The sequence below is a fragment of the Haplochromis burtoni genome, unplaced genomic scaffold, assembly GCF_018398535.1.
Source record: "Haplochromis burtoni strain Fernald_Lab_line unplaced genomic scaffold, NCSU_Asbu1 Contig_168, whole genome shotgun sequence".
In the NCBI taxonomy this organism is placed as follows: Eukaryota; Metazoa; Chordata; class Actinopteri; order Cichliformes; family Cichlidae; genus Haplochromis; species Haplochromis burtoni.
The window spans coordinates 256,639-400,817 of record NW_024582529.1 but is presented as its reverse complement, the minus strand read 5'-3'; the positions used below and the strand labels follow the sequence as shown (position 1 = coordinate 400,817).

At 40.2% G+C, this 144,179-nt stretch overlaps 7 protein-coding genes across 15 annotated transcripts in view; 2 read left to right on the top strand and 5 right to left on the bottom strand.

The window, feature by feature from the left end:
• shisa7b (shisa family member 7) overlaps nucleotides 1–29,043 on the bottom strand; it is a 50,389-nt gene extending 21,346 nt beyond the window's left edge. The window contains exons 1-5 of one of the 2 annotated variants that reach the window (XM_005933739.3): nucleotides 28,580–29,043; nucleotides 28,122–28,200; nucleotides 5,037–8,119; nucleotides 1,565–1,804; nucleotides 800–916 (exon numbers count right to left, since the gene is read on the bottom strand). In XM_005933739.3, the coding sequence (XP_005933801.1) occupies nucleotides 800–916; nucleotides 1,565–1,804; nucleotides 5,037–5,449 (770 nt within the window). In that variant the 5' untranslated portion in view covers nucleotides 5,450–8,119; nucleotides 28,122–28,200; nucleotides 28,580–29,043. The remainder of the gene's footprint in view (nucleotides 1–799; nucleotides 917–1,564; nucleotides 1,805–5,036; nucleotides 8,120–28,121; nucleotides 28,201–28,579) is intronic. The other variant, XM_005933740.3, reaches the window with a different exon arrangement.
• A 24,315-nt stretch (nucleotides 29,044–53,358) lies between these two features.
• cnot3b (CCR4-NOT transcription complex, subunit 3b) lies at nucleotides 53,359–97,748 on the bottom strand. Its single transcript, XM_042225305.1, has 19 exons — nucleotides 97,591–97,748; nucleotides 89,902–89,964; nucleotides 83,819–83,886; nucleotides 81,602–81,676; nucleotides 78,950–79,039; nucleotides 75,943–76,071; nucleotides 74,260–74,355; nucleotides 70,480–70,608; nucleotides 69,754–69,841; nucleotides 68,492–68,625; nucleotides 66,204–66,260; nucleotides 64,109–65,057; nucleotides 63,890–63,995; nucleotides 63,365–63,515; nucleotides 60,869–60,965; nucleotides 60,435–60,636; nucleotides 58,009–58,141; nucleotides 57,561–57,686; nucleotides 53,359–57,425 (listed from the first exon to the last, which is right to left on the bottom strand). The coding sequence occupies exons 2-19, from the start codon at nucleotides 89,924–89,926 to the stop codon at nucleotides 57,327–57,329; spliced, it is 2,754 nt and encodes a 917-aa protein (XP_042081239.1). The 5' UTR covers nucleotides 89,927–89,964; nucleotides 97,591–97,748; the 3' UTR covers nucleotides 53,359–57,326.
• Nucleotides 97,749–99,997: 2,249 nt separating this feature from the next.
• Nucleotides 99,998–104,418, bottom strand: ccdc106b (coiled-coil domain containing 106b). 3 transcript variants are annotated; one of them, XM_005933738.3, is made up of 8 exons: nucleotides 104,172–104,418; nucleotides 103,794–103,828; nucleotides 102,759–102,932; nucleotides 102,269–102,460; nucleotides 102,031–102,189; nucleotides 101,729–101,944; nucleotides 101,228–101,388; nucleotides 99,998–100,869 (listed from the first exon to the last, which is right to left on the bottom strand). In XM_005933738.3, the coding sequence occupies exons 3-8, from the start codon at nucleotides 102,922–102,924 to the stop codon at nucleotides 100,714–100,716; spliced, it is 1,050 nt and encodes a 349-aa protein (XP_005933800.1). In that variant the 5' UTR covers nucleotides 102,925–102,932; nucleotides 103,794–103,828; nucleotides 104,172–104,418; the 3' UTR covers nucleotides 99,998–100,713. The 3 variants fall into 3 exon arrangements, with proteins under 3 accessions (XP_005933800.1, XP_005933798.1, XP_005933799.1); XM_005933736.3 differs by lacking the exon at nucleotides 103,794–103,828; XM_005933737.3 differs by lacking the exon at nucleotides 103,794–103,828 and having other exon boundaries at nucleotides 102,052–102,189.
• A 296-nt stretch (nucleotides 104,419–104,714) lies between these two features.
• Nucleotides 104,715–108,176, top strand: tmem238a (transmembrane protein 238a). Of its 3 annotated transcripts, none has more exons than XM_005933734.3 (4): nucleotides 104,735–104,841; nucleotides 105,889–105,910; nucleotides 106,255–106,412; nucleotides 107,750–108,176. In XM_005933734.3, exons 3-4 carry the CDS (start codon nucleotides 106,262–106,264, stop codon nucleotides 107,917–107,919), a joined length of 321 nt encoding a protein of 106 aa, XP_005933796.1. In that variant the 5' UTR covers nucleotides 104,735–104,841; nucleotides 105,889–105,910; nucleotides 106,255–106,261; the 3' UTR covers nucleotides 107,920–108,176. The 3 variants fall into 3 exon arrangements, with proteins under 3 accessions (XP_005933795.1, XP_005933796.1, XP_005933797.1); XM_005933735.3 differs by having other exon boundaries at nucleotides 104,737–104,841; nucleotides 105,886–105,910; XM_005933733.3 differs by lacking the exon at nucleotides 105,889–105,910 and having other exon boundaries at nucleotides 104,715–104,841.
• Nucleotides 108,177–121,372: 13,196 nt separating this feature from the next.
• On the top strand, nucleotides 121,373–125,747 carry LOC102304298 (recoverin). The gene is made up of 4 exons (XM_005933732.2): nucleotides 121,373–121,489; nucleotides 122,436–122,994; nucleotides 124,499–124,610; nucleotides 124,925–125,747. The coding sequence occupies exons 2-4, from the start codon at nucleotides 122,614–122,616 to the stop codon at nucleotides 125,008–125,010; spliced, it is 579 nt and encodes a 192-aa protein (XP_005933794.1). The 5' UTR covers nucleotides 121,373–121,489; nucleotides 122,436–122,613; the 3' UTR covers nucleotides 125,011–125,747.
• Nucleotides 125,748–129,321: 3,574 nt separating this feature from the next.
• Nucleotides 129,322–143,248, bottom strand: LOC102301554 (germ cell-specific gene 1-like protein). The gene is made up of 7 exons (XM_005933720.2): nucleotides 139,776–143,248; nucleotides 137,433–138,447; nucleotides 135,076–135,270; nucleotides 133,061–133,120; nucleotides 132,810–132,968; nucleotides 132,346–132,457; nucleotides 129,322–130,845 (listed from the first exon to the last, which is right to left on the bottom strand). Exons 2-7 carry the CDS (start codon nucleotides 137,626–137,628, stop codon nucleotides 130,257–130,259), a joined length of 1,311 nt encoding a protein of 436 aa, XP_005933782.1. The 5' UTR covers nucleotides 137,629–138,447; nucleotides 139,776–143,248; the 3' UTR covers nucleotides 129,322–130,256.
• A 127-nt stretch (nucleotides 143,249–143,375) lies between these two features.
• LOC102301856 (epsin-1) overlaps nucleotides 143,376–144,179 on the bottom strand; it is a 12,961-nt gene continuing 12,157 nt past the window's right edge. For all 4 annotated transcript variants that reach the window (XM_014337252.2, XM_042225317.1, XM_005933726.3 and 1 more), the window contains one exon: nucleotides 143,376–144,179. This exon is cut by the window's right edge and continues 1,843 nt beyond it. The gene's annotated coding sequence lies outside the window, so the exon portion shown is untranslated.

Genomic DNA, 144,179 nt, shown 5'->3' with positions numbered 1-144,179 from the left:
ACGTTTCACTTTGATCTGTTTGTAAATCTTCTAAAACCTCAGTCTCACACGTCTTAAAAGTTTTCATGTTCCGCTGCAAACTGAGACGTTTTAACACCTCACCTCTGGCTGAAGATCATTATTATTATTATTATTAATATTAATATAATCGCATGTGCAATATATAATCATTTACCAAGATAGCAACAACTAGATTAAAAGGAGACATGAATAATTGGTTTCATAGACACAATTTCTGTAACTGAAAGCTGAAATGAGTCTTAAACTTGCATTGTTTCCAATGGCCAGCAGGGGGAGACTCCCTCTGCTTTTCCAGGTTCATTGAAGTCTATGAAAAAAAGAGCCCACCGGTCACCTGATTTATGACCTCAGTAAACACCTTCCTGACTAGTTTAGGGGCTCAGTCACTAGTTTCTTGTTTAATACAACAAGCGTATTTTATAAGTTATAGTATGGCTTACTTAAAGTACCTTTTAGGGCAGAAATGACTTGTGATTGACAAGTTAGCCATATGCACCTCTACAGGTGACTAAGATGATTCTCTTCAAACTAGGACTTCACCCATCTTTATATGCAGACATTTCACAGATATTTATTGATCATAAGCATACGTTTTGCATTTGAATTTTTAGAAAGACATTTCAATTTAACTTTTTTCTCTGAATGGTCTTTTCTTAGCAGCGTTTAGTGCCTGGCAGAATCTGGCTTCACCGTCTGTGCTCCTCGTGGATAGCATTGGGTTTCGTGTCTTTGCTGTACGTCTAAACTGAGAAGCCAAGCAGCCGTACAGCAGTCTCACCTGGGCATGTTGATGTCTCGGTTTCGGGGTCGACGAGCCACCTTGCTGAAGGCAATCCTGACGCCCACGGCCACCACCACAGTGAAGGAGATCACACCTCCGATCACATAGGCCGTGCTGTTTATAGAAAAGAAATTACATCAGGGCACTCAGCAGGAAAAACTACATGCTTTTCAGCTTCTTTTTCATTTTATAGTAAATTTTCAGTACGATTCATGTCTCTAGCCTTAATTGGGAATGATATTGTACTTCAAGTACAATTAGGGGCGCATCAATAGAAATTCATAGGTGATACTATTTTTTCCTCATTGTTGCAGGATCAAACAAGAACTCTGTTTCATTGTTAAAGGTTTTTAGCTCCTCTTCAAGCAATTTTTTAACACACAGCACAAACTTTTTTTTTTTTTTTTACAAATAGCGTTTACAGAAAGTGTTACAAATTTTTAGAAAGATTTTAGTGCTTATGCAATTACTTCAACTTGTTTTTACCCTTGATTTCTTAAAAATGTGCTCAAAATGAAAAATCCAAAAGAATACCAACTCTATACCCCTGAAATTCATCTGTAAATAATAAATATGCAAACACATTATTTTTTAAAAACATTTAATGCAAATATTACTCATTAAATTAACTTGTTTCTGTCAAGATCGGGAGGTTATTTTGACTAATTATGCTGCTCTTTATTTATCTTTGCTTTCGAGATGATTCTAATATATTGTACTTTTCCTCTGATGGCTCTGTGACTGACACATCCAGACTCTGACCTGCTGCTCTGCTGCGGAAACGTCTCAAAGTTGGGGTCGGTTTTCACCGCGGGCACAGTGACGGGGACCTGCGGGTCAGCCCAGTCGGGGGACTTGTAGTTGGTGCAGGAATCCTGATCTAGCCGGTTCCTCTGGTGCTCGCAGCAGAACCGGTAGTGGCAGGTGCCGCAGCAGTAGATGTAACTGCCCTGGGAGCAGTTGAACGAGTTGTCAAAGTGCCCCATCACATCATAGTAACCCCTGCGGAGTAAAGTTGGTAAAAACGTACCATTAATGCCGTCGTGTACCACGCCTCTGCTGCTTAAGGTTCTTCTTTGACCCTGACAGTTCACAGGATGTGAGCATTTGGCATGCATCATAATTTCGATTTCTGCCAATACAATCTTCTCCCACATCTTTACCTCCTGACGCTACATTAAAATACATTAAAGACAGAACTCTTAAAAAAAAAAAAGAATGGTTATTTTCACTAAAACACTGGTGAAAAAATAATAACAGAATAGAGTGAATGTCCACAAACTGGTAGAGGTGTGAAGCCTAGTGCTGTGATCTGGAGCTTGAAATATTAGTGAAATCTGAAAGCCATTTGTAAATTTACTGCCAGTCCTGCGCCTCTTTTAAGTGTCTGTGATACTCCATATCTCAGGAATGCAATACCCAGCAAACAACTGAGTGAGCTGCCTTTGTGTTGCATGTGCGTAGTATACTGTTTATATGACATTACTGCTCCTCAGTGTTAAAATCATGCTTATTTGACAGTTTCTGCAGACTTTATCCACTATATGATCTTATGTTTAGCTGCCTGCTGTGCTGTCTGACCAGAGATTTATGTCACTGTTTTAAACTCTAGATTTAGGACAACTGTCAAGGGTCATGCTGGGTCCATTTAATGGATCAACTGGTCAAATACTGGACATTTTTTTCAAAACTGTGATCAAGCTTATTTTAATTCTACTCGGGTATATTTGCAGTTGCAGTATAATCCTGCAGTTGCTGTATTGTGTAGTTGAAGTTTTACGTAGGTGTATCCCAGGCTAGGCCCTAGCCTCAGGCTTTGGGGCCCCATTATACAGTGCCATCGCCAAAGCTCTGTAGCATTTATGCCTGCATGTAGGGTGCTGTTGTCGCCACTCAGACAAAACCTCCACATCAGTGCTGATGTAGGAGGAGAAAAAGTCAAAAGCTGAAGCAAAGAAATCACATTTTTGTCCAAAGTCTCCTTTTTTCAAACTGTGATGGTACCGGCACAAACCGTGTGAGGTTACAAAAACTCAGAGGTGCACAACTGAGCACAACACCACCAAAGCGGAGGATGTGACATCACTGTTGTCTTGCCTTGTCATTTGCTGGGAGGAGAGTGGCAACATAACAGTCACATTAGGGTTATGTGGCTCTACATTAGGTGTGGATGCAGCAGTGGGAGGTTTTTGTTACTGCTTTTGAACTGGATTTGAAGCCTTTCATGGACTTCCCCTGACTGAGATATTACCTTTATTGTTGCAGGACCTCTCTGAGCACTCCGAGCTAAAACTCGTCGTCTCAAAGGCGATAAATGTTTTAGGTAAATCCTGCATTTGTTCTGCGGAGAGCTTTTTGGGCTCGCAGAGTAGCGCAAAGGAAAACATAGAACGGAGCTCTGTCTTCACTGCAGCGCTTCGTGCTGCTTTCTTGTGCCTGAATGTAGCTGCTGTTGATAGTCGTAGCGTGTGGCTCGCCAACACACATCTGACTTAGAGCTGATTATACGTTGCTTAGCAACAGCAAGACGCCTCTCAGTGAAAAATATGAGCTTCTGTGAGATGAAGATCCGAGCTGAAGGAGGGGAATCATGATGTGCCTCGCTTTTATGGCATCCAGAGTGATCAAGCCATCACATTGATGGATGTAAATTAGGGCGATAAAAAGATCCGCAGGCCTTCGATGACGAGCAAAACTTCAGCACAGCGGAAGATATAAAACAAGGAAAATCGTGATATTTCAACTACATTTTTATTAAAAGCCATTTACGTTCATGTAATCTGATGTTTCTGTCTAGAATTTACTTTTTTTAATTCACATTTTGTATGTCAACTTAACCCCAGAACTAAAAATGCCTGAACAGCTGCTAAGAATTTAATTTCTGACCCGATTGTGGAATATGAGTTATGTCAGCTGTAGAAGAATTGGATGCTTCTCTTGGTACCATGACAAAACACATGTTGATGCTTTAACAGCTCACTCTGCTGACCTGCTATTCCTAATGGAGTATAGTTTTTCAAAACAGATTAAAATAATTTGGATTAGAGATACACTGATCCAAGCTTTTGGGCTCTGATACATTATCGAGACCTTGGCTTCAGCCCCACAGATTGGCCACACTGTTGCATCCACAATTTTCAACTCTGGAACAGTTACAAAAATGTATCTAATGTAAAATGTATATAGATATTTGGAATGATTTTAGCTGACAAAAATGTGTTTCCATGTCCAAAGATTTCATTTTAGGTTACCTTAATAATTTAGCACTTATTCTCCTTTCCTGGTCAAACAATGAACGATGTTTTTACGTGTCCTGTAATTCTAGTTAGCTCATACTGATGTCTCATCCAGTAACATTTCTTTGACATAATTATAGACTGTATATAAAGGATGGATGTGGGCATTGTGATATGACTCAGTGGTTGGTGAAGTCCCGTACTGAAGCTTTGAGTTCAGTTTTTTGACCGTCAGTGTCTGCTTTCAAATAAAGACATTACAGTCAAGGGATAATTCTGACTAAGGACACTGCATGCTCATACAGCACACATGGGCTCAACCCCATTCCGTTCCTATTTGATTAGAGAGAGTGTAAAATGTGAATGCAGCTTCCTGGTCTGAAAAATAAAGCCAACATAGACGTATAAAAGTCACTAAGATTTTTCAAATTTGGAACCATTCTACTTAAACTTATGGAGTTTAGCACAATTCAGCACAACATGCATCATGTTTTAGCTGAGTAGTTCAAAATGTGACCGTATATTTTTTCCAAATTATTAAGAACTCCTGAGAAAACTGTTACCTGACTCATAAAGCACAGCCTTCTTTACTGTTCAAGTGACTCTAACATGGGACAATAATTTAAATGGCCATGCAATAAAAAAAACACGTAAAGCTAGAAAATGAGATTATAAACTCATTTGGAAAAGTTTTACTAACTAGTTAAAAATCAAGTGAGTAATTTTTCCATAGATTTTTACAACAGCTAACTTCTCTCTGCAGTTACAAGAGTCTCCCCCTGCTGGAGCTAAGACACAATGCAGGTTTAAAGCGCCGCCATTGCATCGGCTTTCTGTTTAAAACGCCTCGACTTTGTTCATCTTTAATATTCATTTTATGGACATTAGTTAAAAGTTCTCACAACTAAAAGAGCCCACATACAGAAACATGTTCCATTAGCTTTTAAGACTTAACAAAAACAGTGATAAACACTACACAGAATTTCTGACAACATTACTTGCACAGGTCCACATCCACCAGCTGTCTCGGGGCTGGAGCCACCTGGGCCGCACCGAGGGGAGGCTTCAGTGCTGCCGTTACGTTCCTTGGCAACATGGTCTGAGGGAGGGGCTTTGGTGGCAGCTCAGCCATGACCGGTGGATCATCCCCGTCCTCCACCTCTGCCGCTTTTGGCGGCACTTTGGGTCCGGCAGGCAGCCGTGGGAGTGGCGGCTTGTAGCCCGTCAGGAGGAACAAGGTGGTACTCGTTTTACCAGAAGCGGCAGAGCCGCCCCTGCCGGTCAGAGTCCTGATATCACCATCGACAGCGCGTCGCCGAGTGGTGATGGTTACAGTGGAAACAGCGAGGCAGGAGAAAAGCAAGAGGATAAGGGATAAGCAAAGCATCCCCTTTAATATTTTAGACGTCATTGTTTTATCACAAAGTTCTCGAGCCAAAAAAGTCACAAACAGCTTCAAATGTCAGCGAGATCCTCCAAAAAAAACCTCCATTACGAAAAGTTTTATCTGCAGTCTGATGAACTAATCCCTTGGGTTGGATTTCAGCAGATTCACGTTGTTCGAGCAGTGTTTCATGAATGCGTTTGGCGTGTCACTCCGTCATCTGAATGTAAACATTTCCGTCTGAATACAAATCCTTCCCATAAGCAGCGTTTGTAAACATTGAGGTCTTTTAGAGTTTTTTAGGCCCTATGCGATGTGTCTGTACAATGGCTGTAGACCTAAAGTAATCTAACTTAAAATTGATTAGAAATAGAGAATAATGTGGGCTTGTTTTATGGCAGCAGGTATTAAATGTTTAATTTTGGTCTGTCGGTCGACAAAGTGCCGTTTTACAGTCCGTTGGCCTAAAATCTTCAAAACAGGCAGTATTGAGACGTTTTCTGTAAACAAAATGAGTATGAAAAACTGTAAACTCGTCGTATAATGACTCGTCCAGAAGAAGAGTCCTGTATGTCTCTGAATGCAGGGTGTTCTGGGAGCTGTTTATGGCACAAAAGTCATGTAAGAAACTGCAATGGAAACTGTGGTCTGTAAACATTTAGTGCTGAATGTAAACTTTGTATTCAATGAGCTCTCACAGACGCTGGGTGTATTCTTCTCGGAGTTTGGCACTTCTGTTGTCCTGGGTGGAGAATTAATGTGTGAAAATTATACATGGAAATGAAATCAAATTAAACACCGAGCTCCGTGTGTCTCGTGTCTGTAAACAACAGTGCTGGCAGCTTTAGAGATCTCAGCTCTGTTTGGTGAACAAGCTGAGAGGAAGTCCGTGTAAATTTGGCACAAGCTGTTACTTAAACTTCTCTTACGCCATGCTCACAGTTTGCCCAATAAACCAAATCTCCCTTTCAAAGAATTTAGAGGAAGAGGAGCAGTAAAGGTCAGTATGCTTGAAATTTTGGTTTCGAACAATGGAACGGTGAATTTATGAGTCGTGGGCTGTGAGCGCAACTAATAAAGGTACTATCACTGACGGCATTAAGCAGCATCAAATCTATAAGAAAGAAGTCCTTCCAGCAGCTACCGGAGGACAGACATCAGTTCATTAAGCGAGCGTGTCAAGGCATTCACAAAAGAGTGATCGATGGCGAGGATCTGGTGGATGAATTACAGGAAGAGACGACAGAACAAAGCGAGGATCTATGTGCGTTTGATACCCTCGCGCGAGTGTCTTTGCTCTGAATTTAGCTTGGCCCAGCAGAAGAGGACGAAGGAGGGCTTGGGCCCGGTTCTAGCAGGGCAGCGAGGTTCTGCCCACAGAACAGACATGAAACTGTCCGGATTCATCCGTCAAGACAGAGGAACGCAGGGTGATGACGGGAACTCGACACGGCCACTGCCACGCTTGACACCGCAGGCTGAGCGATCTAAAAACACGCAGGTAGAAAAAACTTACAAAGCCGCGCTTTCATCCAAAGGAATGAAATTTCGGGTCACTAGCAGTTTCTTCATCGACTCCCTGAATGTGTGTGTGCGTGCACCGACGTGACTGAGGATCACTTTGTTGTAGAAACCTTCAACATCGTGAGCTCTGTAAATGTATTCGTATGGCTGGTGTTCAGTATGGCTTTAGGTTATGTTCTTTTTTGTTATTTTTAAATATCTTTACAAATTTGATTTCCTTCCACAAAAAATGAAAGTACAGTGAAAGGTTTTAAATTGCATGTTTTTAATAGAATAAAAGGAAGAACGCAAAAAAGGTTTAAGAGGTCACTGGGAGTAGATAAAGGGGGCTTTTTAGGTTGTTCGGCGCAGCGTAATCAAGAGCCACGTGTGGAAGAAACAGAAGACGACAAAAGGGCGAGAGGCCTCTCTCGTAGAAGCGACTGGAAGAAGGAGATAGGCAAAGTGTCAACAGTGTTTCACAGCGCAGACTGAAACGACGGCGTACCTCCGAGCCTTTGAGATAGCAGCAGCGGTGGCGGTGGTGTTGCCTCTGTTTATCTGTTTGACGTGGCTCGTGTTGCCTGTCAGTCAAACGCCGTCAGAGTTATCACAGCTTACCACACGCCTCCTCTGCTATGCATAACCATGAGCAGACCGACAGCTGGAGGATTTGTCTATAAAGCACTTTGAACCAATAATGCACTGATCGCCGCCCCAGTGAGAAAAATCACGAAGTTCTAACATTAAAAGCAGCAAACACCGACCAAACGGAATGGATATATAAACTTTTACAGACGTTATCTTGAAATTCAATGCGGTTTTAATGGGACGTTGGATGTTTTAATGTATTTGTGGGTGATGCATCCAAAGCTGGGTGACTAAATAAACTCTTTATATGAAGAGTTGTAGATTTTTTTGCTTCTTCTCTTGACACAGTCGGTTTGGCACCTGGTTTTGGTTGTGATTGGAACAAAAGAGCAGTCAGAAATCGTGATTCCAACCACATAAAAATAAAAAGAGTGGAAAAGGAGCAGGAAGTGTTCAGAGCCTCGGCTCTGAAAACAGCTGAGAAAGTCCTCCAGGAAAACCTCCACTTGGCACAGGGACGGTCCGGATCAGATCCTTTACTCTGTTTCTTCAAGTCTTCCCGTCTCTCACAGGTTCGCGTCCACTTCTTCACCGGCTTTCACACTGCAACATAAGAACAGGAAACACAGGGTGTTGTAAGAAGTTTTGCTGAGCTGGCTGTTATTGGTGCAGCGTTTCCACAGAGATATACTCAACTTATGGTGGGGGATGGGCATGCTGTGAAAGGATGCTTTCAGAATTAAACCAAGTTGTTTGTGCTTAATAAATAACTGGCCAAGCTAATCAAGTTGCATTCCACGTTCATAGACTGCAGCTGGCAGTCCTCGCTCTGCTCTGCAGCCTTGCCACATGAACCAGCGCTCCACCCGCTGCAAGTTCTGGTTAGGATGACCTTCACTGCAAAACAAGAACTACTTCTGCAGTCTGACCACAGCAGCACAGCAGCAACGTGGCAGCAGGTTAACTTAACACAGCAAGAGAGAGACACTTCATCTATGTATTTATTAGTGACTGAACTAATATTACTATATTATTAACTATATTAGTAATATTAGGGTTTGGTGGCATGTTTAAAATGTGTCTGTTTCCAACCAGAATTTGCTGTTATACTTGTGAGGTGTGTGCACCGAGCAAAGCAGAAGCCACATTACCTACTTTATTTTGGTTTTAATTTGGAGTAAACAACTGTTTTTCTTTTTGATTGTGCTAGCTTGTCTCCTCTGCTTTGCTCTCTGTTTCACCGTGTGCATAAGCTCCTCCTCCTACACAGAGCGAAAGACCAACACTGGGAACAGGAGGAAAAAAACTTTTAGCCCCCCCCCCAAAAAAAGCCTGCCAACATACTGTATCAAAGTATGGTACGGCAGCTGCACCGAGGCGGACTGAGCGAGTAGTCAAGGCAGCACAGAAGATCATCGGCTGCTCTCTTCCCTCCCTGATGGGCATTTATTCTTCCCGCTGCCTCAGCAGAGCAGCAAACATCATCAAAGACAGCTCCCACCCTGGTTTTAACCTGTTCAGCCTGCTTCCCTCAGGGAAGCGCTACAGGTGCATCAACACAAAGACCCACAGACTCAAGAACAGTTTCTTCCCAAAGGCCATAACCACCCTTAACTCATACACGCACCGATAACACAGTCCCACCCCTCCATTTTCCCATTTCCCCCTATAAACCACCACTGTGCAATACCATGTTCTATGTGCAATAACCCGAACTGTATATACATCACACTATTTATTTACATATTTACTTTTTTACATCAGATTGTATATTTTTACATTTCATATATTTTGTTTCTGTTAATACTGCTCATATGTATATAGTGCTGCAGAACTGTTGGAGATGCTCTGTATCTCACTGAACAACTGTATAGTGACAATGAAGGCATTCTATTCTATTCTATTCTATTCTATTCTATTCTATTCTATTCTATTCTATATTGTCAAAACAAGGCCACAGCTCATTTAAAATGACCACTCCCGGTCTGAAATGTTTACACGATGGAGGGGTTAATGCTGCACACCTTTTTCTTCTGTTCACAAGGAGATTTTGAGACTGGCTTTGTTACTTCCTGTGTCAAGAAACAAAACCCTAGAATTTAAGTTGAGATTGAATTTAGGCAGGAAATCCGTTATTAGGGCAACTGCGAAACAAGCCAGGAGGCTGGTGGTAATTTCCTATACTACTCTTGCATTGAGTACAGCTTCTTGACACTGAAACTGTGCTCAGCTGAAGGAGCTACAGCACACAAACATACACAAAAAACATCAGCTGACAGAGGAGATAGGAGCAGCTGTGATGTGACTTTGATAAAAAAGAGAGCAGACGACATGACAGATGCCATACGGACTCATTTGACAGAAGGACAGAGGAAAGACAGACCACAGATGTGTGTCTGTGTGTTTGTGTGTGTGTGTTCTGTTTGCAAAATGAGGCCTCCAGTGTTGGGAGTGGGAGGCATGCATAAGAGCGCTCTCAGGAAAAAAAAATCGAACGCACCCTCATTTTCTTGCTCTTAATTAATGCTTGTAGTTTACACTTAAATCTGCTCTGACTGACATTTATTTCCTGTGACATCACATAAAGTCTACAGTCATCTTGTTTAAAAAAAAACATGCAAGTTTCATAAAAAACATGGCATTATAATGCAGTGACAAACTAATGGAAAGCAACAAACAAACAGATATTATTTAGGTTATTCAATGCATCAGCTATTCTTCATATGTACATGCAACAAATCTCTGATCTGGGAATCGAGGATCATTATATTGTCCTACTTCATATAACTGTCAGAGCAGGAGCAGAGAGCAGAAATGAAGATGGAGAATTAAATGTCTCTACGGGGCTGTGGATGAGGAGCTTAATGGCCAAATTGTCCCTGAGAAGTATTTTCTAAGGTTTTATTTTAAGTTATCAAAGTGTTTAAAGTATTTAAATCAACTAAAGCCTAAATGTGTTTTACTTTCAAAAAAAGAAGAAGAAGAAGAAAGAAACAGTATTAAGGGTTTTTCTTCACTGGGTCAGTGTCTGGCTGCACTGGATGCAACTCAGGGGTTAGAAGAAGGATGAAGTCACTTAATGATGCAACATTTTCTATTACAGGAAGGGAGCAAAATATTTAAAAAAAACTGATAGAACAAACAAAACAAGAGTTAAAATAGAAAATTTCATCCAGTTTTATTTTCTCCTTGAAAGCAAAGGCAGCTTTTATTCTAATCAGTTCATTCATTTATAACCCGGTGTGCTGCTATCTACAGTTATTCCACTAAGAAAGGATCTAAATATATTTTGGATGTCAGTGTTTACGTGAATGGACAGCAAATATTAGTCTTCATAATCCACAGAAAAAATAATGACAGATCAGGTATTGTTTTCTTAATTTATACACGTGCGTGTATCCATCTGTAATAAAGAAAAATCACTCTGGGGTCACACCAGGAACAATTCCAGCATGTTAATAACTATTTGCTGTGGCGAACTCTTGTTTATAATGCAGCTTAGAATACAAACCTTAACTTCTGTAATTAGAAGCCCAAATTACTCTGGCACCTCCAAAATCAAAATCCTGGCACTTCGCCTGACATATGCTACTACATGCCTCACAATGAAAACGTACACTGCTGTGCAGCACGGTTAAATGAGAGAGGAAAATATCTAGCTGACTAGTCCAAAAGTGTGAACACTTAAAATTCGGTTAAAAAAATCGGTGTATAATAGAAAAGAGGTCTTGCTAACTACTAAAACATCTTTATTTCAATAGTTAGCTGCTGACTAACCAGGACGCCAACTTTTAATTTGTAGAGTCAAGTAGTAGAATCGATTCCCTCCCTTCTGGAGAAGCTTCATTAATGATTTTCCTTTTACAGTTAGATAACCGACTCTGAGACCATATTTGTAATAGGCTACTTTGTGATCTTCCCTGTAATAAGTCTCCATTGAGGAACAAGACAGATGTTCTGACTGCCAGTTAAAAATCCAAATGAACAGTTTTTGAGGAAGACCGACTCCACATTAATTTGCAGGATGAACAATCCAATAGAGAAACAGGCAAAAGTGCAGTAAACACTTCAGAAGGTTCCACACGAGGAAACATGAAAGCTGGCTGCAAAGCTTGAGTAACAAAAAAGAGCAAAGAAAGGAGAACATCTGCAGGTATGAATACTGAGGACACTAATCCAACCCACTGAAGTGTAAGAAAAAACGAGATTTCAGAATAAAACAAGAAGCAGAACTGAATAATCAGTTCTCCAAACATTAAAGAAATGTTCTTCCACACTTCTATTACCTCCTTTAGCAGAGGATACACTGGAGCATTGTTCATGAGATGGAAAGGAGATAATTAAATTCCATAATAGCAGCACACCCTCTGACCAGAAAGAACAAATAAAAAAGTGGGACAAATCATGTACATGCTACTTATAGATGCATTTGCACTTCATGCCATAACCTGCAGATATGTTTTAGACTTCACTAACAGGCTGTTAAACCCTCAGCTGAACTCGGCTGAAATCAAACCTGCCTTTTATTGAGATGTCACGTTGTGTGAAGAGGATAGATTTAAGTTCCACGTGTGAGTTTAACAAAGTGTGTTTAAGGTTTAAGGTGTATAATTCAGTTTCCATTAGTAATAGCCATTCATGGATTACAGCTGTTAAGACCATCATGATTTAATTTTTACTTTGGGTCAGCTTGGAGAAACGATGGATGGAGGGAATTTTAGTTCAGTCACTGAAATCCTAAACATGGAAGAGAAAAAGAATTACACTGGATCACATCTCTGGAAGGAAAAAATTAGAAAATACAATTTATATTACTGTCCTCCTTCACACCCTTCCATCACCTCATGACATTTGATCACGTTTTGATGCTCAATCATCCAGGTAAGAAAATCCCAGAAAGTTGATTCTGACTTGGATGAGTCACAAAATGTTTCTTCTACTGAAAACACAACATCTGAGATAAAGTGGTTAGAAAAAAGGAGTCAAGCCAGGATTGTACCACTGCAAGCCTGAGTGACATAAACGTCATGATCAGACTGCTCGGGTGTCGTGGACCTGACATGTAGTTACAATTGTGGAGCACGTGGGTTCCAGAGTAGGGTATGCCACAGGGTTCAGACAGGTTTGCAGGAAATAACTAAACACAAAAGTCCTGACCCAACTCATTTTTAGGTTACTCTCTTAATTCAAACTCTGTGAAAATACCTCCATTGTTTTATTTCTACATCTGACTGTTGCTTCTTTCTGGAGCAAAGAAAAATGAGATCAGCAGCAGGACAAGAATCAGTCCCCAGAGAAACAACAATACCTACAGCCAACAAAACCTCCAAAGGCAAAACAAGCAACAGTGAAAAAAGAAGAAGAGGAAAAACAGAATTAATTATTAAATATAAAAGGTTGAAGAGAAGAGTATAAGAGAACAGAATGTTCCAGGGTTAGGGTTAGAGCTGACAGGAACTATTTCTTGAGTCACAGTAACCTCAATAACGCGGTCCTCTCTGCTGGAAAGTTCTGGGCGCTCTGCTGCCCTGACAGCCTGGCTTCACATCAGCGTGCCTCGACCCTCCGGGGGCTTTTCCGACTCGCTTCCTCAGATGTTGTAATTAAGAAGCCTCCGCTGACAAATAGTTTGACTTCCACTGGCTTTCTAGGCAGTAAGAGTATTAATTCAATAATAAAAAATCAAAATCTATGAAAATGTGCGCACAAATAAAGATGTCCAGACTTCATGGATTAACACTGCGCTCTTCTCTGGGAAGTCAAAGTGAGGGGATTTTAAATTCATTGCGAGCGTGTTTATCAAAGGATATGCTGCTTGTTATTGTGCATTAATCTGTGATTAAGGGTCAAATTTGCAGTGAAAGAGCGGTCAGGAATATAATGCAACATAAGGAAATGGCTCCAAAATGTCCTGTGTGCCCTGTTTAAACCTCCTAATGAAACATTTCCTACAATACACGGCAGATAAACGATTCCAAACAGGAAATCAGAGCGGCATTCAAGCAGCCAAACACACACGCTATTAAAAAATTAGGACCTTTGTTCCATCTTCCAGCCACGCGGCGACCTCTCTGCCCACCGTGTCTTCCTATCTTCCTGCATGTGCCCGAGCTGCTCTTGTTCTACCTGCCTCTGTGTGCGAATCTGTCCATCTGCATAGACCCCTGCTGGTCTCCCTGCTTTTCCTGTCCTCCTGCTGATCTCGGCCATTCGTCTTGCTGTGTGTGGTGCACACATGTATGGATTTGTCCTGTTGCCTGTATACCTGCAGCGCTGCCTCCCTGCCAAGAGTGCGCGCCAGAATACTAACATAGTGGATGGTGTAGTACAGCTGTGTCCCATTTACATCCTGCACACTAAAATATGCAGTATGTATAATTTATATAACCGTTTCTATGTGGATGCAGTGCACTGTTTAGCAGCAGTGGGTGATATGACAGGAAGCAGGGAGGAACATCACCTGCAGCTTAAGCTTTAAATTCCTATCAGGATGCCAGTTTGGTAAATTATCCCCCAAATTTTTATCTTTTAAGATCTGAAACAAACTGAAGCTGCGATATAAACGTTATTAGATAGAATGTGATTCTCTAACGAGGGACTCCATCCCTATTGTATTGTGCTAGCAGGGAATGATTTCTGATTCTCAAAGGCAATGTTTTTAATTAATCTTGCTGTTTTAAGCGCCCTTCAGTAGCTCCTTTATTTCCTTCATGCAGTGAATTATGGGAAACTATTGTACATCGATATTAGACTCATAGATACAAGAGAAAAGTACCGTCAAGTGTAACTGGTTTGACATTAATATGAAGTAGTGAATTTTACCTTCGACTTAGAATTTAGTTTTAGTAAAGTACTATAATAATCTATCAGAATCTTTAATATTCTACTCTAATCTTTTCCAATAGATTAGATGAAACGTTATTAATCCCTCAGGTGGGTTCCTCTGGGAAATTCAGTAATTTCAATGAACATTATCTACAGTAATTTATGCCAACTGCTGTAATCCTGAGGAAAATGTACTTCAAAATGCAGTTATTTTAAGCACCCTGTGTTACAAAACCTAAATGTATGAGTAATGCCTCCCTGAGTGATGCAAACATTCAGAGGCGTGGTGCCAGTCTGTCGACTCTCGGCCATATTGTGCTTCATTTACCATGAACCAGATAACCTATAGTTCAGTAGGCACATATGGAGCACTTAATCCCCGGTCACAGGGAGATATGAGGTCTCCAGCCCTCACAGGAGAACAAAGTCATTCTCAAACAGCCAAAATTTATTTTAAAAAATGAATCCAGGCATTTGTATTTTCCTTTTGAATCTTTACAGGATGCATTCAGACATGGACAATTGTTGAAAGTGATCATATCAGAGCTGCAGTAAGATATCAGTTGGATGTTTTCTGGACAAAAATCAGGAAATGAGATGACATTTAACCTGCTGATGTTAAACTTTGGTGCCACATCGATTTCGTGCTGGCTAAATGTGCAGAATAGAGCAAAGACATGCAAGCACCACACTTTATATTGATGCTTCATCTGCTCCGCAACAAAAAAACAACCCAAACAAAACAAACCTGACAGTATTTGCTACTGGCTGTCATTTTAAACACTGATATTAGCCACTTGGCCCAAACTCTGTCATGAGCATCACTTTGCCAAAGGATACTGTGAGCTGTTTTAGATACCTGCAGCTTTCTGTGTGTTCTGACTGCAGAGACCAGCCCTGTAGCAGAACATTTACCTCCTGAGCAGCCCTGAACAAAAAAGGGAGCAGGGAGCTGAGTTAAACCAATCTCAAGTTTGAAGCTAGTAATAAGAACAAATTAATAGGACAGAAGAATAGATTTAGATAGATAGCATCCCTACAGCCTGAAACCATCAGCTATAAACATAATCTGAGGTTATGATATGTAACCAATGTTCCCTCAGTTGTTGTTCTAACTTAGAACAGACGTCTTAATCAAAGCTGTTGTAAAATATCACTTCATCCAAAGTCAAACAATCCAAGAGCCATCTTGAAACAACTGAATTCCCTCATTTTGGTACTTATGTTATAGGATGAGCTAAACGAGCATGTCAGTGGGGACTGGGGCATCCATCTGGTGGCTCACACACTGCACACAGGCTCCAAGAACCAATTACAAGGGCTGTTCCATTCCTGCCCTGATTTCCTGCAGTGGCAAAAAATTAGCAAAAACCCAGGCAAGAAAATAGACTCATGAACAGAAGCCATACAAACTCTACAAAAACGAGCCACGGTTTGCAAGCAGGACCCGCCTGCTGTGAGGCAACACTGATAACCGCTGAGCCACCACGCTGAGATCGATCAGATAAAAAAAATCAGATCCAAGAACACGGAAAACATGGAAAACTTGCATCCAGAAACAGAAATCAATAGATTGAAAGTTGTGGGAATTTCATGACCTACTGTGAGACAGCGATAGTTATAAGCATATCATTTTGTGTTATGTATCAACACACACAAATACTTAAGCACTGATGGCTGCCTCCAGCTTACAGTATGTGTGTATATGTCCCTGTATGTCTGTCCCGCTGCTTCATGCCTGCATGACTTCCTCCTTTACAGAAACACACAAGCTTTAAAGACACAGACGCTCCCTGACAGGCAACGAGTTAGTGCAGCAGACCCCCGCTCCACCTCCCCATAACACACACATGTGCACACACTCCATCTCTCCTCTTCATCCCTCCATCCATTCACTCCCTCCCTCTCCGGCAGAGCGTGGGCTGAAGCATCTCTCTCAGAATAGCACTGCAGCATTGAAAAGAGAGAAAGCAAGAAAAAGAAAAAAACAAGAGGACAAGAAGAAGAAGAAGAAAAATAACGACTTTTGTTCCTGTTATTATCTGGATCGTCTTTTTTGTGTGTTTTCTGCAACGGTTTCAGTCAGTTCCGCTGACTTGCGTCCGTATCAACGATGTCGGTCGGCTGTCATCTCTCAGGAGTTTTTTTTATAAATATATATACATGATTCCTTTTTCTCATTCACTGTCTTCTTCCTCCACCTCCTCCTCCCTCCTCTTCTCCCATCCATCTTCACTAGTTTCAAATCATTCTCGTTCCCTTTTTTACACCATCTCCCTTTAACTCCTCTGCCTCCCCCCCCCCCTTCTTCTCCCTTTCCTCCCACCATTCACTACACTTCCGTCTCTCTGAAGCCTGATGGGAAAAGTTCCAGTGCATGAGGGCATGCAGCAGAAACAGGAGCAATATGGCTCAGTATCGCAATGTGGGCCGGGGCGAAGCTGGCAGAGCCGTCGCTGCAGTGAACTCGGGCCATAAAGGTCAGTGCACTGCCCTTGTGATGCAGCAGTGGAATAAAACTGGTTTAAAAATAAAATCCATTAATGTAGCCTAGTTTTCAGATGATAACACGGAGTCGGGAGTATTATGAGAGACTCATGCTTCCATTAACTCTCATCGCAATGAAACAACATAATGTTATAATGATTTATTTCAGAGCTGAGTAATCTGGTGTTTGGTGGGCTGATCCACTACAACACAGTTTAACAAAGCATATTTAGACCTGCAAAATACAAACAGAGCACACTCGGGTCGATAACTGTGAGATTTAGTTTCATTTTACAGGCAGCACATAGCTTTAATGAAACTTTATTTAACTTCTCGCATTTGACTCCAGGAATCAGCTTCAAACACTCCACACACAGCTCTACCTGCTGTTTATGAGGGGCATCCTATCAGAAGACAGCTGGTTTAAAGGGGAGGAGCTAAAACTTAGAGTTTTAGAGAATGAACTGAAGGAAGGAACCATTTTGAACTGTAAAAGAACACGCTATTAGCGCTATTAGCACACGCTATTACAATCAGGAAATGTATTGCTTATTACAAACTACAGCTCACAGCTTCATTTCCAAGAAGAAAACATGCCTGTACGTATGATGTGAAAATTGCTTTTGTCACTTTTGTTTTTTGTCTGAAACTTCAGCCTTTGTAGTGCGACTGTTAGCCCAGCTGCACTGTTATCCAATTCTTTTTCAAAACTACCGTGACTAAAGCGCTGCATTTAGAGAGTCCTTGAGTTCGGAAACACCCGACCAAAGGCTGTGATGATCATGACTCAGTTTCCAAATGCATCTTCGTTGTGGGCGTGTTATACATTCAAGTATCCTAAAACTTCTCTATGACCGGATCAACTCCCCCTCAGACAAGAGCAGCCAAACATTTAAACGTCACTTTACAAACTAGCAATGGAAAAGTCTCATCGGGCGTATCAGAACTTTACTTTTCATTATTCTATATTTTTTAAGAGGAAAAATGCAATCTATATTGATTGCATTTCTCATACGTGCTGTATACAAATTAACGTTCTTGAGCAACAAACTTCAACAGAACTGCATTGAATTAAAAGCTAATCACTAAATCCACCCCTGCTCTGAACAGGAACTTGTGACTGACAGTTCCTACAGCTAAACAATCAGCTGCCTAATAGATACTTACAATCATTAAGCCATTTATATATAATTAAGTCGCCTCTGTGTGTGGGCTTATGCTGCTATAATGACTAGCACACCTGGCACAGAGAGATGAACTACTGTGTTTCTCTCCGTCTTATGGACATTTGCGTTTCCATATTTACATGCAAAACACTGTCAGCGCTGACTCTAGGGACGTGTTTCCAACTTTTAAATATTTTATTCTCCTCACCGTTGTTACAAAGAGAAGTGTTTCTCTCTTTCTGTGCCGCAGCATGTAAGAGGAGTAAAAAACATAAACAACAGGAAATGCATTGAGTCCATTTAGGTAAGGGGACATGGACTTATTGTGATAACTATATGTGGAACAATCAATCAAGCCTACATGTGTCAGTCACTCCACAAAGATACATTTTAGCATTAGGAAAACCTGATCTATGAATCATAAAGTCTAAATGATTTCCTTTGTCTCACTTTAAGTGATATTTGGTGAAATTCATTCATTTCTAAAGTTCTGCACAGGAACACAAATCCTGTTCATTCACTGTGGTCCATCTGGCCTACTTTCACAGAGTCGCTGTATATCTTCGTGCCCCAGTTCCTCGGGACACACACCATGAAAATGCCACGTCCTAACATAAAGGGACTAGCTCACAGTGTTTGGGAGTTTCTGAGGCACTCCATCTAGGATAAACGATTTTCATCAGGGCCTGAGACGCTGATAAAGACTTGATACGTGTTGGTCTGTCTTACTTGCTGAATTGCTTGAGGTATACATTTATTTTTCACATGTTTTAAATTCGTAGCTGGTGTTAGAGCACCTGTTGGATAAGCCTTTAGAGCCATATAGCATTTCCCTTTTCTCTTTTTTTGCACAGTATTTGGATTAATTCCAACAGAACCTTGAAAAATGCATTGCATGCTTATCAAGCGAAGGTCCTGCAAGAGACAAAATCAATGCAGCAGATAAAATCCTGCCTTTTTGAGTAGTTAATGCTGAATAAACCAAATGAGATGTAGATGGAAATAATATTCCTGTTGTTTTCTTGATTAACTGATTCATTGTTTATTCTTTGACGAAGAACATTTTAGACATTTTTACTTTTATTTATTCTATTTTGCTTTACTGAATTTATTGAGCTATTTTACTTTAATGACACACTTAATTTTACTACATTCAGATTTTTGATTGGAATTTATCCTATTTCAAAAATCATCTTATTTTTATTATTGTTCTGATTTTTACATTCCAATGTGTTTCATTTAGATTAGCGTATGCCCAGTATTGTTTGATCTGTATATTTGTTAGGTGGTTGCTAGATGTAAGGTATTTGTAATAAGTTATTTCTTCCAGGACCTTGATGTCAGCTTTTCAGTTCGTACATGTTCTTATTAGTTTCCTAGAATATTTGCTTCACCTTCCTTTTAGCTTCTAGCTTTCAGGGATCAACCTCCTCAAGCACGACTTGACTTGTCTTTCAGATCCTTTCTGGACTCCTCCTGTCCTTAAGAGTTACTTTTTCCAGTAGGAACTGAGTACACACCCACATAGAGTACCAAGACTATTTGTACCATCATACACACAGTCACCATTTGGTTTGGTGTGATGGGCATGGCTGCCCTGGTAGTCAATCTACCACGGGCTTGCATAACACCATTTCTGTACAAGGCTGAAATGATCTATTCAGCCCTCTTTGTCTTTGCTTTGGCCCGAGGTCTCCTCAAGCATCCAGGCTAGCAACACTGTAGTACAAGTTGTTATTACTGTGTTCCTCTTCCCTTTGGATTTTTGGCAGTTTCTCCATTTTTAAGAACTATTCTATTCTATCAACCTCCACAGCCTATCCACGCCTGGTATGTATCCTGATTCCCTCAGATTTTGGTATAGCTTTATTATGGTACCGGTGTTGTAGACACCTAGGTACTTGGCCAAAGACACGCTCATGGTCTGGTTTATTGTTGCCACTAGCAGTGACAGGCTTCACTCACATACTATATCATGCACAATTCAAGTTTTAAAGTTTTTATTTTGTAAAACTGAAATTGGCTACAATGGTTTTACAAGATGTTATATGTGCTTGAAGGCTGCAAATGGGTCATTTTAGCCCAATGGTAGGTGGTTGCTAGGCAACATGATAAAATCATGATATCTGATAGCGATAAGAACTTTCAGAGGCATAAGACATACCTGTTGTTGCTCATCTATAAGTACCTTTTGATTTTAAAGCCACCTTATAGGAAAAAATAGAAGAATGTTGCTTGATAATATTAATTTTAAGGATATATAATTAATTATAATATTTAAATATAATTATAAGGGATATTAAACTGTTGTTACTATTATTATTAATAATAATAATAATAATAATAATAATAATAATAATAACAATAACAATAATAAAAGTATAACAGTTATTATTATGGGATGCTGTATGCAAAAGTTCTTTTTTACATGATGCACTCAGTTTATTGCACCATATGCTCTGCTCATAACTGTGAAGCAGACAGTGACAGCCACTGTGAATGAGGAGAATAGTGAGACATCTCACAGATATCTCTCAGATTTATCCGCTTGTTACTCCCAAAGCTGCAGACCTGCGAAACCGCTCTGAATATTTTCCTCAAAAGATTATCGAGCATAATTAGTCAGTTGGATCTCGACGACTTCCGTTCCCGCGCCATGGGAACAGAGGTGCAGTTTTTGCTGCGACGGTTTCAGAAGGCGTAAATTAAACATAATGTTTTGCTGTCACGTACATGCAGCAGTGGGATGTTTGCCACGCACGCCCATCTGCTGAAGGTGATGGATAGGACTTGGTGAAAAAAAGAAATGAATATTTTTTTTTTTAAAAAATGGCCGCACGGAGCTGCACCTCCCTCACAGCCAACTGAAAGGTGTCGGCGCAGCGACTGGCTTTTTCAGTTCTCATTTAGCCCGTCGTACACAACTCGAGGCCTGAGTGCGATGACTAACCTCTTGGTAAATAATTTCAGTTTGAGCAGCTCAAACAGTGACACTGGCAAGCAGCTCTGACAAAACAAGTCAACAGACACTCTGCAACAACAATCACTTCTGCCAAGAGTCTCAGACCCGATGTTGTGGGAAGATACCAGAGAAAGTCAATACATGGATACAATTTGAGAGTTTCTCTGCGTGTGGAAGGCACTGTGGTTAACCCCCAAGCAACCGAGCGAAATTAGCTATTGGAGCCAATTATGCCCATATTGTATCAAAAAGAGATAAAGTAGAGGTAAGATGAGATGGGGATTCAAGACCTTATATTCTGGATTAACTGAAGGGTTTTCAAGGAGTTTTTAGGAATTTGTTTTTTACATGATGAATTACAACAGTCCACTGTAGGAGTAATAAATGCATGGACTAGTTCTTCAGTGTCACCGAATCTTTTAACGGCTCCTTTTGCTTGTATTATACACACACTGATTCCTTTACCTATGATTTATTAATTTTGGTTTTCAATAATTTTTTTGACAACCACAAATTATACAAACAAGACAATCGTCATGTGTTACTTTTTATAAACAAGGTATGTTTGAATTACAGTATGTTCACATCATGTTAACACCAAAATATAGATGCCCTGGTCACTCTGTAATAATTTTATCAACAGCAAATTAGAATGAATATACAGTGCTGTTTAAATCAGTTAAAAAACATTTTATGGATATTTGATGTTTTAAATATTGTGCATAAACACAAAAGCTTTTTCTGCAGAGTACTTTCAGCTTGTAATCCATAGATCACTGCAAAACTTAATCTAGTGATCTGAAGTGCAACTACAATGACATCAAAGCCTATAAACAAATATATTTTAAATAACTCTTCATTATCGTGGGCATAGCTCCTGTAAAAAACAAAGAGAGGCTGTTAAAGCTTAATAAGTTAAGAAAATTATTTAGTATTGGATCCATTAGGGCTGTGTGATATGACCAAAATCTCATATCCCGATATAAAACATCTATCGTCCGATAACGATATAAAACACAAAAATTTTTATATTTTCTGTAAATTCTGTGAATCTTGGGTAGGTGAAGTGTTTCCAGCTGGGCGTCGTGTACCTGGAGTCGAGTGTTTTAACCGATGCATGAAACGATACATTTTTAGACATAAGTTGTAACGGCCGCCGTTTTCTTTGTGAGTATTTATTACACGGCGTGTTCTGGGGCCTGTTCTAACGTTTATTTTTTAGCACCTGACGACTCTTTTTTTGCTTCTCATCCGTCAATAATACTTTTTCACATGATTCCGTTTATTTTGAAAAGTCTCAACAGGATCTTGAGCTTTATTGTGAAAGGTTTATGTGAAAAATAAACAAGTGAACATGCGATGGTTTTACCGTCGTTGTTGCTAACGACAACCCATAAAAACAGGCGCTTGTCCGTCCGTAGTGTGGTTATATTAAATATAAGAGAAAGAGAGAACTTTAAGAAATTAATATAGCCACTACAGTGACCATCAAAACGGTGAAAAAATATTGCACACCACAAAACAAACGATAGCGTAAAATGAAACAATAGACGTTTTTATATCGTCATCCGATATATATCGTTATATCGAACAGCCCTAGTATCCATGTTTTTTTCAGTTTCCTGTCACTGTCTGCAAAATGAGACATTTTTCAGGGAAATGCATTTACACGTCGATTACAGAGGACATCAGAAACCTCATTAAATCTAGCAAGAAAGTCTCTTTGTTGACAACAACTGCTTAATTTAGAACAAAGTCATATTCTCCCACACAAAAACACAAACTGTATTAGACGGTAAATATCATGGAGACCTTCTCAGTTCTTTTGATGTAGGGGAATATTAGATGAACCACACACGGTCAAATTGAAATGGATAATATGACCTAAAATCTCCACTTTATAATAATGAAGTCACACTTTTTCATAACTCCATCCTGACCGTGTGTCTGATATGTCTACACTAGCCAATTATAACTGTGGCAGCCTCAAAATGTTGGGAAAGGATTGTGGGCATAACCTTGGATGTCTTCTAACTTTCACTCTGAGTGCTCATTTTACTCATTAGTATAGCTGATATCGCAGCACAGACATTATCTTTAATGCGTAAGGTGATTTTGTCAGACTCCGCTCTGCCCACTGAAGCTTTGCATATTCCCGTCGATTACTGTCAAACCACCAGAGTGCACCAGCTCTGCTTTTCAAGCATACCCTCTCCAACAACAACAGCTGGGTGGTATAGTTTTATTTCCCAGCCTGTAATGGGCTCGGGAAATCTGTTAAAGTCGCTCACACCTTTGGCCATTATCAGCGACCCAGCTTTTAACTGACTACAGGTTTTTATTTGAGGAAATGTGGTATTTCATTTAGTGGAAGATTGATAATGTCAGTGATTCACTGAATCTGATTTACAGTCCAGCCACTAGCATCTCACCACGATCTATTATGTTGGAGGCGGTTACTCTAATTCACAGAAACCTTGAGCCACTCATGCAAGGACAATATGCCAGATGAAAATAAGGTGCACACACTCTGAAGCTCTGCAGCTTTCATCCATTAGTCATCTCATCTAAAAATATTAGAAAAAAAAAAACAGAAAGTCACTTAAATCCATCAAAGTGTGAATAACAGGCTTTGTTCTACTTTGCCATTGCATAAGGGATGCGAATGACTCCAAATAACCTCCACAGACACTGAGTCTGCTCCACTGTCGGTCCCAGCTGATACGGGATCAGCCAGCACTGAGCCCAACCAGGACAGACACATGTCAGCGTTCACACTGTTAATTAAGACGTCTGCTTTGCACTATTTTTTCAGATAAAACTAATGAAGAGTATTATATGAAATATGCAATAACCAAGAATGATACAGTTAAATATCACTCAACTTAAAACTAAAAATATGTGTTTAAACTAGCGCTGTCAGCGTTAATCTCGTTAAAATGACGTTAACGCCATAACCGCATTAAAGCAGCAAGTCTCCGTTAGCGACTTAGCATGGATCGCCCAGTGCGAGGGGCTGCTAACGCGCTAACCGCGCTAAAGCGTTGACGCCATGCAGCCCCACAGCACTAGTTTAAACTAATTTTAGCTAACTGAAATAAAAATAATCTAGACTAACTAAAATGTTATTGTGTAACATTCAAGTTTTAGTCTTTTGTCTTATAAATAAAACAATAAAACCTAAACTAAATGAGCATACCTCCTCTTAAAATGAACTGAAACTAAAGGGAAAATACAAATAAATCTAATAAGAAAAGTCAAAATTGTAAAATGTATAATAAATCTTTGGGTTTAAATAGCACATGTTTTGGTATGAGTGTGCTCAACTTGAGATCATCCTTTTAAAAATACACCTACAGGTGTTGGATCCGGTCGAGTCACTGCAGACTGCAGAACTTGTTCCTTCCTGAAGGTTGCTGCAAGCTCAGAATACCATCAGTCATTTGTGCCCACGTCTCCGGTGATGACGTGAACACCTGAGACTGCACACAAGCTGCCGGTGAAATTCCCCAACATCCGGGGTTGGGCTCAAGGTCAACCATCCCCCTCTGAGGAGGGGGCCACTGAAGGCATGACCACCATCAACCAGATTAATCACCGCTGACTCATGAAACAACCGTGATTAATGGCGAAGCTGCAGACGATCCACCTCCTCCACCACACTTGGAATGTGCTGCCGGACCCAACGTGCACTAGCACGCTGAAGTCAACAGCCATGCGACAAAGGACAGTAACTTAGAGCCTTTTATGACATTAAACTCTGCAACTCTGCCCAAAATAAACCACATTTTACGAACACCCTCCCTCTGATAGTCTCAAACTCTTATATCATCCCTCTGTGATGTGTAACTATTTTGTCATCAGGCTGCTATCCCCACGTTCTCCCCAGCTTCCACTTCAATCTGTGATTCCCTGCTTTTCCCAGAATGCCCTTCAACAGCTCGCAGAGAGTGGGCGGGAGCATGTTGGTTTCACTCAGAGGCAGGTAGGCGTGTATAGGTACACATGCAGCTTGAAAGCTGTGGGGTTATTCACATCTATATCAGCAGCCCCTTCCTCAGACGTGTCCTGTAGCTACACTGCATTCAGCTCCACTGAGGCCACTGTGGGTGTACACAGTGAGCTCTCGTGGGGTTTTTACCCCCTGTTAATACAACATGTTGGTGTAAAAGAGCTGATTGCAAGGAAGCAGAAACAGAAACGAGTCTATATATGCGTCACTTATCCTGGTTTAATAATTCAACTTCTATTCAATAGTTTTCTGAAAAATATATTCAAACACCTCAGAAACAAGACAGGTTGCTAGAAACATCTGAATTTAAAGATAAGGGTGTTTTCTGTTAATGAGAAATTTTGGCACCCTCAAAAGAACAATCACCTGGTCTATAATAAAAAATATTATTATTCCAAGAAGAATAATCCTTTCAGTGTGGTCTTCCCAGGATCTCCTTCCAGCTGAACAGAAACACCTCGGGAGCTGTCCAAGAGGCATCTTAATCAGATGCTGAACCACCTCAGCTGGCTTCTTTTGATGCAGAGGAGTAGCGACTGTACTCTGAGCCCCTCGTGCTATCTCTAACACAGAGCCCAGACATCGTTCAGAGAAAGCTGATTTCTGCTGCTCGTATCCATGAATTCATTCTTTCAGTCACTACCCACAGTGTGTGGTCGAAGGTGAGGTTAGCACAAACCAGTAAATCAACCAGTACACTCAGCTCTCCGTTTACTACGGCAGACCTGTACCCATTAATCTGTTGATCTACCGCTTCTCTTTTCCCCAGCGAGACACTGAGGCATGTTCTCCTACTTTCATCCCTCTGTACCACTTACTGGACAAGCAGCGGGACAGTTTATCCAACAGACTGATTCCATGCTGCTGCCAAATGGACAGATACAGGAAATCTTTTACACCACACGCTATCACCTCAATATGACAATAAGTCTAAGAAAAAATGAAGCAGGTATTTCACCCCTCATTGCTGAAAGTGTCTAGATTTCATTATATTGCTGCTACGATCTCATGAATATCGCCTTGTTAGCGTTAGTGATTGGTTGTAGCTACGATAACTGCTCCAGTAAAACTACATTTTTATTTCTTTATTCATTTTTAAAAGTGTCTTATTAAGTGGATTTCAGTGACACTGGGTGAAAACTTATATACCAACCCTCAGCTGCACTTTTCCAGTTTATATTCGGTACTATAATATTTAAGGTGCCACCCAAGATAAGTGGAGCCTCTGTTGCAGAGACAATGACTGACTTTAAATCCCATGAACAAATGCTAGTTTGTGCCTCATTAGCAGACTATGGATGCATATGATTGGTTGTTTTGTATTTTTTCTACTGTATAGACGTTAACATTGAGCAAAAAAAATCCCATTTTTGATTATGGGGATTTTGATTATGAGCCACAACGTGGCAACAATCCAAAGTAGACTTACTATGAGCAACATTATTTGCTTCTGCAGAAACAACCTTCAGACTCAACCTCGTTTTAGCAAAAACACATTTTATTAGCAATCCAGTGCAAGAAAAAAAAAAACTACTCTGCCTGCAATCCTAAACTGAAACAGCGACGTCTCCGGTTGGTGGAGGTTGCAGTTACCATGGAAATGTATAAACCTGCAAATGTCAGGTTGCTTAGTGAAAGAACTTCAGAAACTGTGAGCAGTAACTGTACCATAACTAAGGCAATGCTTTATTACACATTCATACAATACAAGCTAAATATATATAGAAGTATTCACTTTGATCAGGTTGGAAATTGGTTGCTGTGGAATCTGGGATTGGCATTATGGGATGAGTAGTTCCTTCACTGTTTTAAGCCATTATGTACTCAGTCTTGTGCCTCTGCCCTGTTTTTCCTTTATTTTTTCATCCAAATTAATTTTTTTTTACTGTAATCTTGTAGCTGTTTGGCTTGGTTGAAGATTTGAAACTCGTTCATTCGCACATTACACCTCAGAGATCACAGCGGAAAAAACACAACATTTTTACATGTAGAATTTGTATAACTAAAGCATATTCTTTCTTCAAGATCCACATACTTTTAACTTCTCATACATGTTCACTCCTGTGTAATAAAGCTAGCATCATCATCGCTTGATGGACAGCTGTGCATTTTAATGAAAACCTGAAGCAATTACCGACTTCACAGCAAGTTTCACACTTTGTTAATCCATTAAGTTAGCCACATTGGACACGTTTTCTAGGCCAGTTCAGGCCCTCAGGCCACACCTTTGACTTGGACGGTAAGTCAGAGTGGATGGTAGCATTATAGCATGGTGGCCTCATAACAAGATGGCCCTAAATGATAATTAATGATTCCAAAAATAGTGGCATTTGATATGCAGATGTGTCATTGTTTACAATTATACTGTAATGACAGAACAAAGAGGTTAGAAATGCAGGGTGCACTGCCAGAAGCCTTTTTCTTTCTGTTTTATATATGTAAAGTGTTTTCAGGCTGGATTTAATTTGAAGTTTCAATTAGTCACTCTGCTGCTGGTGAAGTATCACACCACTATTTTTATGTGGCCCAACAGGCCAAATCTAAGTGCGTAAATAATGGAGGTAGGGGAAGCTCTTCTCTAATGTACCCTCGGTTTCAGTAACCCGGTGAGGCAGGTGTAGGTGTGCAGCTCTAAAAAATCCTGGTTAAAACACATCCTCAACCACACACATGGCCCTGCAACCATATATATGCAAGGTGATATCATCCACAAACATGCACCTACACAGACACCTACACACATGCATACCCATCGCAAATTCACACAGGCACACACTAAGTTAGGTGAATGCTACTCAACACCTGTGCAGCGCAGAGAAGGGCAGTTAGTTTGCAGGATTTCTGCAATATTTTATCCAGTCATGCGTGTGCGTGTGTGTTCGAGCCCTCTTTCCCCCCTTATAATGTGGTCGCAGATGCAGACAAAAAGCACACAATCATCTCTCTTTTTATGCAGCTAGTGTCTCCATGTATGGCTGATGCTGCAGCTGCATTCAGGGCATCACAGTAAGACATAAAATGGGAGGGTTTTGTTGCATTATGCTGAGGCGTTCCTGCATTGTATGCATGTATGGCTGCAGACGAGCCTCATGATAAAAACCTGTTCGCCTGTCTACCACACTGCAGTACCGACACAATAAAGAGGGCAAATACCTGATTTTTCTTTTACGCAGGGGCTCCACGGAGAGGAGGATGCTGATCCTATAGATGCGGCACCCGTCACCATTTTCCCCTTTGAAGAGAGAGGAAAAAACAACAGTGTGCACAGCAACGTGTAAATTGAAGTAAAATGCAGTTTTGTCCCCATCAGTAAATAAACACAGGCTCTCCAATGAAGCGCAAAGATTGCAATGCCACACATGCGCCCTAGTAGGGAAAATGTGGCACTGCTGATGCCTTTTAAGTTAATTTCAATCGTATTTTACAACAATAAAAAAAACAAAAACAAATTGTGGGTTAAAGATGCCTTAATGTAAACTCCGACACTCGCAAACCCAAAATGTGACTACAGCTTTGAAGTTACGCATGATTAAAAGCATCGCATGCCACTCCGGTTCACAATTTTCATGCCTCTCAAAGCAGCAGTGCTCAGAATGAAATAGATTTTTTACCTGCTTCCTTCTTTGTCGCCTCCGCTGGGATCCCTATTGTGATTCGCGGATAGTGAATGGAAATGTGTCACCTACATGTTTCATTGTAATTCCCAGGTCTGGAAAAAGGAAATTGATTAGCCGCAGTGAAGCTTTGCTCGGTCTTTTTTTCGCCTCCTCCAGTATAAGAATGAAAATAAAACCAACACAAAGATAATAAAAATAAAAATCAGTAAGAGGACGCGTTTATAAAATAATCGTTCAAGTGTCGTCGCGTTATTTCAGCCTGCTCTTTGTGGTGGATGTGTGCGCTCTCCCCAGTGATGCTCCACGGCTCCACGTACGCCCGGCGCTGATGCTGCTTCGGCGTCTCTGCCTCTCTGACAAAAACTGCTCTCACAGAGGTCCGCTGCTCTCTGCGCCCAACTCATTGATTGGACAATATGGCACTAGCCCACGTTCGCCTTTCTAAAGTACTGCAAATGATCGACCAATCCTGTAGCGGATGCCTACATCTGATTGGCTGTGTCCTGTTCGAAATCGTCGGTAAGTTCCTGGAACACGCGCACCTGTGACTACTTACTGTAAATATGAATGCGCTGGTCGTTAATGTAGCAACATATTAATGTTCTGAGTTCTTATACTCTTTTCTCTTTGGCTGAAAATTCCACCACCCGCTGCTGTTTACAGTTCATGTAACCATTGATGTAGCTTAACTTAAAGGCTTTACTGGAAACATGACTTTGTGTCATAGGCTTGTTAATATCTGACTCACATGGTAGCACAGGTTTAATTTATTCTAAGTTAGAATGGAACACGTGTAAATCTACTAAGACTTACAGCAACTGTAGGTAATAATGCAATAACCAACAGTGTAGCAACACATTAAAATATAGAGTTCTTATTAATACAAACACTGTAAACCATTAACATCCTTACCCGAAGCATGGATGTCTTGTGTTTTTAATCTGACTAAACGTATTTATGTACACAGGTCTAATCATTGCTTGCACAAGCCTTAATTATTAACCGTTAGCTCCTAAGTGCTAACAGGGCTAATAGAATTTACTGCTTTTTAGTTGCTTGGTCTGCTGTGCCAACGGTCAAGTGATCGATTGGAGAATGAGGGGCTTGCGCACAATTACATTTCTAAGTTAGGGGAAATAATCAGTGAATCTTATGAGTTCCTACTAAAAGCACATTAACTAAAGCACGGACCATTGTAGCAGCATATTAATGCGCTGACTTCTAATGGTGTGACTGGTTGAAATGAGGTTTCAAAGCACTGATGAACTTTCAGCCCTTCTAACATTTAACATTAACTATAACGGTCATAGCATATGTACGTTTGTAGAGCATAGCACTGCAGGCATATCACAACTCACCTGTATGAAAACAGAGCATGAATATTCATTTAATGTTTTATGTATTCACACAAGAAAGGCAGTGACCAGAGACCACAGAAAGCGAATGACATTCCAGGACGTAATTAACTGCTGGCATTGGGAAGCTGGGAACTCGAGATAAGCTTTTCTCAACTTCCAGCTGAGTGACTGAAGCGACTACCAATGAGAGTGAAGAATGCCTCACACTGCCATATGACATTATGTTATATCTAAAGTACTGCAAGTTGGAAAGTTACCTGGTAACTGTAGCACACTTTAAAACTGAGGTCTCTCGTTGCCTTTAGTATATTTGGTTGCAGGTTATATGTCAATCACAGGTAGGGACAGGAATAGGTTCTTGTAAAGAACCAGCTGCCAGTAATCCAATTCCTTTGAATTGTTAGTCTGCCTGCTGATTGATTCCACTTGTGGTTGCAATTGGCTGATTTTAGTTCATGTGCTGGAGGAAGAAAATAGTGGCGCAGTCTGGATATGGACATTACTTTTATTTTTATTGTGCAACAGGATAAAAGCACAATGGTAAAGTGCAAACTGGATCCAGAACAAAAACAACGGCTCTATGATGCTAACACAACTTCAGCTCTTTGCAAGCATCTGCACAGACAGCATGCTAATGCTAAGCTAGCCACGAGCCAAGTGATATTAAAGCTGAGTGAATGCTGACCACAACCCAGCAGTCAGACCCTGAACTTCAACAGGTAACAAAAGCAGCGATGAGCAGTCAGGCTGCAGCTTCCGTTTCTACCTGTTCATGTTTCTATTGTAGAATCACCGTGACGATCGCCTCAAAGTCTCTGTGCTGGTTTTCTATCTGTGCTCTGTGCTGTCGACTTTGTGTTCAAACCTAAATGCTAGGAGAAAGATCATATGTGTCTCCTCTAGGATGGGGATTTGTGTGTCATGTGGGAGTGTAGTCTATAAGTTTATATTGTTAAATAGTAATTACAAGACAATTTGTTTCAGGTCACTTTACAAAAAAACGTGAAAGTAATGTAATAAGTAATGTAACGAGTTACTGTCTCCTGGAATTACTTAAGTAATGTACTGTATTACTTATAGGAACGTATGTTTGTGTAATTATAATACATCAGTTTCCTTGAGTAACGACCCCAACACTCATCGCAACAAAGAGAGGAAATACCTCTAACATGCAAAAACATGGAATTAATTTGCAGGAATGTAATATCTCTGATATGCTGCTTGCTGATGATGGCGACTCAAAGCAGATACAATGAGAATCAGTAAGAGAATTGATAAGGAATCAAATCGCTAAGTGATATTAATAATCGCTAAATTCCCATCCCTAATTACAGGTATTCTTCATTCCAACTGTAGTCACTTTAAGAACTCCCTCCCACCTTATGTCACAGTGGTTATTGCTTCCAGGAAGTGATTCACTCATAGCACATCACTACAACTTTCCATGCACTAGATGGTTAGGCTTCCCTCTAACATATTTACTACCAACTCATTATTCAGTCAGTGGTATTTTTGCATTGTCATTGGTAGTTGCATCATCATTCATGTTGAAGGTAAGCAAAGTTGATTTCAGGAGCCGCCCACTTCTCATTGAGAGCAATGTCGACTAGAGACCAACCATCAGCTTCAAAGCAATGTGCAATGAGTGTGCAAATAGCCTAAAATTAAGTTAATTAGATCTACCTGAATACAAATGTGCATAAAATGTAAATACTATCAAGCACTTACGTCTGTAAAATACGGTGGAATAATACACTTATAAAACATCATCATATTTTTAAAGGACTGCCCTTCACATTAAACGAGTTTTCACTGCAACTATAAGAAATAGTCCGTATGAAAAGCACCAACACCAAGTATTTAAAGTAATTCTACTCTCAGAATACCCATGGCTGTCTGCACGCTTTGAATGTGGAGGTTAGAGGTAAGTGAGAGCACAGGTTTTTATAATGTGAGTGAAGTGAGCCTTTTAAAGAAAATAAATTGTGCAGCCCTGTGATGTGCAATTATTATTCATAGTTTACCTGGCCCTGCACTCCCCATTGTAATTCATAATCATCTATTATGGTAATTGACTTTACGAGATTAATACCAGACTAATAAAGGTGCCTGAACTTGCTTCTGTGAATAAATACGTGCTTGATATGAGTTTAGCTGGGGTTACCCTCCCCATTCCTCCCTGCTAAGAGCTGTTCAATGGCTGCTTGATGAATGGGAGGAAAGAGGGAGGATGGAGGGTGCAGAAGCGCCAAGTGATAATGCGGTGTCATCAGTTACCTTGACAACTGCAGCCTCTACATCAAACGTGTTAATTACGAATTTTTTGCCAGGAAATTAGCAGAGGCTTGTTCCCTGTTCTTGGCCCGGCCTGTGCAGCTCGGGGTTTTTTGCCTCCATCACTCACTGCTGACTCCAACAACAAGGGTGAAATATAATATGCAAATCTCCACAGCAACTCTGCCTCAAGCCCAGGCTTATATTGCTCTGCAATAAATAGGTAGTGCTCGTGCAAACGCTGCAGGCAGCATGCTCTTAACCCTGCAGCATCCATGGAGAGTTGAAATTTCAGTAGCATGCAGCAGGCGGGTCAGTTTTGTAACTTGCACAGGGGCACGTTAGCGGAAAATAACTGATTAAATAAGTGACCCAGCAGGTCAGCGGGCAGTAAATAAGCAGAGTCCTGTCAGTGCTGCAGCCGGTTCAACGCTGCGATTTCATGGCTATGTGGAAGCTCATTCATAAGGCTCACATTTAGATATTTATCTTACAAACTATTACGATTTGTTAATGTTATGGGTTTAGGCCGTAAAAATACCTAATACAACTGCAAAATTCCAATAAGGTTTAAAAGCTAAAATGATGATAAAATGTGATTATTCTTCTGTTTCTTAGGATGTCACATATCAGATTTGATAACATTGATTACTGGATGATAAACATCATGTAACACATAAGAGACTTTGTTAAAGGCTCTTATAAATCATTACAACTGCTTTTTATACAAAAAGGAGACTTGACCCTCTCACTGCTACATGAGTACGACTGAATCAGTCAAGCTTTCAGGCACGTTTCTTGCTGGAATAACTTATGTACATCAGGCTCACACTTAATCTACATTTGATTTCATTTCTGATGGTTTTAGGTTTTTCCTCATTTTTTAAATGAGGTTTTTACTTATTTTATTGGTCTTAATTTTATCTTTTTTTGCTGGTTGTTGCTTTTTGATATTATTTTACTGAATTTCTATTTCTCTCAAGAAATTGACTTTTGAGTTTAAACTCTATGCATATGTTTATTAATTTACACAGTCTACAAAGTGTTTGCAGCTTTGTGCAGAACATTATTCTTCCACAGTTTTGCTCACTTGCTTTCATCATTTGCATCCAATCACATTTACCAGACACTTTAATTACACCTTCCTAGCACCAGGTTGGACCCTTTTTGCCTTCAGAGATTTTGTTCCGTATTAACACACATGGCTGCACATGTGTGATGCAAATCTCCTTTTCAAGTACATCCCAAAAGGTTTTTTTGGCTTGAGATCTGGGGGCCATTTGAGTACCGTGTCATGTTCAAGCAACCATTTGGAGATGATTTGAGCTTCTTGTCATGTCGCGTTATCCTGCTGGAAGCAGCCATTAAAACACGGGTACACTGTGATCTTAAATGAATGGACATGGTCAGCAGCTATACTCAGGTAGGCTATGGCGTTTAAACAATGCTCAGCTGATACTTAGGGGTTCAGTGTGCACCAAGAAAATTTCCCCCACACCATTACACCACCAGCAGCAGCCTGAACCCCTGATAGAAAGATCCACGAGTTCGTGTTGTTTATGCCAAATTCTGAGCTGAACATTGAAGTATTACAGCCAAAAAACTCAGACTCTCTATTCACATCTGATGAGTCCTTGCAAATTGTGGCCTCTGTTTCCAGTTCTTAGCTGACAGAAGTGGACCTAGTGTAGTCTTCTCCTGCTTCCGCTCTTTCACTTCAAGGTGTTGGGCTCTCTCAGATGTTTTGCTTGTATCGAGTGATTATTTGAGTTGCTTGAAACGGTCTCCCTTGACCTCTGGCATTCTCTCAGAGAACCGCCACTTTCCAGATATTTTATCATTTTTGGACCATTCGCTGCAAACCCTAGAGATGGTTGTGTGGGAAAAATCCCAGTAGATCAGCAGTTTCTGAAATATTCACACCACGCTGTCTGGCACTAACAACCATGCCACAAAAAAAAAAATCACATAAATATCCTTTTTATCCCCATTGTGATGCTCAAGATAACTTAAACTTCAGTAGGCCATCTTGACCATATCTACACACCTAAATGCATTAAGTTGCTGTGATGTGGCTGGTGTTTGTTCATTTATACAGAAAATAAACAATAAAATCTGCCCCATTTTAACTGAGATATCTATGATTCTGTTCTCATTTGACATAAACGAGGTTACATGGAATCAAATTCCCATTGAGCCTTTAATTTATTCATGTTCATGCAAACGAATACTTTATTTAAAGACAGAACATGTCCCAGAGTCGCTCTCACAAATGAATAAGTGCAACTGGAGGATAGCTGGGATTTTACAAATACAAAAACACTAATGTAATGTTAAAAAGGAAAAATACTTGAAGTGGAACACATTTCAGGTTTTGTATAAGAATGACCAGACAGCAGTCTTACACATTTAGTATTTTATTTCATAGTTTTTAGACATTTAATAAAATTATATATAATTTTAAATGTATACAAAATAGAAGTTTACATAAATATTCATCAAAGATGCTGGCAGTCTGTTCCACTCGCAGGTCTGAGTATGCACAAAAACGTCCTCGTTACCTTTAGACGTCTTTTTTTCCCACCCTAAACATTTTTTGGAACAAATAATCAGACTTCAGTGTAGAAATATTATTATCACTATAGTTGCTCTTATGTTTACATTATGCCATTTCCTTTTGGAAAATATCACTGCTATCACCCTGAAAAGTAGGTGACCTCACACAGTTTAAATCACTGCATCTTCTCTAAAATCCTGCTCTTCCAATCTGCTGTTTTGTAATGAATCTCCTCACTCAGATTCCTGCCAGCTGCCTTGAAGTTATCATCCATTTTCATGCAGATGAATATTTTATTTCCAAGTCTGTAGGCTTCAGTGGAACGAGCGTCGCTGACCTGAGTTCAACAGAAATCCTGTGGAGGAACCGCAGATGGAAAAGCTACATGTTGGTCTCTGCAGAAATAGCCAGAGGAGTTGGCACAGATCAGCCCGAGCGTTTGCCAGCTGTTCCCTCACCAAAGATGACTCTTGTAACCCTCTCATATGTATATTCAAAGCATTAGGCACATATCACAGCTCACAGGGAGAAAAAAGACATTACACAGATTATGAGAGTAGTAGGCAAAATATTACTATTACCGTCATGGCTCCCTGTAGTTATATCAGGATGGCAGTGATTTAGGATTGGCTTGCCTGCAGAGAGTTTTCATAACAAGAGCTTAAACTATCAATAGATCAATACCTTCACTAAAGTTGCCATCGATGCGCAGCTGGAGATCAATTCTGTGCAGCATGCTAATGTGATGGATTTCTTTGTGCATGTGTTTGTATGTGTGTGTTCTGCATCAGCTAAGACTGTGCTACACCATAGCTACACAGAGAAATTAGATCAACGTTATTTACACAGAATTTAATTGCTCAATTTGATTGTGTTTAAACAAACTTGTCCCCAAACCTCAATGTGACTAAAAGAAAATCCGATTTTAAAACTCGGAGATAACCCTAAAAATGTTGATTATGTGGCAGTTTACCACCCGAGGGGAATAATATGAATCAGGTACTGGAGAACAACATAAATGCATCAGCTAAATCTTTATTTCATCATGGGGCCTCATGGAGATTAAAAACGGTTTTATGAGCGTGACCTGAAAATGGCAGAGTGAAGCATCAACACAAACAAAAATCATAAAAGAAACGTGTTAAAACAACTCGGATCTCCAAGAGGACCGAACAACTCTTAAACACATAACATGTCAATAAACACACAATCCACCAAGTCACAGGAGCTCAAACCTGAAGCCCAATGGTTTTCTCTGTATAAATTATCTTAAACCGGCATTTTTTTTTTCTAAGACCCAGCAGGGGTCGACTCTTCTGTTGCAAAAAAAACAAAAAAAACAATGGGAAGCACTTTATTAGTGAGTTTATGGGCTCAATCACTAGTTTTATGTCCTATTGAGCAAATCAAATAGCCATAAAAAAAAAAATAAAAAAAGATGCTGGCCTTGCTGCTTGTCAAGCTCATTGCATTATTAATGGGACATGGACACGCCCATGAGAACACCCATAAAGATTTCAGTAGCATGTAATCAAGCGGAGTCATTCCTGCTTCTAGAGACAAAAGCCAGCTGCAGCCACAAGATGGCATTAATGTGAAAGATGGATGCAAACAGTTATGAAAGCTTTATGATAGAATGCTGAGATTAAAGGAAAGTGATTACATTACTTTGGTGCATTTTAATTGATTTCTAGTTTTAGATTTCACTAGACAAGCATCACTGGAATATGCAGAATCAATAGACAAAGCACATGGACTCTACCCTCACACTCTGGCTGCTAGACTCGGCTCAGCAGGCACTCAGCTGTATCATAACTCTGGGTTCTTGTCTAGCTTCGTGTTAGCATGCTGTCTGTGCATGTGCTAGCAAACAGCTGATGTTCTGTTAGCAGTATGTGTTTTTTTCTGTCATGGCTGCAGTTTGGATTTTACCATTGAGCTCTTGTCCTTTTAAAAATAAAAGTAATGTCCATGTCTCTACTGTAGACTGCTCCAATATTTTACTGAAATAAGCTGACTGTAGTGCAAGTGCACAGAAAGGAAAAAAGGCATGTTTTTTGCTAATAATCATAACTGTAATGTAATTATTGAATTTATTATAGTAACACATGTTAGTGCATTACTGAAGAAAATAATTCTACTGTACTACTGTCAGTAACAAGCACACCCTGGATTATCCACTTGCATGACTCTGAGGACCATAATTCACAAAACTGTATTCATGCTGTGTAAAATATTACTTGAGCTCATGAACTAATTGGGAAAGTTTTTACTGAGGTGTTTCTAAGAGACTTCTACAGAACTGGAAGTCAAGCGATGGTGCCAAAGATGGACATGACTGCAGTTACAGCACCTATTGGTTTTGGACTCGTCATTTTGAAACGATTATTTTTTGGAGCCTGAAATCACCTCATATGGATTAGAGGGAGGGGTGTTCAATTACCAGCAAGCATTAGTTTGTTTGGCAAGTTGCATTCAGAACTGTAGGTGTGCAGCATACGAATACAGATAATGGTTAATCAACACTAAGTAGCAAACTAATAAAATACTAGAATTTCACTCAGCAGAACTGGTGAATGGACTGTTTCTTATAAAGGACTTTTCTATCCCGCTGGAGAACTCCAAGCACGTTATACAGCATGCCTTATTCAACCAGTCACACGAGCACTTTTTTCCTATGCCTAAGTGCTTTCAATTCAATATTCACACCCCAATGAATGCATCAGAGAGCAACTAAGGGTTCAGTATCTTGTCCAAGGATAGTTTGGCACACAGACTGAAGCAGACAGGGATCAAACCATCAACCTCCTAATTAGTGGATGACCTGTTCTTCCATCTGAGCTACAGCCAACCCTGAAACACATGTTCTTTAACCAAAGCCAAACAAACAGCACCCCTACCTGCTGGAGAGAAGAGCACAAGAATGTCTGCACCAAGCCCTTTTTAAATAATTAGCCAAGTGCCAACAGGTGAGACCACACAGGTAAGTGAGCCTGAAAGAACCAAAATGTATCTAATTAACTTGAATTAAATGTAGAACGGCTAAATCAGTGTGTGAATGCAGTTGGAGCCAGCCTTAGGCACCCAGAGGAGAACTTTAGAAAACTCTGATATAGACAAAAGGGACAGTTGTTCACTTTTTAGAGCTGAATGTAAACATCTTGTTAAAAATAGAATATTAACCCTTTACAGCCGATCGGAGCGGGCACGCTCCATTTTGCGTAACTATTTTTAAATCCCGGTAGCACTGCAACCACATAAGCTAGCGCAATAATTTTTTTTGCATATGAAACCGGAGGAGTTGTACTTATATCTGATGCCATCAGCTTGTCCTAGGTCACAGTTTCCTTCCACATATAGCTTTGCAAAAACTGCATAAAAATCACTTGCAGCAACAAAAACATAATATTCCAGAAACACGCTTCGCCGATCCGATCAGCTGTTTGTAACACTTCCTACGTCCATCAGCGCGAACTATCACATGACCGCATGACCTGCCCGAAACCGGAAGTGACGTTATTTTGCGGAAATGTAGTTTTTTTACGATCGGGGCCTTATGAGCCTATACTTGTGTTTTAAAAAGTTATGTTTGAGTTTATGACTTTCTGTGTCATTTCTGGGATGCTTAGGACTCATATTGCACTGCTGGAAATAGTTTATTTTGATGCATATGCTGTTATTTTGCAAATTTGCACTATAATATTTATTTTTGTTTTTCCTGCAGTGTATAAAAATTGGTGTATTTCAAAAATAAAACTATGAAGACACTCAAAATAAATTTCCTGTGGTGGGAAACTAGTTTGTGCAACTTTTTTGTATTTACAGTTTTGAGGGATGAGCCTCTTAAATTTCTCTAACTAGAAATATATGTTAAAAAAACAAAAACGCTTTTCAATTTTTTTGTAGTTTATTGCACTTTTTTGCAATTTATGTAATTACTATGCACCTAATGCAGACATATTATTAAAATTTAGGCTGTAATGGTTGTATTGATGTATAGCAACTTGAAATGCTCCCAAAAATGGCTCCACAGCATGTAAAAATATACTATAAGCTCTGGCGGACTTGGTTCTATGGTAGGTCTTAAAGGGTTAATCAAAAAGAGCCGCTGATTCGTTATAAGGTGAGAATGAGGTAAAATCACTCCCAATTCTTTGTTGGATTTATGTATTTTTCTGGACATCACTCCAGAAAATCCTCAAATAACAGTCAGGTAATCAGTAACATATGGCCCACAAAGCAGGAGAGCCCCTTTTTTAGGTTAACACCTTAGAAAATATAAAAAAAAACTATTCTGAGTGGACCTTGTAGATCATCAGCAAAGAGCTGAGGTTCAAAGACAGAAGATTTTCTTTTTGTGAGCTCTGGATGAAAATGTAACAACAGAAAGCTGGAAAAAAAGAGAGAGAGATGTTTTTTCAAGAGCAAAATTAGAGCATGTGGAGGAGGATGATTTGGCCGAGCAGATATGATTCAGAGGGGGCAGCGTGATGTGAGGTATTTCTTGAAGAAATGAACCTTTAATGATCGTCTTGGGGATTCAGTCAGACTGACAGCAGAAGACGAGGAGGGACGCCGCTGTTCAGATTATACGAAGAAGGTCAAAATCTCAGCTCTCATGCAGCTGACGGCACAGCATCATTTTCTACAACTTCCCCCACTCCTTCCACCCCCTGGACAGGAAATCAGTAACTCCACCCTGAGGGCTTCTACAATTAGTGTATGGCTGCACCACAGAACAGGAGAAAGACTCATGTAGGGGATGAAAACACAAGAATATCAACTCTCATTAAAAATATATACATTTGCATATTATTACCATCTAGCATGGGTAAGGAATACATGGTGATAACACTGAATGGGTGGTCCAACATGAGAACTACATAACATGAAAGTCACATATAAGGAAAATAATAAAACAGGTAAAACGACTGCCGTTGATGGAAACGATGATCAACTGGTACGATGAGATATTTTGATTTTTGTAGCATTTTATTTGTAAATTTAAAAAAAATAATAGTACAATGTAACGCGCATGGTTTGATGCATGCTCGTCCAGGTAAGGAAGTCTCTCATCCACTCATCCAATCGATTTCTTCAGCTGTCTCAGCTGAATGCTGGTTTCCCCAACCTTTTAAACAGGTCACTTTCTTGATCATTACTATGCAAACTGTCATGACTATTGATCAATAACCACTGATCAAAGACCATTGATCAGCGAAAACTGATCGATGGCCATGAGTACCATTCACAGAGAGTTGGGGAATGGCTGCAATCACAGCATTGTAAGATGGTGACAGCCCCCTCCTCGTGTAAATGGCCTCCTTGACTCCCTGCTCAAATTGTACATCCTCATCATTGAAAGAGTGTGCATGGCCTGTAGGTGTAAATAGACTGCAAAGTCCTGACATGACGAGTTAGGTCTCGTCAAAAGAAGCAGATCTTTGAAGGTGACCAATTTTTGACCCAGCAGTGTTTAAAGAAAATGCATCTCAGCTGTTCTGATACTCCTGAAATGTCACAGATCCATAAGTTTTCACTTAGGCTGCATTTGTCCTTTTTCTCTCCTGAATGGCACATGCAATCGCTTCACATGCAAAATTGATTTTAAGCCTTGTCGCTCACACGCAGAGATTTATCCAGATACTTGAATATTTGGATATTACGTACTGTAGATGATGAGATTTTAAAGTGTTCAAAACCTTAACATTTAGGAACATTTGTAACTGTTCCACGACTTGTAGATGCACCTTTTTGCAGGCTGGTGAACCTCTGTCCACCTTTATGTCTGAGAAACTCTGCCTCTCTGAGATGTCTTTTATTTTCTTGTGTCTTGTTGCCAGTTAACCTAATTAGTTGAAAGATGTTCCTCCATCTGTTGTTTTAGTAACACTTACTTAACATACTTTTCGACCCTTCCGTCCCAAATCTTTTGCGCCGTCTTACTGCCATCAGGTTCAAAATGATCTAACATTTTTCATGAAATTGTAAAATGTTTAAACATATAATATTTACATTTTACACAGTGTCCCAGTTTTTCTAGAGCTGTTCTTGTATTTCCTTATACAAGTTAAAGGCAGGGTTATGTCGGGTAGGGATGGCAGCAACCAAAATATGTTCACACGTTTTAAAATAACGAGTGCTGTGCTCACTGTGTCACACACATTAACATCAGCAGAGGGAGATGTCAGAGTGACATCACTGAAGTCACAAAGCAAGCATAAGACCTGCGACATAACTTATGAGGTCATAGATGAGTGTGAAGTATCAGGTGATGTAAGAGGCATTATGCAGACACAATTACATTCACTAAGCTGAAAGGTTGGTCAAGATAGCCAAAAGTCAGACCCACACTGATAATCTGCTATTTATTTGAAATTTGGGGGAAATATGCATAAAAACTATCCTACAGAGAGGGATGTGATACGATTAATCTCACTGCTTTGAGTGTATGTTCATTAAAAATCCAAATAGCAAAAAGATAAGAAGTAAAAGAGAACAGCTGGCCTGCCTCTGTCCTCTGTGTTTGTAGGGTTAAAATAAATCTACCAACACCTCTAAATCTCACAAATTGATGCTCTTTTTGAATTTATTCAAGACAACAAAAATGTTAAAATGTCAATGTAGCGACTGTTTTGACCAATATAGCAACGCCTATGAAGAGCTGCTATATGCTACAGTCACACTAGTGGTTGGAGACTGCAGCACAACCAAAATTACTCTGACGGTGTTCAATGAAATCGCTGTCGTGTTGCCTTTGAAATGGTTGCAGTAATTTTACAGAGTCAAAGTTAGCAGCTGAAGAGGGTCAAGCTGGCAGTGGTTGATCTTATAATATGATTCACTGTGATAAATAAGCCAGAAACACAAATCTGTTGATATCCATCCAACTATTCGCCTTTTTCCACTTATCCAATTCAACAAATGTCCTATTTTTCTTTTATGTAGAAATATAATCAGAATACAACCGGTTCAGTCGAGCCCCCTGTCACGCTCTTTGATGCAGACTTACTCAGACCGATTGAAACATGTTAGGATTCTTGCTGTGGTTATAGATTAAATCAGAATCTTTATCAGTCAGTCAGAGTTGGCCTGTGATTGTTTGGTGACAGGTTGCTTCCATCCAGGAGAGCTGTGCAGCTGCCCTGTGATTAAAAGTGGTTTGCCTAAAGCAGGGGTGTCGGACTCCAGGCCTCGAGGGCCGGTGTCCTGCAGGTTTTAGATCGCACCCTGGGTCAACACACCTGAATAAAATGATTAGCTCGTTACCAGGCCTCTGGAGAATTTCAAGACATGTTGAGGAGGTCATTTAGCCTTTTAAATCAGCTGTGTTGGATCAAGGACACATCTAAAACCTGCAGGACACCGGCCCTCGAGGCCTGGAGTTCGACACATGTGGCCTAAAGGTTGCTTCACCTACTTGCAATTGGTCAAAAGCAAAAAAAACCCAGTACAATCGCAATTTTACCTAGATTTGATTTTTTTAATGGATAAGTATGTTCATATTGTAAAAAATACTGGAGAAAGCAAGTGCATTGGTTTTAGACTCTGCACCCACTTTGACTCCCACTATGTTCGTATTTTGGAGCCATAAAGGATCATTTGGAGATAATTTTCAGATGGTTTGAACGTGTATGCCTGAGGAAGAGTAGATATATTGGACGAATGATATTGAATATGGAGCTACCAGGCAGGAGGAAAAGAGGAAGACCAAAGAGATTCATGGATGTAGTGAAGGAGGATAGGCAGAGGGTTGGTGTGACAGAGGTGGATGCTCAGGATCGGGTGAGATGGAGGTAGATGGTCTGCTATGGTGACCCCTAAAGGGAGCAACTGAAAGAAGATGAAGAAGAAGAGGAGGAAGTGACCATATTTGGAAGAGAGTGAGAAGTGCTGAACACAAACTCTACAATGGTACATTTGTGCATTTTAATCTGTGAGTCTATGAAGATGAACCCACGTGTTGAACCAGTCCAAGTGACCATCAGAGGAACTGAACTTTTGTGTCTTTGGCACTGGCTTCATTTCTTTAGTCCCAAGGGTTTCCACGTGTTCTCACCTTCAGTGGTTAACATCGTAGCCAAGTAGTAACAATTTTTCAATTAGACGGATACATGAGCATAAATATCTATGTTCAGGCTAAGTTATAACATCTTTGATTAATTCTTTAAGAATTGGGCGGGTGTTTTTTTTTAAAGAATAAGCTTAAAGTTGCCCCCATATCTTATTTATCTTATAATAAAATAAGTGTATCCAGTCTTTAGTCCTCTGTGGACATTTTGGCTCTTGGACTTGTTACAGCCTTGTTTGGTGTGAAGACTGTTGATTGTGGGACAGCTTGTTGCTTTCTTCTGCTGTCCTGCTCTGATGCGATGTTCTGTCATTGAGTCATAGTTTAGTTTCCCCCGCAGGCTGTTTTCACGTCACTCTCCAATCAGTGACTGTGGACTGGAATAACCTAATGCGAGGTGCACACTGACTCCCGACCTGTGTCGCATCCTATTCTTCTCTCCCATCTCCACGTTGGGAAAGATCTGCTCTGAGAGCAGCGTGTCTGTTAGAGAGGAGGCTGAGCGATTTTTGAAGCTGTGGTTTTTGCAGTTAGCAGCTGTTTCCGAGCCTCGGGCACTTCAGGATCTGATAGCGTGGCAGGGAAACTTTCTTGGGGCATTTTCCAATATCTGCTTCAGCACCACCACCTCCAACAGTCATCTCTGCAGTAACATGTTTGAACAGATGAGCGTCAAGACGGTAAAATGTAGGTCACCGCAAAGATGGCGTTTGCTTGAATGCCTGCATGCTGCGAGGTATTTGGGAACCTGAGAGGAATCTTTTTTAGGTTTTTAAATGTAGATTTCAGGTTTTTGGTTCACTTTTCACTATTTAAATGTAAAATAAAATCCTTCAGGAGTGTGAAGGGTCACCAGGTTTCCTCTAAATGTGCACAGAGAGCTCATCTCTTTCTCTTTGTTTCCATTCCCCTGGTTTTCTACTTGTGTTTTGATTGTGTTCAGCCTTTACATCACTTCCTCCAGGGCAGCAGGGGGGTGGGAGGCGGCGGATTGGGGCGGGGGTGATGTTTGACGCTACAGTCGTCGCAGGGCTGCTCTCAGTGGTGGACCTGCCAGACCTCAGTACAGTCAACAGACAGGAATGAGTCAAAGTGTCCTCTGGCCAGCAGTGAGTGCGTCACCCGCACACATGACCAAACACACACACAGAAACACACAGAAACACACAAACTTGTATAACTTGTATGCTAAGGTGCTGGTTGTGTCCAAAATATCAGTGTTAGTGACCAAAAATGAGCTTTTCTGTTCAGCTTCACCTAAAAGTCTGAAATATTTCTGTTGACTAAATTATCTAAGCTTCAGCTGTAGATAAGAGAAATACATTTTAGTGTAACTGGAGCCCATTTCGAGTTTGAATCCCAGAGATCTGAAATGTTTTCATAAAAAAATAAATTTTGCCAACACTTTTGTAACACGTTCAGACAGAAAAATGTTCTGGATTTTTCTGGATTGATAATACATTCTTTTTTTCTAATGATAAATAGATTGATTAATCTGTCTTGGTGTCCCCCTGGAGCAGCTGAAGGAGGTGGAGGTGTAGCCTACGTGCCCAGAGTGCTGCTCCTACAACCCAGATCGAGATAAAAAGCAGATGGATGGTTAATATAGAATACATCTATTATTTTTATAATACTTGAAAAATTGTTTTAAACATAGAGAAATCATATTGTTTGTTTTCCTGCAGTGAGCTCACTGATACCACTCTTGTGTTCTTTTGTTGGGTAAAGCTGTATCAGTTAAAGTGAAATCGGTGGTTTGCTATTGTGTAGCTGTTTGATACCAGACGTGTTTGAGAAAACAGTCGGCTTTAGTAATTTACCCGAGGGAGAAATGCCACGGTGAATTTGAAGGGGGAAATTGTTTCTCCTGTGAAGCCTGAAGTGGTGGAGCACAATAATAACTCAAATAATTATTAATTATCATCTCTTTGTGTCGTTGGAAAATGTCTGATGCTAGTTTATGATTCTTATAAACATGACGATTCTGCTACAGGAGCTTATGGCACAGTGAACGATGCTTTCTTTGTTACCAGGCAACCTGTGGCCATAGTTGTATTTATTGTAGGGTTTTTACCTTCAAATGTTGAGTGCATTAAGGTGACTGTTGCTGTGATTTGTGGCTAAATAGATCAAATTGAACTGAACGGAACTGAATGGTAATGGTACTGAAAACGTCCCTGTGCACAGTAATGTTAGAAAAATCACTTCTGCAAATAATGACTCTGAGTTTAAGAAGGAAAACAAAACAAAAAAAACATCAAGCTGACAAGGCTAAGTATTTTCTTTAGTTCATAACCAGATCAGACTTTTACAAACAGGCAGATAAAAAGAAAAAGAGAGAGTAGTGACGGAGCTCAGTTTGAGGACAGCCGTTGTGTAGCAAACAACTAAAAACTTGATTGTTTTTCCTTTTGGCTTCACCAGGATCATGAGGTGGGGGAAAAGTACAGACTTTAAAGTGTTGTTAGGTTGGGCATAATGATTAGTTGCACAAATTTGAGCCAAGTGCCTAAATGTGTGCCCAGGAGGCCCAAATATAGGTCATCCAGCTAATGCTGTGAAGCTGGAGGTGTTTAATAAACTCACATCAGTGGGAATTCTCACTAAAGCCTAATTTTCATATTACTGGTGTTACCTGGAGACTTCTACTAATTTGCAATAATTTCCAAAATTGCCTGTAATATTAATCTTGGGTGAATCTGCAATTTCAGTAATTTATGGAATAAAAATTCCACTTTGACTAACCAACCATAATCTACCAAACAGAGAGTTTACTGATGATTTTAGTGCAGTGTGAATCAGCATCTCTCTGAGTTTGGTCTCATTTTCTTCACTTTTTATATTTTTTGTGTTATTTGCAGCTTTTTCTGTCTCTGTTTAATATCTTCCTCCTTCCTGATTTCTTTCTTCTTATTCTTCTTTTTGTGCATATTATAACCTGAGAAAATACAAAATGCAGTTTTTTTAAATGATGATTTAATTTATAAAGAGGGGGAAAAAAGCTATCTCAACCCACCTGGCCCTCAGTGGAAAAAAATAATTGTTATCCACTAATTTAGAAAACTGCCCCGGATGGCTGGCATATTAAAATATCTCCAGAGCTCATCAAAAATAGAACCCAGACCAACATCTAAAGAACTGCAGACCTCATCATCATCATTATGATTTTATAATTCACAGAAAAACCTCTTTGCAGCTGATAGCTAGCAGGTTGCTGACCTGGAAGATGTTGACTTGCTACCAAACATTAGATTGTGTATCGCGTAAGTTTCTGCTCGGCAAGTCGTTAACAAATATTTGCAGATAAGTTGGCGTCTTTCATGAAAACTATGTGCGTCTGTGGCAATGTGGTGATGACCAAAGCAATCACACAGAGGGTTTTGATGCAGGACCATGTGACCTAGCAACAGCCAGCAACCACTTGCCAACTGGCTGGGGAATGATGGAAGTGGTTGCCGCTGAGTCACCAACCACTCTCTAGGCCTGCATGACTGAGGCCTAAGAAGACCTACTGGATAAATTTAAACAGGGTTTCAGGGAGTACATCTCAGAGGATTTTCCTTTACTGTTTTTTTATGTAAGTTCACATTTTATGAGACTACAATGTTCAATTACATAATAAAAATACAAATTAAAAAATGTGCCGCATTAGAAGTACCAGCTATAGTGACATATGGTTGCATGCACACAGCTCAACACTCATATTATGTTCCTCACACACACACGACTGCTTGCACAAACTCAAATCTTTTCACACATAAGCTTCAGAAAAAAAGGACTTGAGACATCACAACTTGTAAAGAGAAATGTTCAAAAAAACAGGGAACACATCTGCAGGCTTTGACCTCGGTTAAGTCGTGTTAAAATGTAGCGCACATGGCCAAGGAAGAAGAAGGAGATAGTGAGTCTCTGCAGCCGTCACGCTGGCAAACAGCAAAACAGGGACATATGGAGGCACATCTCCATATGTCGTGCTGCGGTTTGCACCGTGTGAGGAGTAAACAAACATCGCTCAGGCACATGAAAGCACAGAGAGTGTAAATAAGTGGGGCAGCGGTTGCCCAGAGGTGACGGACAGGATGGAGGCAATGGGTGTGGGTGGGTGTATGTGTGGGTGGAACCAACTTACTGCTGAGGTGCACTTTAGGAACACTCTGCGTACCTGTGTTGTGTAGGGTCTGCCTGTACGAATAAAACTGAATTGAATTAATTAATGAGTTTGATGAAAACGACAGCTTTATACATTTTTGGACACATATTTAAAAAAAGGGAGAGAAGCTTTAGATGGGGAAGAAAATGCAGCAAAGATCCTGAGTCACATTTGGAAATGAGAATGTTTGGTGTTATTGTCTTGACTTCTCAAACACCAGGATGTCACGTCGTTGGGCCTTTTCAGTTATGTCTTCTAACTTGTTTGAGCCTCAGAAATGACAGATTTGAATGTGCAGTAAAGGTTCTTGAGGCATCGGGGTGTGTTAGGATGTGTTTAAATGTTTAACAGTTAAATGTTGAAGAAAAGAATTAGATATTTTAATCACCCAGCAGTTTAGCGAAGTAACAGGATAATTTTGCGGGGTAAAATTGAATGATATTAAATTTAATCTTTGCTGTTTTTTCTTGTTTTCTATCTGGCTCTTAAATGACTTTATCTCACTGTCTTTATGAGTTAACGTTTTCAGCATTTTATAATATCATTGTCAATCATTTCCTGTTTTATTTTGACAGACGGTTTATAATTGTTGTTTATGTTTGTACTTATTCTCCTCTTTCCCCTTTGCTCTCCTCCTGACTGAGTCCGCTTGTTCCTTATTATCGTTCCCTCCCTGATGTGTATTTAATGAGTGTCTGTGCTGGTCATCATTTCTCCCTCCAGTTCCTGCTCCTCTTTTGTTGGCTTCCTGCTTGTATTTGTCCTGTTTGCCCTTTTTAGATTTTTCCTGTCATCAATGTGCAGCGCCTAATGCACTTTAGTCACTAAAGTGCCCTTTGAAGTCCGACCTGGTTTTTGTCTGCATTTGGGTTTTCCCTTTGAACATTGTGCTCAGCGTGGGATCAAATGCTTCATTACTTTGCCCAGTCTAAACCAGTTCCATGTATTTCCACTGATAATAGATCAGGGCAACAGACATCTATTGTTACTTTCCTCACATGGAAATGAATTTAAACTAGTCCCACTTCATAATGTTCGGCACTCAAACTGTTTAAATGTGTACTTGTTTTTGTTTTTTGTAAACATCATGGATAGCCAGCATCAGTCCACCAGTCAGAGGACACAGGGCAGCTTGTGCTCATTAAGTAGAGAATTAGGCGTATTTATAATAACAGTTTAAATGCTTCAGAGTTGGTTCTCAAAGTAGAGTTTGGGGACCCACTGGTTTCCACCACCCAATGAATAGTGGTCACCCAGTCACCCAGGTAGAGACTGGTTGGTGACGAACAGATAACCAGTGGATTCTAGAGAAAAATGTGAATTCCCTGATTGGTTAGAAGCAGTTGTTGAAGCCTGCGGACAGTTGCTTGGAAATTGATTGCTAACTTCCACTCATGCAACCCTAGAGACTGCTAAGCGAGCTCCCAGTTACAGCCAATTTCTAGGGAGAATTGTGTATTCCTTGATCAGGTGGCAAGTGGTTGGGAGGTTGCTGCCAGTTGCCAGGGGAAATAGCAGGGATATGATATGGGGTACAAATCTGCCTCTTCTGTGCAAATGTTGGTGACTGTTTCAATCAATGATCAAAGCGATCACAAGGAGACTCAGGAACCAGTCAGGAAATATACATTTTTCCTGCATGTCCAAATTTTGCCAATCTAGATGATCTCTGTGTGACTGGAGGCAGAAACATGACTGAAGCGGTCCTGGCTTATGGACAGCTTTGGAGAGCATTGTTTACATATTGTCACAAGGGGGCAGTGTCACAAGCAACCAGTGTATGGGCTACTGCTGTGTGTCCATTAACCAGCTGTGAAGAAGAACAAAGTGGAAACTGGCTGTTAAATACTATGAAAAGTGTCCACAGCAGTGACTGTCACAGATTTTTGATCTCTGAAATGTTTTTCTGCATACTTTCAGTATCGAACTGCATACTGTGAGGTTTTGGAGGATAAGAGGCACGTTTGAGTCTGATGCTCATGGAAAAATATGAATATGATCAACAGTTCAGCTCAGTACAGAAAATAGTTAAGCCACAGCCACAGTTCGACTGTTATCTGAATCCAGACCCTTCCTATTGCCAGGATATCAAAGATTTGTCACTGCCGCTGGTATACTGGCAGTTAAGCCTAAGGCGTCTTTTGGAGCACGGGGTTATGGGAATAGTGAGCTATTCATCACCTATAAACCCATTACAGTTGTCCCAGGGTTACATTACCCATTACAATGCACAGCGTTATTGTTGGAAAATGGTGCCATTAAATCCAAAACACAATTTTTTACCTAAAGCTAACCAAGTTAAAGAAGAAAGTGAATGAATCAGCTCAGCAAGTGAAGAACCCAAAGGTCCAAATGGGACATCAGGGACAGTCTTCTGGTTGATAATCCTGTGACTCATGTTGCCTCCATCCCTCCAACCTCTATGACTCTCTTTGATCTGCAAGACCATTATTTGCTGGCGTCACTGTGTCACAGAGTGTCACCAAAGGGTGCTTTGTGCACACTGGTGAGGTGTAGATGCCATCTGACAAATCCACAGCGTTTCACACTTTATAATAAGAACGTGTTGAAGCATCAGTAAAATAAAATTAACCCAAAGACGTGAGGACTTATAGCTGAGCTCCTGTTAAACTCTGAGTGTCTAGTTCATGAAGTTCGGTTTTATATTTTGTAGAAATGAGCTGTTGCTAGCATGAGCGGTCATGGCTGCAGCTGGTGCACGATGTAAAAAGTCTCCATCACAAACGCTCGGGATGAGTCAGTTTCTTATTAAAGTGGTGGGTGATGATAATGATGAGGCTGCTTTAAGTGCAGATGATTCTGTGGAAGGATGATGGCTGGATGTACTCCAGGTTTTATGTTCTGCACTCTCTGCATGAACCCTGCTCCATGTGAGTGTGTGTGGTAGGCTTTTGGATTTTTATACCTGTTATTCTGTTGAATATCCAGAGAAATTAAAGGAAAAACAACCGGAACAGAAGAGCACGAAAACAATAAACACAGTTGCTTGTGGACAGCTGTGCAGCAGGATACGATTCAACGGTAATAATCTGATCATGCTTGTAGGAAAAAGCGCCGAGTTGTTTCTGATTTTGTACGAGGATGAAAAGAGGCAAAGATCTTAATGACTTTGAGGAGGAGGGCTTAATGTCTGAACACAGACGGTCTGTGCTCAGTCAGACTGCTCAGCTGGCTCAAGTCTGGAGAGGAACAGAGACTTCAGTGACATCTGCATTTGGATCTGTGGGGGAAATGTCAGTAAACAGAGTTGTAGAAACACAGTCAGCCTTCCTAACACAACTTCAAGAGGTCAAAACTCAGCAACACACAGTATCAGCAAAAACCTTTATCGTTTTATTGCCTGCCACTTTTTAAACTCCATGAACTCACAGAGTTCACATGAGATGATAAGCACACTGTACTTATTTCTGATCAATATTCTGAGCAATATTTTTAAAAAAAATCAGTTCACTAAAAGGTTTGTGCGTAAACATGATGTGAATCAGTGTAATCACCTTCAGATCCACCAGATCTGAACCCTGCAGTCGAGTTTAACCAATGACAGTCAGCTCAGTCATCTTCATCAAAACACTGAAAGAAAGAAGATCATTTGGATTAATGTTGATGTCCACAGATTTGATAGATTAAAGACCTGGCAGCACATGGTAGCTCAGTGCATTACCAGCATATATTACACTGTTTTTTTCCTTTAATCTGTCACCTGTTGGAGAGTTGACAAATTGCTGCTAAAAGATGAAAAACAAAACAATGTAGCTCAATAACATACATAGAAAAACAGCAAAAAAAAAGAGAAGAGCGGAGATAAACAGATTTTAAATAGAAATATAGAAGCATCTGCTGACTGTGTGTGCATGGAGTGCATCTTTGTGTGGGCCTCGAGCTCGTCATGGCAAACAAGAAGGCACTACAAAGGGTCATTAACATCGCCCTGAAAATGATTGGCCGCCCCCCTTCCCTCTCTGAAGGACCCCTACACCACCTGCTGTCTCAAAAGGGCACGCAGCATCTCGAGGGGCTGCACACACCCGGGACACCGGCTGTTTAAGCTGCCGCCGTCTGTCAGGGGACTCGGGGCGCTGAAGTCAGGGGCAAATCAAGGACGGCTCTTACAACAGGCAACATGCCTAAACAGTGCAAATACCTGAGTGCTCTTATTTCAATCTCTGTACATATGATTCACATCTTTTATTCTTTATGTTATCTGTGATTACTGCCTTTGTTTTAGGACTGATGTGGAGAGTACTTCTGTACAAAGTATGACAATAAAGAGTTAACGTTTTCACCTGACGTCCAGGTGAAGCTGAAAGCGGTGGAGTCATGTGATGTTCGTGTGGGCCGGTTTGATATTCTACACTCAGTACTTCAAGAAAAATGAACTGACTTAATGCTAAAAAGAAATCCGAGTGTAAAACAGTCTTTAACATACAGCATCCAGAGATTTTAATGCCGCAGCAGGTCTGAGTGGAAGTGATTATAAATACTTGATACAGTATATAGTAGATACATTTTTTATCTATGAAATAAGCAGTACCTACATCCATTTAACAAAGGGAACAAAGTAAAAGAACAGAACAATAATCCACATGCAACCATCCATAAATGTAGAGAAATGCCATTTATGAGTAAAAGTGTTGCACAAAATGGAAAAAGCTTCTCCTAACTGTACATGAATGTAACTGAAAAAGTAAAGAGCTTTTTCCCCGTGCAGACAGAAGACCTCTGGGTGCAGAAACAGAACAATGAGCAACAAAGAACATATGAATAAAGGATTCTAACATTATCCTTGAAGCAAATGCAGAGAACAAGCAGCACATGCAGCTTTTTGATTCCATACGGCACCACATTATACAGTCACACTCAGAAATGGTAAAGTGTGATGCTCTTATCACATAAGCCTGCCATGAAAGGTCCTGGCAGATGATGTAATGCACTGCCGTTTATCACCTGTCAGGTCCCAGAAGTAACAAGATCACAGCTGGAGTGACAACCATGGAGTTGATTGCTGTTGTTCAGATTTGGTAGCTGCTCACAGGATGTCAATATGAGGTTCAAACAGATGCTGATGGAAGCAGAGGAGGCCAAAAAGCAAAATGGAAACATAAAAGACGACTAGCGTGCATGAGGACAGAATTACTTGCATGTGTCTGTGAAGGTTCTCAGTCATCCAGGTCATCGTAGTCTAAGGAGCTTGGAAAGAAAAGCGTCTGGACTTGATTAAGTTGTTTGAAGACGTTTCACTTCTCATCTGAGAAGCTTCTTCAGTTCTAAGGTCAAATGGTGGGGAGTCCCAGATTTAAACCCAGTGGGAGTTTCCCCCCAAAGATGGACAAAGGACCCCCTGATGATCCTCTACCGAAACACATGAGCCAAAGTGTGAAGCCGAGGTGTGAATTGTGATTACCTGCATGGTTCAGAGAAACAAGTTCACAGCATCAAACCAAGACAAGAACAGGTTTAGGGACATCTGGGTCTACAATCAAGAGATGTTTTCATGATTTGAAACTGGGTTTTCATCCAAATGCAAACCACTGGTTACAGCCAGGAAGACGACCAGATTAGATTTGCTTAAAGAGACTGCCTGGAAAAAAAAATCCTCAAATCTTTGGACAGATGAAACCAAAATGAATGAAGAGAAGAGTGTGGAGGAGAAAAGAAACGGCTCAGAATCCAAAGCACGCACATTACCTCCATGTTTGACAGGTAATATGACATAGGGATGAGTGGCTGTCAGTGGAACAGAGCCACTAGTGTTTACTGATGATGTGACCACTGATAGTATAATCCATCCTGCTGCTTCTGACTCCGATATGAGCAGACTCATTGTCCATTTTCACTGCAGTCCAAAGACCCAAATCATACTACCAAAGTAAGCAGAGACAGTTATCAGGTCAGTCTCCTGGTCTCAACCCAATGAAAGCTACGTTGAAACCAAGCACACCATTATTTTTCTTGTGACATTACCAATAAGTTTGATGTGTCACATGGCCCTCTTCCTATTGAAAAACAAAAGTTGTATCCAAGATGGCCGACTTCTAAATGGCCACCATGGTCACACATGACTTTAATATCACCAACCAGTCCCATGTTATTACAGTGTATCCATATAAATGGCCCACCCTGTATATTCACATGAGCTCTAATCACCCCCGTCATCAATCATGTTTGAAGCTTCAGATGTTCCCAAACTCCCAGAAAAACCAAAACACAAGTGCAGATTTCTGAAAAGTAATTATTTTATTAATATTTTACAATCCTTTATTCATGGTTATGTCATTATTTACTTTTTCAGCGCCACTTTGCAAGTGTCATTATTCCATGCTGTCTGATGACAACAACTGAAGGAACAAAAAAAATAAGGAAGTTTGAAGGATGAGAAGTCTATACAACACTTCTTTGCCAAGGGGCAGAGAGAGATTCACATTTCAGCTCTCGGATTGACCTCTCATCCCTCCCGCTTGTCCAAAAAAAAAAAAGTAAACCCCCCAAAAAAGTTAAAAGCACGACTGTCAGTCAAGTGAATAAGTGTAGAGTTGTGTGTCAGGTTATAAAAACACTCCTTTGAGAAGTCGCTGATCTTTAAAAAGAACAGTCCCCGTTCTCCTCTGGCTTTTAAAATGATCTCCCCCATTTCTGGAACAAAAAAACAAAACAAAACAAAAAAAACAAACAAAGAAAAAGCACAACCTATCACAAACTTGATACAAAATATAAAGATAGTCTCTCTTCCAGGTGCTGCTCCAAACATTGGAGGATATTTTTATTAAAAACAACAAAAAAGAAAAAAAGAAAAGTGAAATGAAAAGGGCCGCTGTGGTGTAAAGAGAAGAAAGGATGGAAATTAAACCTGCGGTGAGAGTTTGTCCTGGAGGGGAAGATATACTGTAGTTGTGCTGTGGCAATGGGAGCTGCTGGCGGATACATTTCCTCATAAAATGGTCTATCAAATACTTCCTGAGAAATAAAGGAAATATCTACCTGGCATGAAGAGGAGAGGAGGAGGCGGCGGCTAAGAGAGAGAGGAAGAGACAGAAACTCAAGTGTTTTGTGTCAAAACCAAGAAAAAAAAAAAGAGCTGCTGTTGAGTTTTGCTGGCAGCTGTGGAAGAAGCTCGGGCAGTGTGAGAACGAGTGTGTTTGTGTTTGGTGTGGGCCCAGTCGGCTCAGTCGAACCCTTCAGTGTGTAAACATGGAGCAGAGAGCTGGAGGACAGAGGAGATGTGGGCAGCAGTGCTGGTGTTGCTCTGTTTGTGTTAGAGCACAGAGAGGAGGAGGAGGACGAGGGAGGGAGGAAGGAAGGAAAAAGGGAAGGAAAGAAGAGGCTGGTGGGAGACGAACAAACTGTCCATCCAGCTGCCGGCAGCATCCAACACCCACCATGATAACTGCTGGAGCTGCTCTGTGTTAGAGGATCACGTCCCCTGGCTTTAACCTGCTGCTCAGTTTTAGACGTCCAGGGTGTGAGGCGCTCCGAGTGTCGGGTGTAGCATGAGCCCGGTCTCATACCGACGCCGTCAAAGAGAAATTTTGTCAAAGCTGCTGGTGTCACCGAGGCCGATTTCAGAAACAGAGCAGGTCAGGAGCTTTTTGTTTTCTTACACTTGTCAGTTCTCACATGTGGCACAAAACAGGAAGTGGCCCACACGCAGTCCTGAAAATATTTGGCTTGATTTATGTGAGGGAGCTGCGCTGATAGATCACCAATGCAGCACACAGATTTTGCACTAAGGGGCTGGCAGATTAAAGACCGGCCAAGGTCTGATCAGAATGCGGAGGACTCTAGCGTTCTCACATGTTACTAAAAGTGTGCTTGAGCCCCCGTTGGGTGCAGCAACAGTAAGCTGGACCTCGCTATTAATCTGTCATAAACAAGACAGAGCAGGACACAAAGCTCCCAAACGGAGCTTCATGGCCTCTGATCTTTGTGTCCACTGTTGCTCTGGTCAGAGATGCAAAAACGACCCTCTGTCTGTACTGCTGAAGACAAAACGCCAGTATCTGACGTCTTGGGATGAAAACATTTTGGCGTATTTTCAGGCATAAAGCTTCAAACCTAAATAAAGTTGTAGCTTAGCTTGTTGAAAGCTATCAGAAGCACCTGGTTAGCATCTTTCTGCTGCGTGCAGACACTGACATGAGCAGCTGATCGTATATTTGTCTGGCAGCTGGATGGGAAAACTTCTGCCGACAACCCAGCGCAGCAAAGGTGGACACAATCTGATCTGTGCACAAACAAAACAAACAAAAACTCTATATAGAGGAACATTGTGGACTGACTGAGCTTTCAGCAGGTATTCATAAGTGCCATTATTGTAGTCGTGAGAGGATCCCCGTGCACCTCCGCTGCGTTTGAGTGAACGCAGAAAAATTTAAACTGTGCATGACGAGAAAACTGGGAAAGGAGAAGATTTAATTACAACTTGAGTTGTCCAAGCTTCTCCCAGTTTGAAGCCATTTTTGTGAAACTATGACATAACGCTGCCCACCAGGTAAAAGACAGTTACTACCAACACCTCGCCGGCTGCGTTGTCACACTCCTCCTCTGCGGATAGACGGGAGTAGGCAGGGCGGGATATTTTTAGACCAGCGGACAAAAAGCATGAACCACCTCACAAGTAAACAAACACCGACAACAACAATAACAAGAAACGGGACCTCTGGAGTGCGAGCGAGGCCTGCGGTGCCACCTACGACCAGTGTTTACCTGTTCGGCTGCTGGTTGCTTGTTTTCCCCCAAACAGACCAGAAGAGAGAAGCTAACTGCTGAGCTCCAGCTTCACAGAGCTGTAAAGGGACGCCTCATCGTCACAGCAGCAGGGCAGGTGACCTCATTAATCAGCTGTTTTACACAGAAATCCAACACTTTTGCACCTCAGGAACTTGACACCTGTGATTCCAATGATAACCGCCACACTGGGGGAAGAGATGCTAGGCCTAAATATCAGCTTCTACTCGCTTGTTGAGGCGGATGAATTCATTCATTAATAGCCTCACCTACAGCATCTGATATCCGCTGCTCTATTTCAGCTCCTTCAGCGTCTGATGATATAACGAGTTAGAAAAATAGATCCGAAAATGCAGAACAGCAAATAATTTTAAATTCCATGATTATGTTTTCATTAGTTCTGCTTACTTTTACTTTAAACGAAATTTTGTAGTTTTTTTTTTTTTTTTTTTTTTTTTTTTAAAACGGATTCATTCATTGTGAATGACTTCCTGTTACTCCAACAAGACCCCAATCAGCTCTTGTTGTTGTGGAGATGAGCTTTACTTTTACATATATAAGGGTGCAGGTGAGCCTGGTTAGCACCACCTCTAACCAATACTTCACTGTTAACACCTCAATAACGGAGACAACCACACTGATCATGAAGGTCGACTTTACAGAAGAGCGATTTAAGTGCACAGCTGTACCTAATAATCTGGCCACCAACTGCATTTCACTGTAGCTTCAATGTGGCTGTTCAAGTTCTCCACCTAATTTGTACTGAAGCAGAAAGACTGACGTATTAACGGACACGAAAATGATGTGTGTCCACGGATATGAAGCCCTGCTATCATTTTATTCCACTACTCCAAATCCAAATTAATCTGGATTATAAACCAGTGGAAAACAAGGCAGAAGCTCAGCATCATTATGTCTCAGGTTATGTGAAGCGTCACATTAGCAGCTGTCAAGTTCATGAAGCAGAAAAGAGCTGGCTGCTCATCCTCTTTGACGCGTCCTCGTTTGCTTCTCACTTGATTTTAAAATTCATTTCTCTCAGCTGATGCAAGTCTGAGAAGTGTTACCTCAGTGATGGAGTTCACATCTCCAGGTTTTCATTGGTCTGTTTAAAGTAGACAGAGCCTGCGCTGAGAATATAACTGACCAATAATCTTTGGCCTTTAAAGGGCGGGGCTAACAGAAGCAACAGTTTTAAAGCCAAATTAACAGGATAACTCAGAGTCGAGGGCAGGGGATAGTAGAATATTATACGCGTGATTATTTTGTGTGTGTGTTTGTGTGATTTGTCTAAGCCAGGAAATTTTTATTTTTATTTTTTTAAAAAGGCCTGCTGATGAAGAGATAGAAAGAAGAAAGGAGGAGATGATGGGAGTGGGAGGGGTTATCACTGCCGGTGTGAGGATGGTAAGGCGGGATTTGGAGGGTCAGGAGGAGGGACGAAACCCGCCCGCCCCCCTCCGGCCCGCACGTCTCCTTTTCCCAGCGAGCTGAGGTCAAATCCAGGAATGTCAGCAGGTGGATCAACCTTCTCCATGGGTCCATCTCTCACTTTCTCAGCTGTCAGTCCTGTCGCTTCTCTCTGCACGTCACTGGAGGTCTCGGTCTTCGAGGTACCGGTACTCAAACGTGAAGCCCTCCTTCTTCCGCTGGCCCCATTTCTCATAGTCAAAGTAAATGTATGTTCCCTAAAACAAGCAACGAAAACACTAAGTTTGAAGACAAAGAGGAAGGCGGTCAACGCACGACTAAATGTTTGCAGAAACGTCCAGATCGTTCAAGTTTTTAAACTCTGCGACTGAACACACAGATGTGATTCTCACCTGCTCAAACTCATCAGTGATGGTCTTGGGTTCTTCGTGCCTCTGAAACCACATCATGTATTTGGTGTGGAACCTCCACGACTGCTTCTTCAGGGCTTTGGCTGCCAGATACTGGGCCTTAGTGCCCTGCAGAGAGGGAGAGAGGAGAAGACGAGTGCTGAGAAATGAGACTAAATTAGGAGCACGTTTTGGCTTTGAGGAGAAAGAAATCCTCAATTTTACTTGTAATATGATTCATAAATACCTCATGAGCCTGAATTAAATCTGACTTTAGTGTAATCAATTTAGTCTTGACCCTGGACTCCCTAACAGGCCCTTCTTTCATTTAAACTAATCATCTTCATCCTCCAAATTCCGATTCAGCAGATCCAATTATAACCAAAAACAGTCTCACAGAAAGAGTTTGCTGTAAACAACATTTAAGCAGAAACGGACCAACACAGCTTACCTCCAGGTAGTAAAAGATGAAGAAGAGGGTCTCTGTGGAAAGCCTCTGGTAAAACTCTACAGTGTCTGAGTGGGGCGGTGGCACCTGGTGGTGGAAAGGCAGGGTGGGGCAGGGGTTTCTCATCAGGTACTGCCTGTAATACACAGACAGAGAGGGGAGTTAATGGTTTATAAATGAAGAAAATGGCAAGAATTTAGCATAACTTTTTAGATAACACGCTGCATTCCTAAAGTCTTATCTTCAGTATAGAAGGGGTGAGAAACAGAGAAAAGATGAAAAAAAATTTGTCTTGATCTCATTTTTTTAAGCATCTTTACCTAAAAATCAGTTTTTCATCTCAACTATATTAGATGTTTAAGAAAATCCACAATTAAAACTTATGTGCTGTCAGAAAAAGGTGAAAGTACTGAAGCACCTCCCTTTAAAACCTTCCATTTGTCAGGGGCAGCCAATCAGAAGACAGGTGGCTTAAAGAGAGGGTGGCCTTAAAAGCAGATGAACTGATGGGCTCTACGAAAGCTCAGATGGATTTTTGTTGAGCCGTGAATCACGTTAAGCTACTCTAGTAGAGCTTGAGAATAAAAATATGGGGCTGAAAACAAGCAGAACAAAATAACCGATTAGGATTTCTTCCATAACCTAAACAACCCTCATCGACAGAGACTTCACCCATCGTCTCTGCACAGTTAAAAGTGAAGAAGCTCTGTTTTAAGGCTTTTTAAAACCTAAATATAAAGAAATGCAAACACTAAGTGCAAAAATAAAGTAAACCAACAGGTTGAGATTCCCATTTGTAAACACCAAGTCAAGATGGGCAATCAGAACCACTGACACCGTGAGATCAGAAACTACAAACGGGTCGAAATGTAAGAAAAATCAAAGCCTAACATTTATAATGTGTTTAATTGTGAGAATCAGAGTTATTCTCATGGCAGACTCGCATTTTACCAACATGTGATCTGAAGAACGAGATGTCACATGTTGAGGAACATGTGGGTCGTACGTACACAATGATCTATATAAAGATTTTCCTTCTCTGATGGATTCACAGAAAGTAGGAAAATTCAGCAGTGGGTCACTCTCTCTACCTAAATGCACTTTTCCGAGTATTTTTAGAATGATGACAAACCCAGTTTGTCTGTTTCCATGAAGCTGTGTGCACCGAGGGTGCGCCTAAAATAACAGAGTCCCACAAACGGAGCAGAACAGAAAGTGTGCGAGTGTCTGACTAATGTGAGCACTTCAAATCAAACGTGGAGGAAATGAGCTCTGTGCGTGTAGGAGAAACAAGTGTGTGCGTGTAAGCTGAGGGTAAATTATACTTTAAGAAACAGGTGGAACAAACACGTCTGTCACGCTTTTATTACAGAGTCATGTTTTAATCACAACAAGACAAAATCCACGCTCTGCACACACACACACACACACACACACACGCGCAACAGGTACTGTGGGACAAGAGGGTTTGAGTGTTTGATTTAAATGTCAATTGTATCTGTGTGGGCTGACTGCATTGTAGATACTGTACCAATATAATCACTTCTGCAATTATGACTGTGTGTGTACAGGTGGGCTACATTACTGAGCACTCCAGTATCAGACGGTACTACACACAAATCGAATAAAGCAGTGGGGTTTTTATTCCCTGTGCTGCAGTTTCTCCCACTGACTTCAGTTGACTGAATTTTGCTCTTTTAAATATTTTTTACTATTGTTTACACAAAGAGCTGAGGCGCTTTTGTCCAATCTGATCCGTAGATGTTTTGATAGAGTCACTGTGAGGAGATCTTTAACTGTAGTGTATAGTGCTGGTCAAAAGTTAAGTCACTTGTAAATGGGTAAATATGGAATAGATACAGTGATTTATGTTTGGAAAGTGCACAAACATGAATTTCCACAGTTTTGTTGTGCATGTACAATAACAAAGGGTCATTTCATTCTATGCTATGAGTGGAAAACAGTATATGAGGGAAGAAAAGTGCAGCATTAATGAGCCTGAAAGTCAATATTTGGTATGACCACCTTTATTCAACACAGTGAACTGAATGTACTGCACTGGGATGTGTTTGGGATCACTGACATGCTGCAGAACTAAGACATTATCAGTGAGTAACCTTCCAGGTTATATTGCATAGAGGATGCAAATCTGACTTTCTGTATGTACGACTTAGTTCTGCATGACAGAGTCTCCACCATGTTTTACAGATGACTGTAGACACTCACTGTTGTACCGCAGTGAACTACTGAGTCTTCTTAGATTCAGGTAAAGAAATGGTCTTTATTTTATTATTTTTTTACAGCTGACTTGACCCTGGCCTCCTCTGAATTTAAACAGTTGTTTGTTTGTGAAGCTGCCTGTAGTGTGTTGTGTATAACGATGCTTTTTCTGACTGCAGAAAAGGTGGGTGGTAAAAATTTCACTGCACCTGATTCTCTCGGAGTCGGATGGGTGTGGCATATGCGTCCACGCCTGCTCCTGCATGACCTGTTGGTAGCCCTGGTCTTTGGACAGGGGAACCGGCCCCAGCGGACACACCCCCAACGATGGGGGGATGCTGACTTCTGACAGCGAGGGCTGAGGTCCTGATGGGGGGCCTGAAGGGGCCGTAGTGCTGCTGGGGAATATATCTGAATAGGAAAGAGTGAGGGGAAGTGACGATGAGAGGGATTCGGGTTTTGGAGATGGAGAGAAAGAAAAGTGGAGTTGAGTCAGGGATGATAATATCATCAGCAGTTTTTGTTCAGAGGCGGCTGAGAGTGGGAGGTGAGATGACATTTTGTTCCATTAAAACACAGCTTTTCTATTTCTGCTCTATGGTAACCCTCCATCTCTTTTTATCAAGGTGTGTGTGTGTCTTACCTGAGGTGAGGTGCAGGGAGGTCACATCTCCCTCGATCCCTGAGCTCATTGCTGCTCGCTCGGCCATGGACTTGAGGCTGCTCAGAGGCTCTTGGGGCTGATGAGGACAGACAAGGAGACACTTGGGAAAAAAGATTCTCCAGGACGTGTGCACAGAGTTATCATACCTGCTTGAACACAGGAACTCGAGTTCCCGCACCACTGATAATGTTGTCATGGAAATCACTTTGACTTCAGTTTTCGGGCTGTTTGGTTTCTCTGCTCCTGTGCCCTCTCTTCCTAACATGCATGTGACGTAGCGTCAGGCAGCTTGAGGAGTGATTTCAAGATGACATGACGAAACAACAAAAACAATGCACTATATGTTCGCAAGTACGTGGATAGCTTGGAGAGTGTCCTTCAATATCATACTGCAATAATGTGATTTACTTCAACTCTTAGATCAGAGATTTTTGTTACTACAAGAAACAAAATCGACTAAAACCACATCCATAGAGAAATTATTGTTCTCGTTTGGTGTGTTGACTGCGGTCAGGTTTTATGTGGTGGACCTAAAGTTGTGTGTACTCGTGTCTGCAGGCACATCCAAGGGGTTCAAAGATACTTCAGATTGGTCTGTAGTGCAGCCATTCAGAGTGTTTATGGAGTGCCAAATCATGAAGAATATAAAAAGATCGAAGATGAGTTTTAGTGAAGGAGGTCAGCACTCTAGTATCAAAAAACCTCTTGTTTCTGTACATCCCCTTCAAAAGTCCTACTTTACTCTCCATATTTTCTCAGATCATCCAAAATCAGTTTGAGAACCACTGGGTTAGTCTAACATATTCCATAAAAATAAAGTTGAACTTAAAGCCAAAGAAATTAGTACGTTTAGTCACAGGCTAACTCGAGCTCAATTGTGCGTATGCAAAGATACGAAATGGAAGAAATTCACACTGGGCAAATTAAACATTTCAATTTTGGTAAAATATTCACTTCACACTGAGTCTCGAATACCTACCAGCTAAAATGATCCCACAGACTTTTCTCCTGATACTAATAAATATTAAATATTGTCGCCATGGTTCAACTTCACTTTTATGTAAAGACTCTATAAGCTCTGTTACAGATTTACACCGCCTTGAAATTTTATACAACAGGAAGTTTGTATGAAATTCACAGGGCTGCAAATTCTCCAGCAAAAACTGTTTTTGCAAGTTTTCAGTAATTCAGATTTTGCAGCTTTAACATTTCATTCATCAAGAATCAAATGATCTTACTCTTTTTTTTATATCCCCATGGAAACACTGTATAATTGGAGATCACTTTTGAACTTACAATGATCTGGCACAACATTATGACTACCTCTAATATTCTGTTTGCCCCCCTTCTGCTGCACTGATCCGTCAAAGCACAGACTCAACCCCACCCCTGAGTGTGCTGTGGTATCTGCACCAAAATGTTAGCACCAGTTCCTCTAAGTCCTGTGAGTTGCGAGGTCAGGGATCCATGCATCAGACTTGTTTATCCAGCACATCTCACACTTGTGCAACTGGATTGAGATCTGGGGAATTTGGAGACCAAATCAAGACCTCAAACTTATTGTTCTGCTCTTCAAATCATTCCTGAACCATTTTTTGCTTTGTGGGTGGATGCATTACCCTGCTGAAGATGCCATAGCCATCAGGGAATACAGTTTCCATGAAAGGGTGTGCATGGCCTACAGAAATGCTTAGTTAGGTGGTAAATGTCAAAGTAACATCCACATGGATGGCAGGAACCAAAGTTTCTCAGCAGAACATTTCTCAGAGCATCATACTGCCTCTGCTGGCTTGCCTTCTTTCAAATAGTACATCCTGATGCCAGATGGTCCCCAGGTAAGCACGGCACAAACACGCAGCAATCACAAGATTTAAAAGAAAGCCATTTCATCATACCAGGCCTCCTGTTGCTCTGTGGTCCAGTTCTGATGCTCAAATCTGTACTTTTACCCAATTTTCCTGCTTTTAATACATCAACTCTGAGCACATAGTGTTCCCTTGGTCCCTGATATCCCCACTCACTAACAGGTGCCATGATGAAGAGATAATCAGAGTCATTCACTTCACCTGTCAGGGGTCATTATGCTATGTGTGATCGGTGTATATTCATACCTCTTTAAAACATTACTGTACCAACCTAACTTGGCAGGTATTTGGTTCCTCCGTGTCGACATTTATTGATTTTTGGCACTGTTCTCTCAGTGTTTGCTGAAATTTGCTTTAAACAGCTCTGTTAATCAACAAACAGCAGTAATGAGACTGTAATCATCTCCCCTTTGGATTTAACTGTTGGCAGAACGAGTTAATTAAAGCAAAGGCCATTCTTATTGTGTCTGCATGCAAATTAATAGTCTGTGGAGATTTGGGAGATTAAGTTGCTCTCTTAGCAAACAACACTCAAATCCCAAACTCCCATATCCCCCCAAAACGATTAAAAACATAGCTGTTCACCTTCGTATGTTCAAATGTGTCTCACCTTGATGCTGTCGGAGGACTGCTGTGAGTAGGACATTGGCCCATTCAACAGGTTGCTGCCGCTCACCGTTTTGGCCTCGCTGTATGAGGCCGGGGATGGAGAGTTGGACGACAAACTCATAGAGCCCAGTAGACTGGGACCAGTGTCCTTACTGGAAATAGGAAACATGGATTAGTTTAGGCTGGGGTCACAGTCAAAAAGGAGCACAAATCTAAAGAAGTTACAGAAAGTCTTGTTTTCCACAAGCAGCAGAAGTTTCACAATAAAATCCCCTTTGACAAATACTCCTGTGCAGGCCGAAGGTTAAAAGGCTTTTAATTAGAAGTGCATATAGGAAGACTTTAATGCAGTCATTTTAGCTATGGAATCTGAGCGGCTCTAAGGATGCTTTGTACGCGTATTGTTAATCAGACAAGTAAGAAATAAAGTCTAACAAAAAGGAGAGGGTAGTGGTGACAGTCAATTTCATTAAAATGCTACTATAAAAACAATCATGTCCTCTAACCAGCTGCTTTGGCTACTTACGGCTGATTGGCTGTGGAGGTCAAAGATGAGGGTTGGCTGCTTTGCGATTGGCTGGCACTGTTGAGGGCGGAGTCTGCTGTGTTGTCTGCTACCACAGCACTGTAACCTGTAATAAAAACATAAATACATAAATGCACTTAGAAATCATCCTCAGGTGTAATTTCTCTCTGAAACTTTATTTCTACAGATGCTGGAAAAACGCAGACATTAGATACTCACTAGTGCTACCGTTCTGCTTCTGTCGGCTCGGTGGTCGGACGGGGAGCGAGTTTCCTCCTACTACTCCACTCCCTGCTGATCCCGAGCTGCCTCCGTTGCTCCCGATGACTCCTACTCCGCTACCTGGGGCTAAACCTCCCACCGAGCTCGGTGACACCAAGGATGAGCCCTGCACCCCTGACTGACTAGAGCCCAAACCCAGAATCCCAGAGCCAACCACGCCCGGCGCTGCACCCAGCAGACCTGTCGAGGATGTCGGCCCGCCGACTGTCATGTTCCCGCTGCCGATGGAGCCTACAGCACTGTTGGTCGTTGCTGTGCTGACTCCACCCAAAGAGCCTGGTAAGCTGGAGCCGACCGCCTGAGCGTAGGGTGCAGGGGTGTTACTGGACAGAAGGCCTGCCATGGTGCCCGTCAGGGATGCCGGCATCCCCGACAGGCCGAGGCCTCCGGACATGGGGCTGGTGGTGACGGCGCCCGAAATGCCTTTCCCCAAAGAGAGGCCCAGGCTAAGGCCCAGGCTGTTGGAGGTTGGCGTGGACCCTGATGGAGCCTGCGGCTGCGAATTTGAAGCACGGAGCTCCTGTGTGCTGGCATTGGGTGGAGAGGCGGCCAGTGAGGCAGGGTGGCTGTTGGTGGAGGTGCTGGAGTTGGAGATAGGAGCTGAGGAGGAGGAAGAGGAGCTAACGGAGTTTTTGGCCTGTTGCTGCTGCGCTGACGGGTGCGGCGGCTGCTGGGTGGCGTTGCTGTAGCTGCCAGCGGAAGTGTTGGTGAGATGACCTGCTGAGTTGCTGTGATGACTGTTGCCCCCAGAGCTACTGCTTCCTCCCCCAGCGATGGTCGCCATAGAGATCATTGAAGATGAGGTCAGTCCCGAGACGGAAGAAGAAGCAGAGGAGGAGGAAGAAGAGGATAACGAAGAGGAGGGATTTCCATTCTTCACAGGCGACTGAAAAATATAAAAAGAATACATGAATTAATTAAAAATTAACCTGATGTCTTAATCAATGACTTTTCAAAGCACTGCTCTTGTTGCTCCATTATCTGATGGACAACAATTGTTTTTTTGCCCAATAACACATCATTGTTTAATTACAGTACAATGAACACTGCTCATTTATCGCTGAGGACAAATCATAAACCAAAGTCAAAGATTCGATTGAACATGAGGGACTGACCCACACAACAATATATTTTAAAGCAGATGAGATAAGTATGCTGTTTGGGGATTTCAGGGAAAAATCTCCATGAAAATTTCAGGCTCATTTGTGGACTTAAAACAGAAAAAGGATAGTGCTTTGTTTCCCCTGCTAGTCATCGATGAAGGAGATAACAAAGAGAGACTGTGCAACATTTATATATAGCTGTCACCATTGGCTGTATTTAAAAGGTGTAGCCATTATGAAGAATCCTGTTGTCAAGTCTCAACCTAAGTGTTTTTGCCATTGCCATGAAGGCTTTTTTTAACATGTAGAACTAGACGTCTTTTTGCAACCAGAGGGATCGCCCCCTGCAGGACATTGGAGAGATTGCAGGTTTAAGCAGACACGTCATGTGAGGAGACTCAAAGAATCCTGAATAGAAATCTTTGCAGTAGCAAAGAAGGTGGTTGGCTTAAAATTTAAGTAGTAAAAACAGGCAACATATTAGTACATACTAATTAATGTTGTTGCCCCGGTGCATGACCATAGATGTTTATGACAGTTTCAGCTATGTTGTAGCAAACCTCTCTACTCTTGTGTTTTAGTAAAGATGTAGAAATTTTACACTTTTTGTTTGTGGTGTGTTGAGCAGTGTTGGTGCTCTGGATACTGTGGTTTGAGGTTCTGGCTCTTTCCTAGTTTGTTTAGGATCAGACCGGTTCCAAGATGACTCCAGAGTTGTTAGACCAGAGTCCAGATGGACTTTGGTTTAAGGCATGCACTTACATAGGCTTTACATGCGGTCTATGACGTTCACACTCGTCTGACTGTTTACTTAACGAAAATTAACTGATAACTGCAGCACTTTATGATAATCTCAGAAGGTAATGATGTTCCTGGAGCTTTCGGCACTCCTGCTTTACTGGGAGAGGTTTCGGCATCTTCACACTAACCTGACTAACTTCACTGTCTGTCGAACGTCCCCTCTTCTTATCATCTTCCGAGTTCTCCTGAAAAAACAAACAAAAAAAAAAAACAAAAACACACATGGCATTAGGGCCACAGAGACAAACACCATGGTTGTCATCCTCATATGCACCAATGCAAATGTGTGTGTGAAGTGAAAAAAGAAGAAGAAAAGAAGAAGAAAAGAAGAAGAAAAGAAGAAGAGGGTGGGGGGGTGGGAAGCAGGCAGTAGCAGATTTAAGCTTTGCAGAGCTTGTTGGGTCTCATGTTTTAATTCTTCTGGTTAAAGTATCCATAGCTGTCCATTGCAGTTAAGTAATTAATGCACTTTATATTTAATTTGCATTTACCATCAACAACTTTATACGAGCACATTTTTTTCTTCTCAGTCTTGCTTAATTCTTATGCTGCTTATGTGTATGGGAAAATGGAGATCATCTTTCATTTCAGATTTTTGCACTGTGTGCAGAAACATGCAAAGTAAACCTCAATTTAAGAAGCGTGCACTTACATTAACATTAGTCTGTGTACATGTTGGTACATCAGAATCAACCCACTATCTGCAATGTGCATCCTGCCACATTCCCATTCCTGTGTGCATGTTAACACAAAGGTGTGTCACGGAAAAAGCTGTGGAATTTTTCTAAAAATTGGCTGCAGCGCGAGTAACCCTATAAAGACAATCAAAGCACAACGCAAAAATAAAACAAAGTGAACACATACTACAGGTTGAAAGCAACACAGCAGCTACAGCCAAAGTAGAGCAAGTGTATGTATGGGAAGAAGAAAAAACACTGTATGAATATATATTGTAAGTGCTTTGGCAGAACATAAGAGGCAGACTAAGTGAACAGACTTATCAGTATCACAGCTCTATCATTGCTTAGACGTGTTTATGGTAAAGACAATGTAAGCTGTATTTTATAAGCTGCAGCCGTGACAGTGTTTAACAGGGCAAGTACAGATTTAATGTTTGAAAGAAAGAAGAAAAAAAAAAATCAAACTGAGGCTCAGACTATGTGCAAAAGGTCAGCAAGTACAAGAGGTGCCCTATTTTAGGATTTTTTTTTTATATATGTTTAGCCTTACAGATCAATAAAACTTTAAAAATTGCAGCCACTGAGGGGAAAAAAAACAAAACAACAACAACATAGGAATAAAGTTTCATCTTTGAATCTACATTTTTTACTGGAGATCAGTATCAACTCAGAAATTAAAACACCTGATGTTTGATGGTTTTTAAAAACTTTATACCCTCCATGCATCAAGTTCAACAAGTTCTACAATGAATGCTGATGCAATTTTCTGGAGCACTGATTGGTCAGTAGGGGGTGGTTATACATGCGTTGATCTTTTATCTTGCACGTGATCTGCTCTGGAACAGATTAGCTGTGTAGCTTAAGTGAGTGCTAATAAAATTAACTACCTCTGGAACACTAAAACTTCCAGATTCTGCTTCGTAGAACAGCCGTCTGTAGTTTGGGACTCCCAGATGTTTTGTTACATTTGACTTTTAGTGCAAACTCTAAGGTAAAGCAAACATCCAAACTTATACTGCGTCTCATTATCATCATGCATGTCTGTGTCGAACAAACTCAACAACTCCTAGAAACCTTCACAGCCGAGTCAGAGCAGCCTACTGAAGACCTTCCTCATCCTTTACATTCCCTTTAATGCCACGGTGTAACTTCTCATCAGCAGCGCGGAACAATACCACGCCTTCTATTCAGACAAACGAGCCCTATAATAACTGCTCTCACTACATACTGTGTGTGGGCGGATAGGAAGAACAGATGATATAAAGGCAACGCAACAGAACAATGAGAGCAGATGGCAGGGCACTACAAAAGCTACAAAGGCAATTATCTTTCATTTATATTTTAGATATTGACTCAACTTGAGTGTAACAATCGACTTAATTTCCCTCGATTACCAGTATTACTTCAATAGAACCATTAGTGACAGGTTCAGCAGTCAGTGATGAGATAAAACTGGATGATTATTTTTGGTGGAAAAGCAGCAGGTTAATTTATTCATTTGGATTTTTAAAGTAATTTTAATTGTCATATCACTGGGGACGGGAACATCAAGGATGCAAATAATATGCAGAAAAGCTTGAATGATTGTGAGCAACAAGTGGGGTCCAAATTACTCTTAATCCTTTTTAAATGACTTTAAAAAGCCCTCAGTGTTTTATTTATTAGTGCACAGCTTGCACAGACAAAAGCGCACACATAACAGAAGCTTTAGCTAACTCTGGGGAAAGTTCTCTTACTGTAGTGCAAGTAGCAGGCGACGGGGGGATGGGTGAAGATGAGGTGGTGGAGGTGGGTGTGCTGCTGGACTGCTGGAAGATCTCGTCCTCCAAGTGCGAGTGCCCCGGCGGTGAAGTGGCGACCAGCGACTGAGCTGGAGAAAGCAGAGGCAGAGAGGGAGGTCAGTGAAAGTCAAAAGGCCTTTAAGACTTTGGTAGGTTTAAATGTTTAAAGCTGTTTACAAAAACTGTGGTTTGGGCCATTTTAATAATATATGATGTATATATGATATAGTCAAAAATGTTAAGATTTTCCATTGGAAGTGACCGGGATTAGAAAGGAGAATATAAAAGGATGAGTTGGATTGACTGGAAGAAGAAAATGCTGAATATGGAGCAGACAGGCAGAAGGAAAAGAGAAAGACCACAGAGAAGATTCATGGATGTAGTGACAGAAAACATGGTTGGTGTGACAGAGGAGGATGCTGGGGATACGGGGAGGATATTACGTGCAACTAGAAAAAGTTGCATTTCCTGTGAAAATGCAGTGTGAATGCCGTGTAGTGGAATCTGAAAAAAAGCAGAACTATCTGCTGAAAAGAGGCGTAGAAGCTTATCTCTTTGGTGAAAACTGCTTTATTTGAAAGGGTGGAGCAAGTGCAAGAGGAAAAGATGTGGGGCAGCAGCCATAGGTAGGATTCGAACCTGCACCATCTGGTCTCAAGGCGGCTACTCATCTCACTAAACCAAGCTGGAGCAGAAGAAACTGAAATTTGTGCTGAAAACAGGTGAAAAAGCTGAACTTTCTGCTTAAAGGAGGTGAACTTGTTGAACTCTCTTCTGAAAAGAGGTGAAGAAACTTAAATTTTGTTGAAAAGATTTTAAAAAAAAAAAGTTAACTGTATCTGAAGAAATGTTGCCATAGCGTGGGATTGAACCCGGGCCTCCCCTCTGAGAACGGGTGCTCATCTCACTGAGCTAAAACACAGCCCACCCGCAGGGAGCTAAATCAGCATAGACACTTGTGATGTGGTCCCATTCATCTCAAGGGGCCAAAAAAAAGGGCATAAAATGCTTAATATTTCAAAAAGTATAAATGTTACGAGCGCCAAAAGATATAGCTGGCATTAGCAGAAAGAGCAGAACAGTTTAAAATCTGAATGGTGAAAATCGGCTGAAAACTGAGGCGAGTTTTCAGCCTCTAGGGCATTCACACAATTACACCTAATACAAACAAAAAGTGTGAATTCAGAAACCAAACCCCGTGTTCCTTCTCTACTTACGAATGTCCTCCAAATCCAGATCGTCGTAAAGGAATTCGTTCTCCTCAATGATTCGCAATTGATCTCTGCTGTAGATGTATAATATCTTCTAGTCATCTGAGGAGTGCAGATAGAAGGAAATTCAGAAACTTCGTATAACATCCATCCATCCATTCGCTTCCGCTTATCCTTTTCAGGGTCGCGGGGGGCGCTGGAGCCTATCCCAGCTGTCATAGGGCGAAAGGCGGGGTACACCCTGGACAGGTCGCCAGTCTGTCGCAGGGCCAACACACAGGGACAGACAACCATTCACATTCACTCGCACATTCACACCTAGTGACAATTTGGATTAATCAATTAACCTATCCCCACAAGCTGCATGTCTTTGGACGGTGGGAGGAAGCCGGAGTACCCGGAGAGAACCCACGCAAACACGGGGAGAACATGCAAACTCCACACAGAAAGACCCCGGCCTGATGGTGGAATTGAACTCAGGACCTTCTTGCTGTGCGGCAACAGTGCTAACCACTGTGCCACCGTGCTTCGTATACAACATTTCTTAAACTAATTTTGTGTGTGGCAGTATATAAATAAATTCATCTGATGAAGGTTTACACTTTTTGTATAAATATTTCATTTAGTTGATGGAAAAACAAAGAAAAAGGCCGTAAAACTAATTTTTAGGAAAAGTTTGGCACACTAATTAAATTAATAAACTAATAAACACCAATCACTCTAGCCTCTGACCTTGATCTTCCTGATGGCTTCCACCTGCACAGAGTCGTTGTCCAGCATCCTCAGTATCGTCTCCAGCATCCGGATGTGGTACCGATGCCTCTCAATGAATTTCTTCAGCTCCTCGATCCGGTCCTGCTTCTGTACAACCAGAAATAGGCGAGAAGAAGAAAAACAAAACAGCAATTTAAGTAATGTGAGGCGGCAACACAGGCCCACAATCTACTTTTTAATTTGCTTAAGTCCAAACATTGATTATATCTGTGTTATGAAAATCTCTTAACATGTTTGAGCATGCCAATTCTCTACATTAATTATTTACTGTTGGACTAAAAAAAACAAAAACAACAAAAAAAAAAAAGCATACAGCAGCCGGAGCATTTGACAGCTATAAGGCTGTGCGAGCGTAACGTGCCGCTACATGTGCACTTTATGGCTTAATGCATCATATAAGCTAGCTCATGCATAACTGCACCTCTTACTTCAATATTTAATATTTCTAAAGCTTCATACATATTCTGGAGCTCTCAGCCATGTATTGCGTTTCTTTGTCCAGAGATAAGTTTAGATAAAACTAACACACCCAGATACCTCTGAGGAATAAAAGAAAAGAGTGCACGAGCAAGCTGGGCTGATGTGATTATAACAACACAGCAGCTGTTAAAACAGGCGGTCAGGACTCTTATGGAAATGTCTGGTGTGGCTGCTGGTGCAGGCAGCCAAGTGTGGCGTGTTAATGTTTCACCTTAGTGCATTTTAACGCTGCACCAGAACAGTCAGGAGCATGAACAAGCCTCCAACATACACCTGAACTCTTTGGCCTCTTGTGCCACAGCTACAGTTGTAGTCAGACGTTTATATGTACTTAGAAGCATGAATTTAATGAGATCATCCTTGTACTGTTTTTTCCAGGGTGGCATCATGGTGCAGCACACATCTTTAATGAGTTTAAAAACAATCGGCTGCACAAGTTTGTTTTCTCTAATCCACACAGCCTCAAAGATATGAAGGATTTGTTTGACAGCACTTACTGCATTGAGCAATACTCTGAATGGGAAAATCCAAAACTACCCCATGACGTTCATGTCCATGAGGAGTATGCAGACCACAAGTGTAATTAAGAAACGGTCCAAGCCTGTATACAAGTTTATTTGGCTCTAACATTAAGTCTGCGGATTTATCAGGAAATGCGTGGAAGATGTCGTCCCATCCAGAACAGTTAAATCCTTCCCAAATCAAAAACCCTGGATTAACGGAGATGTTCGCGCGGCATGGAACACCGCCTTTGCCTCCGCGAACACATCGGACTACAAACACGCACATTACCAACTCCGGAAGACGATCAAAGCAGCCAAACGTGAGTACAGGGACAGGGTGGAGCAACAGTTTGACGACCCTCGGAGTATGTGGCAGGGACTAAACACGATCACAGACTTTAGAGGGAAACCCAGCACACCGCAGACCACGGCCTCTCTGTGTGAGGATCTAAACGTATTCTACGCTAGATTCGACACAGCGAACACCATGAGACCGGACAGTGCACTGGATGCATCACCACCTGGTATGGCAACAGCACCGCCTACAACTGCAAAGCTCTCCAGCGAGTAGTGCGGTGCTCTGAACGGATAATTGGAGGTGAGCTTCCCTCCCTCCAAGACATCTACAGGAAGCGCTGCCTGAGGAAAGCGGGGAGGATCATCAAGGACTCCAGTCACCCCAGCCATAAACTGTTCAGACTACTTCCCTCAGGAAGGAGGTTCTGCAGCATCCGGTCCCGTACCAGCAGACTGAGAGACAGCTTCTTCCACCAGGCCATCAGACTGCTGAACACGTCATAGACACCTCAGCTTCACTACTGGAACTTTAACATTATGCACTACATACTGTACAGTAACGCCACTGTTTTGCACATGTCTCAACTCTGTATATTTTTATATATTTTATTTATTGTTTACTCTATTTAATTTGTAAAATATGTGTACACACACAGAAAAATATTTAGTATACACATCCAGAAATGCATATACTATTATATATTGTACATATATTTATTAGTTTCAGATGTAGCCATTCTTGTATTTTGCTTGTTTACATTATTGTATTTTGCACAACTCTGTTGCTTGTGAAGCTCGCACACAAGAATTTCACTCACATGTGCTGTACCAATGTACCTGCACATGTGATGTGACAATAAAAGTGATTTGATTTGATTAAAACAAATTGTTTTCTTTTATTTTTTGTTTCCCTATTTTGATCCCAATAAAGCCTTAAAAGACTCAAAATATAATGTATATTGTAATGTTAATCTAAAACACAAAAAAAAATAAGTTGTGAGTTTTGTATGAATTCTTCGGTCCGGCTACAGCAGTCTGCAGCAAATCGTTTTCAATTGCAGATTAAAACACATTTGGTGCTCTAGTAAGTATTTGGGGCAACAGAACAAAATAAAGAGTGTGTGTGTGTCTGATGTTAATGCAGCAGTGTGTATCGGAGGACTCGAATTTTTAATAGTTTCTGGACAACAACAGAGCTGGAAGAACAACACGCTCACAGTGAGAGGAAAAAACATCACCAGAGGTATCCTGTAAATTATAAAAAAAAATAAAAAAAAAACCATGTTAAAAATTTTAGTCATGAGCTTCTTTCATCCAAAGAGAACAATAAGAAATATTTATACAGTATTTCCTTCTTTGTGCAGAGTAGCCTGAAACTGATTTTCTGAACATGTCACTGTCCTCAGATGGCCTCCAATCACTAGATCTCAATCTAATGGAGCTCCCTTCTGGGATGCGGTAGAACGGCAGATTTATATCGGGGATCTGCAGCCAACAAATCTGCAGCAACTATGTGACGCAATCAATATATGAATCTATGCCATGAAGAATTAGGGCAGTTCTGAAGGCAAGAGAAGGTCCAGCTCAGTATTAGTAAGGACATATTAAAGTGGCCAGTGCAACATGTCCTAATAGGAGCCAACTTTGTGGCCTATAAACGTAAGATTTAACCAGAACCCCTCTTTATCTCTGCACACACTTTGTAGCTTGTTTGTTTGTTTGTTTTTAAATTCATCCTTCTTGCATCTTGAACATTTAAAAAAATCAAAGTACAAAGCACAACAGAGAGAGAGACCCTGTGTGAAGATTTTTATACCAGAAGAAATTTTAAGCCTTAAACTTTTGGTCTGAAAACCACAATCTTACAGCAGCAGTACAGTGCAACAGTAACTCTGAAGATCTCTGCTGAGAGAGACGGTCCTACGCTTTTGGCCAGCTAAACTAACCGCACAAGATACAGATAAAAATAAACTCCTCTGGGTCTCATTTATGAAACGTCCACGGCGAAAAATTCGTGCTCACAACTAAATGCGAGGCTAACAAAGTCGGCTGCAAACACTTTGTGACATAACAAAAGTATTTTCTTCAGCATGAGCTATAAACTCAAACATGGAATCTGAAAGTTTTCATGCTTTTTGCAATATCTGCACTGTGTCATCCACAGGTTTCTCTATAAATGAGATCCCTGAAGAGGACTTGAAACGAAAGCCAAAAGAAGGAAGTCAGGAGAGTTGCCCTTGTCTGGATAGAGACAGAAGATGAATGGAGGACACACTATCTGATCTCTGTAGCAGAGAGGGAGATAAAAGAGGAGAGAGAAAGGCTGCAAGGCTAAGGCCGGCTGACCGAGTGATCTGTGTCAGCTGTAAACAGACGAGGGAGAAGGCTGAGAGAAAAAGAACCTCAGAGGCGAGTAGAGAAGAAAATGAATGAATCAGAGATGAGAGCACACACTGACCTCCTTGTCTCCTTTCTTTTTTCTCGTCTGGACTGAGAGAGACTCCACTTCGCTCTCAAACTGGTCCACCTGCATGTTCAGAGTGTCTATCGTATTCTGAGCAAGAAAAGACATTAAAAGTTAACATGGCAGCGGTGTGACAAAACTCAGCTGGTTATTAGACCTTTAACTAGATCGGCTCTTGAAGAAATTTATCATTAAAATCTTTAAATATTTGCTGCCATTGTAAACCTTGGATGACATTAAAAATCAGCTCTATGGCGTTTGGAATCATCGGCTGACGAAACAAACCATGTTTAGATGCAGAAGTGGCTTTTTAATAGTGGAAAACGGGACTTTCCTCCGCTCGCTTATTGAGTAGGTTCGGATAAGTTTAAAACAAAGTTTACCCAGGCTTAACATGTTTAAAAAAAACAACAACAAAAAAAAAAAAAAAACACCAAGTATTAAACTAAAAAGCCTCATTTTGCTGTTAAGATTACAAAAGGCAAAACAAAAGGAGGAAGTCATTGAGTGTTTAAAATGTGTCGTGCAGCATAAGTTTTTCCATAACGGAGGAATGTTTTGGCAGCCACACCTGAAAATGAGCCACGGCCATCGCTGAAGGATTCCCAAAGCATGGACTAAAATTTAATTAAGCAGGTTTATTACATTAGATTTCATTTATTCAATCAAAATAGATATTTTTGTTCATAAAATGCACAGAAAAAATGTAAAAAGAGATTTCTGGGAACACAAAACACCAACACACACTGTTGGACACCAGCCTTATTCCTCAGCCTCCTAGGAAATATACCTATAGTCTCAATTTTAAACTCCTGCATCTCATTCTTGAGTTACTGCATTTACAAACTTGTGTCCACACTGCCTGCCCACCCGGCAGGGTGACAACAATACCCCAAACAGTGTTTGACAACTGAGAGGTAAATAAATAAATAAATACAGGCAACATTGATTTACTGCCTTTATTATAGATGGGCTAATATACATACAAGTTTAGTCCCACCATTCTGAGACTTGGGGGAAACCCCCATTAAGTCTAAGATGAAATAAACAAGTGTATAAAAACAAAACCATCAAATTTTGACATTTTTAACTTGACAAATAAGATAAATTATTAATTAACTATGTGATTCGCTGTTTTAACACCTCTGCTCAAAATCAGCCTTTTTACTCTGATGATCAGAATGACGACACATTTTATAGAGCGCCAAACACAAGTACGGTCATGTTTAGAAATGGCTGTCGATTAATGGGAGTCTGTTTTCGTTGAAAGCTGAGACGGCGTTTTGTTTTAATTTTGGTTTTAGTTCCACCTGATTTCACTTTCAGTTCCAGGTTTCGTTGCAAAAGAAAATTAAAAACAATTCGAGCAGAAAACTTCCTCATGAGAGACCCGAGCTGTGACACATGAACTGAGCCGCTGACTCAAAGTAGTTTCTGCTTTTGAGAATAAGAACAGATTTCACCACGGTGTGATTCGACTCGCCTGTTCTGCTTTACAGCAGTGGTTACATTAAATGGGTGATTAGACTTACAGGATTAGAAAGTACTACTCTACACAAATTAATGTGATGCTTGACAGCATTTAGATGACACTAATCTAGAAGAAATACTACTCTTCCTGTCACAAACAAACCATTTCCCATCTTTCGTATGACAACATTTGATTATGAAGCTCACCGTTAGCCACGTGCCGACCTCCTCCTTCTCCCTCTGGGCTGGGTCCACCTTCTGTGCCAGACCGAGCCCTTCTTTAGAGTATGCTTTTGTCTTGGTTTCTCTTTCCACTACCTTGAATCGCTCCATTTGCTGCAAGTAAACAAAGAAATAAATAAGAAGCTGATCAACTTCAGTTTTCGGGGATATATTGATCTTCACAAACATCTAATTGTGCCCCCTTATTTAAACATTACTCCAACTTCAGTTCGATTTGACTTGATTATCATAAAAAAAGGTTTAATTGCAGAAAACAAAATCCTAAAAATTCAGATTTAAGGCATTTAAAACAATACAAAAATCTGCCATGCCATCATATTTTCACATAAATGTGGAGTCGAGTCAACCGTCGGCCCGAATTTTGTTTATCTTTTGCGTTTTAAGGTTAACTCAGGCAAATCATTTACAAAAATTAGGTGACCAAACAGATATGAAGAAATGCCACTGATGCATTCATCACTCAGTCTGTACACAAAATGTCATGCAGCTAATATAGAGCACAAAACTGCAGTGACTCAATCAGACCAGGTATGAGCTAAAGAAACGCCTGCAAGTCCAGATGCAGGGCAAAACAGTACAGCTCGCTGAGGAGCTTAAATGCAGCACCTGGGCGAGTAACTGAGTCTAACTTAGAGGCTTTATCCTAGAAGCAAGAAGCTGCTGCTGTGACAGGATTGTTAGTTCAGCACTGTCACCTTATTGCAATCATCCATAAAATGTGTAGCTAAGCTGTCGAGCTCAGATAAACTGCACAGCGAGTCTTTAACATTACGCTGCTGCTACTCGGCCGTTTTTAAATATCTTTGTTTGTGTTTACACCTCCAGCCACCGGATGGCGCTTCTTTATATATGCTGCTTAAATGAGTGCAGATAAAAGGTGTGCAGCAGTGGTGACAGGTGCTGACTATTAGAGGAAAACACTTGAGACGCTACAGAGATGAGACAACCAGTGGATAGATTTATGCACGTGGAGTAATGTGGTTCTCTTGTTTCATTTCACAACTTCATATGGACACAGTGCCTGAACAAATGGAAATAAATGGAGCTCTGGAACTTTAAACCAGTTTAAATACATGATCATTGGAACTACACATGAATATTTCATTTTTAAATATGAATTATTATTGACACCCCGAATACAAACCAAAGGTTTGTTCTTATAATTTGTTGAACCCTTTTTCAGGGTTTAGAGTAATCCTCTATAAAAATGCAGGGTTCATAATTTTCCAAACACCTGTCATTGTAAAGCACCACAACAGTGAAAACCATCTAAAAATGGCATTACAGTTGTACCTAATAAAGTGACCACTGAGTGTGTAGAACTGCAGAAAATGTCATTTATTCCACTGATTTCTTAAATAATCTGAACACCAACAAAAGCGTTGCTTTAATAAATGTAGTTCTTGAACTCGAAGAGCTCCTGAACGCCTCTTAGCGGCTGATAAATGGGACATATTGTCTGTGACTGAATGTTGTTAAAGTCTCTTCTCTGCCTGCAGCGGTTTCAACACCAACCCTGCATTCACGGCTCTAAACTGCAAGTTCATCTTGGTCACATTTCTGTGTAAACACCCAGTAGGTTGTGAATGATCTTTTGCTGTTGAGGCAACATGTTTCTAACAAGCTCCCTCCGCTTCCTGCAGGACTGCAATTTCAGGTCAACCAACAAAACTGCAGGAAAACTCGAAGAACGTCTAAAAGGGACCTCTGCTGAGTTGCAGAGGTCCCTCATTGTGCAGGCAGGTGGCTCACATTCAGTCCATCTCAAAAGCCCTCATCAAAGGCTCACGTGGCTCCGAGGCCTGGAGGACAGGTGTTAGATAGCGGAGCAGATGAAAATGGGCGCAGCTCTTTAATCTGAGCCAGTAATCTAGGGAATAATTTTGGCAACACGTTCACACCGTTTCTGTTTGTTGTTGAGCTTCTAAAGGCGGCACCGTCTGTGTGCATTTGAAGGTGCAGTGAGAATTTTTACAGCAATAAAAAGGAACATTTAAAACATTTCAAAATGATTTTAAACAGAAATGTAAGAAAAAAATAAACTTCTAGCTCAGCTGGCATTGTAAGCACTTGAAGGCAATGACTAATGAAAAAAAAAACAATCACTAAACTCGAAATATTTGCAACTTTCCATTTCCACAAACTAACAGGCAATCTGCTATCTTCCTCAGTTACAGCCACTGTACAGCAAACAATAAAGGGACACTCTGTTAGGACTGAGCCTCGGGGAATCCTGTTTCTGGACATTGTCTCTTTTTTTTTTAAGACATAAGTTTTAAGCACTCCGTAACAACAGCCGCCTCCTCCGGCAGGAAGACGCAAAAACAGATCAAAGTCAATTACAAACTCACTGATCCCAATCTGACTGAATATCCTTGGGATACACCACAAGCCTGCTCTATAGAGAGACCATCTTGTGACTTACTGGACCCAAAGGATCCATTTCTAAAGAGCTGGTGCAGCTTGTGCTGCATTGTCCTCAATGAGAACTTTAAGCAGCATTATTCAGCAAAGACCCAGTAAAGACTGATATCTGTGATGAGTAATTAGTCAGTTCTGCTCCATCCATCTTTTAGAAGGATAAAAATTTACTGACAGAGCTGGAAAAATATAAAAAAGCAAAAATAACTGAAAACAATGAACTGTTTTCTTTAATCCACCCCAAAAAATATAAACAGGTAAAAATAAAGCTCAACATTAATTAAAAACATGCACTGTTTTTCATTAGCTCTTAGTGGTAATATTACTGGGGCCAAGTATTAGTGGATAACTGCAGGTAAATGGCTCCATAAAGACCACTAACCTAGCACAACTTTCAATTATTTGAGAAAAAAAAAAAGAAAGAAAAAAAATCTCATAAAACTTGTTTATCTGACTTTTTTTCCCAGATTTCAAAACAAGTAGTCCTCCAGAGTGTAAACAGGCCCTGGAGGACGTGTCATAATGACCTTCATCCTCAGTTTCTACTTACCGTTTCTATGAGTTTGCGGTTTTCTACTAGCTGCCTTTTGTCTTTGATCTCGTTTGATGCCACCCACGTCTTGATCTGGTCTCGAAGACGCTGAGGGACCAGAAGAAGAAGGAAAAAGAGGGGGGGACATAGCGGGAGAGGAGGGAGAAAGAGACAGAGAGAGACACAGATACATCAGTGAAGTCTGTGATAGGAGCGCAGCCTCCTCTCCAGCAGTCATGGGTGGTGAACATGATGTCTGCATGCAGCAAACAGGCTTGGCGTGAAGTTTGGTCCTCATGACAACACTGAACATTTCAGGCTGAGCAAGATGATATTTAATACTACAAACACACACCTTTATGTGTGGCAGGTTAAATGATTCAAGTCAGCAAACATCTCAGCCTTCACAGTCCATTTTCAGAGACGTCAGGTTAAGATCAGCAGCTTCTGTCTCACCTGCTCACTGCTGATTGGCCACAAATTAGAACCCATTCACACCTGGTGCTAAAAGGAGTCAGGAGCTGAGTAACGATAGCCCCGCCTTAAACTGAGTGACTTCACAGAAATCACAAAAAAAGAAAAGAAAATCAACTCAATCATTCCCAGAGGCCTGTCTCTCCAGAAAACCTGTGGAAAGGTCACCGTGCTGTTATCTAATTTTAAAAGATAATTCTACTTTACTTCTATCTGCTTGTTTTTTTATTGTGGCAGCTGCAGCCCTATCAGTCATGCAAACTTAGAAACGAGGATATCAGGCTAACAAGTCCAAGCTGAATCAGTTTTTACAAAAATCCTTTGAAAATGTGAGTCTGACTGAAAATAAAAGGAGAAATTAGCTGTCCTTATGCTCCCTGCATTGGAAATAGCCACCTGAACACTGGTGCCATCTAATAATGATCTCCTCCTTTCAAGAAATCTATACAAACAAAGTGGAGAGAGCAAAGGAAGTATGGCCCACAGAGTGACAACAAGAGGACAAAATACACTGAACAGTTAATTATAACCCAGAACAAGTGAAAACAGGAGGATATTCCTACGTGCTCTTTGTATTTTTTCCTTGATTTTTGTTTGTGTGCTTGTAAGTGAAAAACTTGAAAGCATGATGAAGCGAGGAGAAGAAACAAGAGAACTAAACAAAACCCGACTGAAGAGGTCAAAAGAGCAAAGAGGTTCCAGCCAATTAGTTATTGTCCGTTTCTGGTCACTTATTAAGGTAAAACAGTCATTGCTACATGTGACTGTGATGCTCTTGGTCCTGTGTTCTTGTCTTCAGGCTGGAAATGAAGCACATTTCACAGAGTGGCGTTTTCCTACTTACACTGCCGAGAATAGAAAGTGAACAACATATTTTTCATGTTAAGGCGCAATAAACTCAGAAATTCCATTGAAACAAAACAGGTTATGATGTGTCGCTAAGTGCGAACAGAGAATTGTTACTTTCAGATTTGATTTTCACAGTGGGCATAAAATGCTTACGCAGCTTTCTCCACGCCTCCAGAAGTTATTTGAAGTTTCTGTGATTCCATTTTTTGTTGTACATTTTAGCAGCATTACAGGACTTTAACATTACCCCAGTCTGCTTAAAATACACCTTGTTAATCAGTTATCAATAAAGGGAGGGTCTGCGTGGATAATCTTATCAGTGGTCCAACCCTTTCACATTTCCATTCATTTTGATTCAGTGATGTCAAAACTTGTGTGACCTGTGGGCGGTTCAGAAAGCAGAGTCGGTTGCAGAGGTGGAGGAGTTTCAGTGGAGGAGTCTCTTGCTCCTGCAAACGTGGTGCTGATTACAGGATGCATGATAATAAAAACTATGAAAAAAACAACTCTAATCAGGCTCAAGTGTTTTCTGGTGGCGCCTGATGTGTTTTGAATTGTTACAGTTTGGGGTGTGTTCCCAGCTTCTTCATTCAGTAATGTCACTGAACCTGTGAATAAAACTCAAGTTAAAGGTTTGCTGACTCAGGAAGGCAAACACCTATGTCACTTTTGTTTATTTAAGAGGAAAACCAGCGTTTCAGTGCATTTTTAATAACCGAATGGCTGTTTTCCTGGTTAAAATCTGCAGACTTAAGAGACACTGTCCTGTTGATTCAAAATATATATTGATTTGTGTCATAATATAGACTACGGAGAAGCATCATTTAACAAATCTCAGGAGGTCTCGAAGGAATGACCAGATTAAAACCCTCCTTAAACACCAACTTCCCATAATCCAGCAGTGGTTTGGTGACAATCACTGGATCTTCCAGCTTGATGTAGCACCATGACACTAAGCAAAATTTATAACTGGCTTTCAGATAATCAAATTAACATTTTAAACCAGAAGACTGCACAGATCTTACAGCTTTTGGTCAAACTGTAGATGAAAAACCTCTAGAAAAAACAATGGTTGCTTCCAGGAAATCTGTTTACCCTTGCTGATGACGGCTTGCACGCTGGAGGGGTTTTATTGTTCGTTTTTTAAGTTCAACATGACAATGATGTTTTTCTTTTAATGGAGATTGCTTTTTGACTTCTCTGACTTTTTAAACTTTGGAATTATTTAAAATCAGACACATCTACTCTGAAGTTATACTGATTTAATCAGCTTTGTGGGAGCCCAGAACACCTCAAACAACCTGTCAGTGGAAAAACTTTTATTTTCTGGTTTCCTTTGTTCCTTACCTGTAGCTTTTTAATCTCTTTCTTGAGGTCTGCTTCATATTTCTCCTTCTGGTTTGTGTTGGCTGCATTGTGAAGCTGCAAAAAAAGAGAGAGACAGACAGAGACAAAGGGTCAAAGCTGAAGTGCAGCAGTGCACGCCTTCATTTTCAAAATGTACCATACTAAAAATCATCCAATCTGTTGAAAGCTTTACAGCCTGCAAGTAAAGCATGTGATCATACTCTTAAAATCACAATTATCCTGTTTAATTAGATTAGTGCTACTAACTGATTACGTAGCAAAAACAACATGATTAAGTAGGACAAAAACATAAACCTAAGAACTAAATGGGTAATAAAGTGAGACATAAAACTAACAAAGGTCATCCAAACAAACATGAGTATTTATGAAGAACACATGCTTCTGGAAGGTCATAAGGAAACGCAGCAACTGCCAACAGCACAATAAAAAGTGGATGTAATGAAGGGAAAAAAGGCAACTGGGATCTTTGTTAATGCGCTAATGACTTTGTGCCTCTTTATTAGCAAAGCCGATGTTCACTGTGGGCGCTGCTGTGCGCTCTGGGCAAAGCATTGTTTTAATAACAGCTGTATTCACTTTGTTTATTATGAGTCTCATGAGTATTGGACATCCTGTTGTGGTAATGGCAACCTTTATTAACTACTAAGGTTAATAAATGCAGGAGGCTGATGAAACTAATGCTGCACGGAAACATTAGCAACAAATAGCCTGAGAGGGAGAAAGTGTCCCCGCAGAGCCTGAATGATAACAGATGGAACGAGCAGTCAATAATAATTGATCACTTGGTTGGCAGAGAATCTGTGAACAATAACTTAATGATTAACATATTTTTAAGACCTTTTTACAAACATGCTTCTTGAATTCTTCTTTAAAACTGCAAACAGAATATTGTCAGGACTGAACACTGATCACAGAGAACATCGTGGACCTCATGTGGAGCATTTGCACTTTTTCTGAACATTTTCTAATATTAGACATTTCTTGTTTTTTTATACCTTTGTAGACTATGCAAAATAAAGACATTCAGTAAATATGGGATAGAACTTGACATTGCCTTACCCCAGATATATATTAATATGATGCATGCATGCTTTCAGATAGGCACTGATAGGTAACAGGATATAATTTCGAACTTTTTGGGGTAATTTAGAAAGTGTCATCACACAGTGTGTCCAGCCATATCAGCTTTAACTGTGGCATATGTTGGTCACGTGGGTTAAGCAAAAGGGTTTATAAAATCTATTTATTTTAAAAAAGTATGAACATATTATTTTCTGTTTAATGCGTTTTGGTAAATGGTAAAATGGTAAATGGCCTGTATTTGTATAGCGCTTTTCTAGTCCCTAAGGACCCCAAAGCGCTTTACACAACAAGTCATCCACCCATTCACACACTGGTGATGGCAAGCTACATTGTAGCCACAGCCGCCCTGGGGCGCACTGACAGAGGCGAGGCTGCTGGACACTGGCGCCACCGGGCCCTCTGACCACCACCAGTAGGCAACGGGTGAAGTGTCTTACCCAAGGACACAATGAGCGAAACTGTCCAAGCCGGGGCTCGAACCGGCAACCTTCCGATTACAAGGCGAACTCCCAACTCTTGAGCCACGATTAAAATATTGGCAGATCTGTCTGCGTCTCTCTTAACTGTCTGTGAAACTGTGTTTGAGACAAAACTCCAGGTTCTCAGATTCTAGTGGACGCATCTGAAGCTGTGTAACATAGAAATGCATGTTGCTAACCTGCTGATAACTTAGCACACCACCCTCTCACTCAAATATGGTCGCACATGCTTCAAGAACCAGCATGGCAGCATCCAACATGCTATAGCGAAAGCTTCCAAATGCAGAGTACAAAACTAGTAGGTGATGTCACAGCTGTCACCTCTATATTTATTAGATACAGTCTATGACATGCAATAATATCAGCCTTCTTTTTTAAGTGGCAACTCGATTTACAGACAAAGTTATAGCAGCTAAGTTGTTTAATGCGTCTTACTGTTAGATTTTCACTTTAGCTCCTCTTCATATGAAAGTAAAGCATAAACCCAGACAATCACTGTGCCACAACACCAACTGACTGCAGCATTAAAATGCAATTATCCCTCTCATCCCTACCATGACTCCATTGCAGGATATCTTTGAGTCAAAATGAAAAAACAGAAAGTTGCAGTCCCAATAATATGATTGTTTCTTACCTTTTGCCAAATATCCTCAAACTGCTCCACTCCCTCCGCTACTTTTTTCAGACATCGATCTATTTCACCTGGAGGAGACCAAAAAAGAGCAAAAAGTTTATATAAAGCATATGAGACATGTGTCTCCGTTCTAATTCAAAGAAGCTGTATAAGCAGGTCAAAGCCAGAACACATGACTTCCTCATCAAAGTCATTTCATAAGAGGTGGGAAGAACAGAGTATAAATAATAACGGATTCATCACGTCAGAGCATCGCTGACCTCTTTTTTTAGTTAAACTGACTTGTGTTTAAACATGTATGAGATGTAGTCATTAGCACAGAATAATAAAAAGAAATGTCATGTTTGGGAAATTATTTAGTATATGAGCACTGACGCTGCCGATCATGGCTCTAGCTGTACTGGTTATTTGATTAAAACCAGAGTTTTTTCTACCATCAATATATTCCTGCTTCCAGGTTTGAGGCGTTCTGCTCAGCAAAGTGGCTCCAGCTTAAAAACAGGCCACTGGAGGGCTGTTTTTGTGTCGGGCACAAAGAGAAGCGATAAATGCACCATATAACAACAAGGCACTTAAAACTGTGGCTGGCATCTCATGAAATATGCATATTGTAAAAGGCACATTATGCTCCTGAGCAAGTGGTGGCACATATACAGCAGCTAATTCCCAATATCTTAGAAATGCAGCTCCATGAATAGCGTGTGGTGGATGTTTAAAGAGTCAGAAGCGATTAGGGAGTGACAGAAAGAGACAAACACGTCTAGATTTAGGCTCAACAGATTTACGTCTCCCTTCTGTGGTCGCATGGATTAGCTCGTGGCTATCAAATGTAAACAGGAAAATGCTTGCAGTCTAATTTTAACATTTCTGACCTGGACCACATCAGCCTAGTCATTCTGCTTTTTACATACCGCAGAGGAATGTCAATGTAAGTCCTGGAGTGGAAAATCATGATATGCTCACCCGTATCTCATCCAATTACAGCTTTATGTCATGGTTTACTTGGTCAGGGAAAATCAAGATCATCATAAATGTACAGCCTAGTCTCATAGTAGAATTTTAAATACTATTACATATTTTCTGAACCTAACCATTTATGTTTTTAAAGTTTCTAATGACAATGAACAACATAAAATATCACAGGCCAAGTGTAGAATCTGGTCCCGTGAGAGACTCAAACTGTGGTCGCTGGTATGAGTGGTGAGATTCCTCACAACACCACCAACCCCTTCAGCCTCCAGCCCCAATATTCACTTTTTCCCATTTAAAAGTGGAAAATATTCATTTAGTGTACACATGACACCAGCCAGACAAACAGCTGTGTTCAGGAAAACAAAAATAAGGAGGGGAAAATTTGTTTCCAGAAACGAAAATCAGCAGATAAAGGGTGTGACTAGTTCACAGACTGTACTAAAATGCATGCACATGTGAAGTGAGGGAAAAAGGTCTGCCAAAAACCACCACACCTCCTAAACAGATATTCCCAACTTGTCATGTTTCACATGTATTTCCAGCAGCACCATGAACACACCATGATGCTCATTTGGTAAAGTGGTAGTTTGTACACAGCCATTGAGGTTTCAAAATGCAGAGTACAGAAACCAGCCGATGACATGACAGTGACAACTATGTTTTATGGACAGTGTTTGATCTCGGTACTCTCTGTGTCGGTTAAATTCTTTGCATAGATCTGCAAAACAGGGCGACTGTAAATCCCACATAAGGTAGATGATAAAGCAGGTTATGCACTGGGCATGTAACCTTGATAGGTTACTACTGCATGAGTGTGTAGCATCCTCATTTTTTCTGCCCATCAACTGTGACATCTGATTTCTAAAACCCAGGGCAGAGATGGAAAATGCTCAGCTTTAAGAAAGAAAATGAGATTTCACAAGCAAGGGGGATAACTTGGAGTCTCTAGGAGCCAGCTTGCAACTTTAACTTTTTACCTTCATGGTATTTTCAGAGTTACAGACCCAAAATACATAAGAATGGAGGTGAAATTTGTCCAGTCCCAAGCCCAGATACACATGAGTGGTCGCTTGAGAGAAAGCACCCAGCGCCGCCAAATCAAACATCCAGGGAGCCACCGAAAGTACCTTCCTCCTATTCTCCCTCGTGTTTTTGATCCTTCATAAGCTCATAAGTACAGGGCATAACAGCGTGAAATTTTGCAAGCTAAAAATATGTTTACACTAACTCCAAATGCTACAATCACGTTTTTGTTTAGCAGGATCTTTTACTATAACCAGCTTGGGACATATCAATATTATGGAAAATAGCAGATTTCCATTAGCACGGCTGCATGCTTAACCCAGGATATGAATGGAGCTCTGTGCTGGGTCCACCCCACCTCTCGCCCTACGACAGCTGGAAAAGGCTCAGGCACACCCACCACCCTGAACTAAATAAACAACAACTGCACTAATTTAATGTCTATGATGCAGAGTAACAGAAATAAGCACTGGTACCCTGGATGTTTGATCTGTTTTCTGATAAGTCACAAGAGAAAACTATGACAGGTCTCCTTTCTCCAACATTTTTATACCAGACTGACATTGTAGCCGTAACTGCCTGAGAAATGAGTCAAAATGATTGTATAACAGAGTGATGTTTAAATATTTAAAAATACCATAATTTTGACATATTTTCATAGTACGAAAGTAACATTTTGATTTCATACCCTTGTATTTCTAATCTCTTAAATACATCAGACTTTTATTTGATCCACTGTGTGTTTGCTAATGAAGATAACAGGAGTGATGAGGAAATAAGCAGCAACCAGTGAGGTCGAGAGAAACCCGCTGCTGTAGCCAAGTTGTGTGAACAAACTCCAGCTTGAGTCTGGCCTTAAACAGCCTTGATGTTAAGATACTGCCGTGGCTGTGTTATTTTTAGATGAAAGTCTACCTCCTCTGTAATAATACATTACAATTTGACAGAGCCGGGGCCGTGCTGGTGCTTGATCTTTTTTTACTCATGACAACATTTTAGGGGGATACGTATATGGGTTTTTGTTTTTAATGTGACAGCTGTTCAACCGGAGAACTCACGGGAATATCATGTGATAGGATGAGTGATGCTGAATCCTGTCAAAAAAGTGTTTTTTAGCCTGCGGCGACAAGCGTCGGCTGGAGAAACCCATCAAAGTTAAAGACATCGACGGGAGGGAGAAAAAAGCCTCGAGGTTTTTTGGTATTCACACAAAGGTCTGGGTTCAGGTTACAAGACTTGTTGTGGTGAGTGTCAGAATTTTATCCCAGCATTATCATCCAAGAGCTGTGAGTGTGGTAGTACTTGTTTAAATTTTCAAAATAAAAGTATAGAACAAAGAGCTTGACACATGCTCTAGTTTCTGTGAAAGTGTGTCAGAGCAGTGAGCAGACTTTTGCACAGATGTCTGCCGGCGTGCACGGATGCAATGTCACCCTGTGCACAAAAACAGGTAGAAACATTTTCACTAAACCAAAACAGGAAATGCAAAGAGACAGAAAATTTTATGAGGGAAATAAAAATGATTATACTTTGTGTATACACAGTTCACTCAAAAATTTAACGACAGCACTTTGACCCTGCATGTCAACATCAAGCCTGAAAATTTCCTTGCACACCAAAGTCAGTTCCTGGATCCAGAAAAAATATCTATTACAGATTAGTTTGTGATTTTCTTCTAAAACATCAAAACAGCGTCTCCAATGATGCCTTATTTCAGTTTCTATGGTTATTTACGAAGATTTGATGCAAAATTGATTTCTGACTCCAGATCCAAATCTTAAATACATAAAAATTCACAAAATTTGTTATTTTTATTTATTCAAATAACAAACCTTCCACACAACCTTCCTGGTGGAGGTAAAAATAGATAACATATGCAGTCAGGAAGGATGTGGAACTTTTAAAACAACGTCGTTCACCCCAAAATCAAATTTACATATCTTCCCTCTGGCTTGTATTGTAATTTATCCATTCAAATTACTTGGATGCGAGTTACCAAGCTTTGAATATATCAGCTGTAGAAATGCCTGCCTTCCTTTGAATAGAATCAAAATAGATGGCACTTAGCTTTAAAAAAAATAAAACAAAACCTTTGAGGTGAAAATAAATCATCATGACCTGGTTATTCAGAAAACTCCACAAGTTTCATGTAGGAACCTTCTTCTACCTGCAGTCGCCAAAATAAAAAGCTGCCTGACAACAAGCTTACATGGCAGTTCACGCTATCAGTGTTTACACCTTGGCAAAATCTCATCGCTGATGGATACACACTTCCTCCTGCAAAGTAATAATGTGCATAAATGTAATTTTGAACTGTCTTTTAAAATTTTAGCTCTGCCCAAGACAAACTTGTACAGGCCGAATTAACTGTGAGAAACCTCGGCAGCTTTATAAAATGATCCACTAAGGATCTTTCTATCCTATCCTGCCCATTCTGTTACATCTAATAGACAGAGACAGCAGGTAGAGAACAGTTCCTACATGAAACTGCTCACAACAGGTTTTGTTTTCTGAGTAACTGGGTCGTGAGTTTCTCATATTAATTTTTTGGCACACTGAACTAACACCAAAAAGCTAAGCACCATCTAGTTTGATTTTATTTAAAAAGAAGTGTTGGTAACTCGCATCAAAAATCATTTGAATTTTTACCCAGTGACTCCGTTTCTTACCCACGAACTCCTCTTGAGTAGATCTGGATAACTCACAGATCAAAATATTACCTTTTTATCTTATGTGCAGATTTTTGCTCCCGGGAATACATGTCAAATATAAGTACCTATCAATGTAATGGTACATATATAAGAGAAAATAAAGTAAAGCAGAGTGAAACCCTATTTAAGAAGATCGATAGTAATGTGCTTGGAGGTTTTCTGTCCTTATCATCAAGTTATGTTTGGAATCCATGTTCGGATTGCACAAACTCAACAGAAAATGTGCATTCACACTTCAAAGAGACCCAACTTTGTAAAGTGGTTAGTTCTGATGTACAGTGGAGGGCAATCTGAAACTGTCAGGCCATCTGATTTAAGCAGGCAAACACATAAAAAGCTCCTGAGAGGAGAATGAGCTATGTAGGTAATTTTACTGGAGGGCAGGAAAGAATCCAGTCTGACTCAAGACTAAAGAAACAGAAAGAAGCTAAAATGACAAACTTTGGCAAAATGTAGCAGTCTTTGCACACAAAGCAAATGGCCTAGATCTTGGTTCCACTTACCTCTTACCCGTGACTTCAGTGGAAATTTCAGATTCAGGCACAGACTGATTCATGTTCTACACAGTTCTTACAAGTTCATAGAAATTTCTGTTCAATTAGAACCAAATATTTGAGTTGATGATTATAATTTTTATACAGTTGTTGTAATTTGTGTTTTAACTATTTTTTTAAAGGATGTTTCATTACAAAACAAAACATCCATCAAAAAATTGTCCTCTGTTTTTTTTCAGGCTACTTAAATTTATTTTGGGCTATCAAAAACTGAAGAGTGTCTGCCCGAAGGGCTACCAGGGATTTTGAAATTTTGCGAGCCCTGTGCACATTAAACATTATTTTCTTCTGTGCTTTTATTTGACACAGAACAAAGCAGGTAAATCTCCCATGCTTTAGTTAAAGTTAGAAAACCAAAACCAGATTTGTTTTAGCTTGCATGTGAAGCCAAACATTTCTAACCTGGCAGGATGAACACTTACGTAACTCCACAAACAAGCTGCTTGTGAACACATGTGACTTTTGTTTACAAGCCCTGGCTCTCTTTTAAACAAGCACTGTGACGTAATTAAGGAAATAAACTAAAGAAAATTTTCCACTTTTGGTCGCAAAACAAACTGCTTGCCAACGAAGCAGGTATAGGTGTGCTCGTGCACTATTTATCTTTTTCCGGTCAGAGTGACACATGGGCGGAGTTTATCACAGACAAAACATCAGGGGACTTTCCAACAGCAACACACATAACACAAACTCTTCATTGAGATCAAATGAGATCTTTATTGTAATTTGTGGTTAACCTAATCCACCTGGCACCTGATCATCTCACTAATGCCCTTTTACACATGCACATGCATGCACACACACACTCAGGCAGAAATCTCACCTTGGAGTTTCCTTTTATCGGCCATGACTGATGACTAGGATGATGTCTTCATGCCTTCTTTCACTGCAGGGAAAAAAACAGGAGTCTGCATTAATAAATCCCAGGATAGGTGTCACAGAGAAAGACTAAGAATATAAAAATGAAAGGAAACAGGATGCAGAGCGATGATGACTTGTGGAAAGATGGATGGATTGAGGACAGAGGGAGAAATATGGACACAACTGTCCTCATTAGCTGCTAAAACTCAGTTTGGTTCTCCAGTGAGAACCTTTGGTGAGGAAGCCTCTTTAAAGGAAGCAAAAGTCGAAATGTTTCTGTGGGTGAACCTATGGAAGGATCATTAAAAGTTCCCAGTGCCTTTGTTTGTGATTTTTGAGGGTGTCTCACCCAGTGACTGAGGTGTTTACTTACATCTGGCTCTGGTTCTATGCTGTTGTAATTATGACTACTGTACAGGTCTCCAGCTGGGAAGCATCACTCCAATCCTGACTCAAAAAGCTGGATTGAGTATCAGTAAAAATGTGCCAATCTATTCAATTCAGTTCTATGTTGCTCTGTGTTTGCCTCACCATGTGTCAGCAGCAGTGCACCAGTTGTTAGCACGAGAGCAAAAGGAGCACGGAGGAAGCTGCAAGCAAAGTGTCGGCAGTCTCGAGGTATTTCACACCTGTGATGCCAACAGCTTCTCTTCGTATGTTTGTAATAGTTTGTGACTTTACTGTAAATTGTGGTTCTCTTTCTTCTTTTGTTGCCCTGCTGAAAAACTGTGTTTTTGTTGGCAGCACACTGAATTCCCGCCACTTTTCTGCAGCTGAAAATCAAAAAAAGCAACAACAAAGTTGACAGCCGCCATTCCAGGGCAGATCTTTTGATTCAATCTGACTCAGCAGTGATACCTAACACTGCTGCGCTGAGCAGATCAGATAGAGGTGAGCAGGTACGACAGGTATGGCAGAAAAGCCGTTTATGAATATAAGTGGCTTCATCAAAAGCTTGCTTTGAGCATGTGGCCTCCAAGGTTTTCATAGCAGAGAGACACCAAAGTCATTCCTCACATTTCTTCTTCTTAAACTCAACTGATGACGACTTCATTAAAACATACAGCGATTAAAACAAAAATCTAATATTTCCAATAATAAGAGCCTAATTTCAATCACAGTTTGATAAAACAATTAGTTTTATAATGAACGGTTGCTACAAAGCTCTCGTTTTATCTTATATTATGAACCAAAGGCACCCATTGCCTTCACAGCAATGCTGTAAACAGCGGATCATCCAGTCCCCACCGCCTCCACCTCGGAAATAAATTAAATTAACTAACTAAATAAATAATACAGATTACAATTACTGGAAAAACTAAACCATAAGATGTGGACTTTTGCCATAACCGAGCAGCCCTAAAGTACTTCTGCATGCAGTTACAGTTGCAGGTGGCCTGTGTAGATAAAAATGTTTGGAAAGTAGAGCTCATCAGTCAGCACAAGAATAAATATAATACCAGCTGCAGGCCTTCAGAGACAGTTTACTGTAAATATAAACCTGGCATTAAGGTATTTTGTAATTTCATACTGTCATAGTACTATGGAAGGTCATTTAGGGTTCCAGGTGATTCGAGATACAACTGACTGCAGATAAATGATCTCAATGCCTCCAGGTGGATCGCACTTACTTGAAATGCCAATACAATGTAATTACTGCACATTTGTTTTTATGAATTTCTTTTTCTTTCTGTCAGATAAATACAATCTTAATCAGCCCAGTACTGATGTTTTATTCATGCTGTGGAATCATAATGTAACTCTACTTCTGCCCCTTGATAACATAATATTGTGTGAGAACCTGTTTTGACTACAGCTGCACTAAAACACTAAAAGCAACTCAAAGCATAATGCAGGAACAGAGGTCTGATTAAGAACATCATCTCAGTGCCTCTCTCTGGTTACATACATACACTAACAATTAAGTTTGCTTTAAGGGTTTATATATGACAAAGTCATTAAGTCAACTGTCAGTAATTAAAGGCATTTATATACATTCACAAGTGAGTGAACAGTGAGCGAGTTTCTTTAAGCTCATTAAAGCAATCATCACCATCATTGTTTGTTAATATCGGCAGGGGGAAAATGCAATCAGCGAGAACTAATTTGACTGCAAATTGGCACAAGCCAGAGGAGCACTTAATCAGCTGCAGAAGTTCAGATTTGATACCCAATCTTTCGATGAAGGACGAGCATTATGTGCTATTATTCATCATTACTGATCGCACAACAGGTCAGCCTCATGGTCACTACCGAAACAATGCTGTTTTTTGTTAGGGATTCACCAGCACCAGTGGCCAGTGTTTACATAACAGTTTCATTAGATGGCTCTGTGTTCAATGATTTATCATTATGCAGATTTATTTTTGTCCCTGCAAAACAACCAACGGTCCTGTCCATGAGCTCTCCTCATGTAACTTCTCCTGGCATCTCCACACGGTCGGATATCCCCGTGCTGGTACTGTTCCCAGATCGCCAAAACTAATGTCCCAGGTTCAACACTGCCAGTGACCGAGCTCATTGTTGTGATGTCATAGTTTTGCACCATCACACCACATACCAAACCGCAACTCCATAACTGTAACTACAAACACAATTTAAACCTAAATGCCTGCTTTCTCTGACTTTTGTGGACACTAGCAGATTATTTTTCCACATCTCAAAACTATGACATTATAGCAATATGATTGATCATTTGCAATGTTAAACCTGGACAAATATAGTCCATGTTATATAGCACCAACACGGGAACATCAGACACAGCAAAGCTTCCTGTGATGCCGTGTCTCGCTGGAGGAGCTGGACAACCTGCACACACCTGAATGGTTGCAGGTACTGCCTCATGCTACCAGCAGGAACAAAAACCCTTAAAAGTTGGGAGGGCTAAGCAGAGAGCAATGGTCTGCCATCAACACCTGCTTAAACCATTCCCTTTTTGGGGGTCGTCTTGTTGTTGATGCCCCAGTGCACCTGTTGTCACTTAGATTTGTACTAAAGCAGCTGAAATGGATTCCTGGTGGTTTATGCTTCCTAATTGGACGGACTGACATCACTGAAGTTTAACTTACTTTATGTAAAACCGGGCTGATCAAGTTTTCCCTCGATTTTATAAGCAGCCAGCGAGAACAATAATGTCTTCAATGCTGATAGTAAATTTTCTGGATTTATTAATTAATTATTATAAGCCAATCGATAGACAACTGTAAGTCTGAGATATTGGAACCATTTAAGCACTAAGGTAACACAGTGAGTCAAACTCCAAGAGCCAAAAAAAGGTTATAATTATGATAATAAATGTTTAGACTTGGAGTGAAACAGAAAACAAATAAATTTCTTTTCTATTTTCTAGCAGGTTAAGAAGCCAAAACGTTATGATAAGCAGCATAATCGAAAAAAGCCACACACAGATGAATATAGATCCTGAAATATTTAAATTCTAACTTCAAAGACATAATAGCTGCTTCGTTGATTGGACACCCATCAAATTGAGAAGATGATCCTCATGCCTCAGAAAGCGACCAAAGTACACTTAACAAAGTCAAGTAAGGACAGGCGGTGCAGACATGTTATTAATGAGCAGCCTGAGGTGAGGCTGAGAAGATGCTGTGTCAGCTTTAAGGCACAAACTAGCAGCACGCCACTTGTCAGGTTCAGACACGAGCCATTAAAGAAAGGCATATGTGACGACGCTGGCACCGCTACTGCTTGTGATGCTCTTTTGACACATAAGCTGAGTGAAACTAAGAGCTACAGAAAAAACATTTACATTTTTATTTGTGTTGCAGGAAGTGTGTCCGAGACAAGAAGTGAAGGCTCTTGTTGCAGCAGGTTTGACCCCTGTTCTTAAAGTGCAAATTAGGAGGAGATGAACATTTAATCACAATCAAAAACAAAAATGGCTCCTTTGCATTGGATCTTGTTTCAATTTACTTTTTAAAGGTGCACCACACAAGATTTTTTTCTCTTTGCATGTTTCTCTGTTTGTGGAGTACCATCTGACACCTTTTACTGTTCTGTCAGGTAGGTAGCATGCATTCTTCTAACTCTTTGGTTAATGATGATTAGCAAATGTTCCCTGGCAGTAGCATTGCATGGTAAAAATGCATGCAGCCTACCTTTTTCCATTTTCAGTAGGCTTCAAACACCTTGCCTGTGGCTATCTGCTGATACAGGGTACTGATCCAGTAGCAGAGTTATATTAATAAGCTCCATCTCAGAGGAAGAGACTGCAAGTCATTCTTTTTGTTCAAGACAACAGCTGAAGTGAAAAAATTCTAATTGAGTTGAGCCGCTTTATGTTACCCTACGTGTAATAAAAGCTTTCTAACCATTGTGAAACCAAACCAACATCACTCTAGTTTCAACATCATATAATGACCAAACATAAGAGTGAAAGATTGAAGCCAATGCATCAACTCAGCTGAACTTTTCAGTCACGTCATCAGCTTACTTTAACCACAGTCTGCAGTTAAATAAAAAAGGTTTTGCAAACATACAAAGAAAAGCTGCGGTGTACCAGCCATGAAACACCACCGAACTGCTGCTGCTTTGTTAGCCTCCTCCATGCTACGTAAGCTCTGTCACTAGCAGCTACTGTCATGCACTGAAGTAAATACAGAACCACACAGAACTGAAGTGAATGCATCAGCCATCACTGACATCAGATCCAGCTGTTATAGTCAGAACCAAATAAATATCCAGTCCCTAACTCCAACCCCACCAACTGGTGATTGTTCTACTAATCTGGAGATCCACCGCAAGCTGAAGCATCGCTAATCAAATTTCCCACGTGTGGGACTAATAAAGGTTATCTTATCTTATCTTAATCAGAACCCGAAGCAAGTGAACAACTGGTGCTCCTACTCTGAGCTCACAGAGGCTATAGAGCAGAACACGATCAACCGCTACCAGCTGCAGTCCAAGTCCATCCACGGGATGAGGAACTCATTGAAGAGGCAGCCAATATCACTATTTATTGTCTCAAAGGACACATTAGTAATCAACTGACATGACTTTTTCATGGACGATATAGATAATTAACAACCAAGACTGACCACCAGTATTTGGTACATTATTACATTTGCAGTACAAAACATAAAAACTTTGCAGTCAATATTTGGATATCTGGAAAATGTAAAAAAACATGGTAATGATAAATGGCCTGTATTTGTATAGCGCTTGTAAAATGTTTTTAAAGATGGCTGTCTATGGTTACCACATGATGACAGAAGACTTCTTACAGCTGTTTTAACCTTCTGCAATGACAGCCTATAACATAACCTATGCTGACGCGCCTGCAGGCATTCATGCTTGTATGTGGTGCATTACACGTTAATTACCTTGTGGTTGTGTCCTGGTATTTTAGATGCAGTGCCAGCCTTGATAGAAAAAAATGCTGGGACTTTTGTGATGGGTTTTTTTTCTACAGGCAAACATATTTGACCCTCAACTTTTTCAACTTCTTTGTACATTCCCTCACATCCCTCCCTCCTGAAACTGCTGACATCTGAGAGTCCTTACATTGAGGCTATGATTATTATAATCTCGCCGATTTATTTAAAAACTGCAACACAAAAGTAGCTGAAATGCAAAGGAGGAGTCCAAGGTACTGAACAGGCCAATTACAGTAGCTGTGGGCTGTGTCAACATGATATGTAATTATGTTTCTAAGTAGGTGCACATATAGGTTATAGAGGTCTCTGCAGCATAGGTTTACTACAGATGTACTGATCCCCAGTTACAAGGGAGAAATCTATGGATTCACAAAGGCCACACTTTGTTTCATCATTGTTCACTCATTCAAGGCATGGAGCACATGTCCTTTACAATTTTATTTTATGTTCCTGTCCTGTGGCTAAAGTGACACTGTCAGAGATTTGCACACCTTTAGTTTTTGAGTTTAGATGCCGAGTGATACAAGGCACATAGAGGGAAAAAAACAAACGGCACTGTCATCACCTTTTACATCCCGATAAACTTCCAGAGTGGGAAAAAAGTATTTCTCCAGAGGTTTTGTTATCCATGTGTGGATCCAAAGGCCATTTTATGTGAAGAAGGCCTTTAGCTTTAAGCATGACTGGTACACACAGTACCTTATTTGAACCACTGATTTAAAAACAAAAAATATGTGATATGCTTTACTAGCTGCAAAACAAATGAACCAAGCGGTTAAAAAATAAAAGCATTTTGTTGCAGCACTGGAAGAAGGGAATTTCCATTGGAGGTGGATAAAACCTCTTTGAGAAACCGCCAAACGCTTGTCAGTGTATAAACAAAAATTTTAAAAAAGGACTCCAGGTGACTCCGGCATGCAAAGCGAGGGTTTTCCTGCATAAGACAAATTTTGCCACCCCCTCAAAAAGAGACCCCCCTGCGTAAAGTACATTATTGCCTATGAAATGGCCAAAAAACAAGTTAAAAACACTTGTGTGATTTGTGACTTTGTGACCTGTGTTAATCAAAGTAACACAGGCTTCCATGCTTTAAAATGCAGAGCAATGCTGCTATATGTGTTCCATGATGAGCCTTGAAAATCCCTGAAAAAACTCCAGTTCCCAGAGTGCAGTATCAGTGGTTTCAGAAAGAAATAAAAATAAAATATGCCAGCACTGATAAAAAAGAACAGATAAATTGGTGGCTGTCTTCCTAAAACACTTTTTTATAAGACAAGATTACCTTCTGGTTATCAGCTTTCCCTTGTTTTGTTTATTATTATTAGTATGCTGCCTATTTTTAGTTTAATCTACACTTTGATCATTCCACTTCTGTATGTCTGCCAAAGCATTTTGTAAACTGTGTTGTTTAAAAGGTGCAGCATAAATAAAATTGTATTCTATTTCTGTGATGACAAGTTATGTAGGAAGTTCAACTTTCAGGGTTTGGGATTAATAGGTGATTGAAGCCTTTGTGGTGCTGTTGAACTTTGTATGCTTGCTAAAGGTAATCTCACATTAAACCACCTTAGCTAACTAAACTCCCAGCTGTGTGTGCTTATTTGCTAACTCTTTGTCCTCTACTCGGTTTCTGGGATCAAAACTTTTGCGGGAAACCTGGACTCCGACTTAAAAGAGCCTCACTGTTTAGTAACTGAGTCCTAGTCTGAATAACAGAACTACAAATAAAGACAAATAAAGAACCTTGAACCTACAATAAAGAAACACTGTCAAATAAGCTCCAGCATTAGTTTTTTTACACACATCTGCACACATCTGGAGACAGCCCCTTCCTGTCCACACTGAACTAAGTTTGGACCAACAGAGGACGCCTAGCCTTTTATGACCGTGTCTGACAGCCGGGCTGCTCTTTGAGAGGCTTTGAGCAGACACCCAGGTGGCGTTTGTGCACCGAGGGAGTAGTATTTGTTAGCCCGGGATGTTTACAAACAATGCGGGCATCATTACTCTGAGAGCAGCTCCAGCCCAGCACATACACTTCAAAACAAACTCAACTACGCGTTACACACCGCGGCTCGGCAGAGGAAGTTCCGACTCTAATGCAAACGCGCACACTTGAAGTTGTTGGCAGTACCGAGAGCTGCAGCTTCCCACTGGCTGCGCTATTTGATGTGGGAGACACAATTTGGAGAGGGGGGAGAGAGAAAATAGGGGGAAGGCACACAAATTCATCACTTCTGGCTCGACCGTCACTTTACCTGGATTTTTCCGAGGTGCGAGTGCTTTCCTCAGTCGCCACACTCCGCTAAATCTTCAGCGATTCACCACGAAGGGTTATTTCCTTTAAAAAAAATGTCAATTCTTCTCGCTAAACAATCACTCCGCACATCCAAGATGGCTACCAGGAACACCTCCTCCTCCGATGCCCTGTTGGACAAGAGTTCCGCCTAGCTCGACTGTGATTGGGCACCGAAGGCGGCTCCCGCGCTTCTATTCGGTGAAACCGGTTGTCAGTCCAAACAGGCTGGTTTTACTACTTCCAGCGTAGCTCCCGCTCTGATTGGCCCGCTCAGAAAGGTTAAAGGGTAAACTGAGTTTACGACCTACCCCCGCCCCCTCAGACACTAAACGCACCCACTGTGTGCCGCAATGTCTTGTGGGAAATGAAGTTTGTGCAGTTGTCATTTATTTTATATTTTTCTATTTTGAACGCCATGACAGTAAACGTTTATCATAATGTTGTTTTTCTGCTAAAAACTAAAAGAGTAGTTTATAATATACATGTGACTGTACAAATAAATAGATAAATACATAAATATAAACATATACAAGCTGTTTATTGTAGTGGGTACAAGTTTGAATATTTTGCATAATTCAATGCTTAGTCAATGCTTAGTCAAAAAACTGAGACCTCTTTGCATATTGCAAATAACAATTTAATGAATGGCATTATTACATACAGTACTGTGCAAAAGTCTTGAGCCATGCTGTCATGCTGAAAATGAAGCTGTTCCCAGCTGCTTTCACAGTTATTACAATATCACCTGTTTTCATAGGATCTCCAACAAACCAGCTGAAATGAAGCTCCAAACCATCACAGAGCTTCCACCATGTTGTACAGATGCCCATAGCCACAACTCTCCTGTGACCTCCCATGTACTCCTGCAAATATTGATAACAAATTGTAGCCAAACCTTCAAAATTGGATTCAGCACTACTTTAGACCAGTTGCCTTTAATGTGCATTCGAGTTATTGTGTAATTTGGCATACCTCAGCCTTTTTCCCCCTCCTTTGCTAAGAATGGCTTCCTGACAGCCATTTTCCACTGAGACCATTTCTTTAGTGAACAGTAGATATAACTGAAGAGTCAGATGCATCTCTCAGGTCTTTGCTGGATGTTTGCTGTCATTTTGGAAGGATTCAAGTAAAGAAATGGGAACAAATTGTGTGTTTTTGCAACAGGGTGCAAGTTACAAAGTGTCTAAGACACAATTTAAAATGGGATCTTTGCGTGTAGACAAAACTGAACTATTTCTTGAGTTTGGTGCCTTTTTATGCTTGAATGGCTCATAGATCAGTGCAGTGGTTCCCAAACTTTTTTTTGCCAGGCCCCCCTTTGTTTTACAAGAAAAATGTAAAACACACACACGCACGCACGAACACATCCTCCAACCACACGCACCCATATTTTGCTCCATTGCGGTTTATTTCACACCTCAAACATTTTGCAAACAATTAAGCAAATACAAGTAGCCTAATCTGCAATAAATTACAGGAGGTAGTAATAAAATAAACTACTAAATCTTTTACGCTACGTCCGCACCTACACGGGTACTTTTGAACACGCAGCTGTTTCGTCCACATAAACGGCGTTTGGAATCAACGAAAACTGAGATTTTTTAAAAACTCCTTTTTTGCGTTTACGTGTGGACGAGGAATACAGAGTTCGTCACGTAACGTCAAAGGTATGTGCCTTTTTTCACGTCACGCTGTGCTACACGTTATTGTTTACATGAGATGAATTGCAGAATGGCAGATAGAAACAAAAATACTGTTAATCTGACTATGTTCAGGTTTTACACGCTTATACACACGCAGTTACGGTCAGAGGCGTCATTTTGAAGAAAAAAAAAAAAAGCAAGCCTTCTTCAGTTTGCATAATGACTGAAACTAGCCCACTGGTGAACAACGGGCTGTGAGGTCAGTTTCATCATTAGATTAGTGAAAAAATAAAATAAATAAAATTACAAGCAAATCCCAAATGATGTGGAGCATAAAATAGACCTATAATAAACCCATATGTAATATATACATTTAGATGTACATGAAAAAAAACTGGGAAAAGATTTTTATGTTTTGAGCCCGGATCAATATTAAATGTTTTGGATCCCATTGATCCCTAATAACAATTTCTCTTTATTAATGAACTAATTCGCCAAATTCTTCCACTGGAGGGCGCTAGACTCTGCAAGTCTAATTTTTCTTTTTTTAGATAACATCTTTTTAGCAAAACATTTAAGTCTAATTTGATATCTTTAGCTCTTAATGACTTTGTTTGTAAACACTGAGCTCAGCACGTTGTCACTTTGTCAGCCTCATTACATCAAATGAGTCAGAGTCAGGAAAACAATACATTAATACATTTAAGGTTATTTAATCTATTGTACAGTATTGTATTTTACATCTTATGTTATCAGAATTGAAAAAAGAAAAAAAATTCACATTACCGTTAATACTTTCACATTTAACTTAAACAACTTTTGTATGAAACACATCAATGAATAAAGTTTTTTTTAATGAAACATCAAAAATCCATGTACATCATTTCAGTGCAAAAGGAAAAAATCAAACACTAAGCCAAAAATAAAGATAATAAATATTTCTCTCTTATATAACAAAAATTTGAGGCACATTTACTCGAACTTCTGTCTCTTATACCTGCTCTATAAAATATCTGCAGGTACTGATGAATCAGACAGTTCCCTCAAGAAAATTATAATACCTCAGAGATGAGTTATTATAATTAACAACATATGCGCTCTCTCTTTTTAATTCTTCAGTTAATTTTTAGGGTAAAGCAAAAAAACAAAAACAAAAAAACCCCCCAAAAAACAAGTACTTCAGTCTTCAGTGTGAAACACTGTCATAGCTCAGAGGAGTAAAAAACTACTCTCAATTGTAATAGCTGCACAAGGAAAAACAAACAAAAACATAAATAAAGCAGTTCAATGAAAATAAATAAATAAATAAATCAGAATATGCCCTGTAATTTGGCATTTAATCTTCTCACATCCTATTATATATTCTGACTTTAAGAAAAATGAGAACAAAGTGCAGAAAGCTCCCACCAGCTAGTCCTGCTGCCCGCCTCGCTCCGCTCTCAGTTTCTGAACCTGTAGGAGATGGGCAGCAGCTTGTGAGTCTTCTTCATGGTCTGGACTTTGGCGTGCGTCTCGTCATCCATCGTCTTGTAGCACCTCCGGGCGTAATCCAACAGCTTCTCCTTCGACGCCTCAAACTCTCCGACTTCTGACACCTGCAGGAAATGTTGGACTGTTCACGGATTCTAAAATAATTTCAGTTTTATAATATGCAAACAGAAGCTCTATGCAGTTATTCCTATCAAGTTTTCTTATTTTTAGAGAATCCTACATGCAAAGAATTATTTCAACACTAGAAACTTTAATGGAAACGTCCCCTTGAGTCTAAGCGCTTTACTTGGAAAGTGTGATAAACTTAGAGTGAATCATTGGAGTTCCTTAAAATGTAGACTTTAAAAAAGAAATAGTGGAAATTCACAGATACAATACAGATTGCAAATTATTTTTCTTTTTCTTCAAATTACTTAGTTGAAAGAACAGCTCAATAAAACAGGAAATCGGAGGAGTCCTCACCTTCTCTGGAGCCACCAGCAGCAACTCGGCGATGGGGGAGGTGGAGGCCATGGTGTTTCGGTCGACTCCGTGGATCTGGAAGGCTCTGGACATGCTCCTCACCCGCTGGTAGGTGGACAGGATCTTCTTGTAACGGATCAAAACCCCGTCTGGGTCTTTAACTGATGGAAGGAACATAAAATGCTGAGTGAAGTAAGTGTGTCATAGACAGGAGGCTGAGGCTCCAGCACAGTGTTGTTGTAGCGTTTTTGTTTCCTGCTGATTCAGAATGATGAGTTTCTAATAACGACTTCTTAGCTGGGGTTTGAAATGCAAGTCGAGCCCATATTATGTATATTTGACAACATGGGGGAGTTTGGATAAGAATGTTTTTGGGATTAAAAACAGAGTTCTGGATTTTAACACAACTTTTGTTTTTTTAACTTTTCACATCAGAACCAAAACAGGATTTATGTGAATTATAGTTATATTACATCATGTCTTCTGTCACATGACTCTCACCTCTCTGTCGTTCCCTCCCGTGTGTGATCCTGAAGACCCTCCTCATCTTCATCCTTGGCTCTCCACTGACCCGCCCTCTGCCCTTCTTCCTAATCCCCTTCTCTACTGAAGAGTCCACATCTTCCTCCTCTTCCTCCTCTTCTTCTTCTTCCTCCACATACTCGTCCTCGGTGTAGTATTTGTCTTCTTCCACATGAAACTCCTGCTTGGTTACAGCTACAAAAACCCCAACAAAACAAAAACATGACAAAAAGACTTCTCTACTTTAAAGTTAAGCATTTAGAACATATTCATTTACATACGTGTGTCAGCATCTTCCTCACCAGCGTTGCGGCGGCTCCGAGATCCTGATCCCTGGATGCGTTTGAGGGTCATGCCGGACCTGGTGGTCATGGGGGACGGAGGGGAAGGAGAGCTGGCAGGCTGGATCTTCACACCACGCTGGGCATCCCCGCTCCACTCTATAATTGGGAAAACACAAAATCAAATGCTTTTTTATTTCTGAAAACTTTAAATGGGGTGAGAGTCAACGAGCCTGACCCTCAGGACTCCTCATGCTGACGATGAAGCGGTCCAGCTGGCAGCGCAGGAAGTTGCGTTCCTCCTCGAGCTCCTCGATGCGCTTCTGCAGCCAGGCGTTCTTCTCCAGAGTGACGTAGAGGTGAGCGCGCAGGTTAGAGATCAGGATGAAGGTGCTGTACTGAGAGTGAGGAGGCTCCTGCACCACTGGCTCTGCAGGAGGAGGAAGACGAGGGAAAAGACGGGAAAGAATGAATACATACATACATACATATCTCAAGTTAACAGTTTATGAATACGTATTATACCAGGAAGCCAAAAAATACATGTTTTGTCGAAATGTTTTTGGACAGTGACATGTTTGTAGTTTTGCTTCTATAAACCAGCACCATGTGTTTAAAATCAAACAATCAATCGGGATGTGATTGAAGCTGTTCTTTCTAGTTTTTGGTCAAAGAATTTAACAAAAGCATCAACTGTTTGGGAATTACAAACATTTTCAGTGACATACCATCCATCATCTGCTGGCCTTGGTTCAGGTGATAGGGAGGAGGTCGTTCTATATTCTCCTCCAGGGGAAAGGAGACCTCGTAGGCATTTAGATATAAACCTCCTCCTCCTCCTCCTCCTGCTGCTGATGAAGATGATGCTGCAGCTGCTAATGATGACTGGGGCATGTAGTGCTCTGACATAAAAAAAGAAAAAAGGAAAAAATCTCAAAAATAGTAACTAATAAACCTGAAGTCTGTGAAAAATGTTTCCATCTTGCCTTTAATAAATATTATCAGTATGAATATTTTAATATGTTAGGTGATATTCCACACAACAAGAGTGTGTCTCTCTGTCTACCATCTATTGTTTCATACACAAACACTAAGTCCACACTGGAGGCCTTAGTGCTTATTTTATTAATTTAGCTGTCTGACACAGACACTCAAATTCACACCTATGGCCAATTTAGAATCACCAATTAACCAAACACCTTGACTACAAGTCACCAAATATAATTTTTTAATATAATATAAATTTATATTAAAATATTATATAATTATTATTATATAATATATTCACATATACATATACACATATACATATATACACACACACACCCAATTATTGTTATTATTGGGCCACATTAGTAATAATTCTGTGGTTTCAACGTTCAGCCACAACTTTATTTTCTCTTGCTCATCCCCAAAGGTTGTGCTTTATTTAGGAAATGCTCTCAATTAAAAAGTCATTTTTATAGAGATTAATAAATTCAGTTTTTCAAAATCCCGAGTCAAAGCATAATACAAAAATAAGTAGCAGTGACAGAATTTTGCTATAATTGATAAACTCATACCTTTTCCCTTTAGCTTTACTAGCTTAACGTCCTACCCAAATTCAAAGACATAATATTTATAATATATATATATATATAATAATATGAAACAAAATAACGAAGCGAAAGTTTACGTTTTAAAAAGAGACTCTTATGGTTGACGAATGCAGATTAATTACTGCTTATCAGTCGCTTGTTAAGGTTAATAAACCAACAACTCACCGAGGTTACTCGCATAGCCTGGTAGCCCGCTTACGCTTTAGAAAAACGGCGTGAAAGCCCAAAGAGTGAAATGAAAAGAAGGAAGCAGAGCATCAATAAAACAGTCATTACAGAAAACTAGCAAACAAACAAGAACCGTGTATTTAAAAGTAAAAGTGATGTCAGGACACAAAAGGGCAGCCAGCACTGCTTCTCAGGAATGTTTGTGATCAGGTTTTAGCTGCGTTAAAGCTAAAGGCGAGTCCACTTTTCATTCTTTTAACATGTGCAGGGAAGAAAAAGAAAGAGTGCGTTTGGAGAAGGTGTAAAAGTTTAAATGTCTGACTCCTGGCGCTCGTACGCCTGCTGTGGGTGAGTGGATGGGCCGCATGTTGTTACCTGGTGGGCTTGCATCCTCTCTGCTGGTGGAAGGATTCATGGCTGAGAGGTCTGCCGGGCAGCAGCTACAGAGCGGTAATAAACCGCGTGTTTGGATAAACCTGTTATTATTTGTCTCCAGTAGTTCTGTGCGCAGTTATACTTCAGTAATATGACCTGAAACCAGCCACACCTGCGGCCCTACAGCCCGCCTCGCACACTCCCGGTGGCAATTACCTGATTATACTGGCGGGAACAGGTGTACCGCGCGCAGATTTAGTTGTTTCACACATGCGCAGAGGGGCGGTGTTTTTTTTGTTTTTTTTTACCCCCTAAAAGATTTCCATTCAAATTAAAAGAAATATCTAAAAAGTGTTAAAAGGGACCCTTATTATTCTTTATCAATCAATAAAACACTCACATTAAATAAATACAGTGAAACTATAACAATAAAAAGTGCGTTTTAAAAATAAATTTCTTTGCGTTTATGAAGCTGTAAAATGCCAAGAAGCAAAGGAAAAGAAAAAGAAGAAGAGGGTGAAATCCGGACCGGAAACGTGTCACCAGAAGGGCGTGGTGGCTGCAGGTGAGTAAGAGCGCAGATCAAGCCGGAAGTGAAGAACACGGTGGAGAGAACAAACCCGTCTACGGAGGCGTTGTTTTTTTATAACTTAACGGACAACAGCAGCACGTGAGTCAAAGTTTATGTGTGAAAGAAAGTCTTTAAATTAACTTTAGTTCATAATCCAGGAGAACATTGTTATGTTCTCCTGTTACAAACCAGGCAGAAACAGCTCTGGGTCTAGTTGACCGCTTGCAAAAAGATTGAATCCTCCTGTCAAACACAGTGACGCCGTACTCCTTTGTGCACAGTGTACTCTTTACCGGCTTCAGTTAGTTCAAAATGCAGCTGTGTGTCTGCGTTACTGACTGTGAAGCACTATGGTTAACTTTATTGTTTTTAATATTTGCTATATCAATACATTTTGGTTTGATTTGATATGTTTGGTATAGTCTTATAAGGGTCTCACACAGGCAGCTTTCACATAAATCAACCCTCTTATGATGAGCAGGCAATTCAAATTTGGGATAAGAAGCTGATAACATTACACTGTTTCCATAGTCTTAAGAAATTAAACATGTAAAGTTTTGTATTTTATTACATTTGCCGATCTTAGATTACTTTGCAGATGCTCACACAATCAGTGACTAACACAGTAACCTCGTGGTTCCTCTTAAGGCTTTTGGTTCAGTAACATGGAGCATCTATGGAAGCTGCAGGTTGTCATCGGAGATGTGGATCTTCTTACCTCCAGAACTTAAACTGCCTCTAACAGGGATCATCTTGAAACTAAACTGAGACAGTTTTTAAAGCAGACTCAGTCACGAATCATGTATAACCTACTGCTTCTGGTTCTGTGGTACATTATTATACTGCAGCTAGTGTCGTCTTTCTGCCTGAAAGACACTGTTCTAGTAGAAAGTTTCAGGTCCCTACTGTCCCTAGCTTTCTAATGAAGGAAAACAGTTTTGTTTTGTCTTTTAGGAAATCATCTTTGGAAGGCTATCTTAAAATATAATTATCTAGTTAACCACTTGAGCTAGAGCCTTCATATTATCTGGTACCATTATCTGGTACTCTATGATTAAGAACGCTCAGGAGTGGTGTTCAGTTTAACACAGAATCACTGATGCTCAAAATCCCTAAAATATTTGAATGTGTCATCTTTGTCAGCAGGTTTTGGAGGCCAGTTTTGCAGGTAGGAGACTGATATTGTATTTACAGCTTCTCATAGACCAGGATCATAAATTTCTTTCAGAGACCAAATCAGGAAAGCAGTCCCTCCTTCTTTTGACATTTCAGATTCTAGGCCTCTGTCCCATGTATTTAGCTTTAATCTAAACTCTGATCAGAATGTAAATGTCTGAATTCTGTGTATTTACAACATTTAATTTAAACATTTAATATGTTTAATTTTGTCAGTGTTAACGTGAATCATTCTTCCACTAGTACATGTGGAAGCATCAGTGATCCTGTAGCGGGTTTAGTTCACCTGTGGTTCTGTCAGATTGTAACAGTCTTTCCTCTCCTCCTCCCTCCCAGCTCAATAATGGGCGAATATACTGGGTTGTCCCACTGTAAACTGGCTCTGGCGTTTGCCGTGTTTATGGATGTAGTGGGTGGAGCCGCTCTGCTGGTGGGGGTCTTCGCCAATCTGAAGATCCAAGACAGGGACCTTGGAGACGTGTTGGTCTACTCTGGTATGCTTGTGTGGCTTAATCAAAAACAGAAGTGGGTTGACATTAAACAGAAGTGACGAGTCAACTGGAGCGTGAATTAGAATAGAATAGAATAGAATTCAACTTTATTGTCATTGCACATGCACAGGTACAGGGCAACGAAATGCAGTTTGCATCCATCCAGAAGTGCTTTAGTGATATAGATATATTACAATATATATTAGCAATAATATAGATATGTAAGTATATTACAGAAATGGGTCTATTATGGAATTAATATAAACTCACAGTCATAGCAGCATATACATAATTCACAAGCAGAGGAAGGAATTTTGCACATCTCTGTGAACTTTAAAGCATCAAAATTAGCTCTCTGCAAAAGTTATTATAACTTCAGGTACTCAGTGAATAGCTGTCTGCATATTTGTAGCTGTACACCAACACACACACACACACACACACACACACACACAACACACCACACACACACACACACACCACACACACACACACACACAACACACACAACAGCTCCTCTGCACCCGCTAGCTAAAAAGCTAGTACTCTGACAATGGTGCCAAACAGGGAGCTGATGCTGGAGGCAGACAATTTCAAGAGAGGTGGGAGAGAGACTGCCATGTCTCCATTTACCTTCAGGGAACAGACAAAATGTGATTCTCTGAGCCAAATCTCAAAGTGATGGAGCTTCAAAAGCAGATTTCTCACAGCAGTGAAAATAGTCGAGTCAGCTGTTTTCAGAATAACTGCAAAGTTTATTTGCAGATTCTTTCCTGGCTGGAAGCTGGGCTGCAATATCCACTCATCCATTCATGCATCCGTCAAAATGTGCCAGCCAACTGCATATATGACACCAATGATGTAATTACCATTTACTGGTGATTTGTGATTTTTGTCCAGGTGGTCTTAACCGTGCAAACTATGTAAATATCAGTTATGTGGAATATCAGACAATATCAAAGGCTAAACTGCAACAAAGTCAAACAAATGCCAGACTCTACAAATATGAAACAGCTTTTGAACTTTTACTGTGCAGTAGAAGTACAGAGCACAAGAAAGGAGTAGAGTGACCTTTATGATAGAACTGCAACAAAATAGATGAGGAGATAAAATGTTACACAAAAACATGAGAAAACTTGTGGGTGGAAATCAACTATTACAGAAAAAGGCTTAAAACGACACGTGCTCTACATCTTTTTAAATTATTTTTATTAAGGAGATAATCTTTGCTTCTTTCTCAAGACTAGATCATTAAATGGGCTGGGGTTGTAATTGTTCTGTTTAGATGAATTTCCATGACCTAGTAATAAAAAAATGATGAATCTGTGTCCTCCGCTCAGGAGCCCTGTTTTTACTCGTGTCTCTGGCCGGATGGGTGTTGTGGTACAGCGGAAACATCGAGGGCCTGTCACTTGCAGATGACAAGAAGCAGGGACACATCAGCTACGCCGTCGACCGCATCGCCCGAACCCTCAGCCGCAAGATACGCTCGCACAGATACCGCAGCTGAGCAGGAAGTCCCTTTCATTTTAAAAGCCTTTTGATGGTGTTCAGTGTTAATGAGAAACAGATGCTGAATCAAACTGTTTGTGTGTGAAAGTGTTACAGACCTCTCCAAAAGATTTCAGAGTGTTACAAAGCTGAAGCGTTTGCCTTATTATGACCAGTATTCTTCTTTTTTATATATATCATCTGACTGTTGTTTAACAGAGCAGTGTTGTCTCATTGGATTTCAATAAAAAAAAGCTCTTTATATAATTATGAAAATATGTTTTTTGTTTTATTTGATTATCAGGTTTATTTAAAAGTGACTTAAATATTTAGTTTGAAACTAAAAATGCAACAAAAATAAATGTCATATTAACATTAATACAGCAATCTGTCAATAGAGACACAACAGTGGGCAATAGCAGGACAGGTACTGCGTGCATTATGTCATTAAATGGCCTATTAATGCCATTTTATTTATGTTACAATATAACAGCTGTTAGAATTCACTATTGTATTTATTCATGGATTTACATATATAGCGAACAATACAAGACTAATATGCATATAAACCTCTGCATATGTTAGAACTGTTTGTAATTAAAATAATTTTTCAGTTGGACAACATAATGAAGAGGAAATAAAGTTGTAATGAGGTTACAGACAGGAAAGTAGTAAAACAAAGAACAACAGAGCATTCTGACAATGCACAGAAATATCGAAAATCATACCACATTGTAATATATATAAAATATTATAATATCTATTAAGCATTTTACTCAGTGGTGTTTCAGTGAGGTTTTGACCTCCCCTGTGTCATAATCATACATACAATAAAGGCTCTCTACTGCCCTCTGCTGGTGAGCTGTGGGACTTAGAAACACAACAAATTCCATCTACAGCCTTTATAGTATAAGAAGCTTATGGGAGTAACTTGTAAGTTAAATCATTCAGAATTTTTAATTTAGAATTAGAAAAAAATCAAACCAAGAGTTTCTAAAGTTTTATTTTTGCAGTCATTTCCAGATCATGTAACCAATATATATTTATACACAGTAAAACACATATAAACAAATGAAATGGTTAAACTGAGAATTATAAGAACAAAATAAAGTAATCTTGAATTTAATGGGACATGGTCATGTTTACTGCCGTGGAGCTTCCTGTCTTCTTTCTCGGTGTTTGGGAGAGGAATGTTATCCCACTGTTATCTGATGGAGCTGCTCAGCAATCATAGGTTTTCTTTGTTGTACTTTTCATGATGATCCAGATGTTTATTTTTTAGTTGATGAAAGGTCTGAACTCCAGACAGGCCAGTTTAACTTTCAGCCACATGCTGCTCTAAAACTTGAATATACCTTTCAGCATTCATGGTGCTGCAAGCTGCCGATTGTATAGGCATTGATGAACCTTCATGCCATCAGACTTGCAGGCTCTTGAACTGAGCATCTTACTACCAAAAAGTTTTCTACTTTTCATCAGTTTAGCTTTGGTCAAAAAAAAACCCAGGAGCTTTTTTATCCATGTTAGAGCTTTAACCTGCTCCTCAGGACTGCACAGTGAACTGTGACCTTTACAGGAGTGATTTCTGGCCTTTTCAGTTTCAGTGTTTTAGTTAACCTTAACATCCTCCATCGAAACATTAACAGATCATTAAGATAGTAGCTAGAATGGGTTTGATCTAAATGTTCAATGATCAATATTGCATGATATCTCATCAACATAAACTATATAATTTCCACTGCTTTATTAAAAAATACAGTACGGCTACTGTTCTTTTTTCATTACATCTAGATTTCCATCTTCAGGAATCAGTTACTATGAGTATGTATAAGAGTGCATGGGAGAGAATTACTTTACCTTTACTGGCCTCTGCTGGTGAAAAGTGGGAATTCCAACATCAGCAAACATTCAGTAAAGAACACAGCCGCACTAAAGCTACTGAGTGGAATATGCCTAATAATGAATCCAATTCTAGTGCAGCGTTTGGCAATGTTTCACAATTCAATATGTGAGTAATATTACTGTGGTATGTACCATCACCCAGCCCCCAAACCTGTCACAAAATATACATTATAACCAGGACCTTGAGTACAACCCTGAAATCAGCTTTCAATCCGGAGATCAAAATCTTCTTTACCTGCCGTGCAGCTTGGCCCAAGCTGAGGAATGAACTCCACCTAAGCTCACAATTACAGCAGCCCCCATAAAAAGCAAAGGAGAAACTAAAGACAGGAACTGATTCTGAAGCTTGATTCCTTATCTGGCTCACCTCTAACCTTGCTGCAGAAAATGGCAGACGTGTCTGCGCAAATAATAGATTACTCACTGGCTGCAGTCCCAGTAGCAAGTGATTAGATCAATTACGGAGCCTGTGGAGTAGCAGACAGACAGGCCAGTGACTGACCAATTACTAGTCAGTACTTTCTTAGAAGGTGGATGTCACATTTAGATATTTAAAACCAGAGCAATCACAGAAATAGTTCAAATTGTAGATAATAATAAAAAGAAACTCAAAAATGTACAAACGTGAAAGCTTGTTTCCTACATGCCAAGCTGAAGAAAGTATTTTTTTAATCTCTTTCTTGTGTTTGCATAAGATAATTTGGTCCCACAGGATTTTAAATAGCTCCATGTGGTGTCAATCCTATTTTTTTTTAATTATTTTTTTGGGGGTGGAGTGCTAAATTATCAGCTAATGCTAGCAAGCTTGATCAAATTGACTCTACAGGTAACATTACTTTAATCTTTAAGTTTAAAACATTAAATAGATGTAAGAGACTAGTAGATGATGCTGCGGCCCCAACTAACTTGCTTGCAGGGTTGCTATTTGTCAGATAATCCTATCCATGATCCAAACAACAGAAACATGATGGAAAAGTCCAGTTCAGTGACTCCAGATAGTAGAAGTGACACCTACTGGCTACAGCTGTTTGTGCTGGCCCACCTACAACACAGCTCGAACTCCAGATGCAGGTGGATGTCTCCATCCATACAGTTTTTATAAATGGACAAACTATCCATAGAAGGTATCCATGCGTTTTGATTCTGTAAAGTTGTGCATTTTAACACAGCAGTCTACAGGGGTCGACTCGTTTTGTGTGCCAGCCTCAAGTGGACATTGGAGGAATGTGCAGATATTTGCACTTCAGTGTTGGAAAGGAGGTGTTTAAGTATCTTGGGGTCTTGTTCACGAGTGATAGGAGAAGGGAGCCGGAGATCGACAGACGAATTGGTGCAGCAGCTGCAGTGATGTGGACGCTGTACCGGTCTGTTGTGGTGAAGAGAGAGCTGAGTGTAAAAGCGAAGCTCTCAATTTACCGGCCGATCTACGCCCCTACCCTCACCTATGGTCACGAGCTGTGGGTAGTGACCGAAAGAACGAGATCGTGAATACAAGCGGCGGAAATGGGCTTCCTCCGAAGGGTGGCTGGAAGTTCGCCCGTTCGGGAGGGGCTCAGAGTAGAGCCGCTGCTCCTCCACATCGAAAGGAGCCAGTTGAGGTGATTCGGGTATCTGACAAGGATGCCTCCTGGGCACCTCCTGGGTGAGATTTTCCGGACTTGTCCCACCGGAAGGAGGCCCCGGGGCAGACCCAGGACACGCTGGATATCTGTCGGCTGGCCTGGGAACGCTTTGGTGTTCCCCCGGATAAGCTGGAGGAGGTGGCTGGGGAGAGGGAGGTCTGGGTTTCTCTGCTTGGGCTGCTGCGCCTGTGACCCGGTCCCGGATAAGCGGAAGAAAATGGATGGATGGATGTTGGAAACCCAGACAGCGCTAAAGAGTTGGTTACTGACGCCAGTTAAATTCACATTTTGTTTGTACAAAAAATAACTCATTCCCAAAATTAAAATAAATACATTTTAAAAGGAAGGTGAGACTTTATTATTTAGAATTATATTTAATTATAAAACCTAGTTTTCACAAAATCTACCTCAGTTGTATCCAAGAAATCCATTCTAAAATAAAGAAATCTGATTCTTCTCTTTATTAAGGTTATTAGGATCCAGCTCCAGCCGGGTTCTGTTAAGACTATCTAATAAATGATCTGTTTTAGATTGAGTCTGACATGTTTTCTTAGGAAATTTGCTAGCTTGGCCTGGGTTGACCTTAGGCTGCATGCTAAGCCCCTCCTAGGTGGTAAATCAAGTGAATTAAATTTGGACTACAGCTTGAAAACTGTTTGACTCCACTTTAACCTGACACACTTATGGTTTGAAATCAGAGCTGGCCTTCAGGTCATCTGCTACAATAGCAATTATGAACATCGAAAGTTCGCAGCTCGACCTCAGTGTTCCTCTACAGCTCAGCATGGTCAGTAAACTCACTCCACTCTCAGTCTCCTATCCTGAATAACCTTACTGGTTTCTCTGTGTGAGGACAGCATTCCCTGCAGACAGTAATTATATAGCTAATAATTGGATCATGACGCAGCGAGGATGTTTTCACTGGTCTTGTTCTCACTACCTTTTCTCTGTCAGTGCTGTAGCAGTAGCAAGTAACCATGAAGCATGATTTTTTAGAGTCAGACAAGACTTTATGGAGGATGTTGTGGGATATTTTGTTGTCTGACAGTCATTAAAACGGCAACAATCTACAGTAATACGTGTATTAGTGTGTGTGAGCACGGAGCACTTTGAGTTTGCATCAGCCATTGTGTTGCAGATTGGCTGCTGCACTTGTGATGATTGCCCTGAGTCATAACCTGGTAAGCTGTAGCTGCTGAACATCCATCCATCCATCCATCCATCCATCCATCCATCCATCCATCCATCCATCCATCCATCCATCCATCCATTTTCTGTCTCTTATCTGGAGCTGGGTTGCAGGGGCAGCAGCCTAAGTAGAGAAGCCCAGACCTCCCTCTCCCTGGCCTCCATCTGCTCCAGAAAAAACTCCAACACAGAGGCAGCAAGCCGAGGGATACTAACATACCCACCAAAGCCTGCTGCCTATCACCAGGAGCAACTCCAGACTGAGACAGAGTCTAGCTCAGGAGAACTCCAGGAGGTTTCTGAGCCCAAGCCATGTGTTGATGTATCTCTCAACCTCACGCACTAGCTGCTTCCCACCAGAGAGATGACGTTCCACGTCCCAGTCACTAGTCTCGGTAGCTGTGGATCGGTTCCTGGTGGACTGATCCAGCAACTGCTGGAAAATAAATATAGTTCTGTGCATTATGGCCAAACATCTAACATAAACCATGTTAACTGAGGCCTGCACAGTCTGACACGTAGAACTCATATTTATTTTGCTGTTTCTCTGAGCATGCCCTGCCTGCCTTGCTGGGACAGCCACTCCTTGGGAACTGCTTTGAATGTTTTGGACTTCAGCTTGTTTGGAAATGGTGAAATAGCCCTTCCTATATTGATGGGCAGCAACAATTGCATACTTGAGATCGGTACTTTTGTATTTTCTCCTTGGCTTTACGTGAATACACACAAATGCTTCAGACCTGCAAACCACCAAACCTTTAAAAAAAAAAAAATAGAAATTGTTACAATTGCTTATGATCAGTGAATCAAATGGACCTAATTATCTGGCTGCCACTTACCCCCTTACTTACTATGGAAACAGTAAGGGTGTAGGTAGTTTATTATGGCACCGAACACATTTAAGTAGTGTGATTGCATTGTAGGTTTAGTTTAGTTTTTTGGATTTTTTTTTTGCCATAATATTTTTCTATATTAACAACAGATTAAATTGCAGTTTCATTTCCAAGTGACTTGGAACTCTATTTGGTCCTATGTGCTAAGACCAAATCAATACTTTATCCTTTTAATGAACATGGTTAGAGTGGCACACAGCACTTTTTACATGCTAGTGGGAATAACAGAGCTTTTTTGAATGTATCTTTTTATATAGCTCTATTTTGGATCAACAAGTAGCTGACCAACAGACCAAACAATCCAATGACATGGATCAATTTTAGAAAGACAATAAAACAAGAGGTTTGGCTGAACTAAAGGGAATAGATGCTTTTACAATTATAAATAAACCAAAAAACTCGTATTTTTTTTTTTTATAATGCTGCTCAATTTATGTGATAGCTGTATGCTAACAGTCAACATTACATTTGCTTCACCCAGTCTAAAGTAACTGCACAAAGTCCTGCATTAGTCCCGCCTCCTCACTCTGTCCATATCCTCAGTCATTTGGCCGACTGTTCATCTGACCTCCCTTACCTCCTTCGACTAGTATCCACACTGACGCCATGATATCAATTAGGATGTCTAGATTAAATATTCTTTTTCTAAGAACAGATTCCCCAAGGTCAAGCCAAAGAGCTTTGATAAAACCTCTCAGCTATGTTCAGGTAACCCTAGATTTTCCATTCCCTTTATTAACTCTCTGTCTGCTTTGCATTGCTGCCAAATCCTCCTTACGCTGCCTAACATCACCACATGCACCGCTCCTCTCAGGCTCTCCTTCTGTTGGTCCATCTTAATCCCCTCCTCCTTACAATCAAAGGATTCCCTTTCTTAGAACCCAATCTTGTAGGTTAAAGGTGAGACAGTGACAGGGAAAGGCTTGTCCCAAGAACCAAGGGACAAAAACAGCTAATCCAATAAATCCCGACGGGAATATCCTTGTTCTTAAAAAAGGCAAGATGATTGAGAATGAGGTCAATAAAGCAAGAATTAAAAAGGGGGGGGGGGGGGTCTAAAATATGTGTTGGGAGTCCAGAAACCCAGAAGAATGAAAAATATAGTACTCACAGGTAATCGTTACCTTCTGTGAGAGAAGAATTGCAAAAGGGAACTAAACAGCTGCTGTAATTTCTCTAATAAAATAGAAATTAATCCAAAACAAAACAAGATCCAAATCAAAAATGTTTTCCTCCTTTAAATCAGTGGTTCGTGCATTATCAGGATACCAACAGAGCAAATTCCCCCCAAAATCAAAAACTAGTATAAAAGTGTAAAATTTAGCTGTCCCAGACTTAAATTCTTGTTCTGTGGTTGGAAAGTGTTTGTCTCTTTATGGAACTCATTACCCTGCCTGCCACCTTTGTGGAGCTTTGTTAATGGTATTCTTGTAAAATCATATAGCAGCAGGCATATTGGAAGATGACGATAAATGAGTGGTTAAAGTGGAAAAAAAGAAAGCTGATAAAGCATCAGTATGTTTAAAGGGAGAATGTGCTGAATACTTGAACGTCTTGACCAAAGTCATGGTGGGCTTCAAAAAGACAGCTGTGCATTAGTTATCTTGGCCATGAATGTTTTTAGGGTAAAGAAAATTATATTCTCCTCATTTACAAGTATCTTTGGGGTTTAAATGCTAATGTGCTTACTGATAATATTCCATTTTTAAAAGAGAGACAAAATCAATGAAAGCTATGCTAGTCTGAAAATTGGTTGTGCCCATTAGCAAGAAACAAATAAAAGGCCAGCATCTCCCAAAAGCCACTCTGATGTTTGGACTTAAGACAGTGATGAGTGGCCGGCGCTCCACACGCTTGTCCTAAACCTCGCTCATCATGTCAGCTTGTCTTGTTGATGACGGCCTGGTTTTGTATCATGTTGTCAAAGCGAATCACCAGTAACAACATATCAAATCTGAAGTGACATTGAGGCCTGAAAAAGTCAGATTCTCTGTCCTCATGCCACACAGTGACTTGTGAGCAAGGCATCAAAAAAGCATTATACACCAAAGCTACAAGAAACACTCAGTGCAATTGAAACAATGTTGTAGCTGTTTGTGAGAACTGCCAACGCACGAGCTGTTCCTATGGAGGAGAGGATTGACTGGGCAAAGGTTCCGATAGTGGTTGGTGTGTGTGTGTGTGTGTGTGTGTGTGCACATGCATGCATGCTTCTGTGTGTCCGTATGTATGTATAAGTTGTCTCCCCCATTCGTTTCTAATGACTGGTCATTTTGGACTGGAAACACAAAGAGGGTACAAATGTTGAATAAAATGCACTGTATGCATACTAATACAATTTAATTTGTGTGCTGAAATCCTATTTGTAAACAAAGTCATGGAATCTTAGGTCAGTCAAACTTTCAAATCGGTCGAATATAAGGGATAATATCGCCAAGGTGTCATTTCTTGTTTTCACTTTCTAAAAAACTGTGAAATACTTATCTGTGGCATGCTAAAATATACTGAAACAGTAATACATTTTATAGAACTCGTAGTGATTTTAGCTTGCTAACTATAGCTAGCTAATATTAGCCTGCATTAGCTGTTTTTCATTCCAGCACTATTCGAGTCAGACTAAATCTGAACAAGTTCAGAGGTTGGTTTTTTTTGTTGTTGTTGCTGCAGGAAGTTATTTATTCTTGAAAGCTGACATTGCATGTCTTCTTCATCCTCTCTGGCTCTGCCATGTGTCCAGTGGTAAAATCCAAATGATCCGTGGAGCTGTGGTTAATGATGCCAAGAGGAGGGCGGGATGATGAAGTTAGGCCTCAGCACGTCAGCACAGGATTTAAGATGTTTTACTTCTATAGAAGAGACATCAGCTGTTTGCCAAGGGAGAGCTTACGGTATGTGGCTCTAAATTTGTCCTGCATTAGAGAATCAGCACAGCTCCGCCTGACAGAAAAGCAGTGGGTGGAGAGGATTTCTGCAGGTAGCTACTTATGTCATCTTAATCAGGTAGAACAGACCCATCGCCATCAACAAGTCAACATCACAGTTGCTGTTGTTGTTGATGATGATTATATAACAGAGTTCACTTTTTGAGTTTAGACTATGAATCAGCTTGTACTCACTTAAAATAAGTCATTGTAGGACCTAAAACAGTCAGAGCTTTTTGGCTAAATAAATGAGTAAAAATATTAAAGTAATTAATAATTTTTATATAAAAAGTATGAAAGCAGCTCATTTCTAAAACTTCTCCATAACCATGGCAGAAATTCACCTCATGCTGCTTCATGAATACCATTTAAGCAGACCAATGGGCATTAAAAGCCAACAAGGATGCTGTACAGTTAGTACGTTGTACACTTGGTATCCATATTTTCAGGGTTGCAGGGTTAATGTCTTTGTAAACCTAACAAAGTAGATGTGGTGCTAACTCTAACCAGTAATTGAATTTCTGAGATAAGAATGCAATGCAGAAACACTGAATAGAGTAAAGGGCCCTTTCTATACCAGTGCGACCTATGATACAGTGAACACAATTCTTTATGAAGTCTTAGTCTCACACACTCAGAGACCCATCGGGGTTCCAGTGGTTGGGTAGTGATTGCTGGCTGTTGCTAGGTAAAACTGGTTGCAAAGAGGGTGCTCTACTGAATAGCTCTATGTGATTCCTTCATATACTTGTATATTGCCTCAAAGACACCAGCTTGTCTGCAAACACTTGCCAAATACTCACCGAGTGGTAGTCAAAGTTGAAAAAGTGTGACAAAAACTGAAAATGAGAATATGAGAATATTCACATTCAACATGTTTCAAAAGTGCACCTTTTACTTTGAAGGTGAACATTTCCACCTTTCAGGTTTCACTACCTCAGTTTGTCTGGTTGTTTGCAGAGAAGTTGGAATCTTCGATACAAACTATGGGCAGCCTAGGTGATTCATGAGCAATTAAAGCAAACGCAAAACAAGGTTTTGGTGTAGTACAGCACAATATACTGCTTTGCAACCGGTTCCACCCACCAACTGCCATGCATCTCCAGCAATCGTTCCAACAAATTGAAGAATACACATTTTTCCTTACTAGTAACTGCTTGCAGATGGTTGTTGACAGTCTTTAGGCCTCTGTAACTGGGGTCTAGCATTAGCATGGTAGCTTGGACGTTAGCACTGTCACCACTCATCATTATGAGCCAAGGTAGGAAGTGAGATGGAGTGTTTGAATGCACTGAAAGACAGAATGCATTCCCTGTGCCCTCCTAGTTTGTTTCAGAGATTGAGTTTATAAAATGATGTAACTGTAAATGATGTGACTTTTGTAATTCTTATCACTTATGCACGGCTGTGTGGGCAGTACAAATATTAGACAAGATAAAAGAAAAATCTAGACGCACGAAATTAAAAGTGTGGAGTGTCACACAGGTTGTGACCTTTCAGTGGGGTTCAGACAGTTGCTTTCCCATCATGCTTTTCTGTATTGATAGAAACTTTGGTTGGTTCAGTGCACTCTGTTGATGGGTTTCTGTGTAGACTGGTTGACAGTGGAGCAGATGGTGGATCAGTCAACACTCACTTTAAGTGTATTTAAATCCCCCGCTGAATGCAGCAGATATATCCTCCACCTGCTGCCTGCCAACTGGATTTAAACTGCTAAACCTTGGCCCGCCTAAAGGTCCAAGGTAGATTTGGAAACAGCTTCCTTTAACTTTGTCACTTCACTTGATCGGGTTTATTTTTACAGCAGACAAACCCTGCAGTGTGCTTGCAATGCTTCAGTGCCTAGATCAGTCAGCTGACTTGATTTGCTCTGTAGGCTGAAGATAGAAACAAGCCTTTCCTGTTACTTTTAAGGAATAATATTTTACAGCAGTGGTAATAATTAAGCTTTTATATAGACAATGATAATTCAAAATTAAATTAAATAGGATTACTAAAACATAAATTGAATTACTTCAGCAGCTTGATTAATAATAAAGGATAAAAATCTCACACCAGAATAACAGAGGCTTTGTTTTTTTTTGCATACTTAAAACATATATGTTCATTTTTGCCATTGCTTTGTGAGATGATGCTAAGTTTCAGAGGCTGTGTTATTATTCTATTAGTTCACAAATTGTTTTGACTCTTTCTATACAAAGACTGTATATAAAGAAGGGGTATAACCACTGCGATACCTCCTACTACCTGAACTGCGCATTTTGTAGCCTCAGTTTAAGAGTTTGGATTCTTTTGGGAGCCACAAAAGTATTTGTCAGATTTAAACGGACGGAAGGCAGTACGAATCTACTGGACTTTACGTTGGCTAATTCAAGTCACTGAACTTCTTTCACTCAAGGCCTAAACATCACACACCAGGGCGAGAAACTCAGTTCTGTAACTATAATTTGGTGAGCCTAAAAAACTGCTTGTGCCAGCTTTGAGGGCCCCGAAAAGCGCTATATAAATGCAATCCATTATTATCATTATTATTATTACTCCTGTCAGTTAAAAATCCCCACATAGGTAAGGCATAAAAACTGTCCTCTCTGTACAGTTGTGATAATAAGGAAATTATCTCTACTGACCAAATCTATTTTTGTACCTGGTTGTTCATTTTTCACTTGTGCAGCCAGCCTCAAGTGAAACTGACTTCATATATGAGCTGCTACATGATCAAAGTAACCACAGCCAAAATTAGTGAAGCTAAATTATAATTACCTTGGTTTTATTTGTCTCTCTCTCTGAATACCCAAACTAAAGAAACTCTAATGATATCATCTAGAACAGGATTTTAAAGAAAATCTTTCTGAAAATAACAGATGACATAAACTGATTGGTCATCGTACACAGGAATGTTGGATAGCATTGATGTTACAATGCAACATCTGGAAACCCTGTGCATTCTTGTGGATGTTACTTTGATAGCTCCCAATAAATAGACCATGAGTGCTCACTGCCAGTTGGAAAAACCTGCTCAGGAGTGTCTCAAACAAAATGGCAAACCCAAAACATTTACCCATTTACTACATATGAGCAGGCGGAGGGAGGTTTGGAGTCTTCTCTCACCCCCATTCTCTGCGACCTGCTGGAGCGGGGGGGCTAGGAGGAGGAGTTGGCCGTCCGACTGCGGTCTGGAGTGTGGGGCCTCCCTGCTGCTGCGGAGTCGGGGCGGTCTGCCTCTCCCCACCGCAGGGAAAAGGGTAACACCACCTGGGTCTGGGTGCAGTTCCCCCCTCCAGGGGCAAGGGTACCTAGACCCGGGGCTTAGAGTACGCTTGGGGAGTGTGATTGTGTGTACAGTGTCTCTCTATGTCTGTCTCCACGTTGGGTGAGTGTTGAGTAATTGCATATGAGAGCATGAGGGTGGGAATGGATGTTTGTATCTGTGTGTGCCTGTTTGTCTGTGTCCATATGTCAGGTCGGGTATCAGACGCCACCTCTCTGGGGACATCTCAGGCCCTCCAAGGTTTGGAGGCTATCTCCCCCCACCACTTCCCCTGCCAGTGGCAGACTCCCTCAGACATCGGTGCGTTGGTGGTTCTTTGTGTCCGGGGATGGGCGTCCAGGTACACACCGGCTCACTCCTTGGCGGCCGCTTATCGGGGCCTGGAGCCTGGGGCTCGCTCGGGCCACTTCGGAGGTGGGGTGCCCTCGGCCTCTCGGCCTGGGGCTCGGTCACTCAGGCACAGCTGGCTGCCGGCGGAGCTCACGGGCGCGTCACTGCAACTCCCCCTGGCTTCTGCTCCGCGGCTGCTGAGTGAGCCTCATCTGGGACTCTCCTCAGCTCTTTCTGGGACAGTGGCGCAGCTGGAGTTTTGATCTCCTCCATACCTGCTTCATGCCCTGGAGGACGGGGCTGTGGCCCCCCCACACCCTCTAGCAGATCATTACATGAAGGAACCTTTTAAAAACAAGCGCGTCCATGCTCACAGGTGTACACACGGGTGATCACACACAAACACACCCTTTTTGGCTCCTACCTCAAAGCACACTGTGCGCTGTCGATCGTTACGTGCTGCACAATAATGTTTAATATTTAGTATTTACTGTTATATTCCCATATATCATTGTGATGTTGTTTATTCTATTGCTCTCGTTTTCTTCTGCTTGTTTTCTTTTTTCTCAACAGGTGATCCAGGAAAAGAAAAAGAGGAAAAGGTGATGAAGCAGATTTTCATTGTCTTTTCTCTCTCTCTTTTCTCCTTTTTCTTTCCCTCTCCTTCTGTTAACTTTCTTCTGAACTTTTCTTCTTGTTTTTCTTTCCCGTCCCCGAGTCCAGTCTGGCCTGATTACAATAACTTAGAATAAAAATAACTAATAAAGATCAAATAAACTGACAATCAAGTGGACCAGTATAGCAAAAGGCCCACTTGGGAAAGTAAATCTGTTGGGCAAATTGTCTTGGCCCTCAGACAATAATTCTGATTGCTACAGTGCCAGACAGGACACAACCCCCCCCAAAAAACAAAAAAACAGAGTATTTACTGCCATAGTCAGACTGCCAGACTGTCCTGTTGCAAGCGTCAGGTGGAGCTATTTTAATGTGGCTTCTCATTGTAAATGTCCTTACAGGCTCTGTTTTCATGTCACAATGACTATGACAGACTGACCAGATCTCCGACAAAGTGCAAAATATTCAGAAAAATGGCACAAAATGACAACCTGATCATAGTATAACTATATGTGTGTCAAACCAAAGAAATGAGAATATATCAATAGTGGTTTGAGCCTTTTGTTCAGTCTTGATAATGAACAAAAATACTCTTCCTGAGTATAAGTAGTAGTGAAAGTTATTTGTGAGAAACATCATAAAAAGTTCTTATGAGTGATGCCACCTCTTGACTATGTATATATACATAAAAAGGAAGCAGCAGCTCAGAGGCTCACACGGGTGCTGATGTGGCTCCGCCTCAGGGTGATCCAGATTAATTGACTCTACCCATCAGGTGGAGGTTGATTTCCTCAGCTACTCACAGACAGAGCATCACTGTTTGCCCTGGACTCCCCAGCTGATCACACAGGTAGGAGACAGAAAGAGCTGAGCAACACTGGCAAGATAAATTCTGATTATAAGGAGTGTGGAAACAGTAAGGATACTGTTAGACTTATTACTTTATGGCATCTTAATCAGGTGTTGTTCAACTCCATTTAATGAGCAATGAATTTTTATTTCTTAATGGTTAAATTCAAGTTTTTTGACTTGAAACTGAAACTTTTCTTTGTTTTAGTTTCTTTATTTTACAGCTCACAAGAAACATTTATCCAAAACTGAATTAATGAAAATATAATTAAGAGAAATTTCATCCTATTCACTTATGTTTCTCACAGACAAATTCATTCATTTTATTAAAATAATCACTTGCACAATTTTTTGGGTATTTTATAATTTGCAAGGAAACATTTTTGTTTTCATGTAATGATGTTGGATCTAGATATTATATCAAACAAGGGTCTTCCAGTTGTAGAGGTACAAATGTTCACTACAAGCTTAGCTGCAGGCTGACTTTTGAAGACCCTTACCAGTGTGTAAATTTAAAGCTATTGATTGACTGTCACTTATAGATGCAATCACTCATGTGAAGATACATTTATGTTTCGGCCATTTCAGTTTTTGTTCAACATTGGTAATGAAAATGTAAACTTTGGCAAGCACAGCATTTTTTCCCATGAAGTAATAGATAAATAAGACTCCTAAGTATGGATGAAGCTCATTATAGAAACTTACCGGGACTAAATAACTCTCAGTACGAGGTGCCCTCAGGGGCCAAGATCATGTCTATTTGAGTCCTCAGTTGCAACCTGGCTTGGTGCTTATTTTAAGAGATCAACAGGGTAGAGACTTGCACACTTTGATGTCGATAAGCAAGGACTTTACTTTTGACCTGAAATGAACCTTGTCACCTATTGCTGGAAGTACAGATGGTTGAGTGGCTTAAAGAGCTTACCATACGGCTGTTCTTTTCACAGCTTTTGCGTTGGTGGGCTGAATAGCAGGCGAAGACAGGATCAAGAGGGCTGTTACCCCTTTGACAAAGCAGAGGAGGTAACTTCTTAGGTTAAAGTTGGGTTATAATTGCCCTAGAAGAGCCAGGGGCCACATATTCACTCTCAAATAAAGCTCTAAAACATCACTAAAACACCAGCAATGGGAAATAGCAAGAGCGGAGCTGTGTCCAAAGAGATCCTGGAGGATCTGAAGCTCAACACCAAGTTCTCAGAGACTGAAATTGTCCAGTGGTATGAAAACTTCAAGAAGCAGTGTCCAACTGGCCGCATCTCAAAAGAGGAGTTTCAGACAATCTACAGCAAGTTCTTTCCAGAAAGTGATGCCAATACATATGCTCAACACGTCTTCCGCTCCTTTGACACAAATGACGATGGCACTCTGGACTTCAAGGAGTACATCATTGCCCTCCACATGACATCAACAGGAAAGACCACCAGGAAACTCGAATGGGCCTTCTCGCTGTTTGATGTGGACAAGAATGGATACATCACCAAGTCAGAGGTCTCGGAAATCTGCACGGTGAGTGAAAGGGTGGTGATGAAGTGCTAAATCATCTAAAACATCTTTGGCTTCTAGATGTTTGCACACTGTTTACAGAAACAGGTGGATTCACAAGAACAAAGTTAGACAAACGTATTATCTGCATAGAAGATCATGTTAGACTGTCTTGAACTACATGTGCAACCTGTAAAATAGCAAAACAGGCCACTATAGTTGAAATTAAGACTCCAAATATGCTTGAATTCTGAGCCTAAACATGGGTTTACATTTTCATTTTCTTATATATGATCATAAATAAAAAATAATTTATTAATGCTGATAAATAGATTGCATTTAACTTAATCCTAAAGAAATAGACATAATCTTGCAAAGTTTTACACAAATGTTGAAATGTCTATAGGTAAAATCCTTGGTCATGTCCTTGGTAACAGGTAATGTCCTTGATGTAAATATGTAAAAATTGTGTATGTTTCTGTTCTGTGTCTTGTGTACTGTTTGTTTGTATATGTGTCTTTCTTGCTGCTGTTACACCCAAATTTAACTTTGTGGGACAATTAAAGCATTATTCTATTCTAATATGTCACAACGTAGCCTCAGTTTTCCACATATTCGTTTTTTTACTCTTAGTAAGTGAAATGTTCTAATTTTAATACATTTCAAAGAAGCATGACAGTATGTTAGCTATTAAACTTTGAATAGCAAATGAAGTATAACGGAAACAAATGTATGATGGGCACACAGGATTATTTAAGACAGTGTTTGAGCTTGTTTGATGTTATAAAACCTTGCAAAAATAAAGCACATTGAGGCAATATTTGATATGATCTGGAGCTATAAATGTACAAATAATATAATAATACAAAGTAAAATTTAACTGAAATAATTTGAATGGAATTGAAAATTAATCAGTTTTATCTACCGGCCACTCGAATTAATTTTTAGAGAGAAAACTACAAACTTTCATCAATAAGCACCATCATTATTTGTTGACAGTATGCAGACTAATATAAAAAGGCACTTATAATTATATAAAGCCAGTGCCTTCTCACTTTAGTTTTTTGTGCCCACAGTAGTGCATCCTCCCTGATATGTAACAAAATTATTTGGTTTACATTTGGAAAAATACATTTTTTTTCATATATTCTTAAGACAGGCAGCTGAAGAGTATTACTGTCCTGTGTAGTGTTAATGTATCTTTATATTGCTTGGATACCTTATTAGAACAGCCACATTTCATTCTTAAAGATTAGTATTCATATATTCACTAAATAAAGCCAGAGAGACCAAAAGAGCTGGTTGGTTAATCTGTAGAATCACAGCAGTTTGTTGCTGTTTTTGTTTGCGAGGCAGCTCATCAGCTCATAGATGTGACAAAGCGGTTCAGATTAAAGGAGGATTTGGGGGCAATGGCTCCATTTCCCTCTGCAGCCACAAAAATAGATTTTACTGTATACAGCTGTAGCTCACACAAGTGAAATCTTTTCTCACTTTTCACCAAATTTTGTTATTTTTCCCTTGACAGGCAATTTTTAAGCTGATTCCCAAAGAAGAGATGGAAAAGTTGCCTGAAGATGAAAACACAGCTCAGAAGAGGGCGGATAAACTCTGGAACTATTTTGACAAGGGTGACAACGGTAAGAAATAGTGAAGACGTATATGGACATTGGATATGGACAGATAAGTAGATCACACTTGCAATAGTGAAAACACAGGTTTAGAAATAAATCCCTGAGGAATGTGACAAATCTGGTAGTCATAGGTTAGGCTACTGGATTGTAATACTATCAAAGTAAATGACATTCCTCAATTACACAGTTTGTATTTGCAATGTCTTTTAAGTGTATCTATGTTTAATGTCCATCTTTGAAGACTTCCTTTTAGTTTTTGATATTACTCCAAATAAACAAAACTAATAAACTATAAGAAACTTTTTTTTTTCTCTTTGCAGACCGAATTGCAGAAGGAGAGTTCATCCAGGGAGTTTTGGACAATGACGATGCTCTTCGCTTGATTCAATACTCACCTTTAAAGTAGCTGTTCAGACATTTTCACTGTATATTTCTCTAGTTCTGTCACTGTCTTTTTTTGTCCACTTCACCTGACAGCACTTTCACAAAACATGAACACATTGTAGGTGTGATGATAATGACCAGTTGGTCTAATTTAAACAATGACACAGAACCTCTTCAATGGTTTTATAAAATTTATTGTATACCCATATGTGCTGTCTAAGTTATTTACAGCACATAAATGTTGAGGAAAAAAATGGGACAAACTGTAAGCATTTCAAATTTCAAAGTATCACCGGTATGTGTCTACCATACAGACAACATCCCCTCTTAAACCTGTGAACAAACTTTTACAGCATGTAAATGAAATGTCCATCTTCTGATCGCTTCTTCCACATTTAGAAAGTAAGTATTTAATTTGAATTTCTTAAGAAGATGAAAGCTACAAAGTGTCATTCAGAGTAGCCAAAATTATTACTACCACAAGTTATGTTCTACCTCCTTTTCTAACCCAAACCAACATATAGCCCACGGTGTAACTACAGTAAATGCAGGAGGTTTCCATTATCCTGGTCTAATTTCATGTCTTTTACATTCTTTATTGTATCCATATGTCACAGTCTTAAATGTTCAATGTCCTAGTTAAGTGGTGAATATGGAGAATAGACTTGTTATTGTAAGACAACATGTGAAATCAAGTCTTGATCCTGTACAATACACTGAATAAAACATGTTGGAATTGTAATAAAATGTTATTATCAAGTCTTTTTTATGTCGATGTAAATCTAATCTAAAAACTGTGATTTCCTCTTAAAATTAAGAAATTAACAAAATAACAAAAACATTGTTAACTGGAAAATGGCTTCTGTAACATTTAAAAAAAAATAAAAATTTAGTACACAAACATGCAGATTTTGATTGACTGATGCATGCCACCTAATTGAAGTTTATATTTTTTTGTTCAAGTCTGCATTTTGTTCCTTTTTGCCACATCATAACAAATTTACTCTCTGAAAAGGATTTGGCTTTACACATCTGTAGTTCAAGTCATAGTGATGTAACTCCACTGTTGATGATCCACAGCTAAGTATGCAGTACTTGCACAAAATGTCAAGACAAAGTTAATAAAGCAACCATGACAATATTGCCATTTTTTCTTTATTAGAGCGTGCTCGAAATGAAGAAGTGAAGAAAAAATGTCAATCTGTAGTTGCTGAAGTATTCCACTGCTATTTACACAGCTGCACAATTTTTGTGTCACAAACAGCAAATGTGCTGAAGTAAGTGACAACTAAATTTCTTGTTAATGACTGTGTCTCTTTATTATTACATCCTTTCCCATTTATCTTCTCTCATATATATTATTTGATGACTTAAAACTTAATAATGCATTATCTGTAACTGTGCTACCAAAAAAAGAAGAACTACATTTGAAAAATAAAAAACCCTAAAAAGCAAACCAAAAAAACAAAACTATTTATAGTACAATCCTTGTATCCCGCTGTGAATAATTCAGATTTAACGAATCCTTGGTGTTCTCAGTATGGCCTGTAGATAATCCAAAGAAACAAGTATTACTGTGTGGATTTTTAAATACCTCGGCATCAAATTCTCCTCTTTTATGTTGCTGCAGTAGCAGAAATTTGTCACCAAACCAAACTGATCGGAAAATCACCATGATCCTATTTTATCTACAAATAAGAGCCAAATCCTTCATGCATGCATCTCCAGATGTCCTGTTTAACAGTGGACACTTTCTTAAATTACACAAGACACAGAAGTGTCTGCATAAAAGATTAATGTTGTTTCATAAGAAAAAAGACCTACTTTCTTGTTCTAGTTTCTTAGAGACATCTGCCTTACTTTTTTTATTCACTTCAAGTCACAGAAGAATAAATTTACTTCAGATGCTTCCTTCAAAAACATGTTTGGTGTCTGGGAACCTTCAGGTGTTCCCAAAATGTTCAAAATGAAACGTGACACAGGTTTGTTTATGCAAATTTATACAAATTTTAAAAAGCCTCTAATTTGTATATGTTGTTGGTTGTGGAACTGTTGCATAATTCAACTGTTTATATACATTTTAATTACTCTCCACATACTGCTCAGAGACCTTACAGTTGACTTTTATCTGTTTCTGTCCCCGCATGATGTCAAGCTCTCTCTCTCTCTCTCTCTCTCTCGTTCTCATTCCCCTGATTGCAGAGATTACTGACATAATCTTCTGTCCAGCATTTGAAAGCATCTGTCTGAACATCCAAATCTCTCTGTGAATGTAATTGTTGATCCTTCTTTTTTCTTTCTTTCCTCGATCTACTGTATCTGTGTCTGAGGAATCCAAATGAACCATTAACAGGTATTGGTTCTGCAGGTATTTGATTCTATTCAGCAAGTTAAAACTTGGATTTTTAGATGGTTCTGAGTGGAAGGTAAAGTGATCACCAAAGTAATTAATGTTTTATAAATGTTGCCAGTTGTTTATTTAAATATTTAATACAATATATGAAGGTAGATCTCATAATAGCAAGAAGAAAAAAAGTCACAATAATTCCAAAGTGAGTAGAAATCATCCGAAATTATTTCAAGGTCAATATATGTAACATGTCAAAGCCAAGCTAAAGACCAAAAAATTACAAATCGTAACTTCTTGTTTAAATGTAAAAGCAGATGTATTTTTTGCCTTTATTTATTTTCTGTGTATTTTGACTTAAAGATGTCAGCGAGTGTTGGTTCTTTGATTTATTGTAGTGATGTAGTTACATTGCAAAAAGATAAATACGCTTGCAGCATCTTCATAAATGATAAAAACTGATAAAAAACTCTGATGTCAACACTAAGTTTACAAGACAGCATTGATCACAGTATACCCCGTTATTGCCACAGGCTAAAGACGAGCCACGTCACACCCAAATATTTCAGACAAAATAGTGGGTTGATTATTTCCAGTTTATTCTTCAGAAATGTAAATAAACTACATTTTTCTGACAGTTTTGAGAAATATCTGCAGGTTTAGATGACAAACACTCGAAATTCTGGTTCTTCTTGATTTCATCGATGCAAATATACATTACCTTGGAGCTGTAGCTCTAGCATGAATGAAGCCAATGTGGAAATACCAAAAACCTGCGGTTCGGGTGTCCCAGTGGACCCGCGCATACTGCTGGATGCAGAAGGGCATCTATCTGGTTGTTCAGTGATGATGCGACGAATCCTACTTCCAGGTCTAAAGTAGTCTGCGTTTAATATGGCTTTTGTGTTGTTAACATGTTTAATGTTATGTATTTTCTTCTATTTGATCTCAAAAAGCTCCTAAAACAGTCAGTGATCACTGTTGACCTCCCTCGGCTTTTATTACCGCTAATCATTTATTTAAGCTCAGTTTTTAAAACCTTAGGATGTAACTACAGCCCAGCCCATGCAGCAGTATATGAATGACTAACCTCATATTGTGGATGGATTATCTCAGTTGCTCTCCTGGCTGAAGTTTGGTCCTTTTACAGCATCCTGCCATGCGATTACATTTGTTCCTGACCACCGAGAACACTCACGTTAACTTTTATCGAGTGGAAAAAAAGTTAGCTTGTTTATTTTATGCTAACATAGCTGTGTCGCTAGCGGTCACGTAGCACATCATTATATACCAGCTAGCCAAACTTCAGTAACCCCACAAACGTCACTGCTGTTTAGTTTTCTGTCTTCATTTATGCTGGAAGTGATAACAGAGCTGTACGTTTTAATTTGTTTCCAAAACCCCGCAGTCAGGACATGCTATATTGTATTTAGATAGAAGCTAGCGAGCTAACTCCCTGCTAACTTCTAACTCCGTTAAATGTCATAAATTCCGTTTTCATGGATGCCTGGATGTTAAACTCAATTGTTACACCTGGTAGAGCAGAACGCTGATCATTTTATTAAAGATGAAAGACTTTAGACAGTTTTTCAACTCTCGGTAATGCCATAGTGATCGTTTGATATATGGACCTGCAGCGGAGTTTAGACCCAGACACGGCTAGTGACGTCAGACTGAACAACCGGATAGAGTCTGGCCTCTTCCTGACAAGTCTCTTCCTGAAAAGGTTTTTACAGAGGTCGACTCTATAAATTTCTAAAGTAGAAATAACGCACTGGTACATCATGTTCAGAAAGTTTAGAAAGTCTATTTGTTTGAATGCAAATCTATGTGGGTGCACATAGCACCGAATGGTACAGTTAAGTTAGGTTTGAAAGCCTAAACCCTTAACTTGAATGAACTTGAAAAAGAAAATAAATTCTTGTCTTGAAGAACTTTAGTATCATTGACTCCATTAAAGTCTATTACAAGTGACGAGTCCAGTCATGCAATGAATGTGCTTCATGTTTATTCATCACCTTAATGTGGAGAGAATTTTATACAATCATGCAAAAACAGATTAAAAATAAAAATATACATACAGCAAATGTGATTGCAAACTTGTGTTATATTATTTGTTATGTATTGTTGCCCCTTGAATACATTCACATCATCTCTAACATCCAACGAGTCACTGAATTACATCAAATCCCTGAAGAAATGTAAGGCTTGAAAAACAAAATGATTTGTGCAGTTTTATAAAATCAAACTGTGAGTGTGTGTGTGTGTGTGTGTGTGTGTGTGCGTGTGTGTGTGCGTGTGTGTGTGCGTGTGTGTGCGTGTGTTTAAATTTCAGTTGCCTAAAGTTATATGTACTTCCAGCCAGGAACAACTGTAAGCTAACTCCATGTGTAAGACATGTAGAAGGGCAAATCTAATAAATGTTACATCATAATATTCTGATTCAAGTATTAAACCTTATTCAAATATTCGCTTGCCAATATAATAATCCCAACTTTGCAGCTCTGTGAAGCTTGCATTGTCTTTAAGCCAGTTATTTTGGTTCTTCTACTGCACATATGTCTGCAGAGTTTGCCATGTGGACAGAAACATTACTGAGATAGCATGAAAATGTTACAGTGGTAACTCTTACAGTAATAAACCACAACACTAATAGTTCGGGCTCTTTTGCTCGCTACTGGTCCAGAAATTGAAATTCTCATACTGTAATAGATGTAGTACTGAAAATAGTCTAGAATTGATTTGAAACTTCATTTGTACAATCCCACATGTACAAAACTGCAGTTAAAGGTTAAAGGTGTGCGTGTGTGTCTGTGCAAGTCCTGTGAATTTAAAAAATATATATTTTATTGTAGTTTTAGTGAGATAAGTAAAATCTGCCGTGGAGAGATGTTTGTCGAGGTCTTCTGCCCCGAGAAGTCTTAGCAGAGTGAGTCCTCTCGCTCCTCCTGGAGGGCATAATTTATCTCGTCCATCTCACGTTCACAATCTTCACATCCTTCGGTGCCGCAGCCTTCCACCACAACCACACCATGAGGGTCTGCCAGCTTCCCCCCTCCTACTCCACCTGCTCCCATTCCTCCCCCTGCTCCACCTCCCATCCCTCCCATTCCAACACCATTTCCCCCAGCACCTGCCATAGATGGCATTCCTCCCAGTCCCATCCCAACGCCAAGATTACCCATGCCTCCAACTCCAATTCCTCCTCCACCAACGAGCAGTGCTCCCCCAGCGCCACATGTCAGAGGTCCAACAGCTGGTCCCACTCCTCTGGGCCACATTGGGTCCATTAGAGCCCCCTGTTGTCCAAGCTGCATCAGCTGACTGACGGAGTAAATCCCTCCCGGCCCAGCTCGAACAACCTCCTCATAGGAGGGGGCACTGGTGGTATTTCGGGCCTCCTCCAGCCTTACCCGAGCCCGGTGCTTCATCTCAATGATGGTCTTGGTGTAGGAGTTCAATGTGGCCACAGCAGCTGCCATGCAGCAGCTGAATGAAAGCCATGCCATGCTGGAGAGGGGGAAAGATTGAATCTTTCTAGTATGATGACCAGCCAATACAAAAGGTTGTGTAAAGATTCGATCAGATCAGAAAGTGGTACAGTGAAGCTCTTTAAAGTGCCATACGACTACTGAAGCTTGGAGAGACAGCATCTATAACTGTGGTCAGTTAGTTTACATCCACTCGCCACGAGCAAGAATGTCATGGAAATTTGGGGCTTTTAATTGTTTCTTTGAAGGGTTCTTTTCCCAAAGTGGAATGACAATAAACCATACATTTTAATGATTTAAAAAAACAAGAACTGGATGCACAAGTTTGAATGTATTTGAAATTTTCTCTAATCCACACATGGTCAGGAGTATCAATGAAGGCTCAAACATATACGTACACTCACTTTAAATAAGGCCTATTAAATTCAAGAACAGCCTGGGAACCACAAAGGCTCAAGCCTCCCATGAACTGGAAACCAGTTTTACATTGCCATGGACTGAGAGTACAGACCAAGAAAGATGTCCCAGGTCCCAAACCGACACCTTCAAGCTAAACTGAAATTTTCAACTGCCCACATGGAAAAGCCAAATTCCTCCTGGAGAAAGATCCATGGTCAGATGAGACAAAGATTGAGCTACAATGATAGTAGGAATTGTTTGGAGGAGTAAAGGTGAGGCTTTCAAACCTCAGACAACTATACAAACTGTTAAGCATAGTGGTAGAAGCATCATGCTGTTTCCTCTCAGTGGTACTGATACATTTCACAAAGTGGATAATAAAAATGGAGGAATATGTTCAAATTATTCAACTTTACCTCAAACCAACAGCTAGATGTTTGCACCTTAGATGCAAATGGGCATTTCAACAGAACAATGATCAAAAACACACATCAACACTGGTTTTGAAATGGACAAAGCAACTAGCATTATGCACCTAGAATGGCCTACCTAAAGCCCTGACCTCAACCATGTTGAAAATCCAACAAATCAGCCAATGAGATTGGTCAAATATCTAGAATAGCTAGAATTATGCCAGACGCTTGTTGATGACTACCAAAAGTGTCTGGTAAGGGACATTTAACCAGATATTTGTGGCGTTATATGTATCTTTTTTGCTTCTGACCCCGTGTGGATCACAGAAAATTCCAGATAAATTAAAAACTCGTGCTCTCAATTATTGTTTTTTAAAGTCATTAAAGATGTGTTCTGTGCAATCATTTGACCCTAGAAAAAGAAATATAGAAAAATAATTAAAAGCCACCATGTCAATCATTCATGTGAACTCCTGACCACAGCTATAGGTAATTGAGACCATGTTAGTGTTTGTCACAGCCACTCTCAAAACAGCTTTCTGTATAGCTTGCTAACCAGATAATGTTTACACACCTTGCAGATATAAAATATTTTGACAATATTGGGTGATAATCAAACTCTGTGGGATATTTCATCTAATCTGAGGATTGTTGGGGAATATTTTACTTTAATACAGAATAATTACTTTGGTTTAATTGAAACTTACGCAAAAGACCAGCCGTAGTCCCAGCTCTGTGGCCTCCAGTCTTTAGGTCCGATGCTAACAGTCATCTGAAACACGGTTGTGTACATCATGTGAGCTACCATCCCCATCATGCCTGGGAGAGGACAGAAACATGGAGATACGGTTACCTTTGCTGCAACCTGAAAAAATATGGTTAAAAAATAAAAAAGTAAGATAAAATAATTCAAATTTTGGAGGTTATTATTGTAGGAATGACTGAAACATGGCAGTCCTGCCATCCATCCATCCATCCATCCATCCATCCATCCATCCTAGCTCTACTCTGAGCCCCTCCTGAATTACTGAGGTCCTCACCCACACACCATCTGAAGGAAAGTAATTTCCACCATTTGTATCCAACCCTTTTCCTCTTGAGGTTTTTAGATCAAGCAAGCAAGCAAGTGCCCACAGCCTTTTAGGACTCAGAAAATGCTCTTTGTTCTCACCTGAGAGGACAGTGCACATGGCTGCAAAGGCATTGATCTTGAGGGCGTTCATTTCCCTCTTGGCGCAGAGGCACAGTGCTTCCACACACATCAGTAAGAAGCCCATAGCCAGGAGACCGATGTACATGAACTCACTGATGACAGACAGCCAGAGCACACCTGGAAGCATTTAAGGATATAGAGACAATTTCTTCAGGTTAAATATTGAAGATTTTCTCTGTTGTGAGATGAAAATTTGGTGTTGGACCAACCTTGTGTCTCTCCTGGTGTCAGCTCAATGAAACTTCGACACTTTTCTTCCTGATCTGCACCTAAAAACAAGGGTTAAGAAGCTTGTTATATTGTCTATAATGTTTACAGGGGTCTACCTGTTTTATACAAACTAGGTTTGGGGAGAATAATCCTTTGTAAGCACTGAGAGGCACACACATACTTAAAGGTCAAATTTAAAGCTGCAATCAGCTTTGAACCACAATCAGTCATAGTTGCAATCACTCCATCGAAGGGTATAAGACAGTGATTGCTTTCTGTGTACAGGATACCCAACATCACTCTGTATATGCTTTTATATGTGTGTGTTCATAACTATGTAGCCCATATGGCACTTAACAACAATAACAATGTTTTCTTTGGTCTCTATTATCATTTAGTTCGTGAAAAGAAGAAACCCTCTCAAGCTTCTTTTGCCATTAAGAGAGGATGGTTGCACTTTATTGTGTGACTCACATGTGTTAACTCAATACTACCAACAGTTTTTCCATCAGTTTTTTGCGTAGCAACAATAATCCAGGCTTAGAAAGCGGCTTAAATGAGGTGCACTATATTAAATGATAGATTTGGACTCTGAAAATCCACAATCCCGATGCAGTGAACAAAATGTATTCAAATCTTCCTCTGAAGCAAATACGGGATTTCATTGGGCTGAGTCAGCGAAATCACATGGGTATTTTCCAAGTTTGCTGTTTGTGTTTTATTCGTTGGACAGCATGTCCCTGTTGAGCTCCAGTGAAAGGACATTCAAAAAGAGGGAATAATAATTTATACTTAAAGAGGCTGGCATCTCCACTTGATTTGTAAAGCTTGGATAAAACCTCACATGAAGATTAAAACATATGAATGTGTTTGTGCGTATAAAATCTTTAGACTTGTCCCCTCATGTTGAGATGTGTCCTTATAGAAAGCACATCTCCAACTTGTCCTCATCAACCAGATTGCCAGTGACTGTTAAAACAAATAATATAGGTTCTTGCAAAAAAATTCAAATTTGCACAAATCTGTGAAGCAGTTAAAACACAAACAGAGGAAGAGGTGAGGTTCATTCTGTGGGACATCTGGACTGATGCAAGTTTCACAAGATTTAAGAGTTTAAGAGTCTGCCAGGCTTTACGTTACATACCTGAGCACTGCCACTGCCATTTCACACCGTCAGTGCTGCAAGATGGCCTCATGACCAATAAGGTTACAGCTGTGCATGTGATAATAAATGGTTCAATAATATTATTTGCCAGGTATTTGTGCATAAAAATACTCAGCACTTATTAATTGTTCTTACAGTGAAGGCAGGAATAATCTAATGGCATAATAACTGCATTATTAGCTCTACTGACTGTTTACTAGCTTTTAATGCTCCTTTGACTGTGGCTTGTCCTTGAAAGAGGACAGACAAATGACTTGTCAAGGAAGTATTTGCAGATCACACCAAACTTTCACCCGAGACACTCAGATTTTATGCTTTTTGGATTTATTTTACTTATCTTTCCTCTTAGTTTCTTATTTATTTTGGATAATTTTAATATGAAAATGCGTTCCAGCCACTTTCTAGTTTCAATTTTACTTGCAAGCAAAAAATGCTGTAAACTTTAGTCACAGGGCTTCATGCAGGCTCTGTTTATTCACAGTTATGTTTACTGCAGTCTGAAGAGGCTATTTTAATTAATGCACATGAACAGGGTTAAAATTATATTTGAAAATCTGCTGTTGCCCATTTTTAAGTGATGTTTGATGCATTTTAATGTATGCATTAACTTATTCCTCTATCTCAACCTGCCTTTAGTTTTTGGGTCATTATGGTAATTAAAATGTTGTAATTAAACTTGTTTTAAAAGGTAATTTATTTCCGCCTCATTTACTTTTACATAGCCCCTTTGACATGAGAGTGTCATCTTGAGATTATGAAAGAAATCAGGGAGTTTTTTATGGAGGTTATTCAGGCACAAAAATCCCCCAGTTATTCGATCCCTGATCAAAGTCTGTTCCACTCACCAACCTTCATTGTGCTTCTCGCAGGACAGCCAGAAGCCGGTGTGGAAGTATCTCAGCATGTACTTGTCCTCCCCTGTCTCCCAGATGTAGTGGACAGCGTTGGCCAGCTGCTTTTTCCTTATCCTTTCCAGCTCCTCCTTCTGCTGAGGAGACAGCGTGACATTGGAGGCTGGGTTCCTGGGGTCTGGGGTGGGCACCTCTGGATGAAGAGGACAGGAGTTTTAGGGGGACAGAAACGGTATAAAAACATACCTTTTTGCTTGAAATGAGCAAACTTAAGTAATTAACAGAATCATTTGTGTTCTTGTTTTTTTCCAAGGAGCTTTTGCTCTAATAAGACTAGAGCTGTGGAAATATGAGAAAAGTATGCCAGCAAACAGTGCTGTAAATCCTGAAGTAGGTCTCCTTTGGGTCACAGTGTGTAACACAATCCAGCCCTGAAACCTTGTTCTCCGTGTTATCAGCCCTTGTTTTATGTAATAAAAATTAAATACTACACAGAGATAAAATTGGTTTAAAGCTGAATGATGGTAAAGTGGGTTAGCAAATCCAGACAACATGCAGCTGCTGCCATAAAGTGCTGAGATAAGCAACAAAGCCGGGATTATGTGAATCTCTGGCAATAAAGTCTAAAAATACTTCAACCCAAGCAGCTGTGGAGATCCTGTAATAGTAAAACTACTAATGCCATACTGTAATAAGCAAACAGGAAAATAGTAAAAGTGACAGGGAAGCCTGGACGATCCCACACCCCACAACAACATCACAGATGCACTTTGAAAAGATCATTTTTGATGACTTGGTGTGCGACAACACTGTGTTGCACTGAGAATTCCTGCACTCAGACTTTCTGCACAAACTGCACGTGCAGCCGAGAGAAATTAGAAATCCAGCTGGCAGAAGGCAAAAGAGAACTCAGAGAAAAAGAGATAATTCATGTTTAAACTGACCTTAGGGTGAAAGCACTTTCTTAGAAGCTGGTTTTCATTCAATTAGGCATGTATCAAATGCTCCAACTGTCTGCTAGCTGTGAGTAAGTATTGAATACAGCTTAGATTTGTTACATGCTCTTCTGAGTTGTCTTTAAACATCCATCAAAGCCAGTTAAGATGAGCAAGAAAATAGACGTTTTGAGGACTCTGCGCTTTGGCCCACGTGTGGCCCAGAACTCATGAGATGGGGTTTTACATAGGTTATGGAGAAGGTCTGGTCATGACAACCTAAATTTCTACCCACATAAGGTGGTGGAGCCAGTGTCAGGTTTGGCACACGGCACAGTAAGGAAGCTGGGAATACTGGAAAGGGGAGCACCCATTTCTAATGGGAGCACAGCAGACACCGTCAAATACTCAAATAGTTGTTTTCTTCTGAGTGAAGTGACCTGGAAACAGCAGTGTGGCAGGCACATAATAAGAGCTCTTTAAATTCTCTATGGAAAGGAGCTCGAATCCTTTATTATCTCCCTTAGCTCTGGCTCATCCTCCAAGAAACCAAAGGAGACAATGCTGTCCCATAATTCATAGTGACACTACATCAAACAATGAGCAAAACAGATGATGCAGATTATGTAAATGTTAAAAGTGAGTTTAACCTTGTTTATGCAAAACTATAAACATTAGGTTGCTATGATAAATATCTGCATCTTAGCAAGTCGTTGCCTTCTGTAACGAACGTCGTGTGTGAATTTATGAGTTTGTATCAGTTGTCTTCTCAGTTTGTTGCTGTTCTGTTTTTAGGGTTATCATAAATCATTTTAATTTTGTCACAAATATAGAAATCCCTAATAGTAAAGGCCAGAGGTACACTGAATCATCTGTCCAACTGAAAAATAAATTATCAGTGGATGACAGCTTTTTATTGATTGTTTGGTTTTATATGACCGGCAGTAAAAGAACAAAGCACGAAGTATATACAGCAGCATATAGTTTCACCTCTTCAGACTAATGTCAGCAACATCCATCACATGATAAATAAGTTTAGTGTATGTGCAGTCAGAGCCTGAGGATTTCCATCAAGATCAAAATTACAGAAATATTTTTATTTTGGTTGATTTGTGGGCTATTTGATCACAGCTAATCCCAAAGTACAGAGAACTACAAAAAAGGAAGTAAAACTACCAACAGTGCAAATAAAGCAAAAAATCTCAAAATGATGCATGAAATAAGAACAAAGTCCCTCAGCTACCCTAAAATTCATTTTTTAAAGAAAACTATGCAGATAGTTGTGTCATTACTTCCATTTTGAGATGATTAAACTTCATCTGCTGTTACCATCAGTGACTTCAGCTGTTGCCAATTTAACCAGGATCCTTGAAATCTTTGAAATGTCCAGAATAAGCACTGTGTGGCCCGTGTGTCTTACCTGTGGTGTACGGCTGGCTGTTGTTCTGCCCGCAGTTTTTCATCTTGACTGGCGACAGGCAGACCGGCTTCACCACCTTGTGTGTCCCTTCGCACCAATAAGAGGTGCAGAAAGCCCAGACGGACAGCGTGAGGGCCAGAGAGGTGAGGAACAGTGACAGCAGGGAGCGGTTACGTCTGGACATTTTCTCCAGCATGACTGTGTCTCAACTCAAAAGCAGCCAAATGAGAAATGAAATGGTTTTGGCAAGTGTGTGTCAAAAATAGCTGCAAGAGCCAGACAGGTTCTGGTGACCTGTCTGGAGCAGAAGATTGGGGAGCTTTCTGCAATAATACAATAGAGATTGAAAATAAAGTGGTAGGAAAGAGACAGAAGTGAGGAGAGGGGATTAGTGGTATTTGAGAAGTGGAACGAAGGACGGAGGGGAAGATAAAAAGTAGTCTGTTGGAGAGATAGAAGTAGGGCAGCGCTGGAGAAGGAGAGCTAGCGCTGAGCAAAGGTCAAATAACAGTGGAATAAAGAAAGATGAAGCTATGGGATTTAATCTTTTCCAGCAACAAGAGACAGATGTGCGGGCCAGAGGATGCAGGGGGAGCTCTAACTCTCCTCCTGCTGCAGTGTCACTTAAAGGAAATAAGCATGATGAAGAGAAGCAGGCCAGGTTTAAATTTGGGACCTTTGTTTCCTTTTGGAGACTTTGGTCACAAATTTAGCCCATGTTTCTACTGCAGTCACCGCTCGGGTCTCATATTAATATCTTCTCCCCTCTCAGATAAAGACAAACATCTAAATCTTATCCTGTGGATTTTGAGACTAATCGGTTCCACTCTCAGGGCACATCCCGTTCTTCAACCTGTTCCTCCACCTCAGTGAGAGGGATTGAACTCATGAAGAAGTGATTAGTCCAGCGTCTCAGGCCTACCTCGTGGCCTGGTAATCTGTGGTAATCTTGCGGGGTTAGGTGGATGAGTTTAATGCTTACTGACACTCATGCTGTCATTGTCTGAACGACCACCTAAGAGAGGGAAAAACAGATGATGGAGGCAAAGATCTGGGATTAGGAGTCATGAAGACAGAGTCACGTCTATGTCCAAGTAATTTGAGCTGCACTTAATCCTGCCAGGTGCCACATTTGTAAATTGGTTATATTTAATACAACGTATTAGACTCAAATCATTAAACTACAATCTGATGTAGCAATATAATTCTGGGATAGGGTCCACCCCCCTGTGATAATATAATATAATATAATATAATATAATATAATATAATATAATATAATATAATATAATATGATTCCATCAGACCATATTGTATTGTATCATGTCCTATTGGAACACATCATACATTATAAGCACAAATGTATTGGGCCTGACCTCTTAATCACCAGTTCTTGTGTTCTCTCTGCTTGTACACAAGCAATTACTTAAAAAGATTCCACTGAAGTCTGAATGTGTGCAGATTTTGTAGTAAAAGCAATTAATTACAAAATACGATCAGTGTGTCAGAAACATACAGATCATTAAAGACGTCTAGAACATGAAAAGCACCATTTTTTAAATAAAAAAAAGTGTGTTTTCATATTTGAAATCATATTTCCCAGTATTTGACAGTTTTCTTTTCAAAATTTATTATCCACTAAATGTGAATTAAAGTGCTGATAACTATAAAAAATTAGGTATTTCCAATTTCCTATTTTAGATAAAGTTTGATGGGCATCACAGCAGGAGTTTCTCTGTGTACGCTATAAACACAGATTGATTGACGAGGCACTGAGGTTTAATTTCATCTTATCAAATCAGCGTGAGGCAAACCTATAATCCACACACTCCACAAATGCATGCACTGTTCTGCTGGATTATTTGGTACCACACACCTGACCACGTCATCAGTATAAAAGTCTAAATGATGAAGACAAACTGCACGAAACCTGAAATTCAAAGATCCCTAGAAGGAGAGGGGCTGAGCTGAGAGTGCTACCGCTATTTATTTGTTTATTTTTTAGATTTTCCACAGACATCACGATAAAATCATTGTCAGGTTTAACACAACAATGGTGACGATCCGATATGGTGACACCTTCCTCAAGACATTCATTTTTACTGACTCTGATCTCAGTCTTAGATTAGAAATGCTGGTTTTACTGAAGATGTCAGCGATAGAAAAACTGAATTAACACAGCTCATTGAAGCATCACAGATTTCTATAAATACAAGTAAAAAAATATAGTTTCCCTGTTTGAGAGAGCTCTTTGTTTCATCTCATCAGTAAAAGCTGAAATCCAGCTGCTGCCGATTGATCGGCTTACACTTGCAGAACATAATGAAAAAAAAATCTACTTACCTTTCCTTGGATCTCAGGAGAGGCTCTTTTTGTGTTTCCTTCACCTGTCTTCAAGCAGGGTTCCAGTTTCCTTCACCTTTCTTTTTCATGCTCCCTTATTACTCCCTCGTGCTTCTTTGGGTGAGTTTCCATCAGAAACCCACCCAGATTTCCCTCTAATCCTCCCAAGTCCATCTGTTACTTTCCCTCCCCTTTGCTCCCTGCAGTGTCTTTTCCTCCACTCTCACTCTCGCCTCGCCTGCCTTCCTCATCACGCCTCCTCTCTCAGTCATGGCCTTGCTGACCTGTCCTTCTATAGATTAATTTGTATACATGGTATAGAAAGGCTTAGATTGAGACGAGAGCTGGTGTTGTGATTGTAATTCTGCTCCTTAAACTCTGACCCGTCTTAACACAAGTGAGGTGCAGCTACTGTTTATACTGAGTGATGACTGCACAAATCACTGGGCCGTGATTAGAAAATGATTTTGAGTTTGCTGGATGTTTTCTTGCTTCAGTTGCCTTTGTGGTCTGTTGAAATGAAACATCTGTTTTGTTGCTACACCTTAAAAAAACGTTTTTAAGAACTTCTCCATCTGTATCCTAAGATGATGCCAAAACCTTACCAACACTCTCTAATTATCAGTCACCACCAGTCAGAAATCATGTGAGGCCCAGCTTTGGTTTTCTTATCTGGTTAGTCGTCAACATTGCATACTATTGTGAAAGTGCTTTAAATTGCTAATGTTATGAATTTGTGTTGTACACAGGGACATTAATATTTGATCCCCTGCTGTATTGAAATTAATTTGTATGGTAGTTTCATTTTAATTGAAAGAGACAGAAATCCAACAAAAGTCCAGAAGAAATTGCATCACATAAAAGTTATTGACTTAAATTTCACTGAGAAATTTAAGTGAAATTCTGGCTGGAATCCCCTGGAACCCAGCCAGAATTCTCCCAATCAATCAATCCACCATTGTGGTCAAGTCCAAAGAGCTCCCAGAGGACATCAGGAACACGACTGTAGATCTGCACAAGACTGGGATGGACTACAAGACCATCAGCAAGAAGCTTGGTGAGAAGGTGACAGGTGTAGGTGCGATTGTCCGGAAGAGGGAGAACTCTAAACGGCCATCAGTCATCCTTGGTCTGCAGCTCCATGTAAGCTCTTGAATCATGGGGTGAGGGTGATCATGAGAAGATGGTGGATCAGTACAAAACTACATGGGAGGAGCTTATTATATTATATTAAGTATCTGAAGCCAGTTGGGAGCACAGTCACCAAGAATACTGTTGTTAACACTGTGATGGATGGATCCCCCTCCTCAGGAAGGAATGTATACAGGCCATCTTAAGTTTGCCAGTGAACATCAGAGATGGTTCAGAGAAGTCTTGGGAGAAATGCTGCCATCAGATGAAAAACAAGTTGACTTCTTTGGTATCAACTCAACGCACTGTGGTTGGAGGAAGTGAAATGCTGAGTATGAAACATTTGCTTTGGAGCTGTTTTTTTGCTAAGGGTGCAGGATGACATCATGATGCAGATGGATGGGGCCCACTTCTGTTAATCTTGGAGATGGGTCATCGATGACTCTTCCAGCATGACAGTGACTCAGAACACCAAGGGAACAAAGGAGTGGCTAAATAAGAAGCACATTAAGGCTGAGCGGCGTGCCTCCAGATGTCTGTGGTTGCTTCTTGGTTTTGTTTCTTGGACTAAACAACACATTCCTCATCATGCATTGAAAGCCTAGGTTAGTTTAGTTTTTTCCTTTGTTTCTTACATTCAAAATAAACAGTGTTTTAATTGGGATTCATTTGGCATCTCCCTTTTTGTCATGGCTGTGGAGCCTGGTTTGTGACAGTATATCAGAGGGTCAGCTCAGATTGTGCCGTTTGGAGGCAGAGGTACAGAGGAAAGGGCGAGATCGATTGGACATGTGCAGAAGAGGGATGGCGGATAAATTGGATAAAGGATGCTGAAAATGGCCCTACCAGGCAGGAGGAAAAGATAAAGACCACAAAGAAGACTCATGGAAAGAAGACATGAAGAGTACTGGTGTCACATAAGAGGATGTAAGGGATAGGCAAGTTGCTGTGACAACAGAAATGGGAACGATAGAAAGAAGAAGCAAGTGACTTTACTCTCTATGACATTATCTTAACTACTCTGATGCAGCTTGACCTTTTAAAGAAAACTGCTTGTTCTCCTGTTACTTTATTGGATTCATTCTCATCTATAGCAGCTCCACTCTGTGGGCTTGTTCTCATTTCAAGGCACACAGTAACCAAACGGGTACATTTACACCCCTTTAACTAACTGTTTTTTTTAACCAACGTACTCTTTTTCCCTGATTCCAGATTTATTGCTTTAAGTGACATTTTCACCAGCTGCCCTGACACAGCATTAATATTTAACCTCGTTTTTTAACCAGTCCTTTAAAATGAAAGCATTGGTTTCAAGTAACTTGAACTGCTCTTCACATCTACCCCCTGGGGTAGTGAGTGGGCATCACTGACTTTGAAAGCAATATGTTCAGCAATCACACGTCTAAATGTTACCAAACACACTGAGATAGCAAATGATGTGTTGTTGGGCTATTTTAAACATGTTTCTCCTCAGCCTGCGAGCGAGGATTTTATGATTATTATCCATCCAAACTGGTTTAAAGAGGGACTCAAGTACAACAAACTTTAATAATTATAATTATGAAAATTTTGTCAGGTTGTGATTTATTTATTTAATTAATTGGGCAGGTGTTAAAGGAAAACCTGCACTTAATATGGTGACACTTTTTATTCAGAATCAGCTTACAGAGGTTTAATTAGTTTGATGATTCGTAATGAGCAGAAAAAAATTGTTCATGGTCATTATTCTGAATCTATCTCGCTGTATGAAGGCGATGGCTAGGATTATATAACTACTTACTGTACAAAAAAAAAAAAAGGCGACACAAGGTCTCAACTGACCATCGTGTCCTAAAATGACTGAAGCTGACTGTCAAATTCCCAATCTGCCCTGGTCTGTTTTTAAGACACTAAGCCCTCTATTCATGAATGGAGGGACTCAGCTCATCTGTCAATCCTATATTTTCTGCTCTTGTGCCCAATATCTGTAATGGCTTCATCTGCCTCCACTCACCCTTGCACTTCTAAATTAATCAGGAGATTAATGAATGATGAGTGAATGAATAATTAAAGCAGGCCTAATGCTGTGGCCAAATAAATATAGGCTAAAGATACTGTTTGAAGACAGTTATTTAACTTTGACAATTTGTGGCTGTATGTCTGCATATTTATTCCATAAAAATCTAAGACAACTGGTTTAAACATCATAATGATAGTAATAATAACAACTAAAAAAAAATAAAAAAATCCCATATTTGCTAACGATGCGGAATTTATCAATGTGCAAATATTTATAGCTTTAAACGTTTCTTCTGCACGGGTGCTGGAAAATGTTTTGTGTAAATGTTGGTAATCATGGCCCTCTAGTGGTGACAGTGAGAAAGTCCTCAAAGACAGAAATCATGAGTGAGAAATAATTCAGGTTAAGAAAAGTGAGATTTGAGAAGTTGAGGGATCCACTGTGGACAGCCAGACCCAAAAGAGGCAGAGTGACTGTATCATGAATCGCTTTATTTCTCAAATGTACTGTCACAGTTTACAACACAACTATACATTTTAATACACAGCAAAATAAATTCATTTCATACAAAATTAAATCTGAGAAATAATAGTCATGTGAAGCTAGACTGTATTCCAGTCTGTTTTTCCACCAATGTTCACATATCACCGAGTCAGTAACACAGTAAGGACTCGTACAGCCCATGAAGCACACAGCCATGTGATCCCTTCATCAGGTTTGCCTGCTTCACTGTGGCTTTAATTTACAGTTTTCAAAACTAATAAATGATGATGATGATGAATCCTGCTACCATTTAAGTTTTCAAAGTAAAATGTAACAAGAAGAGAAAATACAACCATTTAGTCTCCTTTCAGATGTTTGTGTTGAAGTAAATGAGGAGCAAGTACACATACACATCCGCTCAAACAGCATACACATTAAACAAGTTGATATTCTTGAACTCTGTTTTTAATTTCGCCAAAACGGTATTTCAGTTTCTCCTCAGAAAGAGCCGGGAAACCAAGAAGACAATTACACAATGACTCAAAAATGTCTACAGAGCTAAACGGGAAGATGAAGCCACCGTTGGTTACCGAGCTGATTCACAAAGAAATATTTAAACAACCAATTAGATTAAAGTCAGTTAACATCACATGATCAATACCACCAGGCCTGCCTGAAATGAAAGTTACACCTGACCTTGGATCTTGTTGGATTTCATTGCTGTGTCAATAATTAACCAAGCAATAAATTAATAATTAATAAATAGATCAATAAATAGTTACTTGTGATTG

Coding starts and splice junctions, on each gene's coding strand:
- LOC102304298 (XM_005933732.2), top strand. CDS start 122,614: ATGGGAAATAGCAAGAGCGGAGCTGTGTCCAAAGAGATCCTGGAGGAT. Junction 122,995..124,498: donor AGGTCTCGGAAATCTGCACG/GTGAGTGAAAGG, acceptor TTCCCTTGACAG/GCAATTTTTAAGCTGATTCC. Junction 124,611..124,924: donor TTTTGACAAGGGTGACAACG/GTAAGAAATAGT, acceptor TTCTCTTTGCAG/ACCGAATTGCAGAAGGAGAG.
- ccdc106b (XM_005933736.3), bottom strand. CDS start 104,211: ATGAATCCTTCCACCAGCAGAGAGGATGCAAGCCCACCAG. Junction 102,461..102,758: donor AGGCCAGCAGATGATGGATG/GTATGTCACTGA, acceptor CTCCTCCTGCAG/AGCCAGTGGTGCAGGAGCCT. Junction 101,945..102,030: donor TGAGGAAGATGCTGACACAC/GTATGTAAATGA, acceptor GGGTTTTTGTAG/CTGTAACCAAGCAGGAGTTT.
- LOC102301554 (XM_005933720.2), bottom strand. CDS start 137,628: ATGCTGGAGAAAATGTCCAGACGTAACCGCTCCCTGCTGTCACTGTTC. Junction 133,121..135,075: donor CTGCGAGAAGCACAATGAAG/GTTGGTGAGTGG, acceptor CCTTGTTTTTAG/GTGCAGATCAGGAAGAAAAG. Junction 132,969..133,060: donor GACACCAGGAGAGACACAAG/GTTGGTCCAACA, acceptor AAATGCTTCCAG/GTGTGCTCTGGCTGTCTGTC.
- tmem238a (XM_005933733.3), top strand. CDS start 106,262: ATGGGCGAATATACTGGGTTGTCCCACTGTAAACTGGCTCTGGCGTTT. Junction 106,413..107,749: donor AGACGTGTTGGTCTACTCTG/GTATGCTTGTGT, acceptor TCCTCCGCTCAG/GAGCCCTGTTTTTACTCGTG.
- cnot3b (XM_042225305.1), bottom strand. CDS start 89,926: ATGGCCGATAAAAGGAAACTCCAAG. Junction 63,516..63,889: donor ACCTCCACAGCCAATCAGCC/GTAAGTAGCCAA, acceptor TCCTATTTCCAG/TAAGGACACTGGTCCCAGTC. Junction 60,637..60,868: donor CTCCCTGCACCTCACCTCAG/GTAAGACACACA, acceptor TTTCCTATTCAG/ATATATTCCCCAGCAGCACT.